Consider the following 144,179-nt stretch of genomic DNA (forward strand, 5'->3'; position numbering starts at 1 on the left):
ATGGCTCAGAAGTGCAATGGGTCTATAATTCTTCAATAGGGCTTTGTTGCCTTTCTTGAAGAACAAAGTCACTACACTTCTGCTCCATGCCTCCGGGCTTGTGCCTTCGAGTATGACGGAATTAAACAGCCTCCGAAGTGCTATTAAAATCGGTCTACCGCCGGCTTTCAGAAGTTCTGTCGTTATTCCATCATCTCCCGGAGCTTTGTTGTTTTTTAGCTGTTTGAGAGCTATACTAATCTCGTCTAGACTGACGTCCGGAATATCTTCGGTATAGTGTCGGGTGAGTGGCGCTCGGCTGTCGTGAGCACCGCTGGTAATAGGGTTTTGTGTTGTGGTGTATAACTGTCCGTAGAATCTCTCAATTTCTCCCAGAATTTCGGGCACTGATGAAACGGTGTTGCCAGTGTCGGTCTTCAGTTGGGTCAACAGAGTCTGCCGAACAGATCGATCTCTAGCAAAGACTTTGGAGCCCTTGTTTTGCTCTATTGCGTCTTGAATGCGCTTGCAATTGTAGCGTCTCATATCGCAACGTCTTGCTTTGGCGATCTGTCTGTTTAGACGTCTGTATTCGACCATATCAACTGAAGACTGCAACCTCATTTCTCTCCGTTCTCTTATGAGACTCAGAGTCCCATCTGAGAGTTTTTGAGGTCCTCGGTTGGTTCGGGACGAAAAATATTTCGATCCTACCTCTCGGACAGTTTCCACAAACCTATTGTTTAAATCGTCAACTGTAACGCAATTCTCTAAACATATCAGGCGGTCGCAAAGCTCAGACTGAAAGCTTTCGGGATCCTGGATTTGAGCAGGAGTAGGACGGAGCGTGGACTTCATTAGACGGGAGCGTTCTATTTTGCAGTTTATATTCAAAGTGCCTCTTACGAGTCGGTGATCGCTGCCGGTCTTAACCCTACTGATCACTGAGACATCATTGAATATGTGCTTCTTATCCGTCAATATGAAGTCGATCTCGTTTTTAGTCTTCCCATCGGGGCTAATCCACGTCCACTTCCTTTGTGGCTTCTTCTTGTAGAAGGAGTTCATCATATAGAGGCCCTCCTTCTCCAAGAAGTCAGCCAGCATTTGCCCACGATGGTTCCTGACTCCAAATCCATGTGACCCCACTTTCGTCTCGCCGCCTTCTTGTTTTCCGAGTTTCGCGTTAAAGTCTCCCATCACCACCGTGAAATGAGTAGTGAACTTACGCAGGGCAGACGATACGTCTTCATACGCAAGTTCGACCTCATCATCGGTGTGCTTAGATGTGGGTGCGTAAATCTGTATGACCTTCATTGAGTATCGTTTAGATATTCTCAGGATGAGGTACGCAACCCGTGTCGACACACTTCCGATTTCAACGATGTTGTTGACGAGGGACTTGTTGACGATGAACCCGACACCCCCTTGGGACAGTTGGTCGCCCTCCCGGTGGTACAACAAGTTTCCGGACTGGAGAATTTCCGTATCCTCTCCCTCTCGTCGGACTTCGGATAACCCTATAATGTCCCATTTTAACTTGCTGATTTCCTCTTCCAGCTCCTCTATCTTCACGTCTTCCCTCAGTGTCCGTGCGTTATATGTTGCCAGGTGCAAGGGTCGGTTGGGCTGGTAGCCGACTCTCTGCCGGAGATTCTTCGCACCCCCTGCCCCGCCGTTACCGTGACCGCTACCGGAGTCCGGGATAGCGGGGCTGCCGGGGACTGGGGGCCGGGGCTTTGTTTTTTCCATCATTAGGAGGTGTGTTTGCCATAATCACCGCGCTTGGCAGGCGTGTTGGTGATTCTCCTTTTTTACGGCGGGAGATCGCCGCCTCTGCTAGGAGAGGAGGTCGGGTCGATTTACCGCCGCCCGACATTCGGCGTTGTCACTCGTTAGCACCACCCAGGGGGCACGTGTAGGGTAACTAGGGTTTGTACCTACGGACGTGAGCGACAAGCCCCCCAAAGACATGCATGCACAAAATTAAAGTAGCACAACGAGCCATGGAACGCACCATGCTAGGCATCTCGCTAGTGGACCGTATCCCGAACGTAGAAATTCGACGCAGGACAAAGGTTGAAGACGTTGGGAGACGGATCACGAAGCTGAAGTGGAGATGGGCAGGGCATCTGGCAAGACGGCAAGACGGCAGATGGACCAAGGCAGTGTCGGAGTGGTGGCCAAGGGAGGGACGGCGATCAGTCGGTAGACCGCCGACCCGTTGGTCCGATGACATCAGGAGAGTGACTGGACCAAACTGGATGAGTGTAGCACAGGACCGTGGAACTTGGCATAACATGGAGGAGGCCTATACCCTGCAGTGGGTTGACATAGGCTGATGATGATGATGATGATGTAAGGCAAATTATGAAATTAAAGTTGTAGCCCGCTAGGTCGCCTGCAGACCTTTTATACTAGGTAGATTCTAGGGCTTCCGTAACTCCAATCTACACAATGTATGCTGCACCCAACTTTTAATATTTTATAAAGCTTTTTTCAAATAAACATTTTAATTAAGTGGTCAATTTAGCTACAGGGTGCTCGCTGGTGGAACTTTTAATTTTGCAAATGAATTTTACATCATAAACGGTGTTGCGCTGCGCCGTCAACTGAAAGTTATTGTTGCAGGACCTACAATGAAGCACCTCGTTTACTCGATTTTAGCTTTTAAATCGTATGCAACATGAGTTTTATGGATTTTGTAGGTATACATATTAATTTATTTATCACACATGAACTCTGAATTGTATAACAGTCCGTTAATATTGTATTAGTTGAAATAGTTTTAAGACTTAAGGCGATGGAAATTTAATTATGAACAATATTTTTTTTAACAATAATGACAACACAATCAAAATTATTTGTTGCCATCACTATCTAACACATTTATTCGCATGTGACAGCATAAAAGATATTCATGTATTTTTTTATTAACAGAAAGGCAGGTACATGTTTTCAGTAGTAGGACCAGCATTTGTGTGATTAAACAGTGAAAGTGTTTCAGTGATTGGAAAATGGTTCTGAATTATATTTTTTATGAGTAAAATTTATTTTGTTACCTGAAATGTTTATAAAGGGTTCCCCTCATCTCGCCTAATCTTTATTGCCCTAAACTCGTTTGGCATAACTCGTAAGGTCTAAACTTTTTTGGTAGAATCATCACTACGCCTAAGTCTTGGCGTAGCATGTAGCATAAGACTCGTTTCGTCTAAAACTCTTTTGGCACATACTTGAAACACCTTAGTCTCGTTTGCTCAAATTGTTCGTAATGTTATAATCTTGTTTCTCCTAATATTATTTTAATAAGTAAGGTAGAGAGTCCATATTTCGCGGTATTCAAAATCGCGTCCTTATTTCGAGTTATATTTATTTTCATGATTATTACTCATTTTAATAGGTTTGGATACTCTAAAATTACATTTAATTGTTCATTATCTTTAACTGAAACTACTTGATGTAGTAAATATGTTTAAAATTGCCTAAAATTACTAAAAACTCATGTAATGTGCCGTGAGGGCGACGCCGCCATGTTTTTCATACAAACGCGACCCGGCTTACGTAAGGCCAGCCATATTTAATAATTGTGTTTTTTAATATTTATACGACGTTCAACTTTGTAAATAGTTTATATTTAGTTTATTATATTCTTATACTTACATTAAATTTAAATTTTAACTCTTTTTAAACTAATTTAACCCCTTTAAACTCAAAAACAAAATACCTCGGTATAATGGCCTGATTTTTATACGTTGTTCCTAACTCCGAGGTACCCTCGGTATAAGGAAAAATACTATGTCATGATTTTTAGCTTATAACTTTACAAATAATAACATTTGAAGTATATGCTTCATTACATAATAATAATGATGAACGTGACAAGCTTATAACCTAATTCGGCGGTACAAAATATCCTCTAGGAATCTTAATATGACACGATAATTGTTGACCCAAAAATCATGGTTACCTAGAAAAACTTAACTTAGTATGTTTATTTGAAATGTTAAAAAACAGTGTTATTTTATCGCTATTAACGTAAGTGATACATATTTTTACCAATATTTTATGTATGATTTGAGTAACATAATATATCTATGTTGTTTCTAAATCGATAATTTGATAACTCGAAATATGGATTATTAAAATACTTGCTGAACCCCTAATATGGAGTATGAAATTTTACATAGGTAGGTACCTCGGAAATCGGAATATGACTCTACATCACACCTTCGCAGTGTCATCCGATGCCGTCATCAAACCTTAAAATCAAGATGAATTAGCGACTTTCTTCCTAAATTTAAAAGGGGTCTGGATAGATATGCCTGACTTTACGAAACTACTACTAGATACTACTTATTACTCTTTTTAAAAGAAGAAAGAAAGAAATTTGTAGACGTAAAACTTTATTTTGGTGAATAAAATAACACACACGACGGTTGAGTTTTTATAACACTTATATACACAATTGCCTGATTTTATTTCTGTATTTTATTTCCATTATCCTTCTACTTCGTGGTCTGATGGCCGTTGTAATATTGTTATCCCAGAATTCCCAGATAAATGAATGTCCTGTATACTGCATTTCATGTTTGGTTTAGGGGTCTGGTTGATTTTTTCATTTTCTTGTTGTTGTCACTGAAAAATAAAGTAAGTAGGTAAATTGTATGGATAGTTGACAGAATTAAGCTTATCCTTATAAGTAGGTACCCATTTTCACAAAACTTAGTGAGTTTAGAAACGAAAACGCTAGAACAAAAACCTAGGTTAGTAACTAAACTGATGCCAAATTACTAATAAAAACATAAAAATATTTCCATTTTACGTTATTTCCTAAAATAATTCGCACACAAGCTTACCTTATCGATTTTCCAATTGCATATTGCAAATACAAACATAATAATTTAATAAAAGATGTTTGTTTTCTAATGTAAAGACTTAACAAAAATACTTTCAAAGAATAGCGGCAAACTTTTCGGCGGAAAATTTAACATGGCGCCGGCGCGCCTCTCTTGCAGCCCAGCGCGCATGCGCCAATGCGCCATAGAGATGTACCTAGTGCAATGTTCCTTGCTTCCGACCTATGCTTGAATGAAAAATAATCGATGCTGGATCGATTCCTGGGTAGATACTTTTATTATAATCTAATATTTGTTTATGGTAAATACATTAGGTACTCATCGGAAATTAGTACTGATAAGGTATTTGTGCTTTTTGTAAGTATTCGATACTTTTCCTCATCCCTTACACATCTAATTTTATTACGTATCATCAACTATTAAACATTTAAGTAAGAACATAAAATATCGTGGAAAAAATTTAGACCTTACTTAGATAAAAACTATAGTAAAAAATGTTTAAATCATTCGAGTTCAATAATCGATTATATTCAATTACTGTCACTATTTCATCAATTTATCCCATCTCTAGTCTATTATTTTTTTTAATCGCTTGGAAAAGTCCATAGAACATCATAGAAGCATTATGAATATTTTTTCTAGCCAATTTTACCAGTTGCAATAATGAATTATGAAAATGTTACATACAGCTGAACACAAAAGAGTAGAGATTAATGTTTTTGGAACTAAACAGATTTAAACCTGGCAATAAAAAAAAACTTGTGATTTGTGGTCTGTTTCTATGGTTTGAATGTCAAACTCGCCCTGTTCCTGTATAAACAAATCGAATTTTGCTTAATTTTGGAGTTTTGTGGATTGTTGAGTTTGTTCACGAAGTGAAAATGAATAAAACCATTCGCAGCGAAGCTAGACAGATGATTTACAGCGTTTACCTACGATGTTTGGCGGAGAATGAGGCTGGAGAAGTATTAGTCAATATATACGATGTTTATGAAAGAGCAGCGTTTTATACTGGTGAGTAGGTACTTAATTTCTAACCATTAACATACATTGCTTATATTTCTTGTAAAAAAGTACTATTTTGATGTAATAGAATGCCTTTCAATGTGTATTTGTTATTCTTATAGAGGTTAGAAAATACTAGTGTCAAACGTTACATGACATCAGGGTCTGGATGCTAATGTTGTCAAAACATCAGGTCTAGATACTTTTTTACTAACCCCCGACTCAAAAAGGGTATCGATAAGTTTTACAGCTGTAGGTGTCTATGTGTGTCGGTCTCTCCGTGTAGAGTACCTATTGTAAAAATATGTGTAAGAATATGTAATGCCGAGTTGCAGCAAGGGACTTTAAGCTAATGTGGACATTAAATCTATGTCTGTCTCTTTCTGTCCGTATACTGTCAAAGCAAGGTAACAATACATTTAATGCCGACATTAACTTAAAGATCCTTTCTGCAACTCAGTGTAAGAGTCGGTATAAATTCTCCAGATATAATAATTTGCAAGTCACTGCTTTTCTGACCAATTAAATAATTTGTTGTAGGAAAATCGGTAAACACAGTTTTAGAAGAATTGCCGGGGCACATTTGAACTTTTTCCTGAGCAAGAAAAAACTGTAATAAAATATCGATGTGTGATACTATCACTTTTCTCCTATAGTAATTACATAATGGGATAACCAACACATGTTTCAGTGCAAAAAAACATTATGAAATACACAATGAAATAAAAGTTACAGTTGATTTGATTTAATGAAATTCATTCAAGACTGCCCCCCTCTCCCCTACTAATTTCTTCTCTTAACATAAACCTCCCCAAAAAGTCGCATTTTATAATTAGTAAATATTTGAAACATTTCTCGTTTTGATTTTTTCTGCTAAAGTATCGTGATACTTTTGTCCGTTTTCTATACTATAATAGTGTGGCCACTTTCTTAGATTGCAACGCCCTCAATTATTCTCTACTCTTTTATGTTCCATTGTAAATAATAGAAATTATCACGAAAACCAATATAAATGGAGAGTATTTAATTCTTTTCATTATTTTCAACTACTATTTAGAATAATTAAATTTATTTGGAGTACTTTAAGGTTAAAAAAGTATATCGATATTTTCGATTGTAATTTCCTTACGTTCATGGCCACACTCATGGAGCCACTGACAGGACTAACTCGGAATATGGAACAGGCTACCTCGGTATATGGAAGAAACCATAATCCTACCTCGGTATTAGGGTAAATCGACATGTGTAATAAATTATATTTTTTTAAGTATAATAAATGTGTTATCAATGAATCTGTGTTAAGAAATATAAAATTTAACGTATATTCTTACAGAAGACAATATTTCACATCAATATTGATGGTTACAAATGCTTATTTTTCTTACTTACTTTCAAATGTTGTGATTTACCTCGGAATAGGGACGCGTTACGTTACTATATTAAGGAGTTATAAATGTACAAATTATGGTATTTTTCTCCAACTTTTCGAAAATCACGATATTGAATGATCAAAATATCGAAAGTGAATGACGATTATAATTATTACAAACGCCATTAAACCCCCTGGGATCGAAATCTAAAGATAGGTGCGACGACGAGCAAAGCGAGGAGGAGCGTGTTAGGTACACATGTTCGTCAAAAGCAAAGCGGAGCGCAGCGAAGCGGAGCGGAGCGTTTTCCATATAGCGGCCACAATACAAGGCACCAGTTTGCGCTATGTAGGGAGACGCTCCATCAAAGTTAAAGCCAAACGAATATTATTATTTTGTATAACGTCTGCCTTAGCATTATTAGGCTATTCAAGATTAGGCCATACCATTATTAGGCTAAACAAGATTATGCGAAATAACTTTTTACTAAAAGAGATTTATGCCATACGATTTTCGGTGAAACGAGACTTTGATCAAACGTTACTATGCAATATGAGATTCGACAAATAAATCTTAGACCAAAAAAGGTAGAACCGTTTATAAATTTATATTGTACAAGTTAGCTTTAGATGAATAATTTTATATGTGTATGGCCTGCGCCTAAAAGTATACAGGCGGAGTTTTTAAAATAGCGATCTCAAGCTCACACGCATCACACACAACACGTCTCCGGATTTAAGTATAACAGATGTAGTTGGTCCCTACATCATCAGGGATCGCTATTTTAAAAATTCCGCCTTTATAATTTTAGGCGCAGGCCACCGTACCTATTTCATTTGAATATCCTATCCCCGTTTACATAACTAGGTAATGAGTGTGGCGGCACCAGCGAGGTGGCGCGAGTCGCGGTCGCCTGCTGCTATAATTAACAACAAATTGTGGTCACAATCACCACTACTTACAAAAAAAACCACACTTATTGTTGGTTCAACACTAAATGCAGATATTGCTGATTAATTATTTCAAAGGAAAAAAAAATATGCACATGATAACTTACAAAACGCCCGCTGTACTTAATGAAAATTGAGCCAAGATAGGCTCTGAAATGGACCCGATCGATGACTTGCGAATTACTGGGATGTTTTTTCCTGATAATTTCGGTGATCCGGAAAATTGATATTCAAAGTTCAGATACTTTTGTAACGATAAAGGGGAAACATTGTCGCTTAGCGACGATTTATATTATGTTAGCGCAAATTATACCTAGATACTTCCGTTCCTACATAAAAACAACTTAATTTATGGAAGTAGGTCCTTTTTGTTATTTGGCGAGGGCTGACACATCTCAGTTGTTTGGAGACGGTGTTCAGTAGGTTTAATTACATTAACAGTCTTGTAAGTCCTGGTTCATCCACACACCCCACACAGTCCACTGGATGTCAGCACCTACTCACCTCCGTTAACGGAAAGTTTGGAATTAGTATTAGAGGAGTCCCTCACAGCTAGCGGACACCTGTCTACTGCACGCCTCGGTACATATTTATTCAGGTAAAAGTTTGAGAAACTCCGCATAGCTGCAAATTAGTCAGTTTCCATTCATTAGTGCAGTGCAGTTTGGTTTCAATTAGGCTGAGTCAACACCCGGCCCGCGGTGGACTTAATTGACTTCCTTCTTTGGATATTGCCTATAAATTAAAACAACCCTCGCGGGATTTTTATCCGTCTAAATTATTATAATTCAAAGTGCTATTAAAATTATTAAACCTAATATATTTTTTTATATTTTAAACTTTATTTTCATTTATCTTATCAAAGTCGTTTATACTTACATTGTATCCTGTCATCAATATTGGTATTGTGGGTCCCGGAAGGGCGTCCGGGTAGAACATTAGTACATTATTAACACAGTTTCAGTGACAAATCCCCGAAGTTGGGCACATAATCGGTCACGTCGGCGCATCACGGTCGAAGGGGCGGTAACAATTTTAATCTCAGCCAGAGAGTTGGAGACCTCTCAACAAACTGTACAGTCGGACACAAGTAGAGTCTCGCAAGATATCCCAAGTGTTCCCGGAATAGTTAGCGGTCGAGAGAACGGATTACTTTGTTTGAGTTTACAGCGTGTGTTGTGTGTCGTGTAAATATTCCCTTTTTGTTTGGATCCTGTCGAATGTTTCATTACAGGAAGCATCCACGCTTAAATGGAAAATTTTCATACAATTTAAGATTCCATTTAAAATTCACATTACTTACATTATTTTCAGGCATTAATATAAAATAAACTTTTAGAGCACATCTGGTGACCAATCGACGGTAAATTTCGAATCGGTATTGCCATAAAAACCAAGCATTCATCGAAATTCCCATTCTGTTTTCCCCTTCAAAGTGTTCCTGGCCGTACATCACGTTCATCCCAGGATTACACAGCTCGTAAATTCTGGTTGTGAATTCATAAGTCCAGTGTGAACACGGGCCGGGTTGCTTCACACTTCGGATAATTGGAGATCTGGATAACGGCATTAATAACAAAATAGTTATCAGGTGGAGGGAGACCCTACTGCTTATTATTCGCGAAACACAGGAGGTTCTAATAAAGTTACTGAATACGGGGAACCTCTTCAGTAACTTTGTTAAGTAATTTAGGTGGCAGGTTGCGATTACAATATTTCAGATGGCACTGAACATAATATTGTGAGCGTGTTTATAAGCCAGCAGTAAAATTTTGGTTTTGTTTCAAAATACCTACTTATATTGTATGGCTTATGTTTGGTGTGAAGCTAAACTTAGGCGGCCCTAAAATTTGTGGTTTTACCGATTACTTAGATTTGAAATATTATTATTACTTACTTAGGTTTTGCCGGCTAATCTTAAACATAGCTTTCACAGCTAAGCTAAGCAGCAATATAATATATCTGCTGACTTAGAAATGGCTAACTCCACCTTAAAATCCCACTATATACCTAGTTCACATTAACTTAGTAGTATATTATTAGTACCTATAATTACCTAATTCAGAAAATATTATTTACTTGTTGGTTCAATTAATTGAAACAGGTTAATGATAATTAAACTAAACCATTGTGACATTACTGACCACGCATTAAAGTTTTCAGCAATATAATTTAATTGCAAATTTTGTTTTAAAAGTTAAATGCTATCAGTTTTGGTTTGTTACGATACAAACAATAGTTTGTGACCTCAACAACCCTATTATAAAGGACTGCGATTCGAAGCTTTTTCATAAATTAATTATCATCATATACATTTACGTATCACTGGGTACATATAGATATTCTATTTTATTCATAGCAACATGATTTGTTACTCGTATGCCTATACTGGTACCTATTTTAATGATCTAGCTAGACGAAGTCGACCTCAGCAGGTAAATGTTAAAAATAAAATACAATAGGTATACCAATGATTTCAAAAGGAAGGATACGCCCTTCAGTCCATTTTACTGAAACCTTCTTCATACAAACAAAATAACTGTCATCTGTCATAATTTATTTGAACTATGCCAGTGCTGATCTACTTATCCTGACGACGCAACCTTGTACGCGCGTTCATATTTTGCCGTCATCGTCACTGGATAGTACATAATAATAATATGAGTGACCTTTGCGATGATATTCAACAAATGACAAAGAAAAATGGACTACATTCATACATATTATGTACGTATACGTGTGAAAACATTATCCTCCGTGCAGGTCGGGTAAAAATATAACTAATAAAAAATCACGCTCTAAACCGTACGAAACAAGAAAATGTTCGCGGAGGATAGCCAACAAAAAATTACGTCCGTACAAGGTTATATCATGCGGCCATTGTAGACTTTGGTAGTAAAATAATTATCACTTTAAAATGTGTTTATTTATTAATTTAAGGATGGTACGATATTCTATGTTCCTTTTTAGGGTTCCGTAGCCAAAATGGCAAAAACGGAACCCTTATAGTTTCGTCATGTCCGTCTGTCCGTCTGTCCGTCTGTCCGTCTGTCACAGCCGATTTACTCGGAAACTATAAGTACTACAGTGATGAAATTTGATGGGAATATGTGTTGTATGAACCGCTACAAAAATATGACACTAAATAGTAAAAAAAAGAATTGGGGGTGGGGCCCCCCATACATGTAACTGAGGGATGAATTTTTTTTTTTCGATGTACATACCCGTGTGGGGTATCAATGGAAAGGTCTTTTAAAATGATATAAAGTTTTCTAAAAATCATTTTTCTTAAAGTGAACGGTTTTTGAGATATCAGCTCTCAAAGTCGTAAAAAGTATGTCCCCCCCCCTCTATTTTTATAACTACGGGGTATAAAATTCTAAAAAAAATAGAGGTGATGCATGCTAATTAACTCTTTCAACGATTTTTGGTTTGATCAAAGTATCTCTTATAGTTTTTGAGATAGGTTGATTTAACTGTAAATTATATTTGCTGCTACGGAACCCTTTGTGCGCGAGCCCGACTCGCACTTGGCCGGTTTTTTTAACCTTTGTATCTTAGTTTTTGCAGCCTTTCACAACACAACTAGGCATATTTATCACAACATTCACAAAAAACAAAGACTATCTCTCCTTGACAGACAACTGTCGACTGAGGACCGTTGGCCCTAAAATGTCTATTTTAGGGCCAACGCACGGGTGCCATTTTCTTGTGTGGTTTGCCCTGTCCTTACGCAGTAATATATATGTCAATGAGGTATACATTCCAATGCCTCTGACCTCTATAATATGCTTAAGTCTCAAAGCCGGGTTTCACAGCGTAAAGTACTGGCTATCAATGTATCAAGAGAAAACTATTGAAAATGGAATCGATTGCGGTCTATTTGTACTGTGGCTTTGGATCTTAGTGATTAGTTTCCTATAGTTCACATATGGGTACTTTAGTATACTTACGAATAGCTATGGATGTTGTTTGTCTCAAAGCCAGCCGGCTGAAGTCAAACGTCAGTCGCCGTTGCCTTTCCCTTTGATAAGTGAGACCGTAGCACAAATCAAGTACATGTTACCATATAGGTAACCATGCGATTTCAATCCCCTCAATCCATTACATTAGTATGTGTCAACTACATCGTGAAATTAAGTGCTAGGTATACAGAGTGTCCTACGGCGATACTATAATATGATAATATGTTCTTTATCTAAATATTGTTGTAAATACATTTGATTAGATAGAACATTTTATTGATAGTAAACATTAATTTTATTCTATTTAATTTAAAATCACTCACCCGACAAAAGGTTGATACATAAAAATAGTTGCGATTTTACCGATCGAAGGCGTCAATCATGAGCATAATTTTCTAGGCAAAATTGGCGGTGAAAACAAGTATAAATTGAGGTACAAATAAATACTATGTTTTATACATTATTGAAAGGCCCTGATTACAGTTACGAACACCGGAGCCGGAGCAAAGGGGATTTCACTGGGTATTTGTACTCGTTGAATGCCATTGTCGCATAACTAATTGGCGCTGGGGGTGGACGCGGCGACACATAACAATTTGGGACAGTACAATGAGATTTATGTACCTACATTCATTATGAAAAAGCACGAAGTAGGTATTTTGTTATTGCGTTTTGAAAAAATAATTTAGTTTACTGGCTGTTGATGGAGACATGTGTTGGGCTATACCTAAGAATAGGATGATACACAGAAAGGACAAACATTTAATATTCAAATTAAATAATTAAAGTAAGCTTTATAATTATAAGATTTTTGTTATATACATTGTTATTGTACGCTATGCTACAAAAATGTTAGATATTAAGAAAATAGATAAATATGATAGGCTCACGTAGGCAGGTCGAAGGTCCGGGTCTCGGCATGGGGGCTCCTTTGAAGATGAAATCCGAAGGAATCCTGATGTGCACTCACAAAATTTACTTGTCTGTTTATAATTTAGTAAGCGACTATAATGCCTAATGTCAGGTGGTCATAATTATTTAACCCATATAATAATGATAATCGCGACCGCGCCGAATTACAAAAGCAGCACAACCAGACGAATGCTGACAACGACTGACATCTTGTCAAATTAAAATTAACCTTCCGTACAAAAGGAGTACCTAAATTGATTTCAATCTACCCCCAAACAAATATAAAAAAAAATTACGGGTATCGAACAGCTGATTTACTTAAATATTTTTGAAATTTACAAGAAGTGAAAATGATCCTGAAAAGCTGTAAGAAGTAGGTACCTGCACCAGCCTCCAGGCCGCCGGTGGCGCCCCCGCTCGTCAGCCCTCGTCGTCGCAACTTGAATTATTTTTTCCACGCAGTTGAGTTCGAATGCGCTTCCCTCCAGTCGCCTCAACTCGACAGCAAAACTTTTCGTGTTTACATTGCTTTAAATTCTTTCAACTCTTAGGGCTTTGCGTAAGCATAATTCACAGTATATTTGTTTCTTATTTACAGACGCAACTTCAGCTTTTCTGCTCCTTGAAAAATTTCGCTTCACAAACTTGTAAAAGTTGTTAACGGTTATTAAATTTTCCTCGGCTTTTTAGAAAAGGTTTTATAAAATATTTGAGAAAATGGCAAGGTAAGTTTGCTTAGGATGGAAAGAAGTCAATATTTGAGAGGAGCTACCGTGAGCTGGGGTCGGCCGATGCGACATACCTGTAATTGGTTCGTAAACAAACATCAATAAAATTGAAAAAGTGTGCAATGAAACCGATTCACTACATTTATACTAACTTATTTTTGCATGAAAATTTCGGCGTAAATCATAAAAACCCGGGTTTTCGTATACTGAATAATAAATAAACATATCGTGCACACACAAAGTAAACTCTATTTCCGTTTCAATATTGGCTGACTAAATTGCCTTGAACGGAGGAAATGCTATAGCAAATATGATTTCGCTTCATGCTTGATCAAAAGCTAATTGATGCATATATGGAAAACGCATATCTCGTGTTTAACTGTATCTGATTGTTTTCATTTATGTATGTTATGCCTTTCATTCACGCCTGAAAAATGTATATAGATTTTGAAGCGAATTATATGTATGCTAGTTTGTTGCTTACAGCATAGTGCATTATAAATAAATATATACACTCACGGGCAATGAAAAAGTTCCATTGAGAAAATCACCAAATTACTCTTTAACGAAAAAACAAACTTAATAACGCCTTCTGCAATATTTAAGAACATTTAACGGTGCATCAGAATAATACCAACTAAAAACATAATTATTTTGTTCAAATTTCCTATTAAATGTTTAAAAAAATTGGGCCCATTTGGTGTCTGCATTTTGTGAGTGGAACTGTTTCTTTGCACGGGAGTGTAGTTCCGGAAAGAATTGAATGATAGGCTATTTTAAATTATGTTATTGTTTATGTACAAAGAATTATACGAACTTAGGTATTATTAAGGAGGTCAAATATCAACATCAATAACTTCAGTTAAGGTTTAGGGTAAGTATATTATACTTATTACTTACTGCTTCGATTGTTTTTGAAACTCTGCAAATAAAGCAGGATAGCAGAGGTAGGTAAGTCAATTAGGTACACAATACAGATCTAAACTAAGTTATTAGGTACTGAATACATATTAAACTGTATCAAAGCATCCCATATTAAAGAGCTTTTAGCCATACTGAATAGCTTTGATAATAATAATTATAATTCAAGGCAATCATCCCGGTTGAAAGCCGCGCCCGGAGCCAGCTGTTCGCTGAGCCCCGTCTTTAGCCCAAATATATGGCGACAAGCACTCTCCCAGATTACAGCTCTATAGCTAAATAGATGATGAGCTTGCACAGATTAACTGTTTTATTTGCTCAATACTGGCAATTTATGTGTACCTGCTACCGACCTCATTACATTTGCGGCGAGGTAACGGCCTCTTCGCTCCACCTCGGGGGTGAAATATAACCTCTTTGAATCAAGAATGGCCCCGGTCAAGTTATTTAGTTGCGCTTCTTTTGCTTTCTTTGATTAGTTTTCTTTTAGTTTATAGTTTTATGTTATTTTGTAGAGTCAATTTGACTAGTTTCCTTATTTGTTTTAGGATTTTTATAGAATTGTACTTACTACCTACGAACATAATTAGTTAACTACCGAAAAAATATAGTTCCGAACAAATATTTTCACTATGCGAGCGCCGTCGTCGCCTTTTCTGGGGAGCATCAAATGTATATTTGATGCTTACACAAATTTATCCAACATTTAAATAAATGTCCTGTTTTTCTTACTAAGCAGTAGCCCAACGCCACGACGATCCGATAGTAAAAAAATATTGATCTTACCTTTTACCTACTACGCAGCACGCATAGACTTCAAGACAAACATACTCCATGAAAAAAAAAACGTATTTCCTGCCGCTCCTTAATTATTTACTCCACTTCCCTGTCCGTAGTTTTACGGTCGTAGTTTCACTGCGACGTTTTCCCTCTACCTTAATTTGGGGAACAAGCCTCCAATAGCGGTTCAAAAACAAACGCGTCATGAACTACACTCCAACTCGTAGTTCGGCCGCCGCCGCCTGTGTCTGAACACTTCCCAATTCAGCACAAGAACGCTTTGTCTGTCTCCCCCTGATTTTGCACCTTTCAATTAACTAGTAATCATACACGCCCCGGGGACCCTTTCATTAAACACGTAATGAGTTTTCACCCTTCATGGAATAGTGGACATCGGACCTTTTATGGACGCAGCCTTATTTTATCTTTTGCTTTTGTGTAGCAAATTGAGCCGACGCAAGGACTCAATTAGTTGGCGGACAACATGCTAAAATCAACGTTCAATTTTCAGCTCGCATGAAAGCTTTTGATTCCGCGAGGCCGGGGGTGTTAGCGCCTGTGATTGTCAAACGCGCGACGGGAAATTAACAAATCCTAGCTAACGGACATTCAATTCCAAATTAGTATGCAAATGTCCATATTATCTCTGTCATCCTTTGTGAGAGGTTATTTGTGTTTTTAATAGGATGCGAATAAGAAAATAATCACACATCTACAGATGGATCTATAGGTAAATACGTTCGACACCGAGACAGAAAAATTGCTTTCCTCCGGTGAAACCAATACTAAAACTTAGTAAACCTTTCTAATAAGTATACAAAGCAGAAAATAAATTTTCCAAAAAGCGTATGTCATTAATTTACAATATACAGAGTGTTGCAAAAAGGGCAGCATGGTATATCTAAGCCCGAAACTGAAATCAGAATTTCAAAATTCACGTTTTTTTTTCATAGAAACTATGTTGGTCACGTGACTTTTTAGATAGATAGATAGATAGAATACGCATTATTTGCACACCAACAAAGAATCATATGAATAAGAAATTACAATTTAATTAGGGTACAAAGGGGATTTTTACTATGGAGAATGACTTTTTTTTCGCGAATTTTGATTTTCGGATTTCAGTTTTGTTTTATACACACACACGCACTCACGCCTTGTACTAATATACTCCCTTGCGGGGTAGGCAGAGGTGCATTGCTGCACCCACTTTTCGCCAGAGTGTTATGTCAGTCCCAATGTAATAGGGGGCGGGCCTATTGCCATTTTACGGGCACATCCAAGACCCGAGAACAAATATCTGTGTTTAAACAAATATCTGCCCCAGCCGGGAATCGAACCCGGGACCATCGGCTCAGTAGTCAGGTCACTAACCACTACGCCATTCGGTCGTCAATGTTTTATATGATTCGATATATAACGTCCAGTTTCAAAACAGCCCTATAACTTCTCTCTCGCTCAACCAATATTATATTAATTTACCTCTACAATATAAGCTGGAAACTTACAAGTACTTTACAGTTGGCGGTGCGCAGACGAATCGCTGCGGCGGCGGCGACGGACCGAGGCAACTCCGGACATTTTCATTACAGTTAATTGCGACACGACTAAACGAACCACCCGATATCTGAGACAGCTTCAATTTATACTGAAACTGCGGACCCTTCCTTTGTGATATGTCGTAATTGTTAGCGAGTGCCGGCTTTGTTTAAGGTAAGCGTCCACGTATCGGTGCCGTTCGTATTGAACCAAACGGATTTTCATAAATCTATGGAGTGAGATGAAACGGCGGCGGCGTCGGCAATGCCGATGAAGTGGACGCACTTGTCTGAATTTCTATACAAATAACACTAAATGCGATACCTCCTTTGCGTAAGGATGCCGAAAGGTGGACGCTTACCTTTAAGGACTACGTGGCAAGTGAGTATTGCGATAGGGATTCATTCGACACGGGAGCGAGCGGTGCAATCATTGCACCGGGCGACGATCCGGTATTGACATTGGGAGTTCAACCCGTAATCTTCCACAACCTCAAACTGCGATAGTTATACCTATAATTAATGCAGGTCCTTTAAACTGTGCAACTTAATAAATGTATTTTCTTTCTTTCTTTCTTTACTTAAATACAGGTAATAGAATACTGGATTGATACAATGTGCGAAATTTTAGAGGGATTTCTGAAAGAAAAGAAATGTCTACAAAAGAGTCATTTTATTGGAACAATGGAAATATACCGTCGAAAAATCCATACAAAATTGCTGGCAGTTAATTGATGGAGACTTTTTTGAGTATTAATATTACAACATAGTCAGTCTTGCCAAAAATATACCGTATGAGATTGGTTAGTTTTATCCTCTCAAAATATTTGACTCCTAGTGAGTCTTGAATCACTTGTCTCGGCAAGAGCACCAATACAAACTACAATTGTTATTTATTGGATCGAATATGCTATATTGATATAATATTATTGTTAATTAACATTACTTTGACTTAAGACATTATACAACACTTATATTGGGATAAAATTACGTATTTTATATCTATTTTATGAAACCTTAGTGCGGTAAATGAATGTTTTAACATACCTAGGTAAGACCAGGTCATACCTATTTACCTATTATTTTTATTTATATAATAAAATATATACCCACGCACACTTCGGTGTTGAAAATAAATAATCTAAAAACGCATTCATGAACATTATGGGTAAAATCTCTCTTTGGCACAAAAAGTATTTATGTCTGGGTGTAATGTTGTAAATAAAATAGTAACTTATTACTTGTACAAAATTATAGTAGGTAGTCACTCAATCACATTACTATAAAACGACCTATAGTCTAAACTATAATTCAATCGATTAAACTATACTTCATCGATTTAATTACTTACTTCTTCAAGTTAGCTTTTTTACACTTATATAATTAGTATAGAAGTACCTACCAACCTTTTCAACTACATATTTACAAAACTCCAAAAATATACTTAAAATTTATCTTTTTTTACAAATTAACAAAAAACAAAAATAAACACTGAATTATTAAAAGCTAGCGGATTTTTAATTATAATATTTTAAATTTATATTTTATAGGTATGGAATAATTATGATGATGATGAATCTTATTTAATAATGGCGGGCCAAGCCACCCTTTATTCTATAGACAAAGTAGGTACCTTACGACTCTAATGAGTAATGACTCGGATTGCACCAGAACGTAACAAAAAATTCTTATTAGTTTATTAAAATGCAAAGACTTACATTAGGTTTTAAAAATCTACTATATCTACCTATAATAAAATTATACTAGGCTATTATGTATACTCGTAGTACGTATAACACCAACACGGTGTCCAAAATGCAGTCAAATAAAACTGAGAGGTTATAAAATACAGGATTTTGTACCAAAAGTCAATGTTAGACCTTTGGGGTTGATAGGTGCAATATGACCATAGTAAAAACTCAATAGTTTGCAAAAAATGCCAAGTACAAGACTCAATAACGTAAGTTATTTTAGTCAAACTGTATAGATAATAGTCGAAAAACAGTACCCTCCTCCTTCGGCAGTCGGGTAAAAAATTCCTGCACTATCAACTCTCCAAGGGCTAACGTTGACTTTTGGGACAGTGTACATACTTGTATACAGTTTGATAGCTTTCCAATGTCATGCCTGTAAAGGCAGAATACACACTGCTGTAGCGTAACATGCAATGTAACACGCACTGAAAAAAAACCATAGTGTTGTGTCTGGTCAACTGAAGGTGGTTTTGACCTATAGAAATAGCGGTCATGAATGTCATGATCGTCGCAGCCAGTGTTCACAGTTTAGTGCTCATTTCCCCGGTCCCTGGGGGCTTGGCGGCGGGCGCGGGCGGGGGCGGGGGCGGGCCGGGGGGCGCGTCGTCTGCCTGCGACTGATTCAGTTCATCTGTAACCTGTGGTTACCAAATTTGCCAGTTAAAACCAGAACAAAAGCAACAAGTCGACAAGTAATAGGAATTTCGAGGAATAGATACTCGGTGCAGGATCTATTGGTGAGAGACAAACAAAACGTAAGTATAATAAATTAATAAGTGCAGTAAACACAACACAGACACAGTAATTTAAAAATAAAAAAATATATAAATAAGTAAATAAAATGTTAGTCAACAGTTGTTATTCTACATTTCTACACCAAACCAAATCGAACCAAACCCATCATGCACATACACAAACAACAAAACACGAGAACATAACAAACCAGTGCGCGTGCAGCTAAGTCATTCCGCTACGTTGCAACACAAACCGCCGACCGTCTGTTGGCTACTCACTGCGTGCTCTCAATGAGCGGTTTTAGGATAATGTTGAGCGTGTTGTCGTGTCGTTGCGCGGCGTGTTGCGCGGCGTGCAGGCGCGCGCGCGACACGTTCGCGTTGTGGTCGCGCGACGGGCGCGCGTGCCGCCGCGCGAGCGAGCCGCTCTCCGCGCCCACTATGTTGTTGTTGCTAGCATGTCTCTGCGTCCACAATACACATGTCAACTACCAGTGCACACCTCTATACAGTATACATAGGTATTATACAAGTACATATTTATAATGAAGCTGCAATAGATGTGATAGGTATCTAATTACGGAAGTCGTAAACAAAGCGCTATTGTGGCAGATTTAGATCTGCCTGAGTATATATTTATTCAATAGCTCGTTGTTTTTCGTATTTGAAACGAAGCCCCCGAAGCATAGATAGGTCAATTCAAAGTATCTCTATATACAAATGAAGCTTGATCCCATCTTTGTTCCTAAAACAAAGTTCAACGGTGAATTTTGTTAGGTTAGCCTACACATAATATAATATCAATCTCTACAATATGTATCTCTATATTTAATAATAAAATACCTATGACATAAATTAATGGTGGATTTCCAAATTATTACATGAAATGAAACCTTTGCAATAAAATCAAAGAGAGTTACAGTTTTAAAACTGATTGAGTTGAATGTCTTGATGGTATATTTAAGCAGCAGCCTGTACACGGTTAGCTTTGTCAGCGACCCAGAAACAGGAGCTGCGGATTATTCTGTCGGCCCTCATCAGCTTTATTTTAATTTTCACCTCTCCACGACGACTTTTCGTTACGGACTTTTTAAAGTCCCTCTGATCTTTTTAGCGAGCAGGAAAAGAAAAGTTAAAGCTTCTGATGAAAATAAGATTAAAATGTGGACGTAAATTTTTGCATCTTGTAGGTATTTCTTGCCTCCGTTCTTCTCCTTAGACAGAAAGAGCCCCCCCTTATCCGAACGGAGAGTAATTTGTAAAAATTGACGTTCATCAGAAAATTTTATATTTGTACGATGAATAAAAAATTTTGACTTTGACTTTGACTTTGACTTATCTTTTGATTTTAAGGGTTCGTGTTGAGAGCCGACAGAACGCGGAAGGATGTTAGAAGCAAAGCGCCCACTCACGAAAAGGGAAAAGCTGTCGACGTTCGGGTGAGGGTAGTGTCTCGGGAGGGGGTCTCGGGGGCGGCGGGAGCTGGCGCGGCCCTCGCTGGCCACGGACAGCAAGCTGCGCTGCGAGCCGGTCACCGCGCGGGGGCGCGCCGGCACCGCCGGGGGGCGCCGCGCCAGCACCCCCGGGGACTCCGCGCGCCCCGCCCCCAGCCACTGCCTACTCACAGCCAGCGCCGCGCTGCCGCCGCCGCCGCCGCCGCACTTCGCGCTGTCGCTCGACCTGCAACATACACAACTCCTGTCACATAACCAGACAACCTTTCCCATTTTTGCCTATCCAAAAAGAGAACACCTATCTATGAACGACATAAGCCAATTATTCTTCCACTCACCTCTCCGAAGAATAAGCATAATCCTGATCAGCTCCCAACCCGGAGTCGGTGTGTTCATGCGAGACTCGAGCACTCCCCGAGATGAGCTCTCCGCTGGAACTGTTGCTGTTGCTGTTAGTGACCGGACTGTAGGGGTTGTTGTTGTTGCAGGTCGGCGTCACATTTCCCTTGTACCCGATGTTGGTCAAAAAGTCGTCGCCAGCTCTCCCGATTGTTTCGTCATAGCTTGGGTATATGCGCCTAAAATAAAACATAAATGATGTAGACGTATTTAATCAAACACGTATTCCATAATGATTCATTTAATGGGAGATTTTTCTTACCTTCCATGTCGTTCTCCACCCGTTTTATGCGTGCTATGCGTACTGGAAGTCGACCTGAGAGATCCTTGGAGGATAATGTCATGGCCATTCTTATAGGATGTATCCCGGCTTTTATCCCTTCTCGCTAATGACCCATGTTCTGACCTAGAAATAACATACCATTAGGATTTATTTTGTTTATGAGAGCATCTGAAAACGTAGGCTACTATTAGTGCTCATTCTTACTGCTTGGGTCTCGAGGGACTTGGACTAAAACCCTTCCTTCATTAGAAGGAGACCCTTGCCCCAGCAGTGGAGACATGATGGGTTGTGATGACAATACAATACACTTTATTTGCACCAAGAACAAAAATATTACAATACCAAATCTTAAAAATAAAACCAAATATATATCTCTACCAGAAAACCTTTGGATGGAAGAGAGTGAGTCTATATATTTATATACGATTGTGAAGACTTACTGCTTGTGCCTCGAGGAGGTCTTGAGCTTGGTCTGGCGCGCGTGGCTGGTCTGCACCACGGTGTAGGGGATCTCCTTCAGCTGCTCCTCGGTCATGCCCGTCGTGTCCACCAGGGAGTACTCCAAGTGCTGCTTCAGCTCCGTCGGCAGCCACTTCTTCTCGTTTGGTGACCCTGACCTTGATCTGGTAAAGATTTGGATATTTTATATCATCACATACTAAAATAGTATACTACTTGTAATGTATGTGTCAGTTCTCTATTGTATTGTATATTACCTGTGCTTTTTGTGTCTCCGGTGCCTATGTGAGGATGACCTGTGTGTTCCTGTTCCATTATTTTCAGCGTCTATTTGGGATCGCCGAACGCTTGCAACCTAAAATTTTCAATTAAATTAGTAGAACCCCTAGACATATTAATTATGGTACCTGATTGAAAATAAAAGCATACCTGAACACCACTTCCAGAATTGGTCTGTTGTCTCAGCACTTCCTTCCACTGTGACTCGGAGTCTACTAGTTCGTACTCTCTGGAATGACGAGGGCTTTATGAAAAACATTATTGTTATTCTTTTGTAACACATGAAAGCCTCGTACATTCTTTTCTGTTCATCAATTCAAGTCTCCTTTTTTAAAACAAATGTTTAGACCACCTTTATCCAAACTCATGGCTACTCGGACTGGTTAACAAAATATCTGTACCTCAGAGGTAAACTGTAATAAGTCCACTTTTTAAGAAAAACTTTTGATTTTACTCTGTTTCGATCGCGTGAAATGAGCTCTATCACATAAGTGCTCAAACAATAGACTCTGAAGTACAGATATTAGGGTTTCGCTATCCCAAGCTTGAATTTGAGACCCCAGAAAAGAATGTACGACTTCAAAACCTCCGAATACAGACTTGTTGTCAGGCTGCGAGTCGTCCCTCTCGGAGCCAGACTCGTGCTTGTGCTTGGAGCGGTGGCGGCGGCGCCGGCCGGAGCGCCCCGACCCGCGGGACAACTCGCTCTCCGCATCCGACTGCTGCTTCCGAGAGCGGTGCTTGTGTCTGCAAATTGTTGGATTGTTAAGATGGAAATTCCGAAAAGACTGTCAATGATGATGAGGTGCTTCCTGGACCGGTGCTTGTGTCTGCAAGTTGTTTAGTTAATTAGATGGAGGTCGCGAAAAAGACTATGGGACATGATGATTTATTTATTTATTTGAAGACCAGCAAATGATACACTTGTTACATACATCTAGGCTACATAAATAAAATAATGAAAAGCTAATGAAATGATGATCAATGAGGAAGATATTGAGGAAGAATGAGGATGAGGAAATATGAGCGGCAGAGTCCAACTGCTGCTTCCTGGACCTGTTGGTCTGCAAGTTGTTGAATTATGAAGGTGGGAATCCCGAAAAAGACTACGGATGATTATGATGAGGAATAAGGATGAAGAAGATATTGAAGAAGAATGAGGACGAGAGAAGAACATTGAGGATGAAGAATGAGGACGAGAATTGTATTGAAAACAATGAGGATGAGCAAGAATAAGCAAGAAGTAGTTGATTTGATAAGCATAACGATGATATCTTCACCTTTCACCTAAGCCCTTAATATTATTGGTCTAAATTACTTACTTCCTGGTAGATCTGGAGTCATTGGAGCTCTGTGAGTCCACAGACGCGGATCTGTGTCTCGGGGCGGGCGGGGGCCTGGTGGCGGTGGGCGACGCGGAGTAGAGCCCGCGGCGGATGGGCGCCGAGCGCGTGGAGCGAGGCGAGCCGCCCGGGCCCGGAGTTGGGGCGCCCACGCCTTCGCTTATCACTCTGTTGTGGGAAGAATATAGAGTGATGCACCATAAATACAACGTAAACTCAAGAACCAGGATGAATGAGAATAAGGTAGAGCAAGATAAGTTTTGATTGTACTTACGAATTCGGCCTATGAACTGAGGTAGGTTGCTTAACTTCAGGACAGTCTTTTATTCTCAAGTCTTCTAATTTTGGTACTGGAACAAAAAAACATAGAGTTAGCAATTAAACATTCAGGTCCATGATAAAATTGCTCGATGAAGTCTAAACGTAGCTAGATTTGAAATCGAACAAAAGCACAAAGAGTTGACCGGTACCGTCGTGTAGAGAAGTGTGTGAGGCGTGCGGCGGGCGCGCGTTGCGTCGCGAGGGCGCGCGGGTGAAGGCGGGCGGGGGGCGCGCGCGGCCCCTCACGCTGCAAAAAAACACATCACGATGAACTATGAGGGACAGGGAGAATCCTAATAAAAACACCTCGTAAATTCATAAAGGCGGCCGCCCGGAACGGCGGTAGTGATGAATAATAGCTTCAGATTTATCGGTAAACTACAGGGTTTACTACGCCATCAACGGGCGATAAGTGTTTTATTGAAAAAGGTCTTCTATACGTCACCATCTTATGCTCTCACTTTGCATAGGGATATGAAAAATTAGATTTGTAGGATCTATTGTATAGGTGTTGACGTTTTTACGCCCTTGGACACAGCTCCCATTCCACTAACCAAGCTTTTAACTATACCATACCTATTCCTCAAGCGGGTGCCGAGCGCGAACAGGTCGGCGGCGGCGGGCGCGGTCTGCTGCAGGCGGAAGAAGGCGTGGTGGTCGGAGCAGCAGCGCCACAGGTGCCGGCACGCGGCCCGCGTCGGACACTCGAACCCATACGTAGACGCGTCGTTCTGAAACCAACATCACTTTAGTACATAGGCTCTCTAATCTGTGACTCATATCGCGTCGGACACTCGAACCCATACGTCGACCCGTCGTTCTTAAATCAACATCACTTCATATCGTGTCGGACAGTGGAACCCATACGTCGACGCGTCGTTCAGAAACAAACGTCACTCATATGGCGTCCGAAACTTGAACCCATACGTCAACGCATCGTTCTGAAACCAACATCACTCATAACACGTCGGACAGTCAAACCCATACGTACGTTCTGAAACCAACATCACTATAGATATCGCGGATTTACGACGCAGCTGCGCCCCGCACAATCGCACTTTATTCGAGAGAAACGCGCGCTCGTATATTCAGCGATAAGTGTCCGCATAATGTTGTATTATATTCCTTGTTATTTGTTAGGTATATGAATGTATTTATATTATACCTTATTACATAGGTATATGTATAGGTGTGGCTGCGCCACCGTTAAGTATAGGGCACTATTCAATATACGGTGAGTGTGCTACAAGCCAGCAGTCGTTTCACTCATCTCCCGTATATAACAGTGGCGGCGAGTGTGTTAATTACCCACATTAATAAATAAAAATGGCCGGTCCAAGTTCAAGTGCGTTTTTCGGAAACTTTTTACGTTTTGACCACACAATACAGGACTGGACTTCTTATAAGATGCAATTAAAGCAGTGGTTTTTAGCAAATGACATCGATACATCTTCGGACAAGGCGGGAGTGAAGAAACGTGCTATCATGCTGAGCGCATTCAGTGAGAACACCTATAAACTAGCAAGCAATTTAGTACTACCGAAGTTACTGGAGGACCTGAGTTTCGACGATATAGTGAAGGAGTTAGACCAACACTTCACACCACGGCGATGCGGGTTCGCGGAGCGGTACCACTTCTACGCGGCGGCGCAGCGCGCGGACGAGACGCACGCGCAGTGGGCCGCGCGCCTGCGTGGTCTCGCCGCGCATTGCAATTTCAAGGACTTAGAGAACTCATTACTTGACAAATTCGTGATGGGAATGCTGCCGGGTGCCGAGCGGGAGAAGATGTTTGCCATGGACACGAAGGATCTGTCCCTGGCAAAGGCGGTCGACGTGGCGGAGAGCGTGCGGTGCGCACGCGCGGGGGCAGCCGCGGCGGCCATGAGCGCGCCGCCGGGTACCCTCAGCTCTGATCCTGTGTTCGCGATAGCGAAAGGCTCCGACGGCAACCAGCCGGCTAGTGATAGTGAAAGGTGTTCAGTGTGTGGCCGCAAGAGCCACAAGTCCAATCAGTGTCGGTTCGCAAGGTACAAGTGTACCAAGTGCAACATGAAGGGTCATTTACGTAGGATGTGCAAACGAGTCAACTTTGTGGATTCTGGCGAGGTGGACCAGGGCGATGACGATGGTGAGATTTTGCACATTCGTTCTAATAGAGGTGCACCAATGTCTGTAACTATAAATATCAGGAATATTCCCTTAAAGTTCGAAATAGACAGCGGTTCGGTAGTAACAGCTATATCCGAGAAAACTTATAACATGTATTTTCAGGAAACACAGCTAGTGTCAAGCCGAAAAAAGCTAATAAGTTATACAGGGGGAAACATTAACTGCTTAGGTATAGCAAAATTGCCCATTACTTATTTGGATGTCACTAAAATACTCGATGTTTACGTAATCCAAGATGGCGGCCCGTGTTTATTAGGACGTGATTTTATATCGCAGTTTCATTTAGAAATAGCTCCAATAAAATATTGCAATGGCGAATATTCCGATAACAAACTGATTGAGATGTTATTAACAAAGTTTTCACATACCTTTTCGGATAGACTAGGTTGTTTTAATAAGTACACAGTGCGTTTGCAGTTAAAGGAAGATGCAAAACCGATTTTTATGAAATCTAGACCAGTCGCGTTTGCACTAAGAGAAAAAGTTAACAAAGAAATTGAACGCTTGGTACAAATAGGCGTGATTGAACCGGTAGATTACTCCGATTACGCGTCTCCCATTGTTCCCGTTTTAAAAAGTAATGGGTCAGTCCGTATTTGTGCAGATTACTCTCAAACAATTAACAAACAGCTGTTCGTTGAAAAATATCCGCTGCCCACTGTGCAAGAATTGTTTTCCAGGCTTCATGGTGGCGAACAGTTTACTAAGTTAGATATGTCTAGTGCTTATAATCAGCTGATTTTGGAAGATACAAATAATATAACTTGTATAAACACGCCTAAGGGATTATTTAAGTACAAGAGGTTAGTATTTGGCCTATCTTCAGCTCCGGCTATTTTTCAAAAGGCGATGGAGAGTATTTTGAGATTAGATGGCGTGTTATTTTTCTTAGACGACGTGCTTATAACAGCACCTAACAAGTCAGAACATTTAAAAAAATTGGAAGCAGTACTTCAAATATTTCATGATGCAGGTCTCACTTTAGGTAAAGACAAATGTGAGTTTTTTAAAGATGAGATAACGTATCTTGGCTACATTATTAATAAACATGGCATTAGGAAGTCACCGGAAAAAGTTAAGGCTATTGTGCAAGCCGCGGTTCCGACTAATGTTTCCCAGTTGCAATCTTTCTTAGGTCTGGTCAACTATTATAGAAATTTTGTACCTAATGCATCGTCAATGCTTAGTCCGCTTTATGATCTCCTGAAGAAAAATAAAAAATGGTATTGGTCTACAGAGCATTGTAAGGCATTTAGTGAGATAAAAAAATGTCTTGCATCTGAGAAAGTTTTAGCTCATTTTGATCCCAATGCAAAAATTATATTAACAGTCGACGCTTCTCCAACCGGATTAGGCGCGATATTGTCCCAGGTAGGACCCGACGGATTAGAACGTCCTATATCGTTTGCATCTCGAACGCTTAACGACGCCGAAAAAAAATATGCTCAAATTCAGAAGGAGGCTACCGCTATAATTTTTGGTGTCAAACGATTCCATCAATACTTATACGCAAGGTCGGAACCGTTTGTCTTACGCACCGACCATAAGCCTCTCGTGTCTATATTCGGACCTAATCACGGCATTCCTGAGGTATCAGCAAATAGGCTACAAAGATACGCAATATTTCTATCTGCATATAATTATGTTATAGAATTCGTAAGTAGTAGTAACAATAGTGCTGATTATTTATCGCGCGCAACAAAACCGGGTTTAATGAACAATACCGTTAGCAACAGGACGGCAGACACGGCGGCGGCGGCGGCGGGGCAAGAGCCCGACCGCGCTGCATACGTCAACTTCGTGGTGGAGGGGGCATTGCCCATCACGCTCGATCAGCTGCGTCGCGAAACAAATAGTGATCCCGTATTGAATGAAGTTATTCAGTGTGTACTCAATGGTTGGCCACGAAAATGTAATAAACCGTATTTAAAACCATATTTTCTATGCCAGTCCCAACTTTCAGTGGAAAAAGGTTGTTTAATGCGAGGCCATAAGGTAGTAATTCCGGAAAGTTTACGTCATCACCTGTTAGCTGAGTTACACGGAATGCATTTTGGGATGGTTAAAACTAAAGCCGAGGCACGATCAAAGTTTTGGTTCCCGGGTCTAGATAAAGCCATTGAAAAATTAATTAGCGAATGTCCGGTATGTGTAGGTACGCGCCCCTCCCCGCCGCGCGCCCCTCTCGCGCCCTGGCCCTACCCGGCGGAGGCTTTTAGTAGAATCCATATGGATTTCCTTGGACCAATACAAAATCATATGTACCTAGTGATCGTAGACGCTCACTCAAAATGGGTGGAATGTTTCGACATGAAATCGAATACTACATCGGCCGCAGTAATCGGTAAATTGTGTTATTTCATGTCGACCTTTGGTATTCCCCATACTATTGTTAGTGATAACGCTCAATCGTTTGTTTCGGAGCAGTTTGTAAATTTTTGTCGCCTAAATGGTATCGCGGTAATGACGTCACCGGTGTATCATCCAATGAGTAATGGGCAAGCAGAGAGCTATGTAAAAATTGTAAAAAAAGGGTTAAGGAGTGCACTTCTATCAGGGCGAAACCAAGACGAGATTCACTGTAAATTATTACAATATTTATTTCAATATCGTAACTCGATACATTCGAGCACGGGGCAGTCGCCGGCACAGCTGGTGTTCGGCCGACAGTTGAGGTCGCGCCTCGACTTGTGCCTCCCGTGGTCCTCGCCTGCGTCCAACTCGCCTAATCTCATCGAACATAAACAGTCCTTACAGAGTGATTACTACGGGGGAACAATACGATCAGACTTTGTGCCGGGAGACATTGTTATGTACAAAAAATTTGTAAACAAAAATAAATATCACTGGACAAAAGGTGTTATTGTAAAGAAGTTGGGCGAAGTGGTGTATTTACTCAAGGACAATGAAAGTGATGCACAGTTAAAAAGGCATAAGAACCAAATATTTTTATATAAAGAAAAGCCAAGTAGTAGTCTGAATGAACATTTTGATTTTGCTAACGACTGCTATCAACACGATGATAGGGTTAATGGGGAGGGGGAGTTGCCTGTAGAAGGTACTCCTGAGCAGAGGCCAGTGAGCGCGGCTCCAGCAGCCGCCCCGGCGCCGGGCCCCGCCCGGGACGACCATAGTCCAGTCAGAGGAGCCGGGCTGACTACCATGCTTTTAAGAAATGTTCCTAAAGTAGATTATAAGAAGTTCTTTTAGGTTTAAGTGTAAATTGTGCTATTGTTAAAGTATAAGGGATAACAGTTAGCTATTGGTGGAGGGATATTACATAGGTATATGTATAGGTGTGGCTGCGCCACCGTTAAGTATAGGGCACTATTCAATATACGGTGAGTGTGCTACAAGCCAGCAGTCGTTTCACTCATCTCCCGTATATAACATACCTACAGCTACACAAGTATTCTTGAATAAAGTTTGAGTCATTAAAGGAGCTTCTCTGTGAATATAAGCGATAAAAGTTTATCTTTAGTAGGAATAATGAAGGTGCTCTTTTATATATTAAAATACGACCTCCGATGGACTTGCTCAGGTTTTATGATGTGCATAAAGAAGAAAAGAAAATATTATATCATATCGTAACGTATAAGTTATAGTCATAACCGCTTAAAAAATAAAAGTCCTTGGATGGTTAGCTGAGGTTTTCCGGGCACATCCAAGTCCTGAAAGAATCTGCACCGGCTGGGAATCGAACACAGGATTTTCGTCGCTTTTGTCTTAAACTTTAACTAACAAGACGAACGCCGAATGAAATCTAAAATATCGGATATAGGTAGTAGATAAACCTAGAAATTAATCAAATTAAATAGCTATCAAAGTACCTTCTTATGCATACTTATAAATATAGGTACTTCTTGGCCCCTCACCCTGTTTTATCACTCCACTCACGTAATTCGAAAACCTTTGAAGTTTTATCTATAGTACTTATATTCATAATTTCTCTTTCTAAACCCCCAATGTATATCCCAATTCTCTATTGTGCTCACGATTGAATGCGCCAGGTTTCGGTAATACAATAAATAAGGATCAAAGCCTCTGCCATCAATTTAATGAGATTAAGCACATTGAACCGACAGCGTCTTCGCAAACAATATTACCTACCATTACCACCCGCCATTAATCGGCATCGATCTCAAATGTTATTGAAGCATACGGATTATGGAGACAGCTTCCTGTGTTACGGGTAAGCAAATTGTTACTATGTAACTGGTACTCACTTATGTTTTTATCAGTACCTATAAACTATCAGTGGATACTTTTAAAAACTTCAGCTTTTTTTTTATTCATGTGATTAATATAATTACTTGCGCTTTAAGTTTTTCATAAATAATAGTGGATGCGAGGGCGCCGGACATTTCATTTCATTTCAACTTTTATAATGTGAGTAGAGTATGAGTTCGTAGTACATCGATGTAAAATTCCAGTTAAAATCAATTTTATATTGAAAACACTATTATAACATTCCTGGGCAGCACTACAGGACCGGTAGTGCCTTATCGCGACCGCGCGCGCCACAGCGCTGTAAATACGGCGCTCAGTAGTACGAGACTTATCTATAATTGCCTGCCTACGAATGTCTTTCAAGGAAGCGGCGGAAGGTGGACTCCATCTTGCACTACTATTATGCGGCGCTTATCAGTGCTAGGAAAGAGACAGACCAAAGAGACAGATCTGGGTCAAGTGTTTTGTGAGATTTTGCGGCATCTGGGGCTGTTAATGTTTTTTTTGGGCGGTCAGCGGCTAAGTTTGTATGTATACATATAATATGATATATTTTTATATAAGAACGTAATTAATACAAACACAAATTTCCAATCCACTCACGTTTTTATCAGCCACTCGCAGCATGAAATATCTCCCTTTGTAGTAGAGCTTGTTGACCCGGGGCCAGTAGTAGTTGGCGACGGTGTGCTTCCCGCGCAGCAGCAGCAGCCCGCTCGGCGCCAGCCCCAGGAAGTACTCCACGCTATCTTCACCCTGCACACAAACACATCCAATAACCAACAATGGCCTTTATAGTCTTTATACCCCCAAGTTATTTCAGTCCGACGAAAATATTTACCAAAACTGGATGCAAATCCACGCCGTACATATCCAGCCATTTCACTTTATCGAGGTAGCTTAGTTCCGCCTGCGCGGGCGAGACTCCCCTGCAACAATGAGCACGCTTATTGTTGTTTCAAACAATAAAGAATAGTTTAAAGTTAATAAGGCGGGCGCGATTTAATTGCTAAACAAGAGGGTAGAGTAGGAGCAGGTTGGTGAATGAGTAATCAGGGTGTTTGGCAGCGGTCGGCCGAGCCGCGGCTCACTTACTGCTAAGTACACGTAATTTGCATGTAATTGTGGCCTTTTGTCGCGCCAGCCGCGCCTGCATCTTTGCACTGTTAAAAATTCATTCAATTAGACGCTTCTCGCGAGGAACTTTAATTTCCGGAGCGGGCGGCGCCGCTTCCGCCGTCAAACTGCTGCGGCTCAAATCTTAATTCCGCGAATGAATCGTTCTTCAACGAAGGATTAAGTTCACTCATAAACTGGAGAGGAGTGCTTTTAACATGGTTACGTCAAACACCGCAGATCGTTTTTTAGGAGTTTATACTTACCATGAATTTCTATACAGGGTCTTGTAAAAAGTGGTTGGCTCAGAGGGTCATTCTGAACAACATTTGATCTACATTATACGTATTGGAAATTAAAAAAAACCTTTTCCATAGAAACTTTGTTGGTCACGTGACTTTTTTACTGAAGAACGTATTTCATTAAACTTGTAGCACAAAAGTTGTTTAGAATCACTCTCTCATACACCGCTATCGGCTTAGTGTACTCTTTTTGCAACGCCCTGTATAATTACGTTTGCTAAACTCACGTGAGCGTGCGGTGTATGTCGGCGGCGCGCGCCTCCAGCTCGGGCGTCTGGTGCGCCAGCAGGCGGAACTCCGCCACGTAGCCCGACAAGTGCCGCCGCCCGTCGTAGTCACCCAGCTCCGCTATAATATACACACCCTGTATTACTATTTACATTTAAGTACATTATTGAAAAGAGAGTCTAATCGTGGAAGTAATAAGTACTTATACGTAAGCATTGTTACTATAAGAGGGGGGTCAGGTTTCTCTGCATATGACCGTACTAACCGTACTTATTACTTCCATAAGTCTAATAGCGCTTAAGGGCCCGTACAGGGTGACGTGCCGCGCCAATTTTGGGTTTTCAATGCTCTTCACACAGCACACGCAGTGACACGCACACATGTAAGTTTGCACAGTGGGTCGATAAACTTTTACTCGCCAACTTTATTGACAATTATGTTCAAGTACATTTTGGGTGATTTTAGGGTAAGTAAGTATAATTCTTACTTACACTGGTAGGCACCAGGAAAGAGTAGAAATTAATAGGGGTGCCACTTTACTCTATACTCGGAACCCGATTAGCTTTCTCAAACAAATGTGGTATTTACTTGTAGAAAGGTAACTAAAAGTATTAAAGTGTAGATAATAAGTTTAGGGCATTCTCCAGCCAACTGAACCCCGACGACAAAGCAAAGTAAATACATAGTGTCGCAAAAGGGCTATACTAAGCCAAAAGGGGATGACTCAAGGGGTCATTCTGAACAACTTTTGTTCTACGAGATTTGCAAATTCGCGAAAAAAAATATTCGTTTTCCATGGTAAAAAGTCACATGTCCAACAAAGTTTCTATGAAAAAGGTTTTTTTTTGTTAATTTCCAAAACTTGTAGAGCAAAAGTTCAGAATGACCCCCTGTCTTACTCCTTTTTACCCGACTGCCGAAGGAGGAGGGTAATGTTTTTTGATTGTATGTATGTATATATGTATGTTTGTCTGTTTCTTTGTTCCCTCCTGTAGCCTAAACGGCTTGATAGATTTTGATGTATGAGGTATTGTTAGAAGCGTATTGATGGCGCGATGGCTATAGGCTATGTGACGTTCCATTAAAATGTACATAGCGCCCTCTTGAGGACATAACGTGATGATCGAAAAAATAATAATTCAACTTTGCCGTGTAAGGTATCAAATGAAAGGACTTGATTTTCACATTACAAAAATATGCATATTGAAGGTATTTAAATAACAACACCAAAATTATTGAAATAAAAAATGATCATGAACTACCTACCGACGTAAAATTTCATAAAATAAAAACAACTAAAAAGTTACAAATAAAAAAATACAATTATAAAAAACTAAAAACCTGACTGTACGCTAAAAACATGAAAACGAGTCCCAATGTTAATGGAAAGTATCGCATGCGGGGACCAACTTGACCGCCACTCAAGGCCGTTTTCTAAGTAACATTCAGCTAAATGGTGAACCCTCTGCTGGTATAATTTGTTTATATACCGCTTTTTCAATACCTGTAAGTACATTTTTTGGCAGCATAATATTTTTACTTAATTTTAGGGTTTCGAACGTCAAAAGAAAAAAAGCAACCGTTATAGGATCTCTTTGTTGTCCGTCTGTCTGACTGACTGTCTGTCACCGCCCTTTTTCTCAGAAACGGGTAAAGATATCAAGCTTATATTTCGCATAGATGGGGAGTACCCCAAAAAAAATATTATGGTACTCCCTGTCCCACACAAGTAAATTGGGGCTTATATTTTTTCCAGTTATTTTGATGTGTATCCTTTTTTTTTCTTTGTTGTTTTGTATAAGTATGTGTTTCTTTTCTTTAAATCTGTATTTTTTTGTTGTTGCTGTCTATGTGTCGAAAAAATGTATCTTTATCTTCAAATCACGCCATCTATCGTTTGTTTTTTTTGTGGCTACTGTCTATAGAAGAAATTCCGTCATTGACAATTTTACGTTACGAATTTATTTTTATTTATTTTATTTTTATTTTTACATTTTCGTGGAGAATCAACAGCATTTTGTTAATAAATAATTATTACTTATGAACACATAACAACTTGATGCCATTAACAGAATGAACTTAGTAAACCCAGTAAACCTAACACATCCAGAGGAAAAACAAAATCTCTTTCTCTCTCTCTGAAAAACATACTTAATGACAATAATAATTTAATATAATTTAATAATTCTATGTGGATTGTGTTGTAAATTTATTGTATTTTATTATATTTTTGATCTGGTGCATGTATTTTAATGAGTGTTTTTATAATTTAACTGTAATTTTAATTTCAATGTCACTCTATGGATTTTATTATCTGAATTAAAAATATTTTATTTTATTTTATTTTATTTTTATTTTAATAGCCCAAACTCGATGCTTTTAGCTATTAAGTAACATCTTTGAAATAAAATTGAGCCACCACCGTGTTACTGCCCTCATCAGATCCTCACGAGACCATACCTCAACCAGCACCAAGAGACTGTATTTTTGATCCCTAACCTAATGTTCGTGCGTATTGTCATCACTTAGATCCATTCGCTATATTCCTGCTCCTCATCAGACCTTTACGAGACTGTAATATCACGAGAATATTGCACACTATCTAATTTAATTTAATGTATTGAATATACTGGAAGAATTATGCTTCCTCAATTTCAAATCAAATTATGTTGGTGTCATAAAAGTTGAAAAAGTGCAATGACAACCAATGTGCAGTGATTTTGTATCTGTACACGATAAGATCGCGAGCTGTCAGTGCTGCCTAAACCGACGTGACCCTTCTTTGGAGGCCAGCGGCCAACTGAGTCAAACGTCACTTGTGTTTATGATTTTATAACACAGAAAGCCGCCATAGATATTTGTATGAAGATTTGAGGGAAAAAAATTGCTCAAGGTTGGGATTAATTTACACAAAATAAGTGTGTATTTATTAAAAAACAAGGTATTTAGCGCCTAGTCCAAGCCTTTAACTTTATAATATGATAAAAATCATATGAAAATTCTTAATAATTACGACACAGTTGTTACAATACGGGAGTGTGACTGACTGGTTTTTCTTGATATTCTGAAATTAATTTACAGTTATCCATAATCATTTACTTAAATTCGAATGATTCAGCACCTAGCTAGACTCTTCAACTACCTGTGTGATTTTTTTCAAGGCTGTAGAGCATCATTTACTACATAATTCTATGACAATGCCAACCCTCGATTCCCTATTGCAGACCCTTAAGTTTAAACTCAAGCAACTAGTGCCGTCAAAAGAAAAAAATATTAGGAAAAACGCTTTCAAACAGTTTTCTAATTGAGGTCTTCCAAAGCCTGGATAGGCGGGGATTCTCGGATGCACATTGCACAAAATATTGAGTTGCTTAAATGGAGCTCCACAAAGGATAATCCACCTAAATTATGGGTAGATACTAGATATTTAGCGGCTGAGTTATTAGAGTATCGACAAATTGAATACTCACTAAATATATTTATTTATAAATTTTAATGATATTAGCTCCTCATTACGAGTTCATGACATGGCATCAGAACGTAACAAATAAAGTTGCCCCATAAAAGTGACTGAAATAGTAAATACAACAACAAAGTGTCATGTAGTCCCATTCGGTTGACGGTTGACTTCAAACAGATAGAAATAAACGACACGAGGCGCGTTCCCCGCACTCCATTTTTGGAACAAATACCCAGTTTAGACACGTCCCATAACATTCCCAAAATACTTGAACAAAGCCCACGTCCCGCCCGCCCGCGCTCAGGTATACAGCTTGAATGGGTATTGGCAGATTACAATAAACCCCTCGACCGTTAACATTTGCAATTAATTCAGCAGAAGCAGAAGGCTCCATGTCCTAAGCAAACACTTGAGTATGCTTTGTTTATCCAACAAACATGTTTACGTAACAATAAAATTGAGGTTTCAATGTTGTCAGAGACTGTGGCAGTGATGTTTGCGCAACTATCAAATGGAATTCTTGATGCTAAAACCTTGCTAAAACATACAACGGCGTAGTCTAACCATCGTCTATCATAGTGGCATTAAGAGCAAGAACAACACTTACTCATTAAGGTGGCAATAAGATTAATGATACTTAATGGATGTGGGGCTTGTAGGTGTGGCACAGTTCTACACATAGTGCTGGGTAGGTATGACGAAAACAAAGTACATAGGTACATAGATGTCTCTGGTGGAAAGGAAACGTAAAATATTCTGATCTGATAACCCATTTCCAAATCTATACTAAATTAATATTACAGATCGATGTAACATTTAGAACCGAAGTGCTCAAATTTAAGTACCTAAGTATTTTCTGATGGACTTCTACAAGCACTATCAGGTTTTATTTATGTAACTTCTATCCAATCATCCAGTTATACTTATTAATAATGCTGAATATTATGCAGTAATAAATCTAATAACTTTAAGTTTTATTTCAACACAGCTGTCAAAGAACACAGCAATGCTAACGAACCATTTTATTTTGCTGAAAATAAAGTTCCTTAGCAACTTGGCAGACAAGAATAACAGAGCGATAGCGCGCGTCTCTTCAAATTATGAAATAAAACTAATAACCTGACCATCTTCAGCTTGAGAGATCGCGTCTATTTCAGGCGATCAAAGAAGTTTTCAGGCGATATGGTTAGTATTTAATTTACGAGTGTTTGTGTGCGGTGGCGTGTGTGAATCTGTTTCGCGTTAGTGCGTGAGTGATGGCGGGTCGTCCCCCAGCTGGCCACGGAGGGGTCCACTACTCCACTCACCACGTACTAAAAATATATAATGTTTGGGATATATCACATTCACATATGACATCATCGGCACCGAAGTATTCTCCTTTCCTGCACCTATCATATTTACAATATTAATTAAATTTACATTTATTTAAAATTACAAACGAATTACCAATTGTTTTAAATCGTTAAAACAAAACGTTTCCATTTTCATATTATGGCATTACCACATATTACTTTATCAGTGCCAATCTAGATGGATATCCGCAAGTCATAGCTATTCGCTTCCAACCAAGAACGTTTCATTCACAGCAGTCGGCGTGATTGCCCATCCAGCTGATTAATGCGAGGGTGCTCCGACCGGCAAACTTGTTGCAAGGCGTCTCGTGTGGCCACTCCAGACGTATATTAAGTATATGAAGACACGTCTCAAGATAATATCTGGCTAGCGGTGCATTAGACCTATCTTAAACGCGATTATGTTCATGATTTGCTTTGAGGGTTGTATCTATAGTGTGTTTAGGGCTTTATGTACTTTATTACACGAAATCAATTTTAATTGGATTAGGATTTGACAGAATTAAATTAAAAATTACTTAAGTATATAGATTCTACAAGTAGGTATACCTCCATAAACTTTTATTCAGTGCACAATTAAGTTACATTCTATTCTTGTGTAATTTGGATTCATATTCTACTGAATCAAAATAAATCTTCAGTCGACATTTTGAAGATTCAACTTAAAAAGAGGACACAAATGAAATGAGGACGGTGGGAGCGTGATTAATGATGTCGGTTTTTAGAAACGCGATACTTTCCTAGTTTTACAACTTTAGAAAAGACGGAAAGCTATTTTTAAATCCATCTGTATTGTCTGTGTTTAATAATTTGGACATAAACTTTTTATCATGTTTTATTAATAAATATGATAAAATACTGATTTTCTATTTGGTCTTTGCCTTATCCTCTAAGCTGAAAAACACACTAAAATGTTAATATTTTCTGTTAAATTATTTGTAAGGTTTTAACTGTGAACACTTATCTCGGCGCTCACAATGACACAGCCGGTCCGCAGGGAGGAATATGGCCGGATAATTTTCGGTAGAATACGCCGAAAATACGCACATTTATTTAACTTTCGGGTGCAAATATTTCCGTAGCGCTCGGTATCCTGACCGCTCGTTTCTCAAACTGCTACGAAATACTTTCGTATTTGTTTGTTTCACTTCCACAGACATAAGTAGATATAAAAGGGTATTTGTTTGAGCCAACTCCGCTGTTTTGGTATCTATGTATCAAAATATTTAAAAGAATTTAATTTAGTAAGTTTGTAAGTTTTAATCTACATAATTATAGTCTCTAATAAATTTATTATTCAATTTCTCTGCAACACCAGTCCAGGGATGAGAGAGGAAACTGCAATGTCCACGAAAGTCAAGTCTCTAAAGAAGCTAAAATATCCTTAATTATTTAAAACAGTGTTTACGTTCATGTAAATGTGGTTGTTGAAAAGCCCCGGGGTGCCCAAGGGTTGATGTATGTATGCGTGATTAGATGCAAACGACGACGGCGGCGGCGGCGGCGGCGGCGGGCGCAGCGCTGATGGCTCATTTACCTCTTGAATAACGCATCAAACACCCCACCTTAATACGGAATTCCCCTGGGCCTTCGCAATATAACATAATATAAAAACATGAAAATTTTTACTACTCGTTCATAAGTATTATGATTCAAAAGTGGAGAGTTGATGATGCATTGAAAATATTGAAATGACGGTGCTATGGGTTATTAAAATTTTTCAAAGATCAGCATTTTCAATTTTTGTGAAAATTTAATGCTATGGACAATTGGACATCTTTTCCAAAGTTCTGAAAATAAAGCTCGCTCAAAATGATCACAGCCATATTACCTATAAATCTAACATCCAACTCAAGCAAGACGAAAATCTGTTTTATTGGTATTGAGTGTTATTGGTAGTGGAAATTAAGATTGGAGCATTCCTAACGTTAATTTTATTATTTTCGACGAACACAAACATGTCAAAATGAGATATCATTCAACATTATGCCTACACAATGTTTCTGATTAAGTAGGTACCTACATAATATTAAACATAATTTTCACATTTCCTTTGATGTGAGCAGTGTCTACGCTACAACAAAGAACCTGCTACTACCCGGGAACAAATATCTCGGGAATGCACGATTTATTAAATTTTCCATGGAAATTGTGGGTTACACTAATATAAAGCATGAATATTCTTATTTTATATATTTCAGACGTACGTAATACCTATTACGGTCACAATAGAATATCTGGTTGATAGTATACCAACAAAACAACAACAGGAACTACTCAAACAAAGAAGTTTGAGCCTCAGTTAGTTAGATGCGGTCATAAAGCTCCAAAATACGAGTGTAAGTTTGTTGGGAGTTGTTGAAATTAATGAGGGTAATGGAGTGGAAAGCCAGATAATTTGGACTCGCAGTGGAAGTGGCTGTGCGTCTATCTGAGCCCACAGCGCTGCCGCCTAGAACCATAGAGATCGGAAGAACAAGGAAATACATAGTAATAATATTTGTATGTGATATATATTGTGGCCAGTCGAATATCTATCATGTGAAACTGGACCTTGTTACCCTAGCTACTAGGCAGTTAGCCAGTGATTAATAAGGTTGTCGTTGTTGTCTATGTCGTTGTTTGAAAGCAAACATTCTAATTAGGTGTATAGCTTTTATAACCTTAACTTATTTGTTGTTAATCTAAAGGTCCACAGGCAAACTTTGCTTCTAGTTTGACATTCATAAAATTAAATATTGTGCCTTCAGAATGGACATCATTTTTATGTGTAATCTTTGAGGGTCCTTTGTCGAGCAGTGAACATGTTTAAACTGATTCTGATTAATATACATACGCATTTTAATTAAAAACCGAAACTGAATCCAATGAACTTTCCACATTTAAATCTCAGTGGTATTTCTCCCACATTATCGCTGTCTGAAAGTCTGGCTATATTAAGTTCCACATGAATGGATAGTCTGACTGTCTGTGTTCAGGTGTTTTCATGCGTTAAAATTCGAAGATGCAATGTATAGGTGAATACGTTCGCCTCTGATTTTTGTTCAGATAACTAAGCGGTTTCAGATGTTCTGTTATTTTAGGTTACTCTAGTAATTTTATTAAGATTTACCCCCTTATTCATAGAAAAGTTACAATACGTTTTAACTAATAAACTGTTTTGTCCCTCTCTGTCAAAGAACAAATTGTTCTTTGTTGGAGAGGGACAAAACAGTTTATTAGTTAAAACGTTTTGTAACTTCTCTATGAATAAGGGGGTTAGACTGCTGTACGAAAACTGATGTACTTAATCTGTAAAATCACACTAAAGAAACTGTATTTTAATAAACTTTCAATAAACGATTAATTGCATTGCCGAATAGTAAGATACAGCCATACAAAAAAAAAACATTTAAAATTTTGATTTTATTTTTTAGGACTTGTACATTGAACTTTATTAATTCTTGAATTTTATAGATATATTATGGAAAACGGAGTCTATTTAGTATATACGAGTATGAGTTAGTAGGTGTATGTACGATAAATATAAGGTGTGTGTGTGTTAACAGGGAAACAAGCCCGTTTGTGGCAGAAAAGCTTCTGATAAAAGTTTCATCTAAATTCGACAAAAATGGTTCGAAACTAAATTCACACAGGAAATGTTGCGAGTTTATTCAATTAGTTGACACAATGAAATCCATTCCACGTCCCAGAGCTTTGCGTTCATATTTTATGTGTATTTGAATAGAATATTAACAATGAATTTTAATAAGCCTGTAACGAAAATTTTCATCGGGATTTTATTTTACAATCATTGTACTCCTGGTTTTGTATTGAGTTGTGATATAAAATTATACCTTTTCATTGCAAGGGTGGTGAATCGGGTGAAGAAGAGTAAGACGTAACATGTCAGTCGCAATAATAAAAAAAATAAAAAAACCGACTTCAAAAAACCACTAAAATGTAAGAAATAATTTAAGGTTTACACAAATTCTACTCGTATGTGACAGTACAAATATACCTAAGCAGGAACTGTTCTTTTTTGATGTTGGTGCGGTGACAAAGTAATCTGAAGAAATATGGCACCAACTTCAAAAAAGAACAGTTCCTGCTTAGGTATATTGTATCTTAGTTCCCCTGACTGCCTTCCGTTTCCATCATCAGATCAGTTCAAGGTCACCATCATATTTTTTTGTTATAAGAACTACACTGCCGGGCAATGAAAAAGTTCCATTGAGAAAATCACCAAATTACTCCTAACCGAAAAAACTTACTTAAAGTCGCCTTCTGGAATATTTAAGTACATGGAACGGTGCATCAGAATATTACCAACTAAAAACGTAAATATTTCGTTCAAATTTTCCATTAAATGATTTAAAAAATTGGGGCCATTTGGTGTCTGCATTTTGTAAGTGGAACTGTTTCTTTGCACGTGAGTGTATATTTACGTTCTTAATTTCATTAGAATCGGTTAACATGTGCCCAAAATGGAAATTCGTACCCTGTTTTTACCCATTTACCCACCCTTGGGGGTGAGATAAAATTCTGAAAAAAAATGGGACCACCTGGGAGCTCAACAAAATACAACAAAAAAAGAATTTTCAAAATCGGTTCATAAACGGCGGAGTAATCGGTGAACATACATAAAAAAAAACAAATATCCCGACGAATTGAGAACCTCCTCCTTTTTTTGAAGTCGGTTAAAAATACAAGGATTAATACCTATTTTTTAGTTTTGTTGCAAAGACAGCTTTTTTAGACACTATCACGTGGCATTAAACGTACCGATTGCATGACAGTTCTCGTTGGTTAGTTTTTTGCTGTGCTAGAGGAGCCCAGGGCCGCGGGCCGAGTCAACGCACTGGAGGGTTACTCTATACTGACGAAAAAATAACGAACGAGAGCTACTATGCAATCGGCACGTTTAATAAAACAAAGAGTCGTGGCTCGCGCTCCGAAACTTCGTTTTTCGTTAAATAGAGTAACCCCCTGGAGCTGGAGTGGCGGACTCGCGTGAGCTTCTCCATTACGTTACGGAATCTCCAATTACTCATTACAGTAATTGTACCACATTATTACAATTATTTACCACCGATCGAGGAATGTTTGTGTCGAGTGCTACGCTTTGATTGACGTGTGCCGTGTGCAATGAGGTTCGTATCGTCATTTACCAAGACGCTACTTGCCTAAGAAAAAACTGTATTATTTTAATTCTACTAGCTACTCGACAATAAATAAGTTGTTTTGTTAGAGACTTTTTTTAGATATCGTTATAAAATTTAAGTATTTAATGCTAAGTTAATGCTATTGTGGTCTACATATAAAACTAAAGTATGTAAATTATACATGCTAAGTTTTTAAGCAACGGAAAACAATTTGAAACACGTATATTTATGCTAGGTTATGCAAGGTTCAATAATTATTGAGCTGTTATTGAGCTAATGTAGTCGTCATATTTTTTACTCCGTTTTCGGTCACCTAAGCTTAGAAGAACTGTAAAATTTAAACTATTTATGTAGTACGAAGTCATACAGAAAATAATATTATTACCCAACTTGTTTGATTAAAATTACAAATGCTCCCATTGTGCATAAAGCTACATAATTATTAATTATGTTATTATTGCGAAGCTGACTTGTCTTTGAAGAGAAGCAGGAATTAACAGTGAAATTCCGGAGTTTACAAACAGTGCATTGTTCAGACGCAGTGTTGTATTCCGAGAGCCAGTTCCCCGGGAACGGCGAGAAATGTACAATCAGGTTAATAAATAAAATACTGCTGTTAGTTGGAATACTCGGGCGAGGCGACTGCTCTACTCCACCCGGGGGGCACTCCCGACTGTGCGGATTTAAAACGAAAAATGGAGACAGTTTTTGCAACTAATTTGACATTATTTGTAATGAATATGATTATTGTAATTTACGCGTAAAACCGATCAAAAATATGTTACAATGTATGTAATACTTTATGGAATATATGAACTTCCAGATAGCTTTAGCTTCGCGAAAGTAAAAGTTATATTGGTAAATGTATATTCCCATGTAGTAGATGTTACATATCGGTAGATACTATATTGTCCATGTATTTCATAATAATAATAGGTACAGTCTTCATTGTGGGAGAGTAACGGAAATTCAAAATAGCTCACAGTGCCTTGTCGACCGCACAAGGCACAATCGTACATACCGTACCTGTTTCAGCTCAGAACATTTATGTATTTACCGAGCCAGCATGCAGTGTTAGAAACTCATACAAATGTAGCCGGCTCCAGCGAACTTCCACCGCAAACTGCAGATTACATCGTCTTCACTCGACTTACTACCGAAAAATTTCTATCATAATTTCTATTCAACTACCTTAGTTACCATTTAGATATTCTTTACAATGTTTGGCGACGACTATGGTGCCAATTTGTGATCATGTTTTTATAGATGTGTGCTTGGGTTTTGCGTTATAATACTACCAACAGAGAAATAGCGTAGCCTTAGCACACGACAAAACATTAACATAAACTTGGACAGAACCTCAGGAGATCGATGTATTTTGTCTCATCATGTCCGCCTTCAGCTAAGTTCACATTCAAAGAAGGTGTCTCAGATAGTAAGTTAATAATGATATCAATGATGATAATAATTATGAAGATAATGACGACCAAGACGTTGACGATGAAGATGAAGATGATAACAATGCTGATGGCGATGAAGATGATATGATGATGATGACTATGATAATGATGACAATAACAATGTCAATGACGTAGTACTCACACTGCAGCACGTAGGCGGCGAGCTCGGCGGCCAGGTCGAAGGACACGGGGAGCCGCCCGCGCAGCACGTCCTGCTTCAGCTGCAGGAACACCTGGTACCTGCACCACACATACAGGTCAATATACAGGACATTAGAACACAGAACATGGTGAGGCGAAAAGATTATAAAGATCTGTTCTTGGGAAACATAATATAATCGTTTTTCGATACTAGGAAAAACGGTGGGATATATAGGTATGTAAAAGGTTTTGGTATTTACAATAGAACAGAATTGGGTGGGAGGTATAAATACTGGGTAGGCTAGAGACATACCTAATATTAATGTATTGACAGAGTGCGATATACCTACTGAAATGTACAGTTTCAAAAGCACCGCTCTTTGTAAACCATGTAAAGTAAGAGTTTCCAAATAATTAGGGGCCCTGAAGTGCAATTAAATATTAAATGAGCATCACGGTAAGGTTGTAAAGGTTTTATATTTTCCAGCAATAAGGCGGCTGTTATCTAAAAGCAATTTTTTGCTTTCTCCGCTTTGCTCGACTTCGGTGGGCCCGCGCCGCGCAAGAGGAGCTAATAACTGAAAATAAATATGCCCAGCGAGACTTTCAAGATAAATACTAAATGAAAAGTGTTCAACATTTTTTCTCCTTCACTGATGTGGCTAATATTGTTCCAAGTTTAAAAGAAAAATAAACTTGGTTCTCCGTTTATCCGAAGCAAAAAAGTACGACGGTAAATTCCAAGTCTATATTCATTTATAAAAAAGATAAGTTAGAAATAGGTTGGAATAAAATACGTGTTTATGAGAGCAAACAAAAACACTTCGAGAAAAAGGTTTTGTGAAGTGAAACAACCCAAGTGGGATGGACGTTAATCATAACTTTAACATAACTCATATCTTATTGTCATGTTTGTTTCCTTCTTTCAATCCAAATAAATAGTTTGCCTTGTATCGATAGAGTGGTACACACGTATATCCTAGTACACGTTACTCTCTGTTTATCAGTGATCTAAAGAGTTACTACTGCCTAGTAGTAGTCCAGTAGTAACACGGGTTGGTCGAACTGTTTATGAACAAGTTAAGGGGCTGTAAACGCAGCTAATGCCACAATGGCGTTGTTATTACTCATTTCACCGCGACATGACCGCATCTGTTTACGAGCACTCAGGAGGGGTCACTCTACCTTTCGAAAATCTGAGTTTCGGAGCATTGCAGCGCTAACCACGACTCTATATCTCTTTGCCTTAATTGTCTCTTTGCATGAAAGTTCTCGTCCTTACGTTTTTTGTTAAGCTAAAGTAATCCCACTGCTACGAAGCCACTCCGCCGTCTTTCTTCCATTTGGCTCACTACCACAGTTTTATGACATCATATTTTAAAGAAAAATATGAACTTTGCCCTGGTGTTGAGCTCTTACGGCTGAAATCTTTGCGAGGCTTTCAAAGCAGGGTAAAGGATGTTGACATCGACTTATTTATCGTTGACCTGTGCAAGTTTTATGTTATTCAGTTGCTACCTATGCAGAATACCAAATCACTTATCTTAAACGAAAAAAGTAATCCATATTAATCTCTTCAACTAGAACATGTTTTTTTCGATCAGCACACTCATGATTGTTAAAGATAGATTTAGGTAGGTGGATTTAACTCCAATTCAAAAAAACGTGTCGTTGGCTTCTCCTCCTCCTTTGGCACCCTTTCAGCTTACGTAGCCATTTTCGCAAAATCTATGTCTACCTCGATAACTAATAAAACCTGCGCTGCAGCTGACTCTTCCAATGTTCGAGATATAACCACGTACATTCGTGTGTAACATTCTACACTCACAAGCAATGATAAAGTTCCAGTGACATATGGAACGTCAATGGCAGGTGGAACTTTTTCATTGCCCGTGAGTGTAACAGCGAAGAAAGCTGAGGTACAAGTGTACTTCATAGCTTTAATCTAGCAATATACTAATTCACCCCACTACTGCTAACAGGGTGCATGGTACGTGCCAATGCACTTTTCAAGTATTTTAGTCACAGTGTCTGGTAACTGGAGCATCCTCGTGAGTGTGCCTCCCCCTACTTGGGCATTCTACTACCTATTCAATTAATGTAGAGGTAGGGGCAGAGTCAGATAGGCTTGGGGCAAAAACCTGGTGGATAAATGTAAACACTCATAATAGGCTATGTCTGAAAAAATTGAACAACGCACATAATTTTTCTGATGATAGGAATAACCCTCCGTATCATCCTAAAAAAATCTCAGATTTTTCCTATGCGTCAGTAATTTTATAAAAATAAAAACATTTCAAGTTTCACAAAACGGGGATATGATGGCACTTCAGGACTTTTTCCATCGTCTCTATAGGCATTAAAAAAATATATGACAGGTTTTGATGTGACGTTGCACAGGGGTATAATCGTGACAGTTCTGACATTGCGAAAAAGAGACGCTTAGCTACATTAAGCGTAAGAAAGAAACGTTAAGCTGTAAATGTTTTTTGTCCTTTTTGCTGTGGCGCCTGTTTACGTCAGTTCTCTGTGCCAAACAATGAAACAAATGAAAAATCTGTGCCAAACAAAGGCTGACAGTTACAACAAAATTTTCGAAATGCTATTTATTTTTGATTTGCTAGTGATTTGTGGGTGTTTATTAAGTTTATTAGACTATTATCATCACTTAACGAGTGTGTGACATGGGTGGGTGGATTTTGTTCGGTTGTATAAAGCATATTGAACGAAAACACGATGGAATGATGGATGAGATATATTTTCACATGTAAGTAGATACTATCAAGTTTAACAAGCTTAAATTCATCATAGTACTATCTATTGGCTCGATTTTAATATAAAACGATACTAATTTTAATACTGTAAGGTCTTTTAGTATCAGTTTTAAGTAAAAATTACGAGGTACCATATAATAACAAATCACATGGTGTTGCAATTTATTGAAAATTTATTTTACCCACAAATATTATAGTATGCAAAGAAAATACTAGAAATTATAACGGACTCGGGTTTTAAGTAAAAATTACGAGGTACTATATCATAACAAATCACATGGTGTTGCAAGTTATTGAAAATTTATTTTACCCACAAATATTATAGTATGCAAAGAAAATACTAGAAATTGTAACGGACTCGGGTTGGGTTTACAAATGGGGCGCACGAATTCGGTTTTTGTGAAGATTGTATTTTGTAGAAGTCATTCTCCTCTTTCAAATGAGGTTCCTCTCATTGTGAGGAAACGTTCGTTTCGTTTTTTTCTTCTATGTGTGATTTCTTCTGTATAATATAAAGTTTATTGTATTGATACGAAATGCGTGTTTCCTTTAAAAAAAACCCATCACATATTTGGCCCACGATTATAATGCTCATGCTCATCCATTTATCTCTGCTTCATAGGTTTCCGACAGAAAAAAAAATATCAAGAAAATGGATAGACATTACCGGTCGCACAAATTGGGAACCAAAGAAACATACAAAAATTGTGTTCGGCACATTTTGAAGAGGATTGTTTCGATTGGACGAAGAGAATGAATCATACAATCTACTCAGTTTGTGTATATTAAATAATTATATTGAAATCAAATAAGTATGAGTAAAGTTTTTTTTCTTATATCGTCGGTTGACAGGAAAAACTCACTAAGGCTGATTTTTCAATATTCAGATAAATGTTATCTGGGTAATACAAACATTGAGAAACATTGAGACGCAACAGCATCAAAATTATTTCCTAGCAAAACTTTTATCTGGCTATTGAAAAATTAGCCTTTAGTGTCTTTTTCCTATCAACTGACGATATACTCAAGTTTTGTTTTTGTTATTATGATAAGTTAAATTTCCCCATATTTAGGTTTAATTTTTTTGTCGGCAACATCTATGGTTTGAGTGAGAAAGAGAATAGTGCACACGGCGATTGCCAGTCTAGAGGTAGTAGGTCTATGCCCAAGTAACATTTCATTCGAGCTTAGGTTGTAAGAAATGCCTTTAGGTTTTATAAGGGTTGTGAAAAGGTTAATGCTTTGCTATCTGGTCATATTGAGTACTTGAGAATGATTACTAAGTCCTAAAACTAATTGTTTATTAATACAACCTTGTAGCTGCTGATAAGAGTTTATATTAACGTTATTTTAACATGTATTTCAGGAGCATATAGTTCTAGGATCTTATAGTTGTCGTAGACTCCTGATTTACTTCTAGAAAAGCTAGCATTAATGCTAAAGTGAGAGCTTAAGGTTAAATTTTTAACCTTGATACAACCATAAAGTTATGGAATATTTAAATTACTTATAAGTATTTTTTAAAACCTATCTTAAACCTTAAGGTTGATAAGAGTTGTCTAGGCAAACAAATTAGGACTACTTGGTGAAAACCAAAAGCATTAAGCACTGGCTATGAGCAAAAGGCATGATTTAAGTCCTACAAGAATATTTTAAAGCTTTAGAGGCATCCTCAAAATATGTTTAATGCTTTTTAGTAATTTCCTAACGGCCGCCATATTTTTTCACTGAAATAAAAAAAAAAAACTTACCAAAAAGATACATTTTAATTAATAAGGGAAAATTCAGTAGCGTTTCCTATACTATTCCAAATATATGTTTTTTTATATAGACAGTACTTTTATTTCTAATATAAATTTACACCAAACATAAAATTTTATCTATTTTTTTTAATTAAAATACCTTCAAATTTATCATTTACAAAAGGCCCGTCACTTATACAGAACTATTATCCGAAAGTATCACAATAAAGTGCTAGTCGCACAAGGTTTTCATATTTCCTGACTTCAGCCTAACTACTTACTATATTTTGTATTAATACAACACTTACAAGTTAGCCATTTTGAGTCTTGGAAAGTGTCAGGTAATGGCGCCATTTATTATAATTATTATAAAATCTTACACAGAAACATTTTAAGACCCGAGAGTCCTGGGAAGGCATTACAAATATCCATCAAATATGTTTCAAGTTATAGTAGAGTTACATCCAGGACTAATTTAGAACTTAAAAGCTGTCTTCCAAGGTTATGTTAACGTTAAATTAAGGTTGTGAAGGTTTTATTTAGGTTCTGTGTAAGTTGTTCAAAAGGTTCTGGGTTTGAGCTATAGGTTTTGCTGTAGCTCTCAGAAAGGTTCTAAAACGTGGGCCCTTTTTGCACTCAGGAGGTTAATATAAGGTTAATATAAGGTTATCGAGCCTTCTAAGTCTCACGAGTTGATTTCCATACAAAGGTTCTAGAACCTTTTCAAAACCTTTTTAAAACCAAAAATGTTACTTGGGTGTGACGTTGTTTGGACGTTGTAGGTCTATGGATACTTGGATAGACGTGTGACCAAAGAGTATGTAAAAGCTGACGCCTGTCAATTTTTTCTTTATTATTGCCCATATATTTTTATAGAGACGATGGAAAAAGTCCTGAAGTGCCATCATATCCCCGTTTTGTGAAACTTGAAATGTTTTTATTTTTATAAAATTACTGACGCATAGGAAAAATCTGTGATTTTTTTAGGATGATACGGAGGGTTATTCCTATCATTAGAAAAATTATGAGCGTTGTTCAATTTTTTCAGACATAGCCTATTAAGTTTGCATATTCCGATTTTTCATAATTTTACTTAAAACTACCAGATATTTTATATCTTTATACCTAGATAATATTTGATCAATAATTTACAATTGTACATTTAAAATACAGTTATATTTCGGCTGAATTAGCATGTAAAACTCATTAGTGTGTGGTAAGTGTGTTTGCGTCAAAGGTTTCGGAATCACCGCCGCCGGTGACTGACGGGCGGGCGAACAAATCTCATTTGTACGTGAATATTTTTGTGATGTTTCTCTATGCATACGAATCACGTACAAATTGGGAACGGTGAACACTTATTAATGCGTTTTGGCCTCACAGGTTTATATTTTTATTTTATTTTTCCCTATGGGACGCGTAAATCTTAAAAAATCCTAACTCAAATTATATTCATATTGAGAGCTGAATTTATACTGGCGTATTCAATTTTGTATACTTACCTATCTTCGACAGTTTCTAGTTTCCATTTTACTATTATGCGATAGTGTACTAAAATCCTATTTTATTACAGCCATCCAGTGTTTACTCACAGAGTGGTGGAGTATGAAGAGCATTAAATAACAATAAAACTGACGTGTTCTTAGTAGAAGGAGGTATGATACGGCCATTTTATATGGAAATTGTTCCGCAATATGGAAAATGATGCTAAGATAGAACAACGGTAAACTTTACCCTGTCTTGGCGTTCGTCCGAAGAATTTTTCAAGATTTTTAATACATATTAATGGAAGCAAAAGTTGCTTTCAATTTCAATATCGATAGCCGAGTAATTTATGTACCCCTGATAAAATAGAATTTTAATGTAATAAAAAAGTTATAGCACAGTATTAAGTGAGTAAATGATATGGGTATTATCTACCAGGCAGGTCAAGTATGTACTAGGCGCACATAGAACTAAAGAAATTCAATATGATGAGCGTTGCGGTTTCCTCGAAGCGCTGAGTCGCGGCGCAGATGTCTTTTATTATCACTAAGCGAAAAGTTCCGCTCTGCTTTCTATTAGATAACTAAATGATTTAAAGCTTCAAGATAGAAACTAGACGCAATTTATTCACAATTTAATGACTAATTTCGCCATATTAAATAATAGTGTTCTGTTGTCATTGAATTTGTTATTTATATGCAAAGACAATTTACTCTTCTTCCTTGTTACTTATGTAGGTCACGCAATTTATTGTACTTAACACCTATTTCCAGTTTGTGATGGATGAAAAATTGACAACATACCTAAGTATAATAATGTAAACACACAGTGAAAAAATACTTAAGTATGTATGTCGCAGGCATTTTGTAAAATCTCGCCGTTTACATACGGCGTCGTCAGTTTACAAACGCTCGCTGTTTTGTAATATGCCGAAGGCAAAATGTATATTGCCGTGTCATTTTATAATATGCCACAACATTTCATTCCCAATTCATACGCCGTTTACATAATGCCGCGGCAAATTGAAGAATTTAGTTCTGGTTATTACCACGCGCGGCGCTGTTGATCACAACAACAAAAATGGCGTCAAGTAGTAGTTCTGTGACACAATAAATAAGATTTATAAGATCGTATTTAATCGGTCTGTTATATTTATTAAAGGACAAATCCGTTTAAAATCCATGGTAAAAAAAAAATACTCAAAACAATGCAAATGTTACGAGTGTAGGAGCATTTTCACCAAATAATTGTGACTTTAAAGTCATTTATTATAGTGCAGGAGCAGTAAAAAGGCTGTAGAGAAACGACAAAGTTTTTGAGGTTATCCGCACCTAAAAACTACTACGTTATCCATAGATCCCGGTGTACGGAGGACACAATGCAGGATATTAATTTAGAGCTTCATAAATTGTTTAGTAAAGGGTTTAGCGTTTTCCTAAGTTTAGTGCATTCGGGCACCAGTGTTTATTTTTACTGGAAATGCCTAGTGTAAACTGACGACGCCGTATGTAAACGGCGAGATCTTACAAAATGCCTGCGACATGTACATCGCGGTTGAGCTGATCTTTATGATGAGTATGATTACTTAAAAATAATTAAATCAGTAAATTATTTTGAGTACGAAGACTTCAATCTCAGCTTTTATGAATATCATTTATAAATGCAACTGAAATTACTTCCGCAGGAAGAGCAGAATTCTTTATTTGTTATTAAAACATCCTGTACAGTTTCATTAAATAACTTTTTATTAAACAGAAATATCGGCCCTGACCCAGTATTTTTAATTAAAAATTCATTGCTCTGACATCGTATTCAATAACTTTCTCTTAATTGAGCTTTAAAATTTGCAAGATTTTAGATCAGTTCTTTAATGATCATTTAAGAGTGAAAGTATTATTTCCGAGGCAACTAATGGGCGAGAATCTTTTGAATTTCGTCAACGCAAAATCAGAACAGAACGAAAAAAATAAAATGCATATATAGGATACGATCTAACCTAGTTATCACGCTATTCTATTTTGCTTTAACAAAATTGTACAAAATTATAAAGATTAATTCCGGGTTCTCAGCAATAAATCTCAAATTAACCAAGAAAACGAGAAATTATGACAAGGAAATAGCAGTTGCGCCCTTAGAGATAAACAAAGCAGAATATTTATTAGTTCGCAAAGAACTTGAGTTTATCCAAACCGACTTCAAAGAAAACTTCGACGCAGAGCACAGCCGACGGAAGATTACACGGGTCATTCCACAAGAATAAAATTAAATTTGAATATAGCGCCATTTCGAGCTGTTACTTAGCAACCGTTTTTAGACGACGCTACGTTATTTTTGGGGTGATAACGAGAAAGGAGTAAAGGTTCACTCAAATATAACAGTGAAGGAATTTCAGGCAAAGATATTTACTTTCCTGACCTATCCTTGAATGTGTGTTCCCCCTTCCTTAAAAAATTAGCATTTCCGTGATACAGGTTGACCTGGCTGGGTGTGGTAGAATTCATTCATTCATTCATTCACCTTGGTCATTATGATTAGATTGATTAGTATGTAGTTACCGTGTGATCTCCTCGAGCAGCTTGCAGGGGTCGGCGGCGTAGAACTTGACCCCGAAGTAGAAGGTGTGCGGGTCGGAGCCGCGCAGCTGTCGCCGCAGCCGCTTGCCGCAGTCCAGCCAGTGCTGCGGGAGTTGTACAGGTTATACAGGATGATCAAAATTGGATAACGTTATACAGAGAGTTCAAAATTAGATATACTTAGTAAGGGTAAGGGATTGACTCAGGGGGACACATAAATAAATTTTAAATAATAGAATATTCTCTTTAGATTTACTCCACACAGCTTTTGCAACACCATTTAGATTTTATGTTATGAAGGTTAATTAAGACATCTTAAAGTATAGACATGTACTACCTGATGTTCGGACTCATTGCAAAAGAAAATTGAGAGCTGTTTCATGAAATGGTTTAATGCTGGATTTAGGGTAGGTGAAAATGAAAACCAACCTAACGTTCAGCATCCCATCCAAAGAGAACGTTTACACAAAATAACATTAACATTCATAATAGTTCAACATGAAACACACTTTGTTCATGTAAATTTGCTCTTAAAGCAAACATAATTATAAAAACTATACGCGAAGTTGTGAAAGAGCAGAAATTGCAGCAACATACACGGCGCACCTGTGGGGAGCCGCATAAACAAATATACTTTTTACTAATGTTTATGAAAGGCTCACATCAAAGCAAAACCATGGGTACTTACAGTTTGGTTATCCTGGTCGAGGTAGCGTAAGCCGAAGTATGCGGTTTCGAGCAGATCCAAATGTCTGTAAACCACGTCCAGCAGAGCCTGGCCTGTGTTGTTGTCCTGAAAAAAACATTTCAGCGTCATTGAAGATTCAGAGAAATATTATCATTAATAGACCTACAAAGTGCTTCAGGGCGACATTAACCAGGCCCGCCTTTGTTGTTGCGAAACGATTGCGTTAAATTTTATACAGCGAAATAAAAGATGATTACTTGGTAAAATTGCTTTTGTGTCTGTCATTAATGTGGTTTTGTGTTTAATTACTAATAAAGTATTTTGAATTGAACGCTCATTTCTTCAGGTCCCTTTTGAAACATGAAATCCGATTGTTAGCCTAATTATACGATCGAGAGTATAATTCTTAGAAAACGTTAAAGTTATTTTTATAAAAAGGTTAGAAAGTTGCGCATGATCACCATTATGCAAATCCCACGGTTGCCCACGAAAACTATCTCCAATTTGCATTTCTCGATGGTCTTTCGACAATTAGGCTAATTCGCACGCGAGGCCGAGTGGCAAGACCGGTAGTCGCAGTAGCCTGGTATTGGCAGGGTAATGACGGGGCGGCGCTCACGCAGCGCAGGCGCAGGGCCCACTCTAGCTAAAAAAACAAGACATGACATGCAGTCGGTATTGATTGGTTTTGATTATATCTTCCGCAGGTCGCCACTATACAGGCATTTGCCTAGTGTGGAGGCCATTGTAATTGGTGTTGTAATCTCTTTTGAATACTTAAATAAATTCTGAATCTGATACTGTATATTTACAGCAAGGATCGTCGTGGTTAGCGCAGCAAGACTCCGAGACTTCGTTTTTCGTAAGCTAAAGTAGCCTCAAGACCCGCAGGGCGCCTTGCGTGAGCACGTCCATGTGATACCATTCAATAAGTACCACAAAAAGTATACAGTCGAATTCTCGAAAACCCGTGAGAAAACTTCAGTAATATTTATTGTAATAAAATATGTAATAATAATATCATTCTTTATTCGTTATGAAAAGACTAAATCCTTGAAGTGAAGTAGTTTGGAACTGCTAAATAGGTACCTATATATATGCCCTGCGGATCTTTCAGTTAAGCTTTGGAGAGCGTAATTAAGTTACCTGCTCTAGCTAAGCAAAACTGTTGCAATCGACTTGGTAAGTATCCCCTCAGGCTCATACTATACACTTAAAAGTTTGTACTTACAACATTCCATTCAAATTATTTTACATACATTAATGTGCGTGATCGTGAGATCTGTCAGTAAATAAAATATGGGAAAAAGTAAATAGGTAATCTACATTAATTAAATTTAATTAATTACTTGACGTAGTTTTTCAATTAAATCAAAATGTGCAAGTACAATATTGGACGATGTTATTGGTTTCCTGTTTTATTGTAAACTTTATTTGCTGCACAGTGGGCCACCATTGTGTATTTGTTTGTGCAGTGGCCGTGTGTGAGCCCATACATGTAAATATCTACAATGTTATAATGTAGATAAGATACTAAATGTTGGTACATACACTTTTTATACAGGGTAGAACTACTCTAAGGTCTACTATACTAGTAATAAGTCAAGTAACTGGTAAAAAGTCAAGTAACCACCTTTTATATGAAGAAGTCACTTGATTTTTTCATACACTCCTACAGACTCCTCCAATCACATTATTGTAAGAACACAAACAGCTCTACCTCCATCAACTGTCGGCTGATTACGGGCTGACTACGGGCCGACTACCTATCGACTACATGCAGACTATGTGCTGACTATACGGGCTGACTACGTGCCCACTACGGTCTGACTACGGGCCAGGCGTTCGGCAAATTGTGAAACAGTTCGTTGGACTGAATAATAAATGATTTAATAACAGACCGTGCTGCGAGGCCAGGTTCGGGAAAAACAATAAACGCTTTCAAAAACTGCCGGCCGCTGCGTGCTGCGTACTTGGTACCGTGGTGGCCGCATGTAGCACTACTTTAACCACATTTTTTATTTATAAAAAGCATCGAGTATGCAACTGGCAATTACTGATAAATTGGTAGGTAAACATACTAAAATACAAAGTACTTACGCAAGTTTATCTAAAGTTTTTTTTTAAATATTCTAAATATTCAAAAAATAAGTTACCTAAACAATTGAAGAAGGGCTACAGTAGGAGACTATTTAGTCTATTTACTATACCATCATCATCATCATCATCATCAGCCTTCTATCGCCCACTGTTGGGTATAGGCCTCCTTATTTGTACGCCAATTCTTCCGGTCCTGTGCCGCTCTGATCCACTGCTTCCCTGCAACCTTGCAGATGTCATCGGACCATCTAGCAGGTGGTCTGCCAACCGCTCTTCGTCCGTCTCTAGGCCACCATTCTGTGACCGCCTTTGTCCACCTTCCGTCCTCCCGACGAGCCAAGTGTCCCGCCCACTCCCATTTCAGTTCGGCGACCCGCATACCGACGTCGAACACTTTGGTCCTTTTGCGGATCACCACGTTGGGAATACGGTCTCTAAGCGAAATGCCTAACATGGCTCGCTCCATGGCTCTCTGTGCAACTCTGATTCGGTGCACAGTTTCCTTGGTCAGCGTCCATGTTTCGGCACCGTATGTTAGTGTGGGCAAGACACATTGGTTAAACACCTTGGTCTTCAGGCATTGTGGGATCTTAGACTTCAGGACATCATCTAGTTTTGAAAAGGCGGCCCATCCCAGTTGAATCCGCCTCGTGATCTCTTTGACCTGTGATTCTTGGCCAAAGGATAAACAATGTCCAAGATAAGTGTATTCATTCACCACCTCCAGTTTATGGTTTCCAACAGTAATGTTGGAAACTTCGGTGGGAATGCTGGACATGACCTTAATCTTGGACATATTCATCCTCAGGCCAACCTTCAGGGATGCTTCATGCAGTTCTGCGAGCATACACTGTAGATCCGAGGCGTCTTCAGCCAGAATGATGATGTCATCAGCAAACCGCAGGTGCGACAAGCGTCTGCCATTTATGTTGACTCCTCTCTCATCCCAGTTAAGAGTCTTCATTACATCTTCCAGTACATTTGTGAAGAGCTTGGGTGAGAGAGTGTCTCCTTGGCGAACACCCCGTTTGATCTGAACGGGGCTGGTAAGATTGTGCATGCGCACCTGCATAGTGGCGGATCCATATAACTCCCGGAGCGTGTCAATGTATCGCTTGTCGATGTTGCAACGATGGAGAGACTGGAACACGGCCCAGTGCTCGATGCTGTCAAACGCCTTCTCATAGTCGACGAATGCGCAGCATAATGGCCGATTGTATTCCCTACATTTCTCCATCAGTTGCTTGACAGCGTGGATGTGGTCGATGGTGGAATATCCGCTCCGGAAGCCAGCTTGTTCAACAGGCCAGCTTGTTTACTATACCCCCGTACCTAAATGTTTTATTACTCTAATAAGGTACCTACTCTTTCTAGTTGGTTTCAATGTATTCAAGTTTTATTAATACAGAGTACCTACTAACATACATATACCAACATCCAATTACAAATTCAGCATAAAGCGATGTTTGGTTCAGGCTCCAGGGATCACGTGAACAAGGGACGAGAGCAGCGGGCCTTTGTAACTACACCCGCCACCACCCCATCGATACAGTTACCAACCTTCAACATTTTACTGTTCACAAAACTGTAACGAAATAAATCACCCGTCAGGAAATATTTCATTGTTATCCGTAACGGAAATTGGAAACTATCAACGACTACGTAAGGGTACTTGACTTCTCCATTTTCAGTGCGGAAGCTAAACGACTCTTAATCAAATCCTACCAAGAGAGCAACTAGATAACATTGTAACTGCCCACCTGTGGAAAATACAGCTGCATCAAGAAGCAGAAAATAATAGTGGCACAAATAGTAAAGAAAAATACTAGCTTCAGACTGGATTTACTAAATTGAGCTGTATTTTTACGGCAAGTGTTACATTTCTCCCTTTGTAGCTAGGGTTGTTTTTTAAGAGTAGGTATTGAATTTAAATTGTGAAACAGCATACCTACGTCCGTAAATTTTTGTTCTGGTTTTCAGAGAGAAGCTTGAGCCTTGAGTCCAGTAAAGTTGTGGATGCTTGTTGGCTGTTGATAAGGCCACCCTAACCATGCTTACTTCCTCCTAATTCAAGGAAATTAATAATTGGAAAATCTTCTACCTACATTTTTTATTCTATATAATATACTATTATTTATCCGTTTCAAATACAATATATAGAAGATTAAATATTGGATTCGTAATCCGTTCCGTTTATCCCTGGATACAATTAAATAATAATAAGGCATTAACTGAACGCAAAACAGTATCTAGCCAGTATCTGATCAGTACGTGATCTGTACCCATGTTTTGGCAATAAGCATTCGTCAAACGCGTCAGCAGCACAGTGGGCAGCAGTAGGGTTACTCTATACTGATGAAAAACGAACAGACGACAGCTATCGTGCAATCGGCACGTCGAGATAGAGTCGTGGCACGCTCCGAAACTTAGTTTTTCGTCATATACAGTGGCCCTCCAGGCGCGGCCGGGCGTGAAGCCACGCAGACTCAATTTGCTGTCCTCTGCCCGCATGTCCGCACGCCGAGGCCTGCCCTTACTTCACTGATTCCTAACAATAGCCTCGGCGGACAATTCAATACAGTTATGGATATAAACGTTTTCCAATCTCTGAGATATAAACACTAAGTTGGATTATAAATCCATGTCGACCTCATTAGCCGTAATTCAGGAACGGAGCGTAAAATGATATGCTCTAAAACGTGGATTAGCCAGAGAAAATTGAATTTCTAAACAAAGAAAACCTAAGAATTTCATCAACAGTAATACGTTACATTGTACCTGACTCGATTCAATCCGAGCTAGACAAAGAGCAACTAGCACGCTTCATGTGTTACAGTGCAATTCTTTACTTTTACACCGACGCGACGACTTCGACAAATAAAGTGGTGTTAAAATGTTCCGCTTTCCCGACTGTTTCGATATTGTCGATGCTGTTTCAAAGGAAACTGTTACTTCGTTCGTGGAAATCATTTTCATTTTGTTATTATGATATTGGAACACATTTTTATGTTAAATTGAAAGCTTGGCGAAAATCTGGGAAAATGTATGTGATCATTACATTATTTTTGCACAACGATTAAATATTTTATAAAGTCCTGCCATGGATGTAGCCAACAGGGTATTAATCAAAATGAACTTTTCGCTAATAAAAAATAACGCAATCTAGGCATCTACCCTACTTATAGTTTACCTTCAGAAATAAATTCACTGTGATTGTTTTGAATGAATGTATAATTTTGCCCTGATTAATGAGTTCACTGAATTTCGAACAATAATTATTTGACCGTGTCCGCGGTAAGTAACAATTCATGCAGGATAATAAGAGATTGTAATAATTGCACACTGCAGCCTCGCTTTAGGCCCCGAGTAGATAGGTAGGTACTTTTGTTACACACTGTTGTTGTTTTTAAGCATATTATTTTGAAGAAAGTTCAATTATGGCATTATTTGGGTATTCTCATTCAACATTATCCTATATATAGGTACCACCAGTAATACCTATAAGGTATTAAATGGAAATTAAAATCTCAAAAACTACGGTCCAATCAATTTTATTTGAAAATGGAATTTGGATAGCTGTCAGCATCAAGTAGTAAGTACTTACGCCTACGTTTAGAGCTAATTTATATAAAGTACATTTTATTACAGTTGGTACAACAGTAAGTAATTTAAATCGTGTGTACTAAGTTTATTACAAGTGCAAACGACCCTCTTATGGGAGACAATGGCGTCGTAAAATTTAAATATGTATATCTTCTTATTTACGAGGGTGAGAATGGATAAAGTTTGAGCTAGATCTGTACAAGACAAATATCTCTTTTGTTTAACAAATGGAAAACAGAGGAAAATTTTATGAAACTTTTACCAAAATGCACCTCCCATATCTTGTTTGCTAAACATAGTAACATTACCCAAATTGGAATATGCTAGTGTACTTAATATTACGTATTTGTGAATTTGTTGACAAGCAACTTGCCGTCGTCGTCCGTATCAACAAAAGCATTCTGGGACGAATTCCGTCCTAGTTTACGGTTATGACAAGGACTTACATGAGAATATCTATGGAATTTGTTCGACGCGGTCGTATGTTTCAAAGTTTGCGAGAGTTTTCCGAGATAATGGAGATATTTAGGGAGGTCGACGGTGAAAGCTATTATTTTCCATTGAGATACGAGGGTGGAGCTATAACTTGCAGGAAGATATCTTTATGCTCCACGCATTTAAATATTTTTTAACGCTTTCATTTTTATCATAATGTCTGTCGAGTCACAATGCCGGTCGGATCAACAATCTGAAGCTTGCTTGTCTGCATGCAGTCGACACGTGCGTGTTTAGCATAATGGAGGAACGCGTTGTGAGACGCAGCCAGGTACCCTGATAGTGGGGATATTAATAACAGCGACACGTGCATAGGGAGCACGTCCCCTGCACCCCCCGCGCCCTCCCTGGTCCCCTGTGCAGTGAGACTCTGTGAGACACCGGCAGGACGCGCGACCCGCGGCCTCACATTCCCCGCGCCCGCGACAATGCCAGCCAAATAGAATTTAATATTCATAGAGCCGATGTACGATTCAGTGAATTCAACGCCCGCACCTCGGACCCGAGTCTCGCATATAAAAGACCTTCCTTGAACCCTCGGGTGTACTTCAAATAATTCGTCTCGCTATTGCTGAACGTCAAATGTGAGTGGAGGAAAAATTCTGCACCTTGTTTCATAGGAGCGGAGCGGGGAAATTGAAAAATGCCACTCCCGTGCGACGCGGACGCGAGGTCGATCTCGCAAATAATCCCTTCCCAATTTCCACTTAAATGAAAAATCTTACCAAGTCATATTAAGTAAGTTTGAGGTAGCGACGTGTTGTTTCCGGAAGAAATATCAAAACTTTAATATTAAATATGGGTAAATTTTCTTCTGTTTTATCAGTTTCCAACCTTACAACGTACCTCTCTCTTACATCTTATATCAATTGATAAGTACCTACCAATGACAAAATGCCTTGTCTAGCAGTAAATGTTTAACACTAGTAGATAACAATTAATTGTTAGATAAAATACCTAGTTCAAGAAGTTATCTACATACGCGTAAGAAACAGTTTGAAGATGATGATGATCTCACACACACCCTGTATACAGTACAGTACCTGTATCTCGTGCATGAGCTCCCGGTCGTCCAGCAGCACGACGCGGCACGCCAGCGTGCGCGGCGACGGACACAGGCAGTCCAACATGGCGCCCACACACACACACACACACCTGTCGACAAGAAGACTAGATTAGCGAAGGAATATAGGATAACATTTTACATTACTTATTTAAATTATAAAGTAGGTTACGTAAAAGGATTTCAGGGTAAAAAGCATTATAAAAGGATAATAGCTGCTTTAACGTGGAATTAAGACTATAGAAGACTAGCCATACAACAAAAACAGTCCAGTAATAAAGTAGCAAACATATCAAACTTCTTTGCTCGACGGGGCAAAGCACCCCTCAAAAGATAAGCTGCTTTAAAACTCCCAGATCAACCATTCATTCAGCCATAAGAAGCAATATTCTATTCACGGTCGCTCAGGTTGTTTGAAGTCAATTACGGAGTTATTTGCAGTCAGACTCAATAGTAAATTCAGCAAAGGGTTGCTTGAAACCAAATATATATCCTCGTTAAAAGTTGGACCTGGAGCACACCGCACCGCGCGGTTCTGTTTTAACAATTTTGTTTTAATTAGTAGCAGCGCCCTCCCTAATAGGCTGATTCGATTCGTCGGGACTTTTTGCGTTCACTGGCTACTGCTTTTTTGTGGATTGTACGTCAGGAATTACAGGGGCGCAAAATCAACGGATCAAAATCCGTCTGCACGAAAAATTCAACTTTTTTCAAATGTTTTTTTTTGTTTTGTTTCATGCTACAGCCCCTACAAATTGAATGGTGGATTTATTTCATATTTTCTATCAGTCTTATCTTCGTTTTTCGCCAGCGTCCGGCCGATAATGGCGCGGCGGCCGCAGCGTCAATGACTTTTCATTTTCACTGTTTTCCAATTCCATTTTGAGCACCTTCTGCTCTTTTTCACCCTTCCATATTTTAGCAACATGGCCGCCTTGGCCGCTATTTATAACTACATATTTAGGTAAATAAAAGCAGGTAAATGGATAAAAAATGTTACAGCATAATTCGTGCTTGTAAATGAAGTTAGGCGCAAGTAACATTATCGTACCCTTTGTGAATGTAATCTTGCTGATTCATGAAACTTCTAAACAACAAAACAAACGAAAAACTTCGGAAACAAAGAAACAAGAGAGACGGCAATGGCTGGCTATTAATCCGAGCGATGCCAACTGAGATTAGTGCGCCCCGCGCCCGCCTGACCCGCCGCCCCGCGCCCATACGTGGAAAACATTTCCCGTCATTGTCTGAGCCCCGCCGTGGCCGGGCGCCCAATACGAAACTACGCCAAATTTCAAATTCTGGGTGTGACGTACGCCTACGTATATACCTGAATGAACTTACATTGAATACCCTAACAACCTAACGAACTTGCATTGTGTTTAGAAAATATGACAAGCCCCTCGGGTGGAATAATTTTCCGACTAACGCCAGTTGTAAATTTCTTGTTGCGGTAAACAAAGCTTACAGGATTAGTGTTTATGTCATCCATAAGAATAGCAGAATAGTTCTGCTAGAAGATGCAATAGAACAGTTCTGATAAGAAGGCTCCACACTTGAAGTTCAACTTAAGATGTTATAAAATAAAGAGTTCGATAAGAAACTTTTTCTCAGTAGTACAGCGGAACAATGCGAGGTCTCGGTACTCTCTGGTAGTAGAAATAAAGCGAGAAGCTCGCGATGGCGGCCGCCAACATCTCGGCATTCGTTCCGGGGCTCGGTGCCGTTTGCTGACATTTTTCCCTTTGTTCTAGAGACGCTACACAAATGATAGATGCACACTCTCACCGAAGATTGGCCACGGGAATATGACACTAAAAGTTACGACCAATATGACTCAATGTGAGAGTAAATGAGGACGGAAATTGATGAGGAACTCGGTACCCACGATCCACGCCACGACAACTCAACAAAACACTATGTAATTATAGTTAATGATCAATCTCGTTCCCATATTTGATGTCAAACAGTATCATAACTTGTCTTTGAATCGATATGGATGGGTAAATAACCACAGCTGTTAACTTACGGAGAAGGAAAAAGCTATTTTAGCTGTTATAATTATGATAGGACCTAGGTCGGCTCGGCTGGTAACAAAAATTGAGACCTTTGGCACAACAGACAGCGTTCCTCAATGCGCTGTCATAAAGTACGAGATACGAGTAAGATTACTTTATATGTAGATAAATCTGATTTTATCTACATAAAGTAATTGAGCAGTGTGGTCATTCAGGTAAGTTAACTTATGTTGGTACTGGTACTCGTATATAGCATTCTCAGAAAATGCTCTATTATGGAGGCTTTAATCATACTTAATATAATATGTCCAAAAAACCAAGCGCTGGGCCATTATTACTCTAACGTCAGTTTTAAGACACATGCAAGTAGAGTAAAATAGCCTCTTAAACCTGAACTGAGTGTAGAAACTACCAGAAGAACATGAGTGTGATGTAAATAAACAACATTAATTTAGAAAGTGTCATCGTGAAATTAATTTAGAAAGCAACTTGTATGTAGAGACTTTCTTACGCGATAGAGATTTTATGAGCCATTTTAATGATGGCAAAACGAAAAACATTGCTACTTTTATTTAAGGGCCCGTACAGGGTGACGTGCCGCGCCAATTTTGGGTTTTCAATGCTCTTCACACAGCACACGCAGTGACACGCACACATGTAAGTTTGCACAGTGGGTCGATAAACTTTTACTCGCCAACTTTATTGACAATTATGTTCAAGTACATTTTGGGTGATTTTAGGGTAAGTAAGTATAATTCTTACTTACACTGGTAGGCACCAGGAAAGAGTAGAAATTAATAGGGGTGCCACTTTACTCTATACTCGGAACCCGATTAGCTTTCTCAAACAAATGTGGTATTTACTTGTAGAAAGGTAACTAAAAGTATTAAAGTGTAGATAATAAGTTTCGGGCATCCTCCAGCCAACTGAACCCCGACGACAAAGCAAAGTAAATACATAGTGTCGCAAAAGGGCTATACTAAGCCAAAAGGGGATGACTCAAGGGGTCATTCTGAACAACTTTTGTTCTACGAGATTTGCAAATTCGCGAAAAAAAATATTCGTTTTCCATGGTAAAAAGTCACATGTCCAACAAAGTTTCTATGAAAAAGGATTTTTTTTGTTAATTTCCAAAACTCGTAGAGCAAAAGTTCAGAATGACCCCCTGTCTTACTCCTTTTTACCCGACTGCCGAAGGAGGAGGGTAATGTTTTTTGATTGTATGTATGTATATATGTATGTTTGTCTGTTTCTTTGTTCCCTCCTGTAGCCTAAACGGCTTGATAGATTTTGATGTATGAGGTATTGTTAGAAGCGTATTGATGGCGCGATGGCTATAGGCTATGTGACGTTCCATTAAAATGTACATAGCGCCCTCTTGAGGACATAACGTGATGATCGAAAAAATAATAATTCAACTTTGCCGTGTAAGGTATCAAATGAAAGGACTTGATATTCACATTACAAAAATATGCCTATTGGAGGTATTTAAATAACAACACCAAAATTATTGAAATAAAAAATGATCATGAACTACCTACCGACGTAAAATTTCATAAAATAAAAACAACTAAAAAGTTACAAATAAAAAAATACAATTATAAAAAACTAAAAACCTGACTGTACGCTAAAAACATGAAAACGAGTCCCAATGTTAATGGAAAGTATCGCAGGCGGGGACCAACTTGACCGCCACTCAAGGCCGTTTTCTAAGTAACATTCAGGTAAATGGTGAACCCTCTGCTGGTATAATTTGTTTATATACCGCTTTTTCAATACCTGTAAGTACATTTTTTGGCAGCATAATATTTTTACTTAATTTTAGGGTTTCGAACGTCAAAAGAAAAAAAGCAACCGTTATAGGATCTCTTTGTTGTCCGTCTGTCTGACTGACTGTCTGTCACCGCCCTTTTTCTCAGAAACAGGTAAAGATATCAAGCTTATATTTCGCATAGATGGGGAGTACCCCAAAAAAAATATTATGGTACTCCCTGTCCCACACAAGTAAATTGGGGCTTATATTTTTTCCAGTTATTTTGATGTGTATCCTTTTTTTTTCTTTGTTGTTTTGTATAAGTATGTGTTTCTTTTCTTTAAATCTGTATTTTTTTTTGTTGTTGCTGTCTATGTGTCGAAAAAATGTATCTTTATCTTCAAATCACGCCATCTATCGTTTGTTTTTTTTGTGGCTACTGTCTATAGAAGAAATTCCGTCATTGACAATTTTACGTTACGAATTTATTTTTATTTATTTTATTTTTATTTTTACATTTTCGTGGAGAATCAACAGCATTTTGTTAATAAAAAATTATTACTTATGAACACATAACAACTTGATGCCATTAACAGAATGAACTTAGTAAACCCAGTAAACCTAACACATCCAGAGGAAAAACAAAATCTCTTTCTCTCTCTCTGAAAAACATACTTAATAGCCCAAACTCGATGCTTTTAGCTATTAACATCTTTGAAATAAAATTGAGCCACCACCGTGCTACTGCCCTCATCAGATCCTCACGAGACCATACCTCAACCAGCACCAAGAGACTGTATTTTTGATCCCTAACCTAATGTTCGTGCGTATTGTCATCACTTAGATCCATTCGCTATATTCCTGCTCCTCATCAGACCTTTACGAGACTGTAATATCACGAGAATATTGCACACTATCTAATTTAATTTAATGTATTGAATATACTGGAAGAAATATGCTTCCTCAATTTCAAATCAAATTATGTTGGTGTCATAAAAGTTGAAAAAGTGCAATGACAACCAATGTGCAGTGATTTTGTATCTGTACACGATAAGATCGCGAGCTGTCAGTGCTGCCTAAACCGACGTGACCCTTCTTTGGAGGCCAGCGGCCAACTGAGTCAAACGTCACTTGTGTTTATGATTTTATAACACAGAAAGCCGCCATAGATATTTGTATGAAGATTTGAGGGAAAAAAATTGCTCAACTTTGGGATTAATTTACACAAAATAAGTGTGTGTTTATTAAAAAACAAGGTATTTAGCGCCTAGTCCAAGCCTTTAACTTTATAATATGATAAAAATCATATGAAAATTCTTTATAATTACGACACATTTGTTACAATACGGGAGTGTGATTGACTGGTTTTTCTTGATATTCTGAAATTAATTTACAGTTATCCATAATCATTTACTTAAATTCGAATGATTCAGCACCTAGCTAGACTCTTCAACTACCTGTGTGATTTTTTTCAAGGCTGTAGAGCATCATTTACTACATAATTCTATGACAATGCCAACCCTCGATTCCCTATTGCAGACCCTTAATATACCAAAGACTGACAGATTAGCCTCGGGTATCGTGAAGCTCAAACTCAAACACATGTATTTGTCTCGCACAAACATGTTGATCCAGAATTCTTAGAAGGCTAGGATTACGTCACAGACCTACAAGTGTATCGGCCCGACACCGGATACGTCACATGTCTGATATCCCGAGCACACGGCTGGATACAGCCATATACATGTATATTATAATGTATGTATACTTATGTATAGAGCTAACGCGAGATCACTCTCGGTTTATTGCTCCTATAAACTACGTGACGCGATAGTCAATGGCGAATATTGCGAGAAATCAAGGACCTAAATCTACCTTTGCGAAGCATAGCCATATTTAAAAAATGACTAACATTTTACACTTTTGCGGCATATTCTAATGTGTTCTTCTTCTTACTATCACGTCGGCTACTGGCTAGCTTTACTCCTAAAGTTAATCATGGTAAGTACCTAGATACTTTTATATAAAAATTAAAATCACCTGAATGTAATAAAAAGTACGTTGCGTTGTAACAAATAAGCAGCAAGGGGCATGTTAGCTGCATGCAAAGCGGGGTTATTAAAGTTGTGAAGTTGTGTTGAGAGGCGTTTGTCGCCGGCTCGCCATCAGTATGCGAGGCAGGGCCGCGCGTGAAGGCATGTCTCGGCCGACACTCGCTGGCTTCTTTCAATATTCACGCAAATTAACTGTATGTTCAGATTTGAAGCCTTTTTCCAGTATTATGATTGCTTAAGAAAATCCTAAGGAACATACTGCATCGAACAAGCCTAAAATGCAATGAAGCGGAATCGCAAATCACGACGGATTAGGGCCGAAACTACTGCAGGATTATACCTCAAAAGCTAACATTAAATGATACAAATATTATCGTTTCATGATTCCAATTTATAATAATGTTAGCGACCATAACATGTTAAGTCAAGAGCAGGCATTCAGTCATTCATTAATGCAAATGCATGAACACGACTAATGCCGCCATGGCTCGGTCAATGCAGCTCAGTACAAACACAGACGGCATAATATAAGGTGCTAATATAGATTACAGTTCGTTTGACTATTGAGTCGTGAATATTTCGGCCGTTGCAGCCAGTATGAATGGGTCGCTTTGTGCACGTTGCAACTAAATGACGTCCAAACTGCCTTATGTGTGCAGTATGTTCTACGCTCTACGAATTTTGTTCACGAATAACGCAAATTCCTGTCCGTACATGGTATTTATAAATAACAATGAACTAAAATTTTATTGTGCGCGGAAAAGCGTTGCTATGTCCGGAATAGAGAAATTGGAATACTCTGGGCCAGTTTACAACATCCATTTGTTTAGTTTTGTTGTTTTGCTGCGAACAGTGTGTTACAGTAACAAGTTCCGATGTTATGTGGTAATTTATAACATTTAAATAAATATTATTCCTACATTAGTTTAACTATACAATAGGTATGTAATATTGTCAAATTGCATGTGATGGCAGATTCCAATAATCAATAACACGCAGGATTCGAATTGCCCGTAACATTCAATAATTATAGCAACCTTCGAGGAAATTATTACGAAAGTCGTTTAATTTGTGTAGTCAAAGGAATTTCGGCTTTATTACTGATTCGGATTACCGAATTGAGCACCGTGTACGTTTTCCTATTAAGTCAAATGGGCCAGCGTGAATTTTATACGGCCATAACCTGCACGCTCCGCTCTTGTGTTCCGCCGTATAGCTTGTAGGCAATAAACCTTATCGAAAGGACGCTAAGATCTATGCGTGTCGATACTTCAAAGTGCTCTAACATTTCCGTGTGCCTGTAGTCTATATACTCACCTTGAAAGGAGGCTGTTAGATTGGTACATATAGGTAAGTACTGATATCATCAATAAATACATCAAATTTCATATGATGGTGAAAGTAAACCTATGTATTTAACTTGCACAATAACAATCCACGAGTACACGCTCCCCTATCTGAAAATTTCACAAAGGTCTTATTTGTTATCCTCCCCTCAAGATTTACCTTTACTGAAACAACTATAAGCACCTAAGTGGGTACAGCTTACAACATAAGAAGCAGGTAGGTATGTATTGCTTCGATAAAAGCACGTCCTCAAGTCAAGGCTTTTCCCAGCACTTTCGGTTTGTAAGACTTCACTTCTTTTTTGTTTTTGTAAAATTCTGTGCAAGAAATAAGCTTCCTGTCGGTTTTTGTTGTTTTAGCCGCGACCAACGGCCATTTCAGTCTATTGCGGTTGAATCCCATCCCGTATTTTATGGATGGCAAGGAAGGGTTGATTTGGAAAACCAATCTCAATTGAGACTTTAAGTGAAGAAACAAAGGACTGTTAGATCACGTCGCGTCGTACTCTGTTTTGTTGATATAAAAAATGTTTGGCCCATAAAAACCATTCCTTACCTACATTGGATTTCTTCACATTGCTTCATTAGATTTCTACTGAATCCTTTTCGCTGCAAATCTTGTAAAATTATTTCGGCCAGCGAACTCAATTTGCACTTAACAGTATAATGTTATATTCCAGCGGGTGCGGTGCCAAGGAACCTACAAGTACAGAGTGTATCATACATAATACACAGGCGAGGAATAAAGTTGACAGATGACTTGGATCCAAGTGAGGTTGGAAAAGAGCCAAAAAGGCGAGCTGCGAATCGCTTGCGAATGACTTATCGTTCACATACATATGTTAAAACATTGCTCCACCGATCAAAGCATTATTCAACTCAATAAAGTGCATAGCCGGCGCTTTCATACATGAATTGCGTCGAGCAATTCAATATAGGGGCCGCATTACGTTGGATACACGATTCATCCACCGCGCATGACTGGTTAAGGTCTACTGGTCAATTCCGTAGCAACAGCCGGCCAAGAGCGATAATCTTGAAATGATTAAGAGGAGCAAAATACCTACAAGTGGAGGAGTAATTTTACATCGTTTACCCGCAACTCGTATGAGTCAGAGGAGTTAATCTGTGCGCGTTTCAATCGCTTCACAGAAGGAGTTAAAGGTTACTTTTTCTAAAATTAGTGGGTACATTTATTATTATGAGTAATTTGTTGTTTGGGGGCTCTGAAATTACGGCAGGTAGCCCGGGGCCCCGGTGAGCCGACGATGATAGTCGGGCTTGCTGGGGCCGCTCCCGTCTGCTCCACCGACAAGTTCCATTATACTGATTGATTCGTGGTTTGGATGGGTTGGGTAACTGTCAAACAGGGATTTTTCTTACTGCAGGAATGGGTGCCTATAAGTTGGTAATGGGGTGCAGCATTAGAACTATGCCTCTAACTAAAAGTATATTATACACATAATTATGTTATAGAGATTTATGTTCGGCTACGCTAGCCTTTGCGAAAATTAATTAGGTTTCTCTTCTACATAAAAGATAGGAAATATGTAAAATATAATAAATAAACACCTTATTTGCTTGTACAATAATGAAACTTAGGTTTTCCTTACAAATTACAGTCCACTATTGATTTAATTAGTTACAGTCGGTATTTCCACACTTAATAGCTTTTCCGCGCAAGCTTCTTGGATTAAAATGTAGCTAAGCATTCAGAAATAATTTAGCATTAATAATGAAAAAAAAAATTCGATGCAGTACGTAGGTACCTAGTTGTTAATTTTATTGTTATAAACATACAAACAAATAATATTTACTCTACAATATTAAATATAAATTCATACAAACAAATATACACACAACCCATTATTTATAACCTAGTCTTCATGACTGAGGTAACCTTATAAGGGCTAGCTTAAAACCATTGCTTGTAGCCTTAAATTATTCTACAGCTCATGCCGAGCTGGTGCCTTTTTGACGCTTCTTTTTTGTTTTGCATTCTATTTTTACTGTATTTTTGTTGTTATCAGTGTGTCAAATAAATAATTCCTTATCTACTTATATAAAATTTTATGAATACAAGTACAAGGTTGGTAGAGGAGTGGCCCGGGTAGTGTACCCATAGCTCGCCGCTCCGCCCACAGTTTAACATTTTTTCCACCGCTCCAGAATTAATGCTAGCTCGTTCTTTTGTTTATTATAGAGCACGGTCATTATTATGTCCTTTACGTTAGCTGACCCACACGACCAGCTAGAAGCAATCTAAATTAAAATTTAAAATGTGTGAATGTTATGAAAGCAGAGGAAACTGCCGCAACTTCATTTCATTATCATGAAACTTGGTCTCATCTTGCAAGTAAGTACTTTTTTTATACTGGTAAGAGTATGTTTCGAATTAATACAATACATACATATATAGTCAAACTAGCTGTTCCCGCGAGCTTCGCTTCGCTTTAAAAAGTTTTCCCGTGGGAATTCCGGGATAAAAAAGTAGCCTATGTTCTTTCTCAAGGTCTAGACTATCTGTATACCAAATTTCATTCAAATCCGTTCAGTAGTTTTGGCGTGAAAGAGTAACAGACAGACAGACAGACAGACACAGTTACTTTCGCATTTATAATATTAGTTAGGATTGGTATTTTAATACTTCAAACAAAAATATATAGGTAGCTATAGCTTTCAGCTACCTACGTTCAGCAGCATCCTACTCTTAAAAACTATCTTTCTTAGAAATGAACAAGATAATTCAATATCAAAGCCGGATCAAAATCATAAAGACTAATGTAATACTTGAAATTTTAATGGTAATGAAACTTTTAGCACCTATAATGTAGCAATAAAAAGTGTAATCTAAGGAAGTTGAGAGCGGCGCGGGGCTTCATCCTCCCGCAGGCGGAAGCTCCATCTAGCAAGAGTACTCTGCACTTTTTATTACTCGATAAAAATCTACATTAATTAAAAAAGTTACATACAGTTATCATCGTAGGGATTCTTTGCGGTTCGCGGAGCTTCAACGAGAGGGGAATAAAACGCGCACATATTAACAACCAGCCTCGGCTACACTCGACTCTATCCACATTGACATAAGGTTAGTTCACGCTAGCCTACGTAAGCATCATGTTAGGAAAACACAGATTGTAGGTACGCTGCCCTAAATTAGGATACACAGGGTTCTCATAACACAACATGTTGGCGATGGGCAAACATACAAGGGAACTAAAATACCGCCCAACTACCTCTGTCGCTACTATGACGTCATGCTGCCCGCCTATTGACTACACAATACATCGCTAGTTGCGCCGTCCGGACCATCCGGCTCAATCCAAAAACAACTTTGTCTAGACCCAGTGAAGCGTCGTTTTTACAAAAAAAATGATGGACCTATGCGTCGGGGCAAGAGGAACCGAATCTGTCGCCCCTTGTGTACGCGCTTATTCGATTTTACTGCGCCATACAATATTGTATCAAACATGTAGCCGGTACCTGCGTCGCGCGGTGCTTGGTGTTTTAATAGCGCCTGCAGCTCTGAGGCAGAAGCCCATTAAACGTATGAAGGATGCATGGCAGAGCGACGACAGCTCGCGGCTACGACGTTTCTATTCCGCCTCCCTGGTTGACATTTAGTATGAAGATTAGGCCCCAATTCCCAATTCGCAACGGCTTATAGCTTTTAATAAAGATTATATCTCCATCATGGAACACATGCGACTAATGACTTTACAACCATCGCTTTACCCGCTGGTCCTGTGATAAAATAAAACATTATGTGAAATAAATTATGAGTTAGCGTAAGAAATTAACATGGCAAAATGAATATACGGGCAGTATCCATTTTGATAGCACATGTTCGTTATTATAATAAACACGAAGTTGTGTTAAGGTTCAGCACTAATGAAGAAGTTTAGTGGATCCTCTATTTCTTATAATAGTTCGGGTATAATCTGCCAAAGCAACCGAACCGTGATTAGAGCCCTTATAATTTTCGCAAAATAGAATGGGAGCGCTGCTATAATTGCCACGTCCTCGCCCTTTATAGCCATTATACGTAACTGGAAGTAGTCTGTGGGATCGCGGCTTGAATAAAATGAGCGAGATGTCACTATGTAATTATGAACCCCTGGACTAACTCTCGACACTGTATAAACTTGCTCATTAAATTAGCAAAAAGTGTCTTCTTTATGAAACGTGCTAGATGGTACTTTCTAGATAAAAAATAGTTTCCCACCAAGTAATTAGTGGTATATTTAATAGTTGGTTTAAATATGAAAAGCCCAAGTAACTACAATGGCGGTGTGCAATGGAATTGCCTAATAAGTTAGTGAACATTCGCGATGAACATACCCGGCGGGCGCGTACAACCTGTGAGTGAGCAACTAATGAAGAGCCGCTCAAAACTTTGTTCTGCACTCGCTTCATACTTTATTCACAAAGAGGCGCTCGCACCAAAACGGCTTTTAATGAATCGCGATCGTCGCAAAATCGTCTAAATTTCCGGCAGGATGAGCTTAGAGGCTGCGGGGGCACTCGCCCGCATAACGACTATAACGAGAGGTTAAATTAAATAGCAAGTGTGTCTGCGGCGTGAACACGAGCCCGTTCTCAGATGAACTCTGAGGTTGGAGCTAGAGCGCCACTGGCCTACACTGGTATCGAGTGGAGGTGGTTTCATTCAGCGTAAAAAAAAGAATTTAAACTGGGAACTCCTCTGTCATAGAACATGGTAAGAAGTAAAAGTAGTGCGATGTTATTATTTATTAATTACCTACATAATATAAGTGTATTTCTTTAATTCAATATTGCTAATATTATTAACCTCTAGTATAAGTACTTTACCTACATGAGATCATTCCATTACATAAGACTTTTCTACTTGAGAGCATAGTTACCGTTTCCAGTCAGTAGGTAACGGTCGGCTTAAAACAATAGCTGTGAAGACCAAGAAAGCTATACTGTGTCGTTTTTAGGGTTCCGTAGCCAAAATGGCAAAAACGGAACCCTTATAGTTTCGTCATGTCCGTCTGTCCGTCTGTCCGTCTGTCCGTCTGTCACAGCCGATTTACTCGGAAACTATAAGTACTACAGTGATGAAATTTGATGGGAATATGTGTTGTATGAACCGCTACAAAAATATGACACTAAATAGTAAAAAAAAGAATTGGGGGTGGGGCCCCCCATACATGTAACTGAGGGATGAAATTTTTTTTTTCGATGTACATACCCGTGTGGGGTATCAATGGAAAGGTCTTTTAAAATGATATAAAGTTTTCTAAAAAACATTTTTCTTAAAGTGAACGGTTTTTGAGATATCAGCTCTCAAAGTCGTAAAAAGTATGTCCCCCCCCCTCTATTTTTATAACTACGGGGTATAAAATTCTAAAAAAAATAGAGGTGATGCATGCTAATTAACTCTTTCAACGATTTTTGGTTTGATCAAAGTATCTCTTATAGTTTTTGAGATAGGTTGATTTAACTGTAATTTTGGTTAAGTTATTGTGCTTACTACGGAACCCTTTGTGCGCGAGCCCGACTCGCACTTGGCCGGTTTTTTATAGTGTGTTGTGGGATGTTATAAATTATTAATTATGACATCAATACTTTATATTATTTTTATGTCAAGACAGTACTATAGTGATAATTCATAAATTATCGCAGGAATTATAACAGTAGAAGATCGTTCAATATTGGAAAGGGTGGTCGCCGCCGTAGCAACTGAAATCGGTAAATTTTACGTGGGTTGATAAAACTTGTGGTTACTAATAATAAGTACCTATTAATACCTTCTATAAAATTAAATTAAGTAAGTACCTAACTTATTTGCTCCGGCCTAGCAATAGATTTATCAAAGAAAAGACTCTCTAATTATAGAGACGATTGCTCATCATTCATTGTATATAAAAATAGTCCTAAGAAGTTATAAAAAACTTTTTTCATGTTTTTAATTTGGGAAGCTAAATCCGAGAAATACTTCACTTCTTTCGAAATTTCGAACAATTGCCTCTTTCTGTATCACTGTGAAGCTTAAAAACGTAGGAACATGAGGACAACGGCCGTGCATACACGATGGACGGACCTCTATGGCGATTATTGGACCGTTCGCTGTGACGGACAGACGATTCAATCTGGTAATCGGAAATGGGCATTGTGCGACAAAGCCCTCATTGTCCGGCGAGCTCGTGGCTTCGTGCCGCCCGCACTCGCGACATGCGACTATATTCAAGCACCCAGCTATGTACCATACGTAGATAGGTAGATAGGTACTCATTGAATACAACAGACAAAGGAACGTATATAAGCATGAAAAGAATGGCGGGTTGTAGTAAGTTGCAAAGTTTCCTTAGCAACCGTAATTCAGGCATATATTCATAATTTAAATACCAATACTTACTCAATATTTACAAATAAATTTAAGTACTTATATAGGAAAATTTCAAGACACTCTTTCCAACTAAAAAACCTAAGTACAATATTTTGTTAGAGACTGGGTGCAGCAGGAAAGGAATTCAAGTTACTCAAAGACAAATAACGAGCGAGACACAGAGATATTGATTATATCAAAGCCGTAGTTCGAGAAATCTCAACGGGTAAGGGACAAAAGAAGCAGAGTACTTCCAGTTGTAGAGCCCTTGTGCGGTGAGCCACGATTTACAAATCTCTACAGTAGTGGTCCGGTACCACTTGACCTCTCGCCGACTCCAAATCGGTAGCTCCTTACATTTCTCTCAAGTTAATGGTGACAATTTAAACGTACATGACTTGTTTAAACGATATACAGGTACTTCAAATGTTCCTCTCAACTTGTCAGCTATTTTGATTGATTGTTGGGGCCCATATTTCTTGAAACTTCCGTGTAGGTTGGCAAGCTCTGTGGGAACCAACGTGAGTCACATTGAACGAGATCACTTGAATTTTTTAACGGTATTTTAATCTTGTTTTGAATTTACTTAGCGTGAGACTATGGGATACAGCGGTCCCACATGCTCATGTTAGGAGTTACTATTAATTAATTAAGTTTTTACTGTGGTCGTTAATGTGCCCAACCGAGCAGATCGCATTCGCTGTAGCTTGAAATAAAGATCTAAACATTATTTTGTTAGCAGCTACGTATTATCATCAACATTAACATTACTCTTAAAATAGTTTATCATAATTATGTATATAAACCTACTAATAAAGTCATAATGTTTATGATATGCAGGAAAATCAAATCGGAAATCCCACATCCGTGCAGTTTCCAATAAGAAACTGGTTGTGGCTTTAAGTACTTATCTAGTATCTACATAAGTAGTAGGTATCTAGTCCGCTCTAGATGGAGGAAAGGAACCTAGGTATCTCATTAGAGCATCCATAATAGTGAGATGTCGCCGGAAGTGTAATAATAAATGCTATCGAGATACAAGACAGTCGCGTCTCCAGGGGCCGGCTTTGAAGAAAGTTCGAATAAGTGTGTCTGTTATAACGTGACAACTCCAAGACACTTGTATATTATTAGATGCTGCAGCAAAATTTCAAAATAGAAAGCTTCATTTTTGGGGACCTTTGGGATTTTAGCCATATACTATGTTCATGTGTGATGTGTGATGTATTAGTAAGTAAATGAGAGACTATAAATAGGGAATCGATTGGCCTTACATAAATTTATTAGGGTACAATTTAAATCATCACCAAAAAAAATAATTGTACGCTAATACATTGCACCAAAAAAATCAATTAAAACCAAATTAATTAAACCAACTCCAAAATCGAAATCCCAAAAAAAAACGATTACGTTCCAAAATAAATAAACACGCCTCCAAATAATTGCAAGTATACAATAGAAAATCTTTTTCGTCGCCAAAACGGATAAATCATCACCAAATTATGCTATACTAAAATATAAACATTGACACCAAAACTAAGTGTTAAATTTTTTTTTATATTACCAAATTATCCTACCCAAAAACAATATCCTAACTAATATTATAAATGCGAAAGTAACTGTGTCTGTCTGTCTGTTACTCTTTCACGACAAAACTACTGAACGGATTTGAATTAATTTTGGTATACATATGGTATAGACCCTGAGAAAGAACATAGGCTGCTTTTTATCCCGGAATTCCCACGGGTAAAGTTTTTAAGGCGAATCGAAGCTCGCGGGAGCAGCTAGTATAGTATAAAGGTAATTGATTACCTGTTAATTTTAATATGTAGGTATTTGCGACTCTACGAGTGGTGCGGCATGAATTTTGAATTTGCGCGATGCTTGTGCTGGTGGACGCAATGTATCAAATATGTCTAGTACATCGACCTCAATACATCGCGGCTGAAACCCGCCTAAGGTCGTCAGTCCAGCGGGCAGGAGGGCGTCCCACGCTACGTTTGCCTGTTCGAGGTCTCCACTCGAGAACTCGTCTACGCCAACGGTTATCGGTTTTTCGGCAGATATGACCAGCCCACTGCCACTTCAGCTTGCATATTTTGACAGTAAGCTTAGTCCTCTACTGACAGATAACCTCATTTCTGATATGATCCATCAGAGAAACCCCAAGCACCAAGCACTTAACTATAATAAATTGTATTTCAATTCCTTATTTCTATAGTTATATATTACTTACCTATTGTTATATTCATGTTACTGATTTGTCTACCACGAATGTATTTAGTGTCAAGACAAACCCTTCAGGTTTAATGGCACGTAAACTCCAATAAAATAACTATGTTACACAAAGTTTGGTATAAATATTAAAAATAAAATAATAATAGAATTTATTGGTACATAACAGAATTCAAACCCTCGGCCACACAGCCACATGAATGGTAGTCGAGATGGCGTAACGGATAGATTTTACTAGGCACATACTAATGATTTAATTAATTCATAAAGCAATTTAACAAGTGACTTTGTTTTGGGGTAAGCTATTGATTATTTGGTATTAACTTAATTTTTTATATTTACTTTTACTTATTTTGGGTTAGAAAGGATTATTAAAATGATACTCATTAAATAATATATTGGTTACATCTATTTAGCGATGATATACTTTATTTGGTTTGAAATAAATTTTAATGGTGTCAATATAGTTTTACAGTATGCAGTAAAAAATAATTTGGTTCATTTCAAAAATATTTTGGGAAGCATGATTTGGCGATGATTTATCCGTTTTGGCGGAGATTTCGAATTTATTGGCGGCAGTATCATATAATTTCTGGTGGAGGTTTAAATACAAGCCAATTTATTATAGGTAGGTAACTAGGTACTACCTACTTACTCACAGAAATTTACCTACTATATTCATGTGTGTGATGTATTAGTAAGTAAATAAGAGACTATAAAGAGGGAATCGATTGATCTTACATAAATTTATTATAGGTAGGTAACTATAGGTACTACCTACTTACTTACAGAAAATTTCTTCTGTACTTATCAGTTATTGCGATAATCTATCATATATCACAGAGCTTTTTTTAATTATTAACTTATTCATTAACGTAGGTAAGTATGTATTTAAAGAATCAAAATCTCTTATTGGAGGCAAGATTAATATTTTGTTTCTATGGTGATTAGGTGATTTGCAAGAGTCTTACAAGAAAATTCATAGACTGTACGGGAAAATATCCCAAAAATAACTTAATTTAAGTCTATGTATGCGAATAGGTTTTAGATATATAGACGTATGAACTACAGAGTTAAGTACTTACATCTCATAATTGAATACGAATGGTATACCCGAGTTCGCGTTGTTCTATGCATCTCATCATGCAACTATAAACTTCATAAGTAAGTAAATATTTAAAAAATATAAGTACTTAAATATTTTGTTATCGTTCAGCAGTCATATAACGCCTACTCAGCCGACAATGAAACGCCAGCGCTAAATAGTTCCGTAAACGAAATAAATGAATTTGTGATGAAGGTGTGTATACGCATATTAGAGTCAAGGGCCCAGTAGTGGGTCCACAGAGATTGCACGCCGCGAGTCCGGCCGTTCAACCCGCGGCAGTAGCCTCCACCGACCAACCAGCGGCCACTACTTCTCTACACGCTTCGATTCACCTACAAATCACCTCAATCACCGCAATAATGCTCGAAAAACAACCAACACAGATGACGTGATCATCAAACAATACACTTACAAAGTTAACTGTAGCGGAGACAAACTCCAGCAGTTTCACTCCACACACATGCAGCTCATCGTCAGCGAAGTTTTATACAGAAATATTGCACTTAAATTGTACAAGACTTGGAGCCGGTATTCCCAAATCTCGAAACACTTCACAGCACTTTAACAAGTTCACATTTTCTTCAGAACTTTGAGTGTAGTTCCGATCGTAGAAACTCACATGGCTGAGTTGTGATAGTACAAGTGTTGCAAACAAAAGGAGGTGTTTCGCGTCGCGGGAAACTTGAGCCAGGCGAGGGACCGCGCGGCACCTGTCGCCGCCGAGAGCTCGTCGGTACTGCAGCCGGCCGGCAGCTCCGCGCGCCGCCACCACCGCACCTGCATCTCATGCGACATCATCGCAGTCCTCCTCTCCATTGCTTTACAGCGCCAACATTCGACCCAACACAACCGAGCGAAACGCGCAGTGTACAGCTAAAACGGGATCTGTTATAACAGTGGCAACTTGTTTGACCCTGATAGCGGCTCCTCTGTGCGGGAGGCAAAAGCTCGCTTGTCGGTCGCTGCCTCAGCAAAAAGTTCTACAACAGTGGCGCCCTCTGTAGCAAGAACATAGAACTTAATGAGTGCCATCTGACAACTTAGCTTGGAACTAACTTGTATGGTAGAGTTCAACATAACATCGAATGCTGGTGGTAGTGGTACTTCTCTCATCAACCGCAAAGTTCCAAAAAGTGTATACAGGCTATCTACATAAAATCAGCTATGAAACAAAATAATATATTTTCTGTAAATTTCAACTGGACGAAACAAGCAGGGTAGCTCGTTAGACATAATAATTTTCATGAATCTAAAAATAATCTAAAAAGGCTTAAAGCAACTAAAAGGCTTACTAAATCATGGCTGTTAGTGAAATCCCGGGTTACTACCGGCATCACTGGCTTAGTGGCAACGGTTATGGTAGAGGATATAATATCACAATGTTAAGGTTAAGTTAACTACGAAGCATTCTCTTAGTTTTTTAAATTATATAACTTAATTTAATTTTAGATGTAGGTATGTATCCTTATATTGGTCTGTTTCTTTGTGTTTATGTATGTGTAACTCCAAGAAAAATTTATATTGTATTTTATTGTGTACTAGTGAAAACTTGTAATTGGCTCTCGGTTGTCTATTATATATATATAAGTGTTTTTGTCAAAATAGCTGTAAGTTTTCCATTTAAAATAAAATAAAATAAAATAAAATAAAATTATAAATAATGACTTGGCAACTTATATCAGCAGTGGGAAAGGAAAAATTGTTTTTGCGGAGACTATATAGACCCTTGCATAAACAACTTTAAAATCCCTGAGATCAAAATTATAAGAAATTGCAACCTATAGGAGGTTACATGCACTATTTGCACAATAAAAATTTATGCCAATTAATAAAATATTTAGACCATCGCAATTTTAAACTGCTATGCCTTAATGATAAATGATAAGATATAGCTATACAGCAAACGTGTTATTTTATTTGCCTTCAAATTGTTATATTACCGATAAAATAGATTTTTTTAAATCGAACGATGAAAATAATATTGAGTCATCGATTCAGACAATAGGAGAAAATCATTAAATTAATCACAGACCATATCGGTATTCTGAAGGCATTAATAAAGCGGGACAGCCAGTGACTCATGTAGACTCAAGTGATTCTAAATCAGACAGCCACCATAACATTTACGTGACAGAATTCCACTCAAGTTCTGGCGCACTGTTGATTCATACGGCCAACAAACACGACACGGTGTTGGGTTTAATTGGCATGAAGAAGAACAATACTGGAGAGCTAGTGTTACGTAATACTGATAATACTTATGAGGGTTTGAACTTACGTAAGTTGGTGCCAAGTAACGAGAGTGTAAGAACAATAGATATCCTTTCTGGTCCAGAAGTCGCATCCGGTCTTGATGTTCGTCTTACATCTAGACCAGTGAAAGCTGGCTTTGTTTCCACTATATTCTGTTATCAGTTAAGTAGTACTTATTGATATAAATTGAACAAAGCTTGCCGTTTAATTAAATTAATAAGGCAACCTTATTCATACAGCTGTATGCGTTCAATTAATAAAGTTAGTTAACTAATGACTGTTTGATCAATAAGCTATTGTATAGGTAGTAGCATCATCAATATTTTAAATTATCAAAGAAAATTTTATCAAAATTATCTTTTCTATGTGAATGTGTTATACTTTGTAAAATATAGCATTATGAGCTATATGACAGCTGTAAAATCCATACATTTTATTTGTCATTTGTTAGTTTTAAAGTTAAGTTTTTTGTGAAAAATAGCTATAAAGTTACAGGCATAAGCATCTGTCAATCAAACGTCATAAGGCTCTTGCTATATTTTCAAAGTATGGTTAGATAATGTAACAAAATGTAGAGGTTCCCACATCAGCAGCGCCCAGTCACTGCCCCCGCGGCCTCGGCATCCGCGCCTCCACCTGCTGACAATGAGGCAAAAACTGACGACGAGAACCTTCAGTTTTTGCAAACTCACTATTTGCGTGACCAAGTGCACGGCAAGGGGCCACACTTTAGCTTCAACAGCTTCCAAACCAAATAGATAATTCAAGTGCTGAAAGCTAGGTATACTTACTAACTACTGCTAACTGGCTGCTAAGCTGCTGTTATGCCGAAAGTTCGATTTTCAGTCGGGGCAGAAATTTGTTTTAAGAAGTGTTACGTGGATCACTTGCGAGAATTGGCTTTACAAGTTACTTATGTTTTAGTTGGCTTACATTATTACAGGCTAGTAGCTATTAATAAGTAGGTATATTTTGCTAGAAACAATAAAATGTTTCTAATTTAATTACAGATAACGTTCCAAATGAGATATTCAATCCGAGGGGAAACTTTTACAATGACCATATCTCGGTTTCATCTAACGGTCTCGGAGACTGTAGGGTGTATTTATCAGAGCAGAGTGTAGACACTTTGGTTCCCAGACTGAAACCGTACACCATTGTGCGCTGCGCGGGCGCCGGCGGCCATTGATCGAGGTTTAAATGTACCACGATGACGGTCAGCCACTTGAACTCTGCGGAGAAACAATTTAGAGGGAGCCATCGATACGATCAATAAGGGTTCAAGTTTATTCTCAAGAGGGTCGTTCACTCTTAGTAATTGAACTTTCTATGAGGTGCGTACTAGGTACCCTACTCTACTTTATTTAAATACCTATATGTGTTTGCATGTCTGGCTTGATTGATTCCTTCGATTAAATTAAAAGCTTTTATTAGAAATCATGTATGTTTAATGATTAATGAATTTCTCTCAGTCTCATACTCGATTCCCATTATTAGTTCCGCAGCGATGTAATGAAGAGCATTTCCAATTGTTTTTACTTAAGTGTTTGTTAGAAAAGTAGCAAGAAGGTAGAGCGGGTATCGCCTGATGGGCCCGTTCACACGGCACGCTTCACAGCCTACCGCCGTAATGGAAAACTCTTGTACTTACACAGTTGTTAGCAAGCGTTTAAAATTCAACAAGTCTCAACTTTTCCTGCACTTCGTTTACTGTCGTGACCTAGCAGTGTCTAGCACAGAATAAAGCTTCCTGATTTCTAGTTTTGGCTTACTGTGGTGGTTAATAGTCTTTGTGACAAGCGATCAAGATAAGGACCACCTGGACGTTGGTGGCCAAATATGGCTGATTTCCACATTATGTTGCCTAATGTGTCCTGTCCTATAATGTAGAATTACATTGGCTGTTATTGTGTGGAAACAAGCTCATTGCTTGTTGGATTTGTTATATTTTTAAAATGATATAATTTACATAATATATGAATAATATATTTTAGCTTATTTAGCATTAAGCAGCTAAATTGCTGAGTAGAGTTTTTCAATTTGTTAATTACTTGAATATATTTTTTAATTGCTTTGACGCATGATACTTGAACAGGCTTCATTTTAAATTGTTTTAGTGTTCCATATTAAAAATAATAGAAAAAAACTAGCCCACACCCGGCGTCACTAGATCCAAGGTGACCCAGATCAATAGGTATTATGATATCATCCAGATCTTGTCCATCGGCAGCTCATATTTCAATATTATCTTTGTGACAGCGTGGGACGAACATTAAAACATATTTTTTATTTCTGTTTTACTTCACGATGATTATATTATGGTTTATTTTCTGAATGAATACCTAATAAAGAGTTTTGAAGTTAATAAACACTGAATTCCCAGCTTTACGACTGTTAAGTAGCGACATTAAAATAACTGCCTCACATTTAAGAGTTCAACACCCTTAATTATAATTAGTGAATTTGCTGGTTTTATTTGAATTCAATTATTATATTAGTTTTTTTTTCAATTTAGGGCTGAAGTCCGTATGGTGTGTCTTTACTCAAATTACTTTGCATATGCTTTTAATGTAGATCCTGCTATTAGATATACACCCGTTTGAAAAAACATGTATAGTTGCAGATCTACAATAAACAACAATTTTAACTTTAAACGGGAATATGGATGAATTACCTTATAGTATTACAGTAGTAGGTAATCTAATATCAATTTAGCGTAGGTATGTAGACGATACATAATACATCTGTTCGTTACACTGTACAATAGGTACCTGCTACAGTCGTGACGGAGACTACGATAATAGCGCAGCAAATCACATATCCCCGGTAATCGAGTGACAAAGCCAGATTAAGTTGGTGATTACCAACAGATTACTATGTTTAGCCGCACAGTGCGGTTTAAATTGTCAATACGGTTACTGGTATAATGGTAATGTAATTTATATTGTTTGTTTCCTATATGCCAGGCCAGCTCCACGACACCGCGACGTCGCGCGCCGCCTCGACTCCGCCTCGACTCTAGCAAATAGCAGTGAGCGGAGCGCCTTACCTACAGACTAATTATTTGGGTTCCCCTCATCTGGCCTAATCTTTATTGTCCTAAACTCGTTTCGCATAACTCGTAAGGTCTAAATTTTTTTGGTAGAATCATCACTTTGCCAAGTCTTATGTGGCATAAGACTCGTTTGGTCTAAAACTCTTTTGGCACAAACTTGAAACACCTAAGTCTCGTTTGCTCTTATTGTTCGTATTGGTATAATCTTGTTTTTCCTAATATTATCTTTACAAATACTATATTAAGTATGTTTTAAATGTACAAATTGTGGTATTTTTCTCCTACATCCCGAAAATCACGATATTAAATGATCAAAATATCGAAAGTGAATGACCATTATAATTATTACAAACGCCATTAAACCCCATGGGATCGAAACCTAAAGAAAGGTGCGACGACGAGCAAAGCGAGGAGGAGCGTGTTAGGTGCACATTTTCGTCAAAAGCAAAGCGGAGCGCAGCGAAGCGGAGCGGAGCGTTTTCCACTTAGCGGCCAAAATACAAGGCACCAGTTTGCGCTATGTAGGGAGACGCTCCATTAAACTTAAAGCCAATCGAATATTATTACTTTATATAACCTATGCCATAGCATTATTAGGCTATTCAAGATTTGGCTATACCATTATTAGGCTAAACAAGATTATGCGAAATAACTTTTTACTAAAAGAGATTTATGCCATACGATTTTCGGCGAAACGAGATTTTGACCAAACGTTACTATGCAATACGAGATTAGGCAAATAAATCTTAGGCCAAAAAAGGTAGAACCTAATTATTTATTAATTTTAGCGAAAATTCGATCTTTCTGTCAATTCAGCGAATCACAGCTCTGCGTCCCATAAGGGCATAAGTTCAATTCTCAAGTGGAACGCCATAGAGTAAATAACATACTACTCAACGCGACCAAACCCATGAAGGGTGCGCCTGCGCAGCTTCTCGGAAGAGCAAAGCTACTCTGGATTTATGTTTATTTGACGGATCTTTTGTTGAAGCGACAACGGCTGGACGTGGGCGTCTCAAACAACAAAGAATGTGCATCTTTTCTTTTCTACCACTTTTATTTGTTTTTTTACAACATGTTCAAAGAGTGTTAAAGAATCATGTTCAATGGTAGGTTGGTTTGTTTAGTGTACTCCGATAAGTACCTACTGAATGTCTAAAGTTGCTTGGTAAGTACATGATATTACCTTCGGCAAATCGTATGAGATAAAGAATTACGGTTTGAAGTCATTATTGATCCCAAGGAGCCGATGATAATATTTCAAAGCACTTTTTTGTGATTTTCGCGATCGTCTGGGAGAAATAGAATGAAAGCTGGGGTAAAGCTCAGTTGAAAGTGATTTTAACTGTGCCTTACCCCAGCTTATAGACACAAGTTTAAATTAAAATATTACTTAATTTTAACCCTAGAGTAGTCGCGCCATTTTTTGTGACGCGAGTGCTCGCGTGGCGGCATTTTGCCGCCCATATTAAAATGTATTTTTTGGACACTTAATAATTACGAAAACTTATAAATGCATATAATTTGAATAAAATGAATCACATGGTATTAGAAAAAGTAATATTTATAGTTTTTATATTATAATTGTTCAATATATGAGCTATCGTTCATGCTTTGGGAAAAATTTTGATCTTTTAGGTATAAATTTGTCTTAAGCCACACAAAATCAACAAATCTCAAAATTATTTAAAAAATTAGACGTTATCGTCATCTACAGCATTTATTTTAGCAACACAGTACTGAAACATGAACACAAAGTGTTCGTTGCACATTAACTTTCTTCATGTATTGCACCCTTTTTTGACCTGCTATTTTTCTTATATGGACATAGTTATAGGCATGTACCCTCTCTTTTCAAGGTAAATTCTTCGTAAAATTAACTTGTTAGTAAATTAACAAAGTTATAAATCGAATGTAAACTGAAATAGACACATACCTAAATTAATTTACATTATTATTACCAAAAAAGACTGAAAAACTAACAATATTTCATAACAATTGTAAAAAAAATAACTTTAATTTCACTGACGCGAGTGCTCGCGCAGTGAGCATTTTGCCGCCCCGTGCGACACACTCTCTTCAATTATCTCTTCCTGCTGTAACCTGTGCACTGAATTTCTCCAAATTTACGTAACATGTAGGAGAAGACCGAGAGGGCAGCTACATGGACGCTGGACCTTGAGGAGTGTATAGTTCACAAAATAATGAACATTATTTGCTGAGGGCGGCAAAATGCTCATAGCGCGAGCACTCTAGGGTTAAGACAAGGAATCCAGATCTAACTTTAAAAGCTGTGGTTAGGACCTATCGAACAAGTCTGGTTTACGGTGCGTTAACACCTCTAACTTATAAACATATTGCAGCTCAAATAGCTCCATACACTGCACAGAACGTGCTCACGGGCAATAACATGTAAAGAAAGCATTTCGTAGCATTTACTAGCTTTTGTTATGTTTCTTATATGAAATGTTTTCATTATGAAAGTTCAGGGTAGGTATAATAGGTATCCACAATTTTCAGTAGCGATCAGATGAGAAAATTAGAAAGCACCTTATAAATATTGGGATGTTGCAGTAATATACATTCTTACTTACGTTATGTTCTAAGTAATGTTTTACTATAATAATTGTTATACGTTCAAACAATGACATAATGTTGTATTTTGTACTGCGTACATAGTTTTAAACTTAGAAAGGTAAAGAATCAAAGCTTTTCAAAGCAAAATAATGACTGAATGGTTTCCTATAAACACGGGCTATTATTTATTATGATTAAATGACCCTTTAATCCGGGCACAATGCGGCAGCCCGGAACAATAATACTTGCCGAGTTAAAACAAAACCAACGAATCTTGCGATTACCCAGAACAGAACCAAGCAACACAAGTACACCTAACAGCCTACCACCAAGTAGGTGAGTAAGTACTTTGATTTGTATAAATTATTACCTACCCATTTTTTTCTGTTTAATAAATTAATATAATAAGTAGGTATATGGTAATAGTAAGACTATGCATTAGGTATAAATTAGATAAACATTATAAATACTTACCTCAAGAAATGTGAAATTAGGTATGTACTTATTAGGTTAGTAGGTAGCTAGGCTAGGTTATTAATAGGTAATTAAATCAAAGTTAAAGTGAAATTCTTGATCACGCACGATTGTATCTTAATGCTGCCGCTGATCCCGGATTAAAGGGCAATAAGAAGATTACCTGCTTTATAAACTGATTGGATTTAGATACAAAGTTTTTTTATTCATAATTATCAAACTTGTTTTACTAACTTAAGGAACAACAACGAAAAATTTGCTATACTGCGGAGTAACCCAAGTTGTATAACTCCGAACTTCCGAAGTCATTGTTCCTTTTGATAATTTGTACGCAGCATGAATGAATAGCACACAAGTTTTTCTTCTTACCCAAGACTCGCTAATCATAACTGTTTGATTGGCAGAAGTGAGACAATAAAAGCTTGATTCAAACAAATATTCCTATCGGGAGAACCGAAATGGTAGTCCACAATATACCAATAGCACGTTCCAGCACTGCCTTCGGTTCGTGGGAGTTCACTCTAGCTTCACAACAAATGAACAACGAACGATAACTATCATGCAAGCGGTACGTTTATGTTTGTTACTACGATATAATGTAGAGTTGTGGTAAGCGCAGCAGCGCTCCCAAAATTCCGAGTAGAGTGACCCCCTGTTTGATTTGATCCACACACGGTCGTGCGCACGCGCAGGCAGGAAGCACGCGCCGCCAACAAACGTTATGTATAAAAGATGCCCTCACTCCTTATAATTATTTCCACTTCCTACAGGAATAGGGACCCTCTGTTTGCTATTCATTATCTATATGACTATAAAGTTATATTTACAGTAATGTATACTCGAATACAATCATGTACTTAAAGTACTTACCTATATTCAAGAATATTGTAGAGTTAATCAATTATTCAGCCTATTCGGATCACGAGACATATCAGACAGTATTTTTTTACACCGGTGATATGGAAGGAAGAAGCGACAACGTAAAAGTCTTTATGAGCGTCTAACTATAGACATGATGCACGTACATATTACACATCCATAAACCGTCTCGTCTGGAGGGAGTCAAGACTCGAGACGAGACGATAATACCTATTTCATTTTATTTGTTCCACAACGGCTTCATCCCCGCAGACTTTTATGACTGTCTCAGAGTCTCAGACATGTAAAAATAAAAAGACACTAATATCCTTTTAAAGATAAGTAGATGCGCTAAAAATCGTTTGCATAAATCTACACCTACCAAAATTGAACAAAGACAGTGACAAGGCTAGCATTAACGGTGATAAATTCTAGTCTCTACAGGATGCGTCGGATTTGGGCATCTAAATTAGAACAGAACCAAAGCAGTGACAATGTAAATTATAGTATCTATCAGTTTGGCGGAAATGGTACACCTCCAATGACGTAAAAGGCTCCTGAGTGTAGCCTTGCGTGGCGCAGCGGGCTGACATGACGGCGCGTGGGTTCCACCTCGCGTCACCCACGGCAGACCTTGGCCACGCTCCTCTGAACCACGACACACCGACACACAACATACCGCCGACTTGTCTCAAAAATCGTGACTCCAACAACGTGATCATGAGATAGCATGCGTACAAAGCCACAACCGACCCAAAAACCAGCAGTAATTAGCTAAATAAAGAGAACAGAACTGTCGCAAACTAACAAAAAAATAAGAATCCACTTGAAAGCAAGAGGAAAGAATTTAAAGCGGCTTTTTGTTAGCGCCTGTTTGGAATCATTCATTGCTCACGGTTGAATGGCGCGAGTGCGACCCCCGGGCCTGGGGGTCACTTTAGCTTACAGAAAACGGAGTTTTGGAAGGCTGGTGCGTTAACGACTACTCTATCTCGTTGCATTAAAGTGATTGCATCACAGCTGTCGTTTGTTAATGTTTTGTCTAGCTAAAGTAACCCTCCGGGAGAGTCGCAGCCAGGTAGGGGCGCGCGGCCGGTGCACCAAACTGTTGTCACGGTACAACATTTATTGTTTACTTTTTTTGTCAAACCTGTTCAAGATCCAGGAATATAACGCAAGAAAGGAATGAGAGAATGTAATTTCATGCAATGTGTGTAATGTGGTTTTGTAAACTTCAAGGTGCATTCATTTTACTTACACCTTTTTAGGTAGCAGCAGTGTTTATTGAAGAATTTAATACAGTATAGATATTAAAAAAGGTCAACCATAAGGCCATATGTTTCATTAAGTTACAGGATAATAGATCCTCAGCAGCAACCTATAGCGAACTTATTTTATCAAAAACCTCCTCCTTTTTTGAGTCGGTTAAAAAAGAAAAAAGTTGACTGCCGCAGTTGAAAGACTGTTGAAAGTTTACGCAAGTTGTTTATCATTATCACTTATCGGTAGAATAGAAGAATTACAAAGGTGTCGGAACTCGGAAGTGATAAATAAGCGGAGCTACAGTAACGTTATCGGTAAACAAGACATTACTATTTCCGTTGTTTTAGTTAAAAGTTTCAACAGTTAAGTAGTAAGGTAAGTATGCAGACGGTATCTATTGGGTTGAGCATTTTTTCATAATTATTTTGAAGGCATGTAGATAAGTAAACCTCATCGAATCTTATGGAACCTCATAAAATTATTACCGACAGTGTGTTTTACAGTAAGTTAATATAGACATTAGAGCTTTCGGTCACCTACTATACCCACCTAATTAATTTAAGCGGAAATGTTTATTTTAAATATTTTTCAATATTAAATATGTACCTCTGTTATAGCTAATGGTTAATATCATAGCTGTAGCGGGACCCCCATGGTATGGCTCCCCACGCACCTTTGACTGCTCTCCGTCCCTATCCCTCCCTCCGTTTTCCATATCTCCATCTCCTTCTCATCTCAACCCCATTTACGGACGTACAGACAGCATAAACATTTCTCGTCGACGCGCGCGTAATTTTGAGGTTATGTTAGTATTAATTCGTCATTCGCCTTTAGTGAACGTGCCGCGCCGTCTGCGCGCTCAACGGCTTTTGTCGTCTGTGCATTCGAAATTCAATCGATATATTTACTACCAAGTGCAGTGCCGGCTTAAAACTTTAGACATAACTTATATTTTATTTAGTGTATGGTACGAACAATGCCCTCACATGAAACCTGAAAGGACTGAATGAAAACAAACAACTGGATGCCGGCGGGCAATTAAGATACTTGTGGATAGTTTGAGGTAGTTATTTACAATTGTTATCATTATTGTTTATATTTACATCTGCACTTTTAAGTTTTTTATTTTATTGAGTAAGTACTACTTTCAATACATAACACTAATTTGGACTTCATTAGCTCTTACTTCTAAATAATTTCTCTAACTCATGTGTTAAGATGAGCAACTTAAAAAACGTATGCCAACACTCTTTTCAATTAATCGTCCAATCAACTAATGGAGATCAGTCAGCTGTATGGTGCTAAATAGAAAAAAAACCTTTTTTGAAACTACGAGGAGGGTCTCCCTCCAGACCTCGCAAGTCTGCACGCATCGGCAGACTGCGAGCCACATTTAATCCTGCAGATGTTTTCGCTCTTGTTACTTTAGCCTTAAAGTTTAAATTAAACTTTGCAACCTCAGAGACCGTTGGTGAAATGGGCCACCAACAATTTCGTATTCGTTTCTGCACCCTCTTTATTATCAACACGGAGTATGCATATTGTGGTATTGTGACTTGCATCTAACCATTACACGATTAAGCTCTGCTGTTGTTATGGCAGTTTTGTTGTGCAAATTTTTTGTACTGCGATTGATACAGTGTAATTAACTATTTTATGTATGAAAAACTATAGTGCAAAAGGATTATGATGACATTAAGAAATCATTAAATTTGTAAAATAGGATTTGTAGTAACAATAATCGTAGATAGCCATGTAATTTGCAAGCTTCCTTATAGGTAAACCAAATAATATTAGAAAGAATACGAAACCAGTAATGCTACCAAGAATGGCGTTAAAAGATTCGTTTCCAACTCTAAAGCAAAAATTAAGAGTTCACATAAAAGAATGACGCATTAATCGCCAAAAACGTTAATTTAAACTAAACTGGAACACTTGGAGGTCAATGATCAAAAATTCTAAATTGAGGAAAAGATTAATTTAATTTCGTATGATAATAATATATCATAAACAATTTTGGTACAAACTAGAAATTTCAAATGTAATCTGTAAACATTTAAACTAAGTTTCTTTATGAGACACCAATAAAAGTGACTAAGTAGTATGTTAAGAAATGGAACAGCATCGAGCTATATCAGCTGAAAACCACAATGGAAGTCAAAGTTCACATAGCAGTGACGAAAGATATCCAACAAAATAAAGAGCACGGTTTTACATTTTGTCAGTAATAGAAGGCACCTTTGTTAAGGGTCCTTGATCTATCACACAAACTGTCTGACATGTATGGAGCGGGACCTTTACTAATAAACCGCCATGCACGACTTGTTTAATAATATTTTTCACTTAAATAAATAAAGTAAATGTGTAGCCCCTAGCTGATTTCTAAGATGTTAGAAAGTCAAATTGATTGTAGGTAATTGTAGTGCTATGGAAAGTGCCCAGTGCTTCGCAGTAACGAGCACAATTGCTAACAAGTGGAGATGAGCTCAGACATAAATATAAGTACAGGAAGTCTAGGATAATAAACTAAGCATCTTAGCTAGTTATATCTGGCACGAAGATAAAACTACAGAACGTATGATACGCTATACCTAAATTAAGCGTATATTTATGGAGGCACTTACTCACCTCATAATAAATATTTAATTGGTTATAAGTATGTAGGTACATGATTAAAGTAAAAGCGCCTACCTTTGTGCACCTTCATAATAAAAATACCGAAATCGAAATAAACACAGCTTAAGTAGGTACTCGTTGAAACTAAGCCTGTAGACATAAAAGGCTAAATTTTCATGGTGGTCTTAATTCCTGAAAACGTGAATTGCCTTCAATGAAGTAGTTATCTCTTGCGTGCTGATAACAATTGTGTTCAAACGATACCGCTGCGCGCTCAGACTCCAAAATTACTAGTCCACCCACAAAAAACCACTATAATCTTGAAGATAATTACAGGCAAATGCCACTTGACCTGCACACTTTTACTCTCGTGCAGTGAAACCTCGCTGACGCCCCACATACAGCCATATCTTGCTCCTTCATCATTTATCAATACCTACACAGTTTTGTTTTTTTCGGTCCATGTCAATTTAGTTGATCGATCGAGCTGATCCTGCTCGAAGTGCCCACAGCGATGAATGCGATGCGATTTGCGATTCACTTGACATGGATAAATGCGCCGACCGACCGCCGCAAAGCATCAACAAAACATTCTTGTAGCATTAACAAAACAAGGTGTGGTTGAACTCTTTTAAAGATAATTGAACTTGTATGTAAATGATGTAGGTCCACAAGTTATCCTTGACTTTAGTGTTATGAGATGGGAATGCCATCGGTGGCCAGCCGAGCATGAAACGACATCCGCTGAAAAACAAAGCATGAAATCCTACTTAGTTGTGGTGGCAGAGGCTCTTCATCTGCGTGCGAAAATTTACCAACTACTATCGTCGCAGATTTATGAGTGAGTCTGATTGTTAATACCGATTGCTAATTATCACTTATTCCAATATCCAAACTTCCGTCTTAAACTCTCTAAACTCGTTTTATTTCATAAAATAAGGAGTAATTTATTATTTTAGATCAATAGACAGACCAAGTACCTATGCCGAAAAACATGGCGGCCACCCGCATACTACCTGTACTAAGTATATATGTTTCACCTTTTCCATTAGAAGATACGGCCCGTCCCCAATTTCAATGTATAGTTTGTACTTACAATGGCGTTTATTCAAAGTGGTACTCGTGTATCTGACCTTGAGCTATTGTTCCCAAGTAATGTCTACACTAGTGCGTCATTTAGCAATGTCTCTTTACTCTTTGTTGAATTCCTAACTAATGCATAAACGAAGAGAAGAGACGCTTGCCAATTCCGTCTAGTGATTACAGCATGACTAACTTGTGGACATCGATACGAGTTTGAGCGTAGCCTTCAGATTATATATAGTTACTATATGTAGATAAATTAATAAGTATTGTAAATGTAACTTCATACTCTTCAGTAAGTAAGAAATATGTCATGCCAACATGTGCAACTCCTGTAGAGATCTAAAATCCATATGCCTAATTAATTAAGGAACTTATGGCCAACGGCCAACCAATTTAACTATCAAGTTATCAAAAATGCTTGGAGAAATGGGAAAGTAGAAAATGTAAAGATGGCAAGCGTTTAGCTGGAATCATTCGATCAGCTTACATAAAATGTGGGGCAATGGCAATGGGTAATTTATTTAATTCGATATCGAACAAAGACGAGACGAGAGCTGCTAAGATCTGCCGTGACTGTAGTACCGTACTCTACTCGCTCCACTTGTTGCAATTGCTGTAATGACATAAGCTATAATGATGGAAAGATAAATATAATATATAAGATACATTTATTTATCACAAAGAAACGGCACACAGCAAATGCTATAATATTCGTATCCATACTTTTTGATTACGTATTATCGACGTCGCGGATTCAGCAACAATGACACATACCTACTGCTGAGGTTGTTTATATTTAGTTTATTTACTTCTATGTTTTATATAGATAGTTGATGACTACAGACGATTGTAAGTCTGTTTCTAATATCAATTTGACTCTATGACGACCATGAAAATTTCCTCAAGTAAAAATATTAAGAGATGTGAATGAAACTGCAGCCTAGCCTAGCTCGTATCAACTTCGGGCCTATTCGACGTCTTGTCAATAGGTTTATAATCATAAACATAGGCCGCATTCCATAGGGCCCATTGTCCCACTATCGCTTTCATAGTATGGCGCATAAATCTCAGTTTCGTTAATAAGTGTGGGCGCAACGCGTGCACGAACCCGTTATAGTGGCCACAAGTAGTCACAACGGTGCGTTTCCGTTTCCACCAGCTATTGGACCCTTATTATAATAAGTTTGTTTGAATTACAAGCTCATCAGAATGCAGGAATGCGCCTTCTAAGCCCTTCTCGTGGTTATAGACGCGATGTCGCTGTCAGCTTGATCGTTTGATGATAACATCATTATCTGTTATGTTTTCTCAATCTAGAAGTTGAGTAAGTACACATTGTGAATACAGAATAGAAAATATAATTAACTTAACAAAGCGAAAATACATGTAAATACAATATGTACATACACATAAACAAAATATATAATAGTATCATAATCATAACAAACGACATTACAATAATAAAGTTATTGTATTATGATTATGTAATGTAACTAATAACCACATTGCGGTTGGCTAACCTGAGATCTAAACCAACATTAAAGTAGGTACTTGCCTATTACGTGTTATATCTAAAGTGCTTGTAAATATGACATTAAATTATTGGTAGGTAAAATTACTAGCTTTTTGCATTTTCCTATTGAATTTCCAAGCATTTTAGGAATGTGAGCAAAATGATTCGCGGACTCAACAAGCATAAAAATATATTTATTGTATCACCGCTGCAACATTTCTGAAGAGCTTCTCACAATCCGCTCAGCATTGATGCAAAAAACGTGGCAATGATTCGCTCCATAGATAACAGATACAGGGTGCTGTTTTTGTTGGACGCACGTTTGATTTTGCCGATCGATGCACTTGAGCCTCCGCAGAATGAACAACTAATGGGCTGCAGCTTTGATGACGTCCACTTGAGCGATGCGATGATTCGAGAGCAGCCCTTGCGGTTCTCGACATATGGTTTTATTTTGCGCAGTCTGGAGTGGAGCACGCATAGGGGCGAAAACCTCTAAAGTGCTAGTCCACTAGAATCGCTGTAGGCATATGTGGCGTGCTTTATTTCAGCTCTTCATATGAGTGCTCCGTTTACGGTTTATAATGTACACCGAAAATAAATACGCTATCTACAGAAGAAATTAATATAGAGTTCAGCAGACTACATGATTAAGTTAACAGTTAAATTATATTCAGAAACGCATAAAGTTATTTCTAAGATGAGAATTAAATTATAAATCCAAGTCTATTGTCGGCGGCGCATGTTCGAGGGTCTTGTGAAGATTGTTGTACACGTTTTTCAAAGACATGACAAAGGCGAGAGGCGTGGGAGAGACGTGGTCACATGGAGTTCTGAGCATACATTGGCAACGTTACTGTAATCCCGTAAACATGTAACTGTTTCTAATGAGACTCTTCAACGCAAATAATAATTAAGTATCTCATGAAGAAGAACTGGTTGAGAACTGCACTATTTAGCAGAATTAAATAAAAATAACTGGGTGAGTTCGTAGCTACTACGACTTAACGTTTGTATATAACTAATGGTAAGTAAATAAACTTATTTCAATACAATACCACTGGTACATTTTTTTTTGTGTTGTAAGTTGCTTATACTATAATTGTTTGCTGTGTTTACTATTAAAATAGTTATGCTGAATTCTTTAAAAAACAACGGTTTCAGTTTCAGTTTAATACATACCTACATAATAACCGAAACATAATGGCAATGTCAATCAGCATTATAATGGATGTAGAGCCGGAAGAGCAGTGACCAGGAGCCGCCAAATTCAGCGACCAACGGGACTGCGCCCGCGCCGGTCGCGGCGTCCGGGGGGTCACTCTATACTATATGACGAAAAACGTTTTGAAGCGCTGCTGCTTGAGCCATGTCCACGACTCTAGTGTCAGTGTAGTCAGTGTAGAGTAACCCTCCAGCTTAATATACACACAAGTACACCTACAAACTAGGTTTATCGCTGGTCCTAATACCTATCGAGTTATGTACAAAATCTATTTTGCCAGTACAATACAATACACACATATACAACACGTAACCGTCTAACAGATATTATGTTTAGTGGCACACTAACGGTTTATAGCACTGAGCATTAACTGAACGTGTTTCGCACATAGCTTTCAACTAAATTTCGTTGATAACTCATGAAAATATCTGATTTTGTCAGTGTAGGACGATAAAATTATAAATAATAATACCTGCCTACACATTATTTACTTACTACATCAACATGACAAAGCAATGTAAGTAAACGAATTTTGCAATAACTACTACTGGTACTACTGTAGGTAGGTATAGGTACCTAAAGACAATAATGTAACGACAACTATTTACGCAAGTAAGGAAATTACATTAGCATTACATTACCGACATCCGAATGATAGGCAGTCACTTACCGAGCCTACTGAGATATTGCGGACAAAGTAATTTCCTTCGAAGTAGAATAACATTACACTCTTACTCGCTTTTATTACACCTATGGGGTTTCTATCGACATTAGTCTGGCGCCAAGGGACGAGGTCTTTGGCCATAGAATGCGAATTGTTAGATATGCACGTCATTTTGTGAATAAACATAACGCTTGACTGTTCTGAGTCATCATGGTATACCTAGACACCTAAGTATACTGTATGAGATGTACTTGGTAAACTTTGCTATGTTTTGTAAACAAATTGTCAATGCGAATGGAATTCATGGCAACCACATCGCGCTAAACAAAATGATGTCACACTCATTCACCCAATGTATCAATAAGGGCGCCTTCAAATTAGTCGCTGCTGTCAAAATCCATATAAATTTTGTAATTTAAAAGATGCGCGACTGCAGCGCCGCAGCAGCGCTGCAGTCGCGCGTCAATTAGCGACTAATTTGAAGGCGCCCTAACTGAGAATTTTAGAGAAAATATAGCATATCTAATTAAGGTATTACCTATTTTAAACGTGTATCTTAAACCATATGACCACTACACTTATTTTTTTGCTGAAGTTGGTATTTGGTCTCCTCTACAAATATTGTTGGCTCGTGCAGCCCGCTGGGTCGTATTTAATTATGGTCCTCTATCCTCAGAGGGTGAGGCCCCATGCTCCCTAGAGATTAATGACCGAACTGTGGTGGACATCCCCGCTGAAATAACCGCCATTACCCCATTACAGCCTAATGTCTAACCAAGTTTTATTGCCGCAATTTCTCAATACAATACGTATTATGTATCTTGATTAATAATATGTGTAAAATACTATCTAACTACTCATGTGTATCGTTGTGTCTGTATAATACAATAAAAAAAAATCATCCTTTATATGAGTTAGTGATAGATAGATGGATGAGTAAGTATTTACTAAAGTCTCAGACTAAAGTTCTAAAAATTTACCTTCAACTGTATCAATCAATAGTAGTTGCAAATAAATAAACAACATTGTACTGTAGAGATTTTAATAAATTTAAATAGTTATTTACAATAATAAAAGTATTTTCTAATAAAATTCAGATATTTATATACATAAATTCGGTGGATAATTGTTATCTAGCAATTATATGCAGTAACTCTTGCAACTGCACCTACCTGCTGGTCAATACCTATCATCTACACTATTGACACTGATAACTGCACTATGGTCTCTACACAAGAGCTATTGGAGCAACAGAAGAATATGGAGAAGATGATTGCGGATCGCATGGATGATTTTGAGAGAAAGCTGAAGTCCTCCAACTCAAGCAGGAAGCCAGAGCTTGATGATCTCTCCAGGGATTTCAGCTTATTCAAGGACTCAGTCATGCCCATCCTACGTCTGATGCACGAGCAGATTGCTGGCCTGGTTAGGCAGGTGGATGAAATAGACACCCAGAGCCGTCATAATGCCCTTCTGTTCACTGGCATTGCGGAGGAGAAGGAGGAGGACCCCACGGCGCTGATCACACACACTGTTGTCACCAAGCTGGGTCAGTCACATTTTGATCGCTCCAGCATTATCCAGTGTGTTCGGATTGGAGGCATACAGGACCCTGAGAAGCCCAGGCCTATTCTGGTGAGGTTCTCAACTCCATCTGTCAGGTCACTAATATGGGATAACAAGAGGGAACTCAAATCTAGTCCCATCATCATCCGCGAATTCCTGACCAGGACACGGCAACGCATCTTCATGCGGGCCCGCAAGCACTTCGGCGTCAGGGCCTGCTGGACGAGAAATGGTGCCATCTTCATTCAGCTCGCAGACACCAGGGTGAAGGTAGTGTCCGAGCTGGAGTTGGACGAGCTGTGCAGCAAGCACCCGGCGGTGGCAGCGGCCCCCGCTGCTCGCAAGACGCCCGGCACCAAGCCCGCCTCGAAGCCTGGTCCCAGCAGAGTTGTGACTCCAACCACGGCGTCTCAGCCCCCAGTCGCGCAACCTGCTCCAGTAACCAGAAGTAAAGCCGGTGTTCATAAGCGTTGATTCTCATTGTGCTTCAATTTCAATTACTCTTTTCTGGTACATATTTTCACGGTTAACGCAATGCATTTTTTAGTAATTGCTCGTAACGTAAGGTAGAAGGTAGGTTAATTTATTTTTCCACACAGCAATGTGTTCTTTATTTTGTCTTTGCTTGTCATTGTCAACCATTGTCAACCAAAGTTTCAGTTTTTTTTTTGTAGATTTAGTTGTCAAGAGGTTGACACATGGAAGTAATAATACAACAGGAATGCGCACTCACCGAAATTATGCAAACAAAAATAGACCTAACGTATTCACCTTAAGACTTATATTTGAAGTGAAAGAGGCCGCGAGCCGATAGAGAGGGTTACCACAGAGCCCTTCCTCTCTTTCTAACAATTGCCAGGATTCAGTTGGGTAAACTTTAGTAGATTTTGTACGAAGAGAGCTATGCAAAAAATATATTAAATTAACTCATAGACTACTGTATATCATATCATTTTCAAAAACAAATTTATAATAAATCATTACAAACATGTAATTTTAATGAAATATTTGGTATTTGTATGAATAATAATTTCATAAAAAATATTGGTAGTTTTTCTAAATACTTTACGACAAGACCGAAGTTGTCAAGATGACGAATGATGACGTTTATACTGTTGTGAGAGACGTTATGGTTAGGGTGACCATTCATTCGTACTTTTGAATCACTTTCCATTAATTAGGACCTGTTTCATTCAACTTTTTGTTTTATTTTATACCTAAGTATCATTAGGTATTATTGTGACTGTTATCTTATAAGGCTGGTAAAGAGTTATGAGCTGTTGATTTTTTGGTGATAGATATGAGTATTATAAGATAATTTATCAAGCTCAAAACCGGTAGAAGCACTTAGGATGAGATTTTTTTTTTGAAATCTTATGATTTTCATCAACTAGACTTTACTAGACTATGTAAACGGAACACCCACAGAGTAAACACGTTTTAGGTACATAGTTGCGTTTAATGTTTACCTGTTTTGACAATCTATACAAATTTTACCTTCACCCCATTTGTTTACTCAATTGTCATATCACCAAAATACATTCGTACCTACATTGCAATCGAATTATTCGAATAATAGGTCACTTTGAGACCATCGACACCTATTCGCGACATGATAGATTAGAAGAAATGTCTCATGAATAACCTAAAATTATGGTCACCAAAAATAGAAAGAGATGGAGGGCTCCGTGCTGACTATCTCTGTCGGCTCGTTTTTTTGGTGCAGTGCGCATTCCTGTTGTATTATTACTTCCATGGGTTGACAACTTCAACATATTCTGCCAATTATTTATCTGTGTTTTTAGTTTTCTGTCAGTGTTAAGTATTGGGTTGCGTTCAGAAATTCACGCTCTAAATTAAATAGTCCATTTATTCAAATGTTAATATTCTGAGCGTCAACTATTATTAATTTTTTTTTTAAATGTTTTTTTTTTTTTACTTTTTGACCAGCAGGACGGTGCAGGTAGTTTTTTCTACCCGCGCAAGTCAATAATTTGTTTAGTACATATTTTATTAGCTTTATCTATTAGATTATATTATTTATTTAAGTATATAGTATTTATAATTGTAGTTACACATTACACACACAAACTTTTATGTCTGTTGGATCTGACGATGACTCATTTGCTTCGGCTGATTCTTCTTCTTATCTAAGCGCTGATGATGATGGCCTGTGCCTAAGTGACACTTTAATTAACGAGTTCTCCTCTCTTTCTAAAAATTTTAACGTTTGCCATATTAATGCTCAAAGCATTCCAAAACATTATAACGAACTGCTTAACACTTTCTCATCGGGCATAGCCCATGCTGTTTTGGTTTCTGAAAGTTGGCTACAACCCACTCTTTCTTCACATGCGTACTGTCTCCCTGGATATGTCCTAGTCCGCAATGATCGCGTGGGTAGATCGGGTGGAGGAGTAGCCATTTACTTAAAAAGCAATATTCCTTTCTCAATTGTAGCCCAGTCTCCCTCGTCCAGTAATGCTCCCGCCGAATATTTATTTCTTGAACTGAATCTGGGGGTCAAGGTTTTACTTGGGGTGTCCTATTGTGCTCCAAGTAATAACTATTTCTCGTCTATAGAGTCCGTCCTTGAAAATATAACCTCCAACTACACACATCACATAGTCATGGGTGATTTTAATACCGACTTGCTTGTCCCTAACTCTCGCTCCCGAAAATTGCAATCCATCGTCGATTGGATCAGTCAATCTTAAAATTTTACCATTATCCGCCACTCATCACTCTTCTACGACTGACACCTTAATCGACCTCATTGTTACTTCTGATGATTCTCTCGTAGCTCGCCACGGACAACACCTCGCTCCTGGTTTCTCTAATCATGACCTCATTTTCTGCTCCTATCGATTACGCATTCCAAAACCAAAGCCAGTGGTACTCCTTCAACGTAACTTTTCTAAGCTAGATGCTGAGAGGCTTAGATCCGATGCCACAAAAATACAGTGGAGTGACATGCAGGACTTGCCAGATGTCGATGACAAAGTTGCATTTCTATGCAGCAATGTCATAAAGCTGTTTGACACTCATGCTCCTGTACGTCCTGTGAAACTGAAGCATCGACCAACGCCTTGGATTACTGACACTATCCGGAAGTTCATGGTTAGGAGGGACAGGGCATTTCGTAGGTACAAAAAATCACGTACTGAGGAAAACTGGTCTGCCTGTAAGGCAGGATGTGTAGGAACGCCAAACGCCAATATATCACAGAGCAACTTGAACTATCTTCTCCTGCAGGCATTTGGAAATTCCTAAGGTCTCTTGGCGTGGGTAAGCCACCTAAACAAGATGATAAAATTCCTTTTGATCTTAACTCTCTCAACAAACACTTCACATCCTCCTCTACTCTTGACTCTTTCACAAAACAAATCACTCTAAATCAAATTGATAATATACCCACGCCAGATATAGACTCCTTTAATTTCGCACCAGCATCAGCGGAGGAGATTAGGAAAATTATTCTGTCCCTCAAATCGAAGGCGGTAGGCCATGATAATATAGGACGCATTATGGTGATCAATCTTCTCGACATCCTTCTCCCTGCCATCACCCATATCATCAACCATTCCCTTACCTCTGGACATTTCCCTGATCTCTGGCGTAAGGCCTATGTTATTCCTCTTCCTAAAATATCAAATCCCTCATCTCTCAACCATTACCGCCCCATCTCAATATTACCCTTCCTGTCCAAGGTCCTCGAGTCGATTGTTCACCGTCAGCTTACCGCGTTTCTGTCAAATGGTGGTCTTCTAAATCCATACCAGTCTGGTTTTCGGGCTGGGCACAGCACTACGACTGCCTTGCTGAAAGTCACTGAGGACATAAGGTGTGGTATGGAGAACAAAATGATTACCGTGCTTGTCCTCATTGATTTTAGCAATGCGTTTAACGCTGTGGACCATGACCTACTATTAGCCGTTTTGGAAAAATCCAAGATCTCCCTCCCTGCTGTCAGCTGGTTTTCTTCCTATCTTCGGGGTCGTCAGCAGGCGATCCGAAGCTGCTCGGTATTATCTGACTGGTCCGATTTGTCTGCTGGCGTTCCTCAGGGCGGTATCCTGTCTCCTTTACTTTTCTCTATGTTTATTCATTTAGTCTCCTCTAATCTTCTCTGTTCCTACCATCTGTACGCTGATGATCTGCAGCTTTACAGTCAGGGCCATCCTGATGACTTGGATTTGATCATCAACCAACTTAATGAAGACCTAACACGTATTCTTGAGTGGTCAAAAAGCTTTGGTATTTTGGTAAACCCTACGAAATGTCAAGCAATCATCGTCGGCAGCTCTCAATTAATGTCTAACCATGATCTTACTTCGGTGCCATTGGTGTTCGACGGATGCAGTATTCCATTTTCATCCACGGTCAAAGATCTTGGATTGATCATCGACGATCATCTGAGTTGGGTGCCACAGATTGACAATGTGTCGCGTCGGATCTATGCCTCTATGCATTCCCTTATACGCCTCAAAAACTTTCTGCCTTTCAAGACAAAACTTTCTCTGGCAACCTCTCTTCTTTTGCCCATTCTTGACTATGCTGATGTGTGCTATTTGGATGTGACTGAGGCTTTGCTTAACAAACTGGAACGCTTGCAGAATACCTGTATACGATTCATTTTCGGTCTCCGAAAATATGATCACGTGTCCAGTTATCGTGCCAAGTTGAAGTGGCTTCCTATTCGAGATAGGAGGAATGTACGCATTCTCTGCCTTCTTTTTTCGGTCCTCTTTGAACCTAATTCCCCTTCTTACCTTAAATCTATGTTCAACTTCCTATCAGATACTCATAGCAGACACCTCCGCTCCTCCCATAATCTTTTGTTGTCCTTACCACTACATCATTCAGGTTTTATGCTTAATTCCTTCTCCGTTACAGCTGTCCGACTGTGGAATGATCTCCCCGAGTCTATCAGGAAGGCTCCCAGTCGAGCAGTATTTAAATCACTGGTTCGGGCTCATTATCTCAGCAGGATAGGATAGAAGACAGTTCATTTTTTTCATGCACCTCAGTTGTTGTGTGTTTATATAATAATAATATTATAATATATATATTTATATTAGGTATTTATGTATTGTATATATTTTATAGGTATAGGTTTATATATTATCTATTAGTATATTGTATAAGTATAAATTGTTGTAGAATATTATATTTAAGTAGTACATATTTAGTTTTCTTCGCTGAAATTGTCTTAAATAAGTTCTTTTTTTTTTGCACTCCCATACAATTTACTCCCTGTACCTCCTGTAGGTTGACTGGTAGAAAATGCTTTTAGCATTAAGTCCACCTAATTGTACATAATTACTTTTGTATATTGTGCAATGAAGAATAAATAAATAAATAAATAAAATCAATCTGTATCGCTGTTAATAATGATGAACAATAGATTCAAACTTTAACTTTTGCTGTACTCATACAGTTTAGTTGAGAAGTAAGCGCGGGATAGACAAGGCTGTAATAGCTATTAATAACCTTTACTAAGTATAATGTAATAGCTGCAGCCGTTGTGCCGTGGCGATACTCGAACAATCTAATGTCTTAAATATTTTACGGTGCTGCATATAAATGCTGGCACGCGAGAGCAAAGCGGCTGGGAACGCTTCAATTAAGCGCTTTTAAATTGTTCACGGGTGTATGAAGTGGCGATAAGCCGGCCAGTAACCACGGTGGTTCATAATTTAAATATGGAAGCACGCGAGTGCGCCGGCGGACGTCCGCCACGGCAGTTGATCTCATCTACGACGACGCCATGATGACAATAATTAGAGGACGCAAATGTGTTTAATACGATGAATGATCCACACGGAACAACACATTAATCCTGCGTATGTAGATTTGTAGATAGAACATATTTTTTCGTAATTGGAGCAGTGTTTAACTTCGTGATAAAAAGTATTGCCTCAATTGCGCCCTTGGATATAAAATTATGTGATAGTACAGCTTCAGCAAGGTTTTACCGAAAGTTCAACAAGATAAGATAATCGTGACATATAATTATGTTTAACCCAATAACTTTTTACTGACACACATACCGCTCGTATTTCATAATCACTATTTTGTTCATTGGATACGTTGTTTAAATGGTTGTAGACTGTAGAGTTGTACATATTTACATCTTGCATCGTGCATTAGCATGCTGCAGTGCTCATTACGGCAGCTCCTGCCGTCTCGCAAGTGATCTTTAAATTCCCATTCGTTCCAGTACAAAGGCAAATATGCTTTTACCGGGTTCTCATTAGAGCGTGGCTCGGTTACCCAACCGCCCAACTAACACCGTAGCGTTAAAAAAACTCTCATATAACTTGTATAATGGTTCCATTCGAAAATTAAAGTGTTAAGACATAGCTGTATAAGAGTGTAGGAGAGTGCTCTAACTCACTTATAACCACGAAAGAGGCCCACGATTTTGAGAGTAAAGGCTTTAGAAAGTCTGTAAAACGGTGTCATTGAAGTGTTTAAGTTATAGAAAGCCTGTAGTACGGTGTCATTGAAGTGCTAAAGTTACTATACAAGAGCGTTTAATCACTCTCAGCTAGAACTTATAGCGGTATAGTTGTAGTTGTAGAATGGTTATTTGACTCCCTGACTCTTATTTGTTTGGTAAAAAAGGGTTAAGTAAGTATGTTACCGTTTTTCGAATACACTTTTACCATACAAGTTGTATGTCTTTGAAAATAATAGTGTCAACAGCAATCATACGCGACAGTATTAGAGTGACAGTATTGATCATTACTAATAACAGTAAATATAATATATGAACTTGACTTAACATGTTTAGTGAATTGAAAATAATATGCCATTGTAATTTTACTGTAATGTATACCATATTTCCCACCTCAATTTTAATGCGCTCCGAATTTATTGAGGATTTCAAATGAAACATAAGTAAATATAAAATAGACGACTCAATTTTGTATTTTTTGTATCCTTGCTGTATGTCCATTAGTTTCATAAATCGATTGGCATGACTGGAATGACAAAATTCACATGAATAAGTAAGTATTTTAAAGCAAAATATTGTTTATTCCAGCAATTTATAGGTTAGGTCGCCAATGCAAATGGCGAACTTACATTTAAGACATATAGACTCACCTAAGTCATCTATTACACTTTTTGAAATAGAACACCCTTAGCCAAGGGTATTATGCAGTCTTAGTCGATCCGCACAGTCTTGCTCAACACCGTTACTTTTACAGTCTACTTGCCTAACGCAATAAGCGTAAGTTAAGTTAACCTTAAAGATTAAAACTGCATTGTTGAGTTTTCCAACACTGTAAGAATCTTGTATTATATATATAAGAATATTGATAATAGATTGTAAGCAGAAAAATAAAGTAGGTCTTAAAAAATACATAATGAAGAGATGAGAGAGTTGTCGTGTGTAGTCAACCCGACTATCAGATGTTTTCAAGCTGCCCGAAGGCCTCACCCTCACATGACCCACGGCTTAACGTGCCATCCGAAGAACTAAAGCGCTCAGAAAACCACCACATAAAAACCCATCCAAATTGTGACGGTGCCACATTATTATGTTGCTTAACTTCAATGAAGCCAGCTCGTCTACTGATGACGCTTCAATAGGCTTCTGTAGGTATTTTCCTGCATAAAAAGTATAATTTTAAATGTTACTAGAAATAACACGATAAATTAAACAATAAGACCTACAGAAACTCCACGCCACAGATCGGTCCTCATGTAGGTCTTATTACGTTCTGTAAAAGCTGAAATTTCAGTAGCAGAAGCATCGATCGTTATTTCAGCAACTGCAAGGGGAACGTTTGATAACGGCTTAGTGTTTGATGCATCGCGCCGATAGCCTTCAGCTGTTACTTAGAGCCAATGATATTGCTAAGTGCCACCTACTTCTACTGTCAAAAACACTAGTGATGGGCTACAACTGTTATTAGATTCTTACTCCCAAATTCATAGAGCTTTTTGACACTTTACAATAGGTTAAAAATTGACAATGTGATATATGAATTTCACTACTGACGTAAAAAGTCGAAACTCCTGTGTTTCAAAGTCAATTTTAACCTTGTTGTAAATTTACAGTTTTTTTTTTTTTTTTTAATCTCTATTGTCCCACTGCTGGGCAAAGGTCTCTCCCTGAACATTCCACTTATCCCTTTCTTGGGCCTTCTCACACAATTCCGTGTTAAAATTGTCCAAGTCGTCCCGCCATCTCTTTCTTGGTCTGCCTCTGCGCCGGCGGCCGTTGTTGGGTATCCATTTGGTGGCATTTTTTGCCCACCTCTCCGGCTGCATACGGCAGACATGCCCCGCCCAGTCCCACTTCAATTTAGCAGTCTTGGCACCCACGTCAGCTATTTGAGTTTTGGAGCGCAGGTCGGTGTTGCGAATGCGATCTGTTCGCTTTACTCCCAAAATACTGCGCTCCATCGCTCTCTGACAAACCTTGAGTTTGGACTTTTGAGACTCAGTCAGTGACCATGTTTGAGCACCGTAGGTTAGGACAGGCAGGATACACATGTCAATGAGTTTACGCTTCAGGGGCAAAGGTAGGTTGCCCTTCATTAGCGACTTCATGGACCAGAAGCTCTTTTGACAACTGAAATTTACAGTACTGACAACAGAAAAACCTGACCCCTCTCAGAAGCATTGTTACTATGTGAGGGGGGTCAGGTTTCTCTGCACCTGACCGTACCTATGAATTTGAGGGTTATTGTGTGGTGTCACACCTTTGAGTAGTGACACTTGTTAGTTGGATTCTATTCAGTTTCATTTCATATTCGGTCGGCTATCATTATGGCCACTTGGGCCCGGGAAGTCGCAGCTCGGAATAGCTCTATGGTGGATATATTGAACCATTCGGCGAGGTTCTGTAGCCAGTGGGTTCTTCTACGGCCAGGTCTTCTTTTGCCCTGTATTTTCCCTTGCAATATGAGTTGCAGGAGGGCATATTTGTCATTGCGCATTATATGGCCTAAGTATTGCAGCTTCCTTTTCTTAATTGTGTTTAAGAGTTCTAGCCTTTTGTGCATCCTTTGCAGTACCGTTTCATTTTTTACTCTATCCGTCCATGATATTTTCAGCATTCTTCTGTATATCCACATTTCGAAGGCTTCTAACTGTTTACATAAGATCTTGGTCAGTGTCCAAGCTTCTACTCCGTACAGAAGTATGGAAAAATGTAGCACCGTACCAAGCGGCAACTAGTGGAGAGTTTGAGATTTCGGTTGCAAAGGAGGTGTCTCATTTTCACAAACGCAGCCCTGGCTTGCTCGATGCGACATCTGACTTCCACACTGTGGTCCTCCTGTTCGTTCACAATACACCCTAGGTATTTATATGAACTAACTCTCTCCAACGGTTGTTTGTTGACATAGAGATTGGCAGATATTTGTGAACGATCGACCACCATGTACTTGGTCTTTTTTATATTAATATTGAGACCGTTACGAGCACTGGTTGATGCCACACAATTTATCAGCTTTTGCAGGTCTTCAGGGCAGCTGGCAAGGAGAACAGTATCATCGGCGTATCGTATGTTGTTGAGGGGTCTCCCATTTACAACAATACATTTTGCATTTTCAAGCGCCTCTGGAAATTTCTTCAGCGTACAAGTTAAATAGCAACGGTGATAATATACACCCTTGTCGCACTCCTCGTAATATCTCTACATCAGCTGTGAGTTTGTGTTCTACGCGGACGTTCGCTGTCTGCTGCCAGTAGAGGTTCTTAATTATTGAGACGTCTTTTGAATCGAGACCTACTTTTTCTACCTACCTATAAATTAACGAATTAAATTGAGCAGTTATGTAATTTTCTTCAAGTGAGCAGTTAAGGGGTTAACATTGATTGAAAATTTTACCTACATAGGAAGCTGTGATTAATTTTCTCGACCCACATCATAGATCGCGGATATTTATCAACATTGCTAATCGGATCAGTGGGAGGATTAAATTGATCTATTATTCTTACTACAGAAGCCAAACTTATTGTTATGTTAATAATAGGTATATTATTTTGAAGGTTATTTTCAATTTTGTGACTTCTAAAATGGGATCCAGTATTATTTTCATTGAAAAGAAATACTTCAGGTCAGCATCAAAATTTCCACGTTATACCACTTTAACAACCATTATAATTATGACTGTGTAGGATACACATGTGCATTGTACTTATTCCAAAACGGCGACCAAAATGGTTCTCAACCTATCACGTGAGTACGGCTCGCTTGTGAGCCACCTCTGACTACCCCTTCGGAGATTACAGTCGTGAGTGCATATATATGTATGTATGTATAATTATCATGAACTTAAACAGAAGTTACCTCTAAGTATAACATATAAATCGGTAGATAGCATACCTACTAAATTTATCAGCACTAAAAACTCACTCTAGCCAACCCGATTTCAATCTCTAAACCCACCACTACTCCGAGCGGAGTATTTTGTGCAGAAGTGTCGATGTTATCCCGCTCGCAGTTAGCTTTGCAGTATACAGGATGCTCTCCTCTCACTGGACTGAATATAAGCTTCTTAAACCTTAACCAACTCTACCTTGCCTGCGCGCCAAACCAAAACCAGCCCTACCTGGTTCTTTTTAGGTCCATTGTGCCACATGAGTTACGCTGGTTCTTAACTGAGTGTTCAAATTCAGTGCAAACGTGTAGATTACATGTGATATTTATAAAGTTTTGCTTTTACACGCGTTTTAATTTCGCTGAAGCATTTGTGATGCGGCGGCGTGAAGATTGGGGCTGGTTTATTTGAGTCGTGACGGGAGACTTTGTATTTTAACGCTTGGGAATTTTGGTTTAACGTGCACCGTAGAGTATACTACCTCTAGAATACAGAGTATTACTGTAAAATACACTGCTAAAATGTGCTTTCTGTATAACGGTAACTTTGGGCTTTTCGGATTTTAATTATTATTCGGAAGTTAGAAATTTCACATTATATACAGATCTAATAATAATAATAATAATATGTGGGGACATCTCACACACGGCCATCCGACCCCAAGCTAGGCAGAGCCTGTGTTATGGGTATCGGACAGCTGATATATCTACACAAATACATAGATAGATAGATATTAAATATAAATATCAACACCCAAGACCCGAGTACAAATATTTGTCTTTAAACAAATATCTGCCCCAGCCGGGAATCGAACCCGGGACCTTCGGCATAGCAGTCAGATCTAGGTATTGAATCTTGATACTTATTAAATTGTTTAATGATTCATATTTTTTTGATGATGCATGTACATAGATAATAACGACTTATTATTATAAAAGCCTATGCCTGATTAACAAAAAATATCATGAATAATGCTGTAAAATTACGCTCACAAATAAAAGTTCATTCCTAGACACCGCTGTTACCGCATAATTCATCAAAACTGCATTTGCATATTTTACATCCGCCTTTCACATCGTTCTTTGTAACTGAAAACATCGTCTCTTTACTCACTTTAACTGCACCTGCATCGCATTCAGGCGATTTCACCTCCGCCACCAACCGCGTGAGGGGTCACTCTCTATATCAACTAACGAACGCTTAATAATAATATGTGATTTGTTGTGTATGTAAGAAAGTGAATCAAATAAACGCTTTATCTATCTATCTATGTATCTAATACAACGAGATTGACGATCGAATGGCGTAGTGGTTAGTGACCCTGACTACTGAGCCGATGGTCCCGGGTTCGATTCCCGGCTGGGGCAGATATTTGTTTAAACACAGATATTTGTTCTCGGGTCTTGGATGTGCCCGTAAAATGGCAATAGGCCCGCCCCCTATTACATTGGGACTAACATAACACTCTGGCGAAAAGTGGGTGCAGCAATGCACCTCTGCCTACCCCGCAAGGGAGTACATTAGTACAAGGCGTGAGTGCGTGTTTTTTTTTTTTTTTTTTACAACGAGATAGAGTCGTGGTTGGCGTTGCAGTTTTGTTTTTTGGAAGCTTCGGAGCGCTGCGCGAACCACGGCTCTATCTGACTCTATTAAAATCATTGACATATATATTACTAGCGTAAGGACAGGGCCTCCCACTCAAAAAAATGGCACCCGCGCGTTGGCCCTAAAATCGTAATTTTAGGGCCAACGCTCATCAGTCGACAGTTGTCTGTGGCCGAGAGATGGTCTTGTGAATCTTGTGATAAATATGTAGTTGTGTTGTGAAAGGCTGCAAAAACCATTATACGAAGGTCAAAAAGAAACATCGAATATCGTATCATCGGTAATTACCATTAAATAAAGTAATAAACACATTATAAAGTGATAATTATTTTACTACCAAAGTCTACAATGGCCGCGCGCTGTAACCTTGTGCGGACGTCATTTTTTGTTGACTATCCTCCGAGAACATTTTCTTGTTGCACACACAATTACGTTTTGGAGCGTGATTTTTAGTCCATTTGTACGGAACGCTCTACAGGTCTACAGCCCAAAACAGTTTTAATTTTAGTACTTCGATTTGTCTTAAATTATTGATATGGCGCCTGCAAATAATAAAACAATGTCCGGGGTGGTAAATTATTAACGCACGTACAAGGTTACGTCGTCAAGATAGTTGCTAGGCACTGACATAGTTCAAACAAATTATGACAGATAACAGTTATTTTGCTTGTATGAAGAAGGTTTGAGTAAAATGTTCTGAAGGGCCTATCCTTCCTTTTGAAATCATTGATTAAAATGTGTTAAAATTTTTGTTCATTCGTTCGTCGATTAAGGTGGAATTTCACCAAACGCTAAACGTATTTAGTAGCTTGGCAAACATTTGTCAGTTGGTACCAAATGTATGTAAAATTTGACTTAAATACCATTTTAAATACGTTTAGCGATTGGTAAAAGTGACCCTTAGAGAGTGATCCCAGGACTCTCACGATTTTCACGAAAAACGCGCAAAAGAGAATAGTCTCATATCGCGACAAAATCGCTCTCAGTCCACAGCGGCACAAACATTTAATTTTGTGCAGTACCCTCGAGGCCATAGGTACCCTTTCCGTGTGCGCGACACACCGCGGAATTCGAATCAGTGTGTGTCCTGAATAAAAAACAGGGCCGTGAATTTACGAAGGTGATCGATTTGGAGGCGGCATTCTGGTATTAAATCGTTCAGTCGTTTGCGTAAATGAGTTTGCTTAGCATCTGCGCCGTTTCGCTGCGTATCAATCAGTGTGAAAATATTTTGTAATTTTTGCGTACTGAACGTTATGCGATATGCATATGCGATGTTTTTTTTACTTGCTTAGCGGCTATATGGATGATATGTTGATACATCATCATCAACAGCTTTAAATAACTTTCTAGCTGATCTTTATAATTTGAACTAAGTAATCATAAGTACTCAATGTTATAAATTTTGTAAGAAAAATTGGTTTTGGAAATATATCCAGCTCGAGACTTTATGGCAGCATCAAAATATAAGGCTTATCTAAATCCTTATGCAAAATTCAAACTCTAGAACATAACTTTCTTCTCTACAAGTCTAGAAACAGATGAGTCAAAAGACTAACGCCGTTACACGTCTCCTATTGTTTATCATGATCATGGTCATGAACATTAAGAATGGTATACATAAGTCAGCATCAGTCAGCGCGCACGCGATCTACCGAGCGGACGCGATTTGCATAATACGTGTAACGGTAACGACAATGTCGTCAACTGTGTTAAAATGTAATTACTGTAATATTGTTATCGACGAACTACTCGCCTTTATACAAAATAAGGTGGATGTAATGGACGACGAAAGCTTAGTGAGGATTTGCAAATCAGCATTCAAACCGAAGATAATTGAAAATTCAAAAACCTATTGTTTGATTCTGTGAGTACAACTTCGCGAAAGATTACGCGTAAAAGGGATGGGAAGTCTGAACGTGACCTCGAAGACATTATCACATTGATCAGAGAAACGGCCGTTGAGAAGTTACCCATATTTTTTGCCCGCAATCTTCAAAACCTACCCCCGGTATCGTTTGATCACGTCGATGTAACTAAATTGTTAAAGGATATTGTTTTGATGCAGAAAGAGATAAAGTGTTTAAAAGATCAATACGTGACCTCAGAGTCATTTGACCTTGTTAAACGGGACCTCGAAAATTTAAAACATGCCTCAATTGTAAATAATTTTCCATGTACAAGCTACGTTAACAGTAGAAGGGGAGCATTTCTCGATGGCTACAGTTACGATAGCGGACCGATGGGCTTGCAAACAGAAAATCTATGTGCGAATCTAATCTCAGAAAATAGTAATAACAAGATAACAGATTTGCCTACAGAACAACAGCTGTCTCACTCGCACCAGCCGTGCGCTCAACAGCAACCCACCTCACTCGCACAACGACCTGCAGTAACGGAAAAAACGATTGACGTCACAACAGCTGATGGGAACTCGAGTCACTCATACGCTGATGTGTCCGTAAGCCCATGCAAACAGAACCCTATTATAGTTAAGGATAAGGTTGACAATCGAGTGTCACCAACCAGAGAAACAACACCAACGATGGCCGAAGTGCTAAAAACAAGTTTGTTGAAGCCTAATAACACACAAGAACAACTAAATCAAGAGGACTGGACTATTGTGCAACGGAAGCGTAAACTTGCTAACTACCAAAACAGATTTGTTGGGCAAATTGGAAAAGCAAAAATTAGCGGAAACTCTAAATTTAGGGCCGCTCCGGACATCGAAATCCCATTATTCTTGTCGAACGTGAGTAAAGAGGCCACGCTGAAAGACGTAACCACTTTCATACTAGAAAAAACTCAACTAGACTTACGATTAGAGGCAATAGAAATGAAAAGAATCAGAAATTATAATGCCTATAAAGTATATGTGCCAAAACGGAAACTCGCTCTTTTCTTAAATGATAACCTCTGGCCTGAGAATATTGAATTTAGGAGATTTATTAATTTTCATGACAGAAATGTAATCGAAGGGAACCAAAAAAGAGAGATAATCAATCAATTCAATAATGAGTGAAAACCAAATATGTAAACTGATTAGTTTTAATTGTAAAAACATTAAGCGATCCGTTGATTGTGTTAGATCACTATGCAGCACGGCGGATATTGTGGCACTACAAGAGACGTGGCTACTGCCGCACGACATTCCGTTTCTGGGGACAGTGGACACCAACTTCAGCTACGTCGGGACCTCGGCGGTGGACACGGCGAGCGGCGTCCTGCGCGGCCGCCCTCACGGTGGGGTGGCTTTATTGTGGCGAAAAAACGTGTTTCAATCAGTCGAGATCTTGAAGTGCAATAATCCACGAATAAGTGCTATAAAAGTGAAAACGAGTGATCGGTCAGCTGTGTTTTTAAGTGTATACATGCCTACTGACTCAGCTGAAAACTTAGTGATTTTTACAGAGTGTCTCGGAGAAATATGTGCTATAGTTGAGAGTGCGGGGGCTCAATCTGTTTATGCCTTGGGCGACTACAATGCTCACCCCCATGAACTATTTGGCAACGAGCTGGTGGACTTTTGCTCAGAACAGGACTTGTTATGCGCCGACTACGAGAAACTAGGTATGGACTCAGATACTTATACGTTTATCAGTGAAGCACACGGCTGTAAGCGGTGGCTAGACCACTGTGTAACTACTGAATCAGCTTGGAAATCAATTGTTAATATCACGGTACATTATGATGTCTACTGGTCAGACCACTTCCCACTTGAGGTAACTTGTAACTTGAGTTTATTAAGAAGTAACAGTGTTAAAATAAATGTAACTTGTCAAAACAAAATCAAATGGGGTCAAAGAAGTTTAGATGAGATTAGTGAGTACTATAGATTATGTAATAATATGCTAAAGGAAGTCGATTTTATAGAAGAATTTTCACAATGTTCAGATAAACACTGTAATTATATAGAACATAAGGTGCTAATAGATAATATGTATAGTAGAATAGTAGGTATTTTGACCAAAGCGGCAATTTCTAGTTTTAAGGGGAAAGAATCAAATAGCAATAGACGTAAGATAATAGGGTGGAATTTTCATGTCAAAGACCTTCATCAAAAAGCTTATTTGTTTGGTAAAAAAGGGTTAAGTAAGTATGTTACCGTTTTTCGAATACACTTTTACCATACAAGTTGTATGTCTTTGAAAATAATAGTGTCAACAGCAATCATACGCGACAGTATTAGAGTGACAGTATTGATCATTACTAATAACAGTAAATATAATATATGAACTTGACTTAACATGTTTAGTGAATTGAAAATAATATGCCATTGTAATTTTACTGTAATGTATACCATATTTCCCACCTCAATTTTAATGCGCTTCGAATTTATTGAGGATTTCAAATGAAACATAAGTAAATATAAAATAGACGACTCAATTTTGTATTTTTTGTATCCTTGCTGTATGTCCATTAGTTTCATAAATCGATTGGCATGACTGGAATGACAAAATTCACATGAATAAGTAAGTATTTTAAAGCAAAATATTGTTTATTCCAGCAATTTATAGGTTAGGTCGCCAATGCAAATGGCGAACTTACATTTAAGACATATAGACTCACCTAAGTCATCTATTACACTTTTTGAAATAGAACACCCTTAGCCAAGGGTATTATGCAGTCTTAGTCGATCCGCACAGTCTTGCTCAACACCGTTACTTTTACAGTCTACTTGCCTAACGCAATAAGCGTAAGTTAAGTTAACCTTAAAGATTAAAACTGCATTGTTGAGTTTTCCAACACTGTAAGAATCTTGTCTTACTGCACTCTTGACAAATTCTCTTTTATAACCAATTCTTGCAGCCTAAATTCAATATGACACCTAAAGATTTATATGAGTATTAAAGGAAACCACTTAACAACCAAAAGTGTTAACAGGTGTCAGTGAGCACTCTTGTATAGCTTTAGGTTCTAGAAACAGTTTAAACCTATAACATCTTAATTATAATTGCTTTGACTAATACCATTTTAACACTTAAACCTGCTGTTAACACTAATTTCATTTGTTAACTCATCTTTATCGCTTTATGTTAGAACTGAGATAATTATAACACAGTTATACAGGTTAAAGTTTTAAAAATAGCTGTAACTGAGGGTTAAATGTTTGTTGGGCGCCTAATAGAGCGGGCCCTACACCGGACGTGTTTACTGAGCGACCCACGCGGCGGGGGCGACCTCAACTCGCGTCTACCACTCCACAACCTGATTTATACACACCACTTTATATCTACAAATATGATCATAACCATAAGATACCTTAAGCAAACATTTATAAAATGATTAACAAGTAACTGTTTAAAATTCTGCGCAAACATTTGTTGTGGCGGTCAAGTAAATATCCTCCAGCCCCGAAGAAGGCAATTCAGCGCTCGAATTGAGCGCAGCGAGCACGTCGCCGTATTTTATCATTTTTGCTATTGCTTACACTGGAGTCGGCAGACCGATATTAGTATTCTGTTTCGGTAGCAGCCGCGGAGCAGTCTCAGTTTATGCCAATATTTTGGTTGGCTTCTCAGTAATTTATGTTTGAAATAAGGCTGTTTGTGATTCCAGTGAGGTCGGATGGGTGCTCCGGCGTGGGGCTCCCGCGGCGGCGGCGGCGACCGGCCGCGGCTGCTGCGCATGACGCCGCTGCGACACAGCTTCGCCGCGCCCGCCTCGCCACCCGCCCAGCCGCCGCCCAGGCATCATGACTACGCTTCTGACGCTGATACCAATAAAAAAGGTACAAATTCCATTCATGTATCCATTTCCTTTAAGTATAAGTCATATAACCTAAAGTAAAACCAAACGTTATGAATTACAGATGAGGGCTGGAACGCGAACCTGTCTCAAAGATGGCGCAAGCTTCGGCGACGCTGCTCGCGGCTGCGGCCCGGGTCCGGCGCGCGCGACGCGAGCCCCGCGCGCGCCTCGCCCTCCCCGCCGCGCCCGCCGCCGCACTGCTCGCCCGTGCCGCCCGCCAAGCTGTCCTTCCGCCACCGCGGCAAGGTCTACACCACCGCCTCGCTGCGCGTGACCAACGGCGCGCCCGACCTGCTGCGCGCGCTGGGCAAGCTCGGCGGCGGGCTGCGCCGGCGCGCGCTGTCTGCGCACGACGTGCTCACGCCGCCCGCGCAGCAGCCGGCCACGTTCTACGTGCCGAGCCCCGCCGGCAGCGTACGCCTGCCGCCCACCCCCTCCCCGCCGCGCCCCGCCGCCGCGCTGCGCCGCCGCTGCAGCTCGCCCAACGTCTACCGCAACAAGGCGTCCCCGCGCGACCGCGCGCCCCTCATACCCACCGACGACGAGAGCAGGGACGTCGTGGACTTCACCTACATTCCCGAACGGAGGAAAAGTAACAGCGAGGGGAGGAATAGGCGACCGTATAGTGAAAATGTGGATCTTGAAGCTCCCTTGTACAGAAATGGGTACAGTCGACTGAATGGAGACCGTATCGAAAATAGTCAGAGCATATGGGAGGAGCCTTATAGGTTGCCGCGGGTGCAAGTGCGGCAGGACAAGGCCGAGGGGCTGCAGCAGCTGCGGCGCGGCGTGGCGGAGCTGACGGTGAGCGCGGCCCCGCGCGGCATGCGGCCCCCGCCCGCGCCCCCCGCGACCCCTGCGCACGCACAGCGACCCCCGGCTCCTGAACCAAGAGACGGTGTACATACATTTGAGGTGAGATCCATGTAATTTAAATACCAATGATCCATTTTACAACGCAGGTGATAAAAGGTTAATCATCATCATTAAATGTAATTTTGTTATAAATTTCAGGTACGATTTACAAAGTCGGCAGGTGGGAAGGGCCTCGGCTTCAGCATCGTGGGAGGGCGGGACTCGCCTCGAGGCAACATGGGCATCTTCGTCAAAACTATCTTCAACAACGGCCAAGCCGCTGAGTCCGGATTGCTAAGAGAAGGTATTAAAATACTAAACACACAACTTATAGTGCCACAAACTTATCTGTTCCGGTGAGAGCGAACTAAATTGGTCTATACCTCATTACTTACTAATGAATTTCATATTGACATGACATAGATTATATGGACCAATTTAGTTCGCTCTCACCGGAACAGATAAGTTTGTGGCTCTATATACTTATGTAAACAAAGGACAACTCAGTAACTGTCTAGGCTATAAAAAGTCTTACATCAGCGCAAGATGCGCTAGACATTCCTAAGGAACGGTTGACGACAGCTGCAAATAATACACCCACCACGCGCCACGCACCTGCCTTTCGCATTGCAAATTATATAAATACAAATTTAAAGGTTACAATATCATTACGTCATTCGATAGCACAGGGACCTTCAATGCCTTAGTGCAACGTGCACTTAACTATTAATTGAGGGCCATTAGGCCATTGAGGACGGAAAAGTCATGTAGTTTAACCTGCTCACGGCGATCGATGTGAGTGATTAGTCTTGCCCAGTAGGCCACTGCGACAATTCCTTTGGCGATCCATTTGCAATTGATTTCTCTGATCGGCTAGCTTCAGTCGGCGATGGTCTTTACTGCAATATCGGAACGCTGCGTGGCTATATATTAAATTCAGAATATTTATAGACACAATCTTGGACACTCGTAAAGTGTTTATAGGCAGTTTGGATAGAAAGTTGGAGGACAGATTGTTTCTAAATAGGTACTACGGGCACCCTTTCAAGCAATACGTAAATTGCCTGCAAAAAATATTAAGTACTTACCTATTTTAGTAGATAAGCTATTCATATATATATGCACTCACGACTGTAATCCCCGAAGGGGTAGTCAGAGGTGGCTCACAAGCGAGCCACCCACTTTTCGCAGCACATTTGTACTCACGTGATAGGTTGCGAACCATATCGCCGTTTGGGAATAAGTACAATACACTTAGGATACATATCTAGAATCTAGATTGCAGGTTTCCTCACGATGTTTTTCATCATCGTAAGAACACGTGGTATTATTGAACTTAAACTTCTTAATTGAAAATACAATTGAAAGAATTCATTGGTACAGGCCAGGATTTGAACCCACGGCCTTTCGATTGAGAGGACGAGGCCTTATCCATTACGCCACCACCGCTCTAAGAAAAGCTATTCATTATTGTACTCTAATATGATAGTAGTTTACTATCACCTACTTGATTCTTCACGATTAACCAATTCCTAACCCCAAATCAATCCGTATTCCAGGTGACGAGATAGTGTCAGTGAACGGACGTCCGACGGCGGGCCTGACGCACGGCGAGGCCATCCGGCTGTTCAAGGACGTCCGGGCCGGCCCGGTGCTGCTGCGGGTGGGGCGGCGGGCGCCCTCGCGCTGACTGCCCTGCGCCTGCTGCGGGGATGACCCGCATCAGGCGCCAAATGACACACACAAGCAGTCTGGAAACACCTCTTAACCCTGCAATGGGTTGAATGGATGGCACATTTAGAAATATATAACCCTTTAAGTTAGGGGTACTTACAGGAGGAATGTGACCGTGCCTGATTAAGGGTTAAAGACTTTCAGAGAGAAAGGTAGGATTCGTATCGTAGTATCCGTGGGATTTGCGGCAGTGCACTAGGTGTTTGCAACGAATTACGATGATTCAGATAAGATAAATGATATGAGGTAAGAGTCAAAGTAAAGACTTTTTGCTAAATATGTAAAGTGCGATTCGTAAAATCTATGTGACTTATGGAAGCCTTGGGTATAGTCTGAATTCGAATATGTTACGTTGGTAAAATAAGTTAAGTACTTATCTCAATTCCTTTTGAGAAATAAACGCGAGTTATAGACTCTATCGCAAACTTTGAAGCCATGAGATGTACATCGTGATTGCTTAATAGTGACTAAAATGTAAATTACCTATATGTTTATTTTATAGTAAACACCGGAAACCAATTTAGGTATAGGTATAGTCATATTTTGTATGATATACTAAAATCAATGCAAACTAGAGTGTTTTCTACCTTATTTATATTTTTGTATACCTTGGTACTGTAAATACATAAAAGATAAATTGACTGCTACTCCTAGGAGACCTTATTTAATAGTAGGCTTTAGCGTAATGTCAGTTGCACAATTTTAATAAATATTCTGTGATAAAATACAAAAAGGAATATCATATAGGATCATAATTACTTTTCAGTTGACTCTGGTTTCCCCCCAAAACGTATCTTTTTTACTTTTCAGTTGCAAAACCGGAAGTAGAAGCATACATTAATGTAACCATTATTTCGACACTCCTTGATCATCAACTCATTATGCATAAATGCCGTAATAAAAACTGTTTACTTCTTCTATAATCTATACTATAAGATTAACATGATTTGTTAGACGCTTACAGGAAGGTACATTAATTATTCCTATTTTTATACTGTAACCAACTTGATACTATTGTTTTATGTACGAGTATTCTGTAGAATGAGCGCATTAGAGCCATGAGCGTTTTGTAGTGAAGATACACACACACACACACGCACTCACGCCTTGTACTAATGTACTCCCTTGCGGGGTAGGCAGAGGTGCATTGCTGCACCCACTTTTCGCCAGAGTGTTATGTTAGTCCCAATGTAATAGGGGGCGGGCCTATTGCCATTTTACGGGCACATCCAAGACCCGTGAAGTGAAGATAATGTAAGTAAAATAACTTTTTGAAGCTATGTTTGCGAAACGAATGATTGACCTTACACTACGAGTAAGAAATCATGATAGCTTTCGTGAAACGCCAAAGGAATATTGTGTAAAATAAATAAAATAGAGGTATAATATAATATATCACTGTTACAATAAGGTAATTTATATTACGTGTAATATTTAAAACTAAACCTTTGTTCATCAATATTTAGAATATATATTACCAAATAATAATACGCCTAGCTTCTGATCTAAACTTTGTATAATGGAACTCTTATGTAATATAATAGTATTTTTATACATTGTAATTGCATTTTGTGTAGCACTAGGTATACCTATTTCAATACAAAGTTGACCAAAATATTTTATTTTATTTATTTTTAGCTATGCACTTACCTATTAATAAAATTAATGTATCGTTTTCATTCACAAATCAGTGCAAATAGGACTGCTATATAGTATTACTACTTGGGTACACAACTACACACGCTGTATATGTAATAAAAATTCCTTGCACCTCCTGCTGTGGGCAGAAAATTCTGTAGAGAATTTAGTAAAGTTCCATTGTAGCTGCGTCTATAGTAATTCTTCTTCATTCATCATCCAATAATCGTCCACTGCTGAACTTCCTCCAACTCCAACCACTACGTACCTAGTAATACGGTCAGGGGCAGTAAACCTGACCCCCTCTCATAGTAGCAATGCCTCTGAGAGGCGTCAGGTTTCTCTGCCCTACCTGCTACCTGTCGAAGTTTATTAGTCCAGCGGCAGAGAGTACGTTGATATTCGTGGTCTCCTCGAGACCTAGCTCTTCTACCTAAAAGATAAACGGTTCTTTTCCATGTGACAGGCCCACAGCCGTTTTCACCTCAGTTTGAAGGTTTTGAAAGTTAAGTAAGTATACCTTATAGCCCTTTCAGCTATAACATAATCACTATCTGAACTTCTGTATGCGTGAGAACAATAAAAATAAGTTTTTATTTTTAAACTGAATTCAATGGAAACGTAAATAAAAATGTTTAGTTTTTATGTTGGTTATATTTTATGATCAATATAAGAATCAGTACATGATATAAATATAGTTATAATAATAACACATAGCTGAATGTTATATGACAGTATTTCGTTAGATAATAATGATTAAATATTACCGACGAATGAACATAAGTAACTATAGAAGTAAAACTTAAGACAACTATTTACAAAATACGTATAATTAGGTAAGAAGAGTGAACATTGAATAAACATAACACACACAGGCACATATATAGCTCTACGGATTCGTAGAAAGGTTTCATTCCACCCTGTATTTGTAAATTGATAGACATAACAACGCGAACTGAAGTTTTTAGATTACTGACAGCCAAACTGAAAGCCAAGCAGACAGAAGAAATATTTTGAAAAGTAAGTAGGTAGCGTATGTTGGTACCGACGTAATATTAATAGTTTTTTTATGAATTAAAACTATAAAAGCAAATTCAACGTGTTAATTTAAAAAATTAAACGTAGTTTCATCAGCTCATCTCAAATGCAATTACTATTATTTGTACTAGTAGTATACAAACCGATAGCTTACTAATTGAAATGTTCTAATGTTTACTATTAATTTTAGCTATGTATTGAAAAACTGTAAATCATTTACAACTACCATCATTTACCTACCTGAAAATTTGTTCTGGTTTCACTGAAAGTCATATAATGGCGTAACAAAGTGTCTTATTCAATGTTCACCCTACTTCAACTTAAAATACTCTAATGGTAAGATTAGGCTTTCGACAAAAGAATAATCATGGCAATGACTCGCGATACCGAAGAGAAAAAATATTCCTTTTAGATCTCGACTTCCAATAAATAAAATGTTGACTAAGCTAATTACCTACCTACGTAGTTTATTAAACGCGATACAACAATTATTTGCAATGTGGGCAATTTTTCATTTTATTTTCATAAGGGGTCTTGAGACTAAAATATTACTCTTACCTACGGCAAGAAAAAAGTTAAAACAGTTTTTTTAGAAATCAACCAATACAAATATAGTGCATGGAAAATATTGTAATTTCAGATGTTTAGTACACGGTGATATTTCATGCAAGCTTTGTAGTTTTACAGTTGGTCCTTTTATGAAATACTTTGTTACAAAAGGAGCAATTTGTAAACACAAAGTTAAAACAAAAGAATCTATAAAATTCCACAATTATCTAGTCAGTGCCCTAGTATTCTAGCACAAACTAAGCCGAATTACACAGTCTTGGAAACGTATTATCCTAAAATTACTACCACAATATAGTAGGAAGGGGAGAAATTGGCACAACGTTACATAACAAGTAGGTATAACAATACTAGCGATATATAGAGTAACTAATGAAGGAGGCAAATCGTGTTAGCAGGAGTGGCGGCACGCCTACGGACCGGCTCACTCCGCTAAATTGAATGTTGTCAGTTAGTTAGTCTTTTTATCCCTTCTTCAGACAGATGAGTCTCGTTAGTCGGGTGTTAACCGGCTTCCCAGAGGCGTTTACGCGTCGCCGAACTAATTCAAGGCGAGCTTTGCTTATGTGACCTAATTTTTATAAAAAAAAAGTTGGTTCAAGATTCTGATTCGGAGCCTATTGGATTCTTGAGTACCAGGGAGACAGGGCCGGCCGGAAGTGACTTGAGCGCGGCCCAGGCCTGCGTGCGGGTGAAGCCCTCCATGGACTGTCCTCCGGCTGACAGCAGCTCCGCTCCGACCAGGATGCGTCCGCTGCGGGCGGCTGCTCCACCTGAAATTACAGGAAATTATCGTAAAGTGGATGTCATGTAATGAAGGATGTTTCGACGAAAAACGTAAGTCTACTTAGAATTTTCGCTGTTTTTACTGAAATAGTCAAATACTTACTGTCTGCTAAAACCGTTTCTCAAAATAGGATATGCACTACTTCACCATGGAATTTGGGTGGAAAATCAATACAAAAAGGGCTTCTTAAAACTCACCAGCAAAAAGCTTCTTGATAGTCAGTGGCCTGTCACCATGCGGCGAGTCCCTGCCTCCGTCGAGCCCGAAGCCCAGGCCGGCGCCGCCGCCCGCCTTCTCCACCACCACCGTCACGATGGCGCTGGCGGCAGGAGCCTTGGCCGGGGTGCTCTTCACGTCACTACGGACCTTCGACTCCGCTGGAAGGAGAATAATAATATTCATAAATTTATTGTGAGTACAGTTTTAAATACGAGCAGAATCTGTTAAGTATTTAGGTAGTTCGAGTATGTTTATTTTCAAATGTTATTTTTAAAATAGGGACAATGTTAGAAGTACTAAAATGTATATAGATCAAATCATATATTATATCAAAAGGTTTATACCATGAAAAACTGTATACTTATACCATGAACAACAGGCCCAACCCCGTGTATAGAAGAATAACATTTGAATTGATTATTCACTATCCAACACTGTCCTGACTCTCGCTTATCCAACCACTTTCGGCTACTGCTATAGGTACTTAGAATAGTTTCATCGCATTTTAAGTGAAGTCTGCTGTAGCAGGTAGTAAACAATGTTATTACCAACCTTTTTCAGAGCCGCAACCCACGCCGCGTCCGTTTTCTTGGATTTCGTCTTCTATCTCAATAATAACTTCTGAACGTTGCTCCTGAAATTGAGAAGATGCATATTATGATACTGAAGTCTAATCAGATTTGTTGGGTTGAACTATTATCTGTATGTATACGGCAAACTTTTAGAACCTACGCCGAAAAAAATAAAAGCCGAAACTTAAAAAAATAGACTAGATAATTTCTGTGGTAGGGAAAATTTAATCAACTTGATCTAAACATGATATCAGGGTTTCAAAAGATAAGATCCTAATTTTTCACAATCTTCAGGGTTTTAAACTCTACTTAGAAGAAGACTAACCTTAAGAATAGCGACGGACTGCGCATGCGTGAGGCCCGCCATGGCGCAGTTGTTGATGCTGCGCACGCGCGCGCCGCGCCGCAGCCCCGCGCGGTCCGCCACGCTGTCCGCCAGCACGCGGTGCACCTGGATACCAACACATGATTCATTTTCATATATCCGGTACTTGAAACTATAGTGTTCTTGCATCTCATTTCATCATCTTCACAACCCATCACGTCCCCACACTCCCCACTGCTGGGCCACGGGTCTCCTTTCAACGAAACGAAGGAAGGGTTTTAATAGACAGTCTAGTTACTTTACGATTATAGAAACTTACCGTGACTTCTTTAGCCTCGCAGTCGATGCCTCCAGCGAGGATGAGTCCGACGCCCGTGCCGGCGCCACGCCGAAGGCGGATCATACGAGTGGGCCCCTTCGAGTCCTCTACCAGTAACTTCACTCTTCCGTTAGTTACTGTGGCTGTATTACCATTGACAACAGGCTTCGATTTTTCTGCCACCAATAATAAACTTTCAGAAGAACTATTGTTCAACTTTTCAGACTTAGATTTTGAGATCGTCTCGACTTTATCTTCTTGTCTCACTACTACGCTGTCATTTCGGATTACATCAACATTATTGTTTTCTATTGTTGATTTAGCTTTAATAATATTGTAATTTTCAAGGCCAGCCTTCTTTATTTCCTGAATTATACGTTCAGAAATAGCTTTCGGTGCATCTTCAATTTTGGGACTGTCTGTTAATGTTTCGTTTTGTTTATTCTTATTAGATGCACTTGAATTCCTTTTTAATCTCGTGTTTTTAAATTCGTTTTTCCTTTGCCTTATGTTAACTTCCTCATCACTATCAGAATCAGTTTCAGCTATTATTTTGTTTCGCCGTCTGTTGTCACCTTTATTCGTTATAGCACTCACTGTAGATGTGAGTGTAGAAAGGCGCTCAGACGGCTTCGGCTGTGGGCTTGGTGATGGTGATCTATCGGAAGATTCGTGAGAAAATTTCGATTCAACAACAGGAGAATTCATTTTGGCATCACGACCGCTTCTGCATTTAGCTGAAGCTAAAATATTTCTCCTGTTGATAGTGTCAATGTTGTAACCTTTTCCTATTTTTTTCTTATCAGAGTCAGCCACGGAACTTTCTAGAGAACTACAGCTTGCTTGAGAACCAGAAGTCGCAGCTGAACCCGCGGAGGAGCTGAGGGAGACGTTGGTGTCCGACGACGCGGAGCGGCACACGGGCCGCTTCACGTACTCCTCACAGCTCTTCTCCATCGTACATGTTTTAGAAGGTATTTCAGTTTTTATTAATGAATATGAAGTTATATGGCAAATCCTAGGCGAAAGTCGTGAACTATCAGACTCTATGCTGTCTAAGTTATGTAAAGGCGATGAAGCCGAAGACCGATAGCTGGACTGCGTTGAACTCATAGCGGAATCATTGTCGCTATCGATTATGTCTGTAGCTGTGCATATTTTAATATCCAGATTGTTATAATTTCTCAAATCATTAAAATATTCTTTACCTGACAATCTTTGTGAAAATTTGGGAGGTAAAGTTGATGTTGAAAGTTCTGACATAGATTTTATATCCAAGGAAGATCGCGGTGGCTTGGTAGGAACAGTCGCTGGGAAGTTGGTTTTATTCATTGCGTCAACTTTTTCACTAAATCTCCGCTCTGGGGTTGATTCTTTGGACATGGAAGTTGGACTGTATACTTGCAATGGTCTTCGTTTAAATGCTGGTGAATACTTGGGTAAGTTGTTAGGCAGTAGTTCAGTTTTCCACTTTTTCTCACTCAAATTCATTACCTTTGGTGTATTCTGTTTTTGTTGTTTCTGTGTTGTATGAGAACTTTTATTTGTATTAAAATTAAACGAATTTGTAAATGAATCTTGTACTTTTATAGCAGGTAAATCAGTAATTGGCGCTTGATGTGTCTCAGGTATAACTAAACCCCTGAGTTTAGACATGGACTTTTTCCTTTGTTCAATTAAGTATTCTAAATTAGATTTATGTACTGAACTTCCACTATCATCACTAGAGCTGCGAGAGTGGAACACAGGCGGTGGAAATGATGGCTCTGGAGTAGTAGAAGGAAGAGCAGTCACGCTTCCATAGAATAATGGTTTATTGTCTCCTTGAAGAGGCCTGCTTGATCTAACAGAACTCATTTTGGTGGCTGTGCTTTCAAGAGCACCAAGTACTTCTGGCCTTTCAGAGTGCCTTTTGTAGGATCGTGAAGGCACTTCGTCCAAGTTATCTTGTGATTTCGTCAAGCGTCTGTCGAGCGATGACACATCTGAATATGCAATAGAATATGGTGTTGTTGTTTTCTTCACGCTTGGAGGTGGTCTTGAAGGCAATGTTCCGCATTTGTCAAGGAGCTCGGAAGATGACGAATGTTCATTTGAGAACATAGCAATTTTATCTTTGACGCTCGCTTCACTTCTTGCATCTTGACTTCTAGAGGTATAAGAGAGGCGAGTTCGAGTTGGCCAGCCGGCGGGCAGGCGAGGGGGCATGCGCGTGGCCAGACTGTCGTGAGACTTCTCTACTGCATCAGCAGGAGTCTCCACTCCATCCGGCGGCTGACGAGGACACGTCGGGAGGAGAGACTCATCATTCGACAGGCTCTTATCTTCTGCATCGCTCCTGTTGGCTCGATCTGTAACCAAAAAACGTAGGTTGGTCAATCCGGAAAAGATAACGGAAGATTCAAGTGTTAAGAAAAGTTTCTTAAAACACTTTTGCTCGAAGGCAGGACTTAAATGCGGCTACTGTAGAGTCCCAACATTAACTGCACGCAAACCTGTCTGCCAGCATGTCTAGATTCTCAGCTGATTTAAATTACAAATTGTTTTGTTATAGTGCTTTGAGTTAAGTAAAGCCACGCGTATTGTATTTTACTTGGTGACTATTTGGCCTTGAAATTAAAACACACATATATAAAAACTATGTCATATCTAGTAATGAATCGCTTTGGTACCTAGTTACCTATATCATTTTGAATCTACTTTATTTTCCAACACAGACACTTGAGATAATGCGTCATTTAAGTATGTAGGTACATGGCTGTAAGGCTTGTTTATATTTAGTCATCACATCACGGTACAGCGGTGCCCAGCTCAACGAAACGTGACATATCACATATCATTATCAAACAACAATCGTCCACTGTTGGGCATATGACGTTGGAGCACCACAACTCTCCGGTCTCGGCCTTCTTTAGCCCTTGACGCGCTACTATTTTAAGGATAACAGTCACCACCACCACTCAGGAATTCAATATCCCGTCTCCCTCATTCTCATTGTACTGCGTTATAGGACTTTGAGAAATGGCAAATTGAAATAAGTGACGAAGTTATATTTCCTTATAAATCATCCAGTAGAATGAGCCTTATTGTAACCTCACTGATGGAACTCGAGGACTCCACAGGGGAATTTTGTCCGCGTTATAGATAGCGTATTTTCACACAACTTTGATTTCATCGGCCCAAGAATTATAGGCATAATATAGGTACGTCTTTCGTCTTTATTAAGTTCATTTTAAGCACTAAACGTTTGACAATAGCAAATCACTCATGGAATTATGTATATTGTTTTCAGCTCAACCTTCAAATGTAAATATATTACTTTGCGCTAGGATTTCTCTTTCTTCTTCGATGGGATGCAAACATCGGGAGTGGCGAATCTTCACAACACTAAACGTGGTAGAGTCCTGTACGATCACAGTGGAAGTGTACATGTCAAAAACTCGCGCGAATGCTCGCTGGAAGAGGTCCAGTCCTGTACTGATACTCAACAAGTTACTTGAACATTTGCGATAATATTATTTGTTATACGGACCTGGCACGCTTTTTGTTATTGACGCAAGTGTCGCTGAAATTCATGGGCACCCGGTCAGCCGGCAGCGAGCGCGCACCGAGACCCAATGTCGTCACGACCACCACATCCGAACAAAGCAAATCATTTCATTTATTCAGTTGTTCAAACTTTCCGATATCAGAGAAATACAAAATGCTCTACTTTTTAATATCTACGCTCATTATATTACAAGTTAATGTAAAAAGCTAATAAAGTAAATTTTTACGACAGGAAATATATATTATTGTATAAAAGCCACCTAATTTTATGGTAATGAGCGATTAATAGATTTCCAGTTTTAGCTTAGGTTAACGTTCTTCATCATTCCATGTCTACCCGCATCGAACCTATTGCTGCCTATGATCTAACATTGGCATTACTGTGTGAATTCAGTTATTGTAAGTACTTAGTTATTTTGTTTAGGATCTTATATGAATCTTACAAGTTACGGGTTACCAAGGTAAGTACTAAAATTGTAGAGCCTTTGATTTATAAGTACTAACCATATAGAGATATTGAACGTCTCACTATTTTCCTCGTCTCCAACATCGTTTTCAAAATATCCTTTACATTTGTTTCAATCACTACATGTTTTCTGATGTTTCAGTTCACTAACACCCACTTAATCACAACAATGGCACAAATCAGTAAAAGTAAAATTTAAACACAAACTGTCACACCGGCTCCGACATCATTCAAGAACAAAAGGCCGTCCTTTTGTTTACGAGGCTGCGGCGGGTCTCGCATATGGCGCGAGCTTACGAGAGGACCAGTCGAGAATGCGGAATGGTTGCACTGAACGTCCGAAATAACAGTTATTTAGCATATAGGGTGTTGTGTAGTGCACAGGGCAGGCAGCGGGCGCGGGCGCGGGCTCGGCGCGGCGAGGCGCGATGCACTGAGAAGCCGCGACTTGCACAAATTTGCAGCGTCGCCGCCCTTGACGGGGGCGTTGCTCCGAGCCAGGGACGAACAGCGGCGCACGCGACGCACCCCGCACCCGCCGCCACCCTGCCGCACCCGCCAGCCGACTCGCCTAGCCACTACACATATACAGACATTCTCGACGACCATTTACGAAAGTGCTCATAAAACTTTACAAAAATACCGGCTATTCGAGCTTATGCTAAGACCAGACTAAATAAGTGTTCCGGACTCGATCGGAGCTAAGCATTGATCGGTAAATCTAAGCTATATTTAGAGAGGAGGCGTCGCGGCGGAGCGGAGGGCGGCGACCGCGCGCAGACGGTGCGCGCGCGCAGGCCGCGCCGCAGATGTCAGGGCCGCGTCCCCCGCGCTCTACTTCCGTCTCCGCGTCCCCGGGATGTCCCGCGGTGGCCCCGCAGCAGCCGGCGCTGGCGGCGCGAGGGACACAGGAATGCCGCCGTCGCCGCCGCCGCCGCCGCGAGCGTCGCCCCGCGCAATCCGGACGCGGCCTTTAAACCGCTCCGACGTGTTTGCAGAGTTGTTTGCACATTTTTTTACATTCCCCTCCTATTATAGTCTCAATAAATAGTTATCCCAGCATGATGGAAACATTATGAGAGTTGTTTTTAAACATTAAATATTAACGGTTTGTTTTCAAGTTTAAAGAAGCCAAGATTGGTATAAGCTTATGGCGGCTGGGTAGGCACTGACTAAAGCTCATTTAGGCTGCGCTTCGAAAACCTTTCTAGTTATGCCGATGTGATAGTGATGAGTTGATGACTGATGGCCTCCATTGAAATATGACAAATAATTGACAGAAACAATGAGGTTTTTGGTCCTCTCGATGAGCAATGGATTCCAACAGCGAAACTATTACAAATGGATAAGTGAAGAAAGTGCAATCGATTTCACTTTCAAAACTAAATTAACTTTCTCCAGTGACACGTGTTATGCAACTCGGTGTCGGTGCCCAACAAGACAAGGCACTCATAACCGCAACATTTGTAACTTGTAAAGGTCGCCGGGCAGCTTTTATTAATTCATAACGATTTGTTTGTTGGTTATTTTTTGTGCGAAGAGAGCGGCGACTGGCGAGTGATGTGCGCGGGCGCAGCGCTGAAGCCGCCCGCCCCCGCCCCCCGCGCCCCGCGCGCCCCGCCCGGGCCCGGCGCCGCAACCTACCACACTGTCCTGCCAGTGTTTGCTCTTACATAAATTAAGAAGATAAGTACATAATAATTGTAACAAAAGGTTTGAATTAGAGGGGCGTATTATAGGAAGGAATGTCATTCTACAAATCTTTCGTAAATTAAATTAAATCCATTAACAACCTGGTCACGGTTATCCTATAGGAAGTATTTTAATAAAATTTACTTATCTACCGATTTCACTTTCATTCATTTACGTGTTATTTACTTATTTATGCTGATATTGGTAAAGCAAAGCTTGCATACGCCTACACATTATGAGATAATGGTCATCGGCGGCACATTTCAGATAAAATAAAACAACAGACGTTGTGCAAGCTGCATAACAACGCTATGTATAGCAATGACTATGTGGCTACCTAACTCCCGCATACCTATGTGGAGTAGATGGTATTAGCGCGTCGCGAATCAAACCCGGCACGCCAGGAATCCACCAAACGTTACTAAGTCACTCTCCCATCATACCAACCTTAACACAAACACATAAAACACAATATCGATCGACTACATAAAACTTTTTGTTTCTTCCTAAAAGGAAATTCCAAGACTTCCAACTTAAATGGCAACCGGATGAGTTGAGCCCTTTAAGTTTTTACTTCGGTTTCAAATTGCGAGATTGCATGGCCAAATTGCTGAGAACAACAAGAGTTCCGTTTTTCCAATTTAGGAATGGAACGCTAAAACTGAATTCGCTTCAAATTGCTGTAGGTTCGGGTTTCGTAACTTTTAAGGATTCTGTTGAAACTCTATATTAAAAAACTTACATCTGCAAGGCGAACAAAACCTAATATACCTATATTTTAAAGTAAGCACCTTCTCTACATTGTACATGTAGATAGGGGGTAACTATACAGTCTAAAAATAGCACAAGTAAAGAAAGCCAGCGGCGGCGGCGGCGGCGGCGGCGCTGGACGCATGATCGGCGACGAAAGAATGCAGAACCTCAACTTTTCATTCTTTGAAAGCCTGTCTTCAAGTTCCATTCATTAAAATTGCAATTATCCACCTACAGAGCCTGACATTTCTCAGAATAAATAATGTATTTCGAATGCTTATTTATACTGCAAGCCGATTTTCGCTAATTAGTAATTGAAATAAGCTTTACCGTCGTTTTAAATTAACATTCCTAGTACTAGCACAATGGAGACGAGTACCTAATACTCAGGTAAAAGTTAATCAGTTGATACATAATCTTTAAACTTAGTTTTATTTTCCGTATGCTGTAAACCTAATCCGAATAAACAAAACGACAAAAAAATATAAACGAGTAGGTAGTATAGGTACACTTGCGAGCAATGAAAAAGTACCAGCAATGGCAGGTGAACATTTTTAATTTCTCTCGAGTATAGTTTGATACTTGTGTGCCTTGTTTTGCTACCTCTACCATGCGGGATGACTAACTGACTGACTAAGTTCAAGCATGTTAAGGTTTTTTGAACTTATTTTACAGCATAGAAGTTCCATGCCAAAGAGGCGAGTCAGCTGTCAGGAACCCTTAATTATGTATCGGGAACATGTTTCCAACATTTTGCTAATCTTGGCCGTAACAAAGCAGGTTTAGAAAATAATTCGAAGCCTTTAAAATCGTATGACGCCATGTGCAAGGAATGGGCAGGTGCGACAGGCCGCCGGCCGGCAAGGTGCACTTTCACAACACCACAAGGATACAACATCGCTGTATTCTATATTATTATAAATCTATATCCATTACATTATACAAAATGACGCAAGAATGCCGTAATAAATGTGATTGCCAAACTGTGCGATTATACTAAAGACCGTAAAATTTACATAAAAATTTTATTCGCTAAGGTTATCTTCATTGACGTGAAAGGAGCAAAGCATTTTTGTTAAATAATACAGTTTAAAATCTTACGCATCGCGTCGCAGATGCATAATTCTGATGTTTGCATATCCGATTGTGGTATTAAGATACCTATTACCTACATTACAAACAGGATTTAAATTCTATAAGTTCATCCACCTCTTTATATCGAAAGAGTATGCGTGGAATCCAATATTAATTACAAAGCAAAATAGTGTTTGTGTGTTTACAGTGCATTCCACAAAAATAGCCCAGAAATCACGCAACTTATTAAATACAGCGCGTAACACAGGAAGCATTTCTATGCACTCGATCTGCCTATCAACATCTGTAGATAAGACTCTCCATTCATCACTCCGTCATATCAAGTAATAAAGAGCCAATTATGCCCATGTATACTTTTTACGATTCTCAATTTTCCGAGTGATTTAATAAGAACAATAGTAGTGTTGCGTGTTCGCACCTCCTAGCGTGCCGTCTGCACGTGCGTTATCTGTGACATCGGTACAGAAAACACTTGAACCTACCTATTACTTGTAATAATATAATAACCAATAATTAAACAGCTTAGTATGTTGCAATTTGAATCATTTAGTTAGAGAGTTGAGTTTCAACAGGTTAAAAGTCAAACACCTATAAGGATTTAACTTCGAGTTGTTTTGTTTTTGTTACATAACCGCTACGCTGCCGCTGATGTCATTCCTTGTACAAAAGAATACCGTTCAAAAATAAAATATGAAATGTCGCTTTATCCTAGAATGTGTGCAATGAAATTATTTACAGTTTCATCTATATCTATTCAAGTATTCGGATTTTGAAGACCAATAATAATACGAAAAAACTTACCTTCCCAAAATCCACTTTCATATGAAGCTTTTCTCTCTTTCGTTTCCTTTTCAGCAGCTTGAGTTTTCCTGAAACAAATGATACAGCATTTTAACTTTCGTTATCTAGTTCAGCAGTCGGTGAAATTACTGCCCGTAATTGGTCAGCATTCTTCGAGCATTTTCCAATAAACAATACAAAAACTGTTATTAGCGTCACTAAACAAGAGGTAAATCGCGTAAACGTCAGTAGCTGAGCTTTCGAGCCGAGTGATTTATACCGATTAAGGTAAAGTGACCAATTTCACTAAATGCTATAATTACTTGCTGCGACCCCGCCTCCCGACGCGACGCGCCTGTATCGTCGGCCGCATGGCTCAATGTATGTGAATTGTGAACGGACCATGTTATCCGTAAGTACAATATGTTAAAACCCCATAAAACATAGTAAATCAATATGTTCTTTAATGTAAAACATTTATGTAAGAAAAAGTATTGTAAATATCTATCTAAAGCCTAATGTAACATTATGTTTAATTAGAGTGGCGAAGGGTCCATACAACATGATTAACTTTGGCTTCCCTATGGTATTGACTGATTTGATATTTATAATGATGCTCCTCACGATCATCAAATTACTTTTAGTAATAAGGCCACCGATTGTGATATTTATTTTCTGTATACGTGAATCTAACACCTTCTGTTTATAATGTGCAATAAAGAGTAGTTTATCTTTATCTTACCATATTTTAAGAACTACAAAAACCTCAAAACATTTTTTAACAACAACTACCTGCATAGAATGAAAAATCTTTCTAGAGTCCCACAGTACCTGACCACACTATGCCTCAGCTTCTAATAAATACTGGAACCCGTTCATTCGCTGGTACTTTATGATGTTTACTTTAATGATTATTCCGGGCACCAGTGTGGATGTTGTGCTGGACTTATCAGAATTAATTAACTTGTCATTTCGGTTTTTCTTTTCCGGATGTTGTGTTGATTGCTTTCCTCGTGTTGTTATTATGGGTAAAACAAGACTTCCTTCTCATATCTATTTTATGTACTTATTGCAATTGCTAGAAATAAATGGAATTTGAAAATTATGCTGTTAATGTACATTCGTTTTATGTTTAATAAATAAACTAGTAGGTTCACTCTTCTCAAACAAAATGTTTTAAGTCCAAATATTTAACGAGTCAAAGCCTATCTCACTGTTAGTTCTGGGAAAATGTAAACTAATTTATCCACACACGTGAATCTTCCCACGTCATCGCCGTCGAAGTCAGCTGTGCCACTTTCTACCTATCTGCCGAAATTTATCAAACAGACGTGCCTTCTCTTACTTATGTCGTATCTACCTCGGTAGTACCTATACGATATCGTGGAGAATTCCTTTGAGCAAATATATCACCAGAAATTCCTACACGTCACTCAATTACTAAATTAAATGTTACGCAAACTGAATTCGAGTAATTGCACCTTTTTCTTACATTTTATAAAGAAAACAGGGTTTATTATACATTTACATATAGTCAGAAGTTATTGAAATAAAATTGAGTCACTTATCACTTATCTTAGTGATTTTACGTGTTTTGTGTATTATTAAGTACTAACGAATCGATTTGACACAACATTTTGACTCACAAAAAACTTTCCAGTCCAAAATCCCACTTTCAAGATTATTGTATAAAAAAACAACTTAAATTTAACACGTATTATTTTGAAATAATGCAATAATACATAGTTTGGTTGGTGGACGTTGGTTTTGTCTCGACCATAAAAGTACACTCACGTGCAAAGAAACAGTTCCACTTACAAAGTACAGCCACCAAAGTGATCCCATTTTTTTTAAACATTTAATAGGTTTTTTTTACAAAATATTTACGTTTTTAGATGGTAATATTCTGATGCACCGTTAAATGTACAAACATACTACAGAAGGCGTCATTAAGTTAGTTTTTTTCCGTTAAGGAGTAATTTTGTGATTTTCAAAATTGAACTTTTTCATTGCACGGGAGTGTATTTCAATCGAGATCAAATTTCTAATAGCAACAGGCGGAAGCGATGCGGGCCACGGCGTGGAATGTAAACTCTGCAGCGAGCATGAAATTGTAAAGTAAACGTATCCACATATTCCTCATCTAGCAAAAATTCATGGCATTTTCTATACATTTGATACAGGGGCGCTGATCGAATCATCTATAGAAATGCCCGGTGATTCTGAGAGACATTCTTCGTAGGCGCATCGTTCTCGATAATGTCATTGACGATCATTTTTACAGAATCACATACAAATCAGTTCAAGTAAAATGTTGTTAGTGCCACAATCTTATCTGTTCCGGTGACGGCATCGCTGTGATAGAATCCAGTGATGCCATCGATTAAATTTTGCCTATTTGAGGTTTAAACGACAATGCATTTCTGATATTGCCTATTTTATAATTAGGTACATTCATAAGTATAGATAAATCAAAATATTGGGTCGATAGAAAATGAAAGAGGGTATTACATATCAAACGACATTTGTTGTATGGAAAATTTGTACACGGCGAACAGAAATAAAATAAGCTCTAATTATGTTCTGATATAGGAGATTAAATCTAGATTACAATGGTATAGGTAATATCAGATCTGTGGGTCGTGGAAATACCGAGATAGACAGACTGAAAAAAAACTAATAATTAGGTATTATTTATTTATTTATGAACACTTTATTCTACATTTTCTAAAGTAACAAGAAATAAGAGCATAAAATTTAAAAAAAAAACACACAATGTACAAAGGCTAATTTCCAAAAAGCTATTTCTTCCAGCCAACCCTTGATAGGTAAAAGATGTCATTAATCATCATCATGACATTAGGAGAATGACTGGACCAAACTGGATGAGTGTAGCACAGGACCGTGGGACTTGGCATAACATGGAGGAGGCCTATACCCTGCAGTGGGTTGACATAGGCTGATGATGATGATGATGATGAATCATCATTATTTCGTCTAAAATCGCTGCGGGTGCGCGAAATTCTTCTTGGTATACTACCTAAGATTTAAAGTGACATGTCACCTGTAATCAAAGAAAAATAAAGATTATATACTTTTCATTATGACCCATCCCGTCCCCCCTTCTGGGGCACGGGATGGGGTGAAAATATTAATAAAATTACATGTGAGTATATGGGTAAAATTATTCGTCATATTTGGCAACACTAACCTGTAGCAGCTGCAACTCGTTCTTCCAATTTTTCAAACGGAATTAAAGGCGTCTGAATATGTTATTCTTCCTGCATAAAAGCCAATATATCTAGTATTACTTTTCTTGCATCACATTTTAGCGCTTTTGGCATTATTTTCACGCAGAAAATCACAAAACAAATTAAATAACGTAGCGTCAGCCTCTTCGCAGAAATTGACAACTCAAATAACGCACAGAGTACGAAATGACGTTTGACAATGACGTCTCGTTAGTTGCACATTTTGACCACCGGAACAGATAAGATTGTGGCACTATATTTTATATTGATGTCAATATTTGATGTTGCTTCCACATAGGGCAGTACCTATTTAAAAACACGTTATCACATAGAATTATATTTTCATCGCTTTAAGGATCTTAAGCACGGTATGGTTCGGCAACAATTCTAAAATTCGTTATTAGAAATTCCTGGCGGCAGTGTATGAAATTCCTGAAAAAATCGTGACGGCACACGGGCGTATCGGTGCCTTCCCAGTTGATAATAATACATTTATTTTCAGATAACAACTGATTTGTTTGTCAGAAATTAGAGTTTGGATGAAAACTAATGAAGTTGTTCCTTATGGAGGAATCTATTACAGAAGCCTTAGACTTAGGACTAAAATGCGAAAAGTGTAAAAACCCCCGGATGCTATCGGCAAAACTGCTATTTTAGGTATATGATAAAATGTAAAAAATAATAATGAATTTATGTTTCCTGCCTATGTTTACTGTTTTTTGACCACATATAATAATAATAATATGTAGGCAATATGATATTTAGTTTGTAGGTAATAATAATTCTTATAAAATTTTATTTCTAGAATTCTCTAGCACACTTGATATTTGTTCATAAATATCCTTCCACCCAAGTTTGTCTTAAAAAATCGCTTTAAGTGATAATACCACCCCATTTTTGAACATAAATATATGTTAGTTAGTATACATATAAGTTGCGAGAATTCTTGTATGTGTATAAGTAAAGAATATTCTATCTATCTGCCTATTTAAATAGTCTACAAAATGTCATCTACTTATTTAGACAGCAATTTCCTTCGGATGGTTTATGCTAATTCTTTTGGACTCGTTTCTATTGATTTACTTTTATAGTAAACATTATTTACCAACGTGACTATCCGCTTTTACTACACTGAACTATAAAAAAAACTACACTTAAGTGCAAAATTTAAGTGTTCAAAGAATGTTAGCTAAAACCAAATGGTGCTAAAACTATCACTTACGTACTTACATATTAGTCTTGCCTGTTTACTAAATATAAAAAATAAAAAAGTTCTTAAGTATTAAGAACGGTGCTACTGTAACCGTTTTCATTAAAATAAACTAGGTCTAAAGAGGCAAGGGCCCAATTTCAAAACTGATACTATTTTTTTTATTGATTCATATAAAATCATTTCTTCTGCTACTAATTTATATAATTTGATAAGAAGTTGGTTTAGAAGGGAAGAAGCCGTAAGTTTCTGCATGCCCCGAGCTCGTGAGGTCTTGGAATCTAATGTCAAAGGTTACTGTCTAGTCCATTGTTCTCTTGTCTAGAGGAAAATGGCGTCTATTGTATACTCCAGCCCAATGAAGAAATTTACAATGCTAAGTGCACACATGCTCTCCTCGTTACAGGGAGATAAAATCTAGCATTCGCCTATGCTAGCTGTGCTATGCACGGCCTATTATACCTATAGCGCAAATCAAAAACACAAAGCGCAGCCCAGCATAAAGCGAACAGGATATTTTTTTGTTTAGCCTGTCCCGCACTGGTCTTTAATTTTTCAGAAGATTTATAACAAAGAACCATTGTCCTTTTTCTGAAATTACCCCTTTCACGTCCGGTGCAGATATTTTTTTCAGTTCATTTTATTGTTATTTTTGGCTGCGCAAAATTGCAACAATATTAATGTTTTTAACTTATTAGGTGGTTTTAGTTTAAGTAACTTCGCTCGTCTAAATATGAGTGCATGACGTACGAGTTTCTGAATTAAGAGCGTATAGTTTGTTACTTTAGACACTTACTACTTTTTCTTCTGAAAAAGGACTCACAAAAGCTTTCAAATTTGTAACCTACGGGAAGTAAAGTTTCAATTATAAAATATATTTGAATTCAATGAACTGTAGAATATTTTGTAGGTACTTGCGCCGTATAGATGCGATACGAGCAGTAAGCAAAGCAAGTGCTCTGACATTCGAAATCGAGAAACTACTCGTAGCTATGTAAATACAAGCGTCAGCAGCCTTTTAGCAAAATGTCAGGGTCCATTAGTCGGGAGACAACAGCGAGAGCGATACATCGACAGCCTTTTAAAAATGTTTCAAGAGGACCCACCGCGTCACCGGCGCCGCACTGTGCTGAGACTCCTTACTTCTTTAGTAACAAGGCCGAGAATTGTGTAAGTTCCTCCGCGCACCTAGTGCAACATACTTAATAGGTACATTTTCAAAGCCGCGTCGTATGAAGTCTAGATGCATTGCGGCGTAAAGCGCAACGCGGGTGACGGCAGGTTTTGGAGCGGAGCCTATACTTTGGCCAAGTTGCTTGTTCAGCGGCCGCAACTCTTGTGTGAAACACAATAAAGGTGGTTTTTGAGTGTGTCGGTGGTGTATGGGTATGTAGGTGCATAGAGTACCGCGTCGTGCCCCTCCCCCCCGCCGCACATTCCTCGCCCCCTCCCCTGCGATCACTCGCTGGCAAGCCTTCACGTTGCTATTCTGTTCGACTTTTCATTACTGGATCACTTAAACCTTGATTCTCACAGATCCGGTAACAACCACTTTTGCAAGCTGATTTATACAGTAAGTATACAACATAGTAGAGGGATGAATTGAATGAAAAACAAACAGCCCAATTATGTAGTAAGTATGGGAACTTCATTAGATACGTTTTTAACAAGAACAAAAATTCAAATATTGATTTAGGTAATACTTAGAGTCGGCATTATCATATTTATAATGAAAAAGTTTTATAGTATCCTCGTCAATATATTGCAGAGATTGAATTAATTATATTCACATAAATATCAGCATTATGTCAGGGTTATTGGAAGCCAGTTTGTGTCGCGGCCGGGGGCAATTAATACGGTAAAATGTTATTATTAGAGAGAAAAGAGATAAGTTCAAAATCCGCCTATTCTTTAGGTCCTACATACATAGAGGTTGTATGCTGGATCCATGTAGCTAACTTTTTTATGTAGTCCTATAATACTATATCTGAATGCCGCAAAACTCTGTATTCTGCCTTCATCCTGCCTGCTGATATTGACAACAATAAGCTAAGGCCATTGGTTCAGTTGGTTGGAATATGTTTGTAGCTGTAGGTGTTTTCTTCGAGATTTCAGAATCAGTCCCATAATTGAAGTTATTGAGTGTGACGGGACATACACTTGCTAACGGCAGTTTCTCTAATAAAATTGCACCCTGTGTAGATCCTGGGCGTGATTTGGTGGCGAGCTACTTCGATACCATTCGTTTCGTGACTAGAAGCTCGCTAAAACATTTGTTACTACAAATCGGATTGCATGCAATCAGATGAACCATTTATTTATGTTTGCAATTTCCTTACCGTGCTTATAAAGCGTTTCTTATAGGAATTTATTGCACATCACGCGATAAACTACGTTTTATTGTAACTTCAGTAGGCTCTACTGGCCGGTGGCCGACATTCAAACCAAACTGAATGAGTCTGAGTGGTATACCTGGCTTGTGATAACAATCTAAACCGGGTACTATAACAAGTATATATAGTGCCACAAACTTATCTGTTCCGGTGACAGCGAACTTAATTGATCCATATCTCATTACTTACTAATGAATTGTATATTTTAAAACATTAGATGGGTTTATTAACACCGCAAGAGCGAAATAACAATACGAGCAAACTTAAAATCTTATAGAATTAAGAAATATTAGAGATTTATTTGAGCTGTCACCGGAACAGATAAGTTTGTGGCACTATAGTTAGCTGAAAGGGGGTGGGAGTGACTCAAGAGGTGATTATGAACAACATCATTACTACGACTTTTAAACATTCCGTATTTGCATCACCCTTTAGAAATCCAGCCGGAAGCGGATAACATGTATCAATAAATTAAATGGCTATAGTATACTCTATAACGAATAACATCATCTCTGCTTGAACCCTAACTCCTCATTAAAAATTTTAAGGTAACAAAATATGGTAGGAAATATGAAAGAGGAAGACTACCTAACCGAAAAAAAAGTTTATGAATGCACAATATAATTATCAGATAGGAAGTATAAATAATAAACATCTCGCATCGACACAGGTCCTCAGAATCGGCACCCGCTGGGGCAAACCAAGGAGATAAAATTTTAAATTCCTTAATGATGCATGATATAGTGTAAGAGTACTGTTAAATATGTGAAAGCAAGTGGCTGTCGTAAATAATGGTTTGGTTGCGTCTTGCGTGGGATCGTTAAAATAACGAGATAATAAATATTTGATTCGCGACGGGCGCGGCGCAGACTCCGGTCCCGTTACCCCACGTGGCTTCCATGAACCAGACCGCAGCCGCAGCCCGCGACACAACACGACCAGTTCTTAAATCACCTATAAAACCTACAATTAACGCCAACTATGCAACAGACTACAAAAACAATCCGAAAACAGTTAGTTACCTGGATGCTACGATTGGATTTATGATAACGCAAACGCATATAAATGAACTGAGTGCAAAAATGCGTGGTCGCCGCGCCGGGCTCCATGCATGAGATACGATAAAAACTTTTGGTCGTTAAAAGCTGAAATGTTTTCCGTTAAAATTGACTTCCTTGTGATGCGGCTTTTTCGAACAATTTTTGGGGCACGTATTCAATCGAATTTATGGGCGATACTAGCGATTGCTAAATGCAACACAAACAGGTCAAGAGAACATCAATAACTCAATAAGTGGATGAGGCTCACCTCCACGAGCGTGCGAACAGGGTCGCGCTACATTGTCACACTCGTACAACAACTTATACATAGATACACTTATGAGCAAAAAACGTTTAAATATGTACATGCATTGCATTTATTTCATTGCTTTGTCTCGTCAATATCAAGGCTACGGGCCTCTCACACTACCCTCGATGCTAAACCCGTCCAATGGAAGTCAGTTTAATTGAATAAAATTAAAACGATCGCTGCTTCGTGGCTGTCAGTTGGTACACAACAACACATATATGGTTAATATCAATTAATGGGAAGCCTGCAAATATATTATATTGTTTTTTTGTCGTGTACGAGTACCTTTATGAGGTACAAAGTAAAGTAATATTTTTGGTACCATTAATAGTGTTCCTGAATAAATATTATACTATAAAATGTTTATAGTATAATAATTATAAACAAACAAAAAACCCGACTGCATGCTAAAAAGATGAAAACAAGTCTCAATGTTAATGGAAAGTATCGCAGGCGGGGACCAGCAGGGGGTTCACCATTTAGCTGAATGTTACTTAGATAGTTAGGTAGCTTCGACCATTAGGTAGATACCTTGTGTGGCGGTCAAGATGGTCCCCGCCTGCGATACTCTCCATTAACATTGAGACTTGTTTTCATCTTTTTAGCATGCAGTCGGGTTTTTTGTTTGTTTATAATTATATTTTTTTATTTGTAACTTTTTAGTTGTTTTTATTTTATGTCAGTAGTCTGGCTTCAGTTTAAGAACATTATTTTTTTCAATAATTTTGGTTTTGTGATTTAAATACCTACAATATGCATATTTTTGTAATGTGCTAATCAAGCCCTTTCATTTGATACCCCACACGGCATACCTAGTTGGAAAAATATTATTTTTTCGATCATCACTTTATGTCCTCTAGAGGGCGCTGTATACATTTAAATGTAACGTTACATATCCTATAACCATCGCGCAATCAATACGCTTCTAACGATACATCAAACATCAAAATCTATCAAGCCGTTTAGGCTACAGGAGGGAACAAAGAAACAGACATACATACATACATACAATCGAAAAACATTACCCTCCTCCTTCGGCAGTCGGGTAAAAAACGTTTTACAACCGTTTCTTTGAAAATAATGCAAATAAGTAATTGAAAGAGGTATCACACACAAAAAAAGTTGCAATTTTCATGTGTGATAAGTACCTCCGTATTTTCGCAGGTCAGTGCATTGTAATAAAACAGGCATTTCTAAGAAATATTTTCTAAAGTCGTATTTTATTTCAAATAGCAAATTTATTTTGTTATCATGATTAGAAACCACTACTCGTAAACTCGTAATATATTCCGGCTTGATGTCACATCGTGAGTAGTGAATAATGTGGAATCGATCGGTGAAGAGTCTCGTGATGAATGCCGGCGATCACCGGCCGAGAGGAGAGAAAGTATACGAGTACAAATATACTTAATAACAGTATTAGTGGAGTTGTGTGTATTGGATTGCAGAGACAGGCTCGCGCAGGGCCGCCGGTCCCGTTACTGCGGTCGCCGGCGCAGACTCCACAACCTACTTTATACATCAATAGATTACCTCTCCAACACATGCTCATTATTGCAGCTTTAGGAAGCGGTAGCATTCACCTCATAATCAGATCTTTGCTCACTCCATGTAAACGAACCGACAGAGTTTGGCAACTCGTTTGCTTCACAAATATCTACGTTGAAATCTGTCGATAATTAAAACGCGACCTTTAGTTTACCACATTGCGGTTTACGGGTGGCAATTATTGCAGATTTACAACATCGACCCAGGTCTCCAGTGGCCGGGCTACCAGGCGATCATCGATCACTAGGAGGAACTAAGTAAAGCGTGCCCGAGCTGGGCCCGTTAGAGAGACGATCACGTATATCCGCGACCTCGAACTATATGTCCACAATGACTTGCGATCTACAAGTCTACATGCCGTCGCGACTTGAAACAAAACGAGCACTAATAGATTACATGCATCGAGCACGCCCAGCCGCATTCTAGGACAGATCAACATTGTATTCTGTACTAACGATCAATTATATTAAACCTATCCATTACATACCCATCGATCGAAAGCACTGAAAGTCCGTATCGTACTCTTAATGGCCTGTATTCGTTATTGACTATGTTTTCTCTTTCAGAGGTTCTGGGTCACATCGTGAACATTACTGCCTTATCTCGCATTGGAATGCGAAAAAAAATTGGGAATGAATTTAAGATTGGATCTCGATGGATGTGTCGAGTTTATCTGAGCTTAGCGCAGCTCTGCGACTGAGGGGCGGGCGCGGCGGCGACGCACTGCGGTAATTACTCCGCCGTGATACGAACTGTTGTCACACTGTGCTGGCTGCTGCTCAGTTTACCGACCCACCGCCTGCTAGCCACAATAACACAGGAAATCAAATTTGAATAACTGACCGCCGATAAAGATAAGAATCTATGAAAATTACTAAGCGTGCAATCAAACTCAATACTTGAACACTTAACACAGATTTCATGTGGGTATGTGTTACATTAACAAATAACATTGGTCAGCCGCTGTTGCAGCAACCGAATCGTTCACCGTTATTTCTTGTGTGTATGTAACACAAGTAGCAATTAGAAATTTCAAATACCACATTCCTACTTTTTATAGATGTTCGCACGGTAATAACCGCGACAAAGAAGCTCGGGGACTAATGCACGCTGTGAACAGAGAAACTCTAATTTCCTTCATTCATCTTCACTCAAAAAAACAAGCACAGGAACCACCTACCTATTACTTTAATATACATAATAATACATATATGCGTAATATCATAATATATGCGCTTACTGTTCCCATATTATACGCCACTATACGTGATCACATCTTCTAAAAAGTGTGGTAGAGCTAATGAAATATAAGTGATTATAATCAATTTCGGCTACATGGTTTCGTAACTACAATGATGAAAAGACATTATGCACATCGGTCACATTGATGTTGATTACGAATTAAATGAAAGGGCCTAGAATTTAAAATGGTATGAAAATAGCTTGACTTTTTTATGTACTTCAATTGGTATAAATTTACAGTTGTATTATTCTTAACTATTATTTTAATTTAATAAAAACGTACCTACTGTACATGATAAACTTCACCCACAAATCCTCGCACAAATTAAAAGATATAAATCTGCATAGTAAATTACTCATCTTTGCTTAACATAGTTTCATAATTTATAAACCTCATTTTGATCTAACCTAGTTTAATGGCCTTTCTCGCTTATAATCATCTGTTGGATTAAAATTTATCATGTGATAAAATGTATTCATAACTATTATAATAATAACGGTTCTCTAAAGAAAGACAATAATGTTAATTAACTATCGGCATAAACCAAACTTATCAATTGTTACGTCAGACATTCTTCATGCATTATGCAGTATACTTTAATAGAACTTAAATGTAGTTTTGATCTCTGTTCTTTTCACCAATTCATATAAAGAGCTTCATATTTTTTGTTATGTTAAAAATTGTGTTGTAAGTTTTCCTAAATCAAAATAAATATTTCCGCGCATGAATTGTGTAAACCTTCAGCCGTTGCTCTCTAGCTTTGTGATTGTTATTGATGCATTTTTGATTACGAGGCCTACTCTCGTCATCGCCTGAGGGGTCACTCTCGCTTACGAAAAATTCTGTTTCGAAACGCTCACACGACGACTATATTATTTTTATCTCGTTGCATTTCAGCGACAGCTTCCATTCGTTCGTTTTTGGTTAAGCTAGAGAAGCCCTACGGGTCCTTGCAAGTCTCCCCGCACGTATTGCATCGGTAATGATCCACACACAAATTGACGCCGGCTCGGAGTAACCAATCTAATGGACTTTCTACTTCGTGCTCTCGTGGCGCGCCGATGAACTGCCAATGAGGACTCATTTGTTTTGACAAGACGCGCCACTTGTTAAATAGAGGTTGTTTATGTGGAAACCTCTACCCTAAGCCCCCAACTCCTGGCGGTGATGGAATATTTCATTAATAGCATAAAATAAGAATATGATAAGTTTATTATGTATATACAGGGTGTTGCTTTGCCAACAATGTATCTATCGCATACAGATAGCAGGTCCCTGAAATATCATTATCATAAAGCTAGACTAACCTCCTGAATGGTTAAATCTTAAAAAAAACGATATAAGGTGACCTGTATAACTATATTTTGTACAGTATATGATAACTTCAGGCGTTGGCGTTGCATTTACGTTTCGGGAGGTATGGAATTAACTTAAGAATTTTATATTTTAAAGACCTGAAACCGCTACTCTATGTGACCAATAATGTAGTACATTTTCTTATTATTGTTTATGTATCTACTTTGTCTTTATTTCAATTTATTAAAATATTCTCATTCTAAAATAACATTCAAATCGACTGAATAACAAATCAACTGGGTGTATTTTATTTACCTAAAGATGTAGTTTATAGGGATTATTCTACTGGCTCTGTTGAAACTCTATTATAATTGGATATGATTTTAATTGTAATATACGGGGGGTACGTGTACCTACGAGAATATGAAATGAAAAAATATAGAAACTGTTGGAAACCATCTCAATATTCCGTTTCTGTTTGAAGATAGTGATGGGCTCAACAACCTTCAACCTCAATGACGAGTAGGTACGTTGCTCGGGGTCGGGGCGGATCATAAGAAAGTTCATCCACCTGTTTATTTTTCTTGGAGACTTATGTATTTATTTTCTTAAGCTGTATGTTTTTAGTGTAGGTGAGTGGCGTGAGTAATCAAGCCGGCCAGTGCACTCGCTCGCTCAAGGTTCTAAATCTGCATCAGCTGCATTTCAGTTAAAATTTCCGCTCTAGGTGAGACCAAAGTATATGGCGACGGATCATGCCCAGAGTTGAAAGTTATTTGTATTTAGTTAATAGTTCCATAGTCTCTGTAAGCGCTAGTGTTGCAAAAAAATTGTTAGCTTCAGCTATTGTCTAGGGCGGATATCTGAATTACCCTACCTTATTCAGGATGACACTTTTTCACAGCAAATTATGGTCACTGAATCAAGAATAGAGAATGCAAACAGTGTGTATGGGCATAGTGTGTTTGTATAGCCCTGAACAGGGACACTGCAGCCCCTCCCCTCCCCCTCCCGCCCTCCCTATTGTTCAGGCTAGTTTGCATGAAAAAAGAGAAAACTTTCCATGTGTGTCACCGTTCGGAATAAAATATTCATTTCTTTTCTTTGAATCTGTTGTTCCTGTGCACTAGTATTGTTTTGAGAGACAATAGGCCGAATGAATGTAGCTTTATCGGTCAACTACGTTTTCTTTACAAGATATTTGCTATGTTATGCATTTTATAATGGAAGTGTATTCCTGCCTAAGTTTATTGTAAATATCATCATAAAAAACATGTTAATTAAATAACGTTTTATTCCTTGTTTGTTCCGTTAGAGTAAACACGAATTGCACTTACTTTTAGTTGTAGTGGAGCGGCACGGCGTTTGTATGTAATGTACTACATAATATATCTCGGTAGATTTTTTAATTTCATTCATTCAATTTCAACGCGAATATAATGAAATGAACTGTCAATATTGATAAGAGAAACTCACGCGAGAACGGTGAGACAATGCTCGCTGTATGATGCGCCGTCTTGCTGGTAATTTTGAATACCGATGTATTCATGGGAGGTATTGAGCATTGAAAAATAGGAATGAGTGACAGCATCGATTGTGAGCCGAGGCTGATAAGAA

General features: G+C 38.6%; 4 protein-coding genes across 4 annotated transcripts in view; 2 read left to right on the forward strand and 2 right to left on the reverse strand.

Moving 5' to 3' along the window:
* Nucleotides 1-17,662: 17,662 nt before the first annotated feature.
* Nucleotides 17,663-77,774, reverse strand: LOC105389186 (band 4.1-like protein 4). The gene is made up of 20 exons (XM_048633131.1): nt 77,443-77,774; nt 60,142-60,253; nt 52,901-53,005; nt 52,195-52,316; nt 43,640-43,737; nt 32,078-32,198; nt 31,274-31,361; nt 31,036-31,188; nt 24,607-24,761; nt 24,180-24,277; nt 23,984-24,059; nt 23,689-23,877; nt 22,967-23,113; nt 22,517-22,610; nt 22,345-22,442; nt 22,069-22,251; nt 21,608-21,751; nt 21,285-21,524; nt 20,905-21,172; nt 17,663-19,956 (listed from the first exon to the last, which is right to left on the reverse strand). The coding sequence occupies exons 2-20, from the start codon at nt 60,226-60,228 to the stop codon at nt 19,768-19,770; spliced, it is 2,655 nt and encodes an 884-aa protein (XP_048489088.1). The 5' UTR covers nt 60,229-60,253; nt 77,443-77,774; the 3' UTR covers nt 17,663-19,767.
* LOC105398744 lies at nt 26,026-29,476 on the forward strand. The gene is made up of 2 exons (XM_048633130.1): nt 26,026-26,161; nt 28,951-29,476. Exons 1-2 carry the CDS (start codon nt 26,153-26,155, stop codon nt 29,410-29,412), a joined length of 471 nt encoding a protein of 156 aa, XP_048489087.1. The 5' UTR covers nt 26,026-26,152; the 3' UTR covers nt 29,413-29,476.
* Nucleotides 77,775-88,313: 10,539 nt separating the features above from the next.
* LOC119692332 (serine/arginine repetitive matrix protein 1) lies at nt 88,314-117,546 on the forward strand. The gene is made up of 5 exons (XM_038112556.2): nt 88,314-88,573; nt 113,691-113,862; nt 113,944-114,797; nt 114,897-115,041; nt 116,297-117,546. Exons 2-5 carry the CDS (start codon nt 113,700-113,702, stop codon nt 116,425-116,427), a joined length of 1,293 nt encoding a protein of 430 aa, XP_037968484.2. The 5' UTR covers nt 88,314-88,573; nt 113,691-113,699; the 3' UTR covers nt 116,428-117,546.
* Nucleotides 117,547-119,887: 2,341 nt separating this feature from the next.
* LOC105389187 overlaps nt 119,888-144,179 on the reverse strand; it is a 34,162-nt gene continuing 9,870 nt past the window's right edge. The window contains exons 3-8 of the mRNA XM_038112555.2: nt 130,293-130,360; nt 121,937-124,287; nt 121,618-121,743; nt 121,273-121,354; nt 120,699-120,878; nt 119,888-120,487 (exon numbers count right to left, since the gene is read on the reverse strand). Of these exons, the coding sequence (XP_037968483.2) occupies nt 120,312-120,487; nt 120,699-120,878; nt 121,273-121,354; nt 121,618-121,743; nt 121,937-124,287; nt 130,293-130,360 (2,983 nt within the window). The 3' untranslated portion in view covers nt 119,888-120,311. The remainder of the gene's footprint in view (nt 120,488-120,698; nt 120,879-121,272; nt 121,355-121,617; nt 121,744-121,936; nt 124,288-130,292; nt 130,361-144,179) is intronic.

The sequence above is a fragment of the Plutella xylostella genome, chromosome 5, assembly GCF_932276165.1.
Source record: "Plutella xylostella chromosome 5, ilPluXylo3.1, whole genome shotgun sequence".
Classification (NCBI taxonomy): domain Eukaryota; kingdom Metazoa; phylum Arthropoda; class Insecta; order Lepidoptera; family Plutellidae; genus Plutella; species Plutella xylostella.

Bases quoted from the DNA above. Each gene is read 5' to 3' on its own strand.
- LOC105389186 (XM_048633131.1), bottom strand. From the start codon at position 60,228: ATGTTGGACTGCCTGTGTCCGTCGCCGCGCACGCTGGCGTGCCGCGTC. The intron at 31,189-31,273 runs GTAAATATTTTC...GTTTGTGTGCAG, and splicing joins TGGATTTGCATCCAGTTTTG to GGTGAAGATAGCGTGGAGTA. The intron at 22,443-22,516 runs GTATGCTTTTAT...TGAAAATTTTAG, and splicing joins ATTCTGGAAGTGGTGTTCAG to GTTGCAAGCGTTCGGCGATC.
- LOC119692332 (XM_038112556.2), top strand. From the start codon at position 113,700: ATGGGTGCTCCGGCGTGGGGCTCCCGCGGCGGCGGCGGCGACCGGCCG. The intron at 113,863-113,943 runs GTACAAATTCCA...TATGAATTACAG, and splicing joins CGCTGATACCAATAAAAAAG to ATGAGGGCTGGAACGCGAAC. The intron at 115,042-116,296 runs GTATTAAAATAC...TCCGTATTCCAG, and splicing joins GTCCGGATTGCTAAGAGAAG to GTGACGAGATAGTGTCAGTG.